The sequence below is a fragment of the Euprymna scolopes genome, chromosome 5, assembly GCF_053919585.1.
Source record: "Euprymna scolopes isolate OS-2025 chromosome 5, ASM5391958v1, whole genome shotgun sequence".
Classification (NCBI taxonomy): domain Eukaryota; kingdom Metazoa; phylum Mollusca; class Cephalopoda; order Sepiida; family Sepiolidae; genus Euprymna; species Euprymna scolopes.
The window spans coordinates 58,465,411-58,578,788 of record NC_136486.1 but is presented as its reverse complement, the minus strand read 5'-3'; the positions used below and the strand labels follow the sequence as shown (position 1 = coordinate 58,578,788).

Genomic DNA, 113,378 nt, shown 5'->3' with positions numbered 1-113,378 from the left:
CAAGGTCGGTTTTTAATGTGGAGAAAATTCAGCTCCCCAAAAAGGGGCACTCTGGATAGGAACAAAAATAAAAATTGTCTAAATCATGAAGGATTCCTCGTCCACTGACCGAGGACAGAAAAGATGAAGTGCAGCACCAGAACAGATACTACACTGTGATCTTGTCCCGAAGGCCAAGAAAAGTTATTTTTCTTACCAAATTATTCTAGACCCAGGGGCAATAACTCTAGCCTATAAAATAGTTTCTTCTCAAATGGAGATAATTCTGGGCCTATGATAATGCTGTCCCCTATGAGAAGATGCAAATAAAAAGAAAAAGAGACTTACATATGAATTCCCGTGTCCTGAGATACATGAGGCAGTCAGTGTTCCATTGTGTTTGGTCTGTAGCCAGATTTACAGCATTCCTCCAACTTCAGCTTGTTGCCTGCAAATCTTTCTCAATTGTTAGCTTTTTGTTCTATTTTTGGTCTCCCTCTTATTTTTTTCTAATCAAATTGAAGCACATGGTTAGCAATTCTCTCTGGAGCCAATCTCAGGGCATGTCTAAGCTAGCCTGGAGTCATTTGTAGATTATTGATGATAACACCCTTGATGCAATCTCTGTATTCCTGATTCATAATGTGAGAAATTTCTTTTGCACACACTCAATTTCCTCTGAAATTTCATACTGAGCGAGCGCCTCCGACACGATCTCGATGTCTCTGAAGCTGGACACAAAGACCGTGACATCATCGGCGAACGTGGATACCTTGGCGGCTGAGCCACCGGGTATTGCAATACCGCGGAGGGCTGAATTTGTCTCCCCACATCTCAGCTTGCGGAGCAGGGGCTCCAAAGCCAGGACATAGAGCAGGGGTGACAGTGGACAACCCTGACGAACCGACCGAGAGATAACAAAGGGTTTCGAGCACTTTCCGTTGACTTGCACGACGGCTGTGGGCTGTCGATACATTACCGATACATTACCGATACATTACCGAGATCCAATAAAATAGTTTCTTCTCAAATGGAGATAATCTTGGCCTATGATAATGCTGTCCCCTATGAGAAGATGCAAATAAAAAGAAAAAGAGACTTACATATGAATTCCCGTGTCCTGAGATACATGAGGCAGTCAGTGTTCCATTGTGTTTGGTCTGTAGCCAGATTTACAGCATTCCTCCAACTTCAGCTTGTTGCCTACAAATCTTTCTCAATTGTTAGCTTTTTGTTCTATTTTTGGTCTCCCTCTTATTTTTTTCCAATCAAATTGAAGCACATGGTTAGCAATTCTCTCTGGAGCCAATCTCAGGGCATGTCTAAGCTAGCCTGGAGTCATTTGTAGATTATTGATGATAACACCCTTGATGCAATCTCTGTATTCCTGATTCATAATGTGAGAAATTTCTTTTGCACACACTCAATTTCCTCTGAAATTTCATACTGAGCGAGCGCCTCCGACACGATCTCGATGTCTCTGAAGCTGGACACAAAGACCGTGACATCATCGGCGAACGCGGATACCTTGGCGGCTGAGCCACCGGGTATTGCAATACCGCGGAGGGCTGAATTTGTCTCCCCACATCTCAGCTTGCGGAGCAGGGGCTCCAAAGCCAGGACATAGAGCAGGGGTGACAGTGGACAACCCTGACGAACCGACCGAGAGATAACAAAGGGTTTCGAGCGCTTTCCGTTGACTTGCACGACGGCTGTGGGCTGTCGATACATTACCGAGATCCACTTGCAGAAGTCCGATTTAAAACCGGCGGCCATTAAGACAGATGCCAAAAAACGATGGTCGACCCTATCGAAAGCTTTGGACTGATCTAAGTTGATCAGTGCAGCTTCCGTGTCGTCATCTATCCTTCCCTCTAGGATCATGCGGATCAGGTGCAAGTTGTTCTGAATCGATCTCCCCTTCACAGCGTAGTTCTGTTCCGGTTCAACCAACTCGCTGATAACAACCTGCAGCCGATTTGACAGGACCTTGGCCAAAATCTTCAACTCTGTGTTTAACAGAGTTATGGGCCTGTAATCGTCTAACTCTTCCCCACCATGCCCATCACCTTTCCTCAGCAATGTGATCACTCCCTTGGTGACTTGCGCCGGGATGGATCCCTGAGCAAACCAATGGTTAAACACATCCGTCAGAAGAGGCAGAAACATGGGCGACAGCCTCAAATACAGTTCGTATGGCAGACCATTGAGTCCCGGCGATGTGTCACAGCTGACCTGCTTCAGCGCAGTAAAAACCTCCCGCTCCGTCACCTGGCCCTCGCAACTAGCCGCTCTAGCGGGGAGAGTCGGCCAAATAGTCGCTAAACTCAAGGACCTACACTTTGATCTGGGCCCGAAGGCTGTCCGAGCTGATCTGATGAGTAAGAATCTTGAAATCGACAATTAAGACAGCAATCATCACTGGGGCACCTAAATGCATTTGAGATTATTTTGCAATCTCACAAAGCAGTCAAATGTTAATCGATAAAGAGATGACGTAAAAAGAACGAGATTAATACTTTTAATTGTGTTGACATGTTACTATTTTATTTCAACTTACCTATAGTTGGTCAATCATTTATCTCACAGTGGAATGATGTGACACGAGGGTAATAAAATGGAATTTTAAAAGTCAGTGCCCTAGAAGAAGAGCACTCTGACTTGCAAAAAAAGGCTTGAGCAATCCTGTTGGCACTCTCTGGCAGGGCATCTCAGGCGAGTAGCAATAAAATAATCCCTTCTCAAAGGGACAAGGCAAAACTTTGGAGAATGGACCTCCTAGAATTGCACAGCGTTTTTTTTCCCACGTTTTTCTAAACTGTTCCTAGTGTTCCTACAATTATTAGTATTGCAGTTATTTTTTTTTGTGTGTTATATATGTCTCCAACTCTGTAGCAAGCTACACATGCTTGGTTAGTTTGTTTGTTACCTCTGTGCCAGTTGACACAGTTTAATATTCAAATTTAAAATCATTAAATACAATTTAGGCGCGCAGTGCAATTGATTGTTTCGGCGCGTTAAAAAAATGAAAAATGACACCCACGCAAATTCCGGCGTGACCTTTATATACCAAAGGTGCGGACCTAGTTGAAAGCACCCCATGTGATGTCTTCCATCCAATGGAATTCCTCCTAGGACACATTTTAAAACTGATTTTCTAGAGCTCGTTTGGAGCCGATCAAATCGAATATAAACATGCACAAACACAAAATCTATCTCTTTAGTCTCTTAGCCTTTCGAGCATTCCTTTCGTCTCTTTAAACTTTCCGACTCATTCAACGCTTTCTCATATGGACTTACCACGCGTGCAAACATCAATTATTTCATTTCCACTGCTCCGCGCATTAATACTCTCTTTTAACAGACGAACATTAATATTGTCAATGTTACAAATTTGAACATTCAAAGAACACAAAAAAGAGACTCTCCATCTTTCATATGAACTCAAAAAAAGGAACTCTGAAATATTGAGAACTATGTTTTAACTTGTTATTGTTTGTTATTTCTATTCCAGAAATAAACCTCCGTTTGTGTTGCACATAAGATTTCTTATTTTTATTTTTATTATTTGTGGAGGAAGTCAGTTCCCAAAAAAAGGCCAGGCGACCCCCACACCTCGATTTTCATCCTGTGAAATGCTGGAATGTTGAAATCTATTATTATTATTTAGACTCACTAGGAGTTCTCACATAAGTTATCATCAGAGATTACTCACTAACAAGAAGAAGTGATGTTCCCTGAAGCCTGGGTGGCAATAAGCCGATTAAAAATAAAAAATTAAAAATAAACTAAGATGAATATGTACAAAATGTTTAACTATGTTTTCAATTTTTACCTATTTTTGACCCTTAAAAACAATTTTAACTGACTAAAGACCCATAAAAGAACGTCCTGTAAAAAGTCCCCTAGCGCCGCTTTCTGACTTTTAGTTTTGGAGGAGATAGAGTTTGAAAATATAAAGACAGACAGACAGACAGACAGACATATAGCCTTTTATATATTATATTATTATAATTACTCACTAGGAATTTTCACACAGACCATCATCAGAGACTTACCTTTTTAGACCAACCTGGGCTCTGAGTGTCAACAAGTCTTCCTAGATTTCCAATACTCATTACCTCTTTCGATAACTTTTGCAAATGAATTTGTGTTATCGCAACAGCTAGTTGCCATTGACTTCTTGCTGACAATGACCATTTATCAACACTGGAATTTGAGTGGCAGTAAGCCTCCCCCAGGTCCCAGTCCTCTTCACACTTATTCAGTGGAGGTCTGATTAGTGCTTTCTCTCCTGGGGGTTTCAATTCTCTTTAATCCTTCTCAACAATTTGGTGTGGTGCCAGTCAATGCCTACACTACAATTTTTTAGGAGGGGTGGGTAGAGGTAATTAACTTACAATTTTGATTTTTCTGTTTTTTTCCCCATATGATGTTTTTTTATCTTTTTATTTTGCTTCTTTTGTAGTTTCTATGTGGCCAGTTAGCATTTTTACCTCATGTGGATTATTTTCTGCATTTTCTTTAAAAGTTTGTTTTTAGTATTACTGTCTAATGTATATCAGTCTTACCCTTGATTCCAATTTCTTTCAAGTTCTTTTTGAACTGTTCCTAGTGCTTCTATAATTATTGGTATTATATTGATTTTCTTCATGTTTCATATTCCTTTTGGTTCTCTGGCAAGTGACACATATTTGTTTAATTTTTCTGTCTCTTTGATGTTCACCCTGAGGACTGTTAAGACGGCAAAATCTATAGTTTGGCACTTTCTTTCCTTCTTGTTAATTCTTACGACGTCTGTCTTCTTGCTTGAATGAGCTTATCTGTTTGTACCTCCATGTCTTAAAGGAGTTTATGGTTTTCGTTTTCTAGTACTCTCTCCAGTTTGTGTGTGTGCCATTTGTCCACATGTTTGAGGTGCAGTCGTTTGCCTCATTTACAAAGTTGTAACTCTCCTTGTATTCTTTTTAGGATGGTTTGCTGCATTCACTTATTATGTGGTTTACCATTTTGTCTCACTAAGAGTTTTTATGCAACAAAACTATAAAAGCAAAATTTGAAATATTTGATACTGAATTTCAAGATAAACCAATAGTCTCTACTTAATTGTCATGTTACAGTAATACATATATCCAAAAATTACGAAAAACAATAAGGCAGAAAAAATTATTAAAGAAAACATTTTTTGACAAAAATTAGCTAAAATAAAATGTTTGCCTAAAAGCTCCAGAGAGTTCCAAAGGAAATTAAATAGCATGTAACTCTTGCCAATTTTTTCAGAAATTGTGCATTAACAATAAAAAATATGAGCTACTTGCCTTGTTTTTAGCATAATTGAGTTACTTCCCTTGCTAATATGTCATGTGTTTCCAAAACAATATGACAGCCTTTTTTACAATAATCGAAAACTCATGTTTTTTTTTTAATAATGTGGTAATATTTACTTTTGACACATCAATTAAGTGGTTATCATTGCTTTTAGTTGAAATTGATGCAAAAAGCCAGTAGATGCCATTATTTTTTGTTTGAATCGAATTTTTTGTTTTCCAAATTTCGCTAGTAGTAGTAGTAGTAGTAGGAGTAGGAGGAGGAGGAGGAGGAGGAGGAGGAGGATTGTCACACAAGTCCTTTTCAGCAATAATGACTGTTAACATTCTCTTAGGATCTGAGTTATAATAAGCTTTCCTAAATTTCAATACTCTCTGCACCTTTTCAATGAATGCCTGAATAGTACTCACCCTTCTTGATCTTTCTGGTTCTTCACAACCATTTTGTGTGGTATTAGCAGAGTCTGGTGCAACCAATCTATTTTTTTTTTTTTTTTGCTGGGGTGGATGTAGAGTAGAAGTAATATTATGGATTTGGCTGTTTCAGTTTCCTTGGATTTGTGTAATGTTCTTTCTATATTTTTTGTTCTATTTCTATTTCAACTTACCTATATCAGGTTGGCGTTATAGGAGTTACTCTTGACTTCTATAATATTTTATAGTGAAAGGATTATCAAATGAAAGGAAAGCAAAGCCCTTCTATAAATAACGAATAATATATTTATTTAAGTGACCTCCACCATCGAGTGTAGTTTGCTAAAAGTTGAAATAATGTCATAGTGAAGAAAGTAATGATAAAGAAAGGTCAGCCACTGAAAGTCTTTAAGCAGTATGTTTTCCAGTGGAGAATAGACTTCTTTGGTTGTCAAGTTGACAGGGGTGGAGAGAAGATGTCTTTCTTTGTAGGCATCTGGAAACTTTTAATGACGGCTGTATAATTTCCTAAGGTTCTGTAAATAGTTATTTAAGGGTTCAATGGAAATATAATGACAGTCTGATTGGTCATAGTGTGACCCAACTACCTTGCAGAAGCTGCCCTTCTTAAGAGAAAAGAGAGGTTAATGTTTATATCTACTAAAGCATTACCTGATTAGTTGTTTAGTGAATTGATATTTTCTCTTTGCTCGGAAACTAATCTTTACCAAAACAATTAATTGTTCAGTCTATTCTTGCTTGGTCATTGCATTCTAATCTATTATTCAGCCAATGCACATATATACATACCCTGATATCTACTAGTGGATATACAGCTAATGTAATCAAGGTCCATAGGTATTATAGAAATTAATGGACATCTCCAGTCCCACCCTACTTGGTAGAAGTTTTAAGAAAATTTACAATTGTATTCTTCATATCTCTCGCACTGAAGATCGAACTTTCAACCCCAGAACTGTGTCACTTAAAAAAAAACTGAATATTACCTAGTATTTTATGTGTTACACTACTTGAGAACAGTGTTCCGAATTATACAAACAATATAAATTTAATTTCTGTGTTTGTCACATTTCTTGCTTATTTTCATTTTTATCGCAACCTCCACATGTTATATTTTGACCTTGTGTCACAGACGGAAGTTCATAAGCATTTCATATTAGCTGCTCATTCGTGCATGTGTCCCTTTACTTACCCTGACAGACTAAGGAAATACTGCCGACAAACAAGTTTGTTCATATCCCGAAAGAATACCAAGTTGAGACAAACAGCTGAAAACAAGAAGTAACACAAATGCTCTGTAGCTAACTGGAAGCATTTTTACTTTTGTTGTTTTCGTAAGAGTTATACTAGAGAAAAGGGGAGATAACCTAAAATTTAATGTTTTTTTTAACTTTTAGGATTTTTATTTTATTAAAGAATTTTATTTTTCAAATAAAAAAGTTCATAATTTAACTTTTTCAAATAAAGTTATTAAAACAAAAATACAATTGCAAACATTTCAAAATATTCTAATTTGATTGTGGTAATTTACATTTAAATAATTAAAAATAATACATTCCATTTCATAATAATTCTAAACTCAACGTTATATTTCATTTGGGCATTTCAAAAATTATTTAGATACAAATTAATTACTTTGAAATATCAAATATTACATTTTATCAGTAAATTTAAAAAAAGTTTCTCTAAGTAATGTTTTCTGTTGTGTTACTTTGTTTTTACTAAAATTGTTTGGAACTAAACTAAAATTATAGTTTAAAAAAATCATTAAATTTTGGATTCTCTTTTCTTTTCTCTAGTATAATTTTTCTAAAAATGAAAACAAAAAATACTTCCGGTTAATTAAAGTGCATTTATGCCCAAGAAGTTTATTTATCTCTATATAAATAAAATGAACTCATTTTTTCCCGTCTGATTTTGACATTAATAGGATTAAAAATCAAGATATTTCATGCAAATATAATATGCACAAACGGCAGAACAATATCTGAGGTGTGTTATAGGCTTATTATTTCTCAAATTCCTCGATAATCTTAGATTTCTATACTTTTTCTGCTGAGAAGTCACGGCCAAAATCGGTTAAGATCAATGGAAGTGGTAAAATATTTTCTCTCTAATAAATTCCTCCTCCCCCTGCCACCATTTAACACCGTTTGGGGATCGTTCACAAGGAACAGTTGAGAAGAGAACACCGGTTTGGCTTCGTAGTTCTTTCATGTGAAGTTATTTAAAATCACTAAACTAAGCTGTAGTGCTCTGTGGCATAGTGGTTAGCGTGCTGGACAATTCACATTATATTTTCACGTTCGCGCCGACCTACCGTAGTCGTTTTTTTTTTTTTTTTTTTTTTTCCTAAACAACTGGAATGGACTTTTCTTGGTGGCCGAACTGTTAACGTTGCAGATGTTTTTTTTTTTTTTTTTTTTCACACTTTATTTTCCTACTTTTACTCATGACTCCGGGTTTGATCCTTCCTACTTACCTACCATAACATTTTTTAAAACTCCCCCCCCCCGTCCCGGAAACAAACACTCGGGCAACGCCGGGTACCCCCGCTAGTTTGATATAAATTACTGCTCATTGGGCCGAAGGTGGGAAGATTATTTCTTAATCTATGTCTTTGCTTCTGATTGAACTACTTACTTCTTTCCTCACTCTTTCTTTGGGCCATCTGACCATATGGGATCGTTCTACTGCTCCAGTAGATATCTCACTGCTGATGCAATTCTCTACATGTATAAGAACCAAGTACATCCAAGTATAGAGCACTGTTGCCACATCTGGGCAGGAGCTCTTAAAAGCAGCTCATCTCGTCTTGACAGAGTTAAAAATAGACTTTGTAGCCTAGTGAGGGATTTCTTTCCCACAGAAGAAACTTTGTGAGCCTGTCTCTGCTTTATCATTATTTTCACGGCAAGTGCTTGTCTGAGCTCCACTCTATTATGGTCCCACCTGACCTGATTTTCATGAAAAACATTTGTCTAGATGAAACTACTATCAATAATTTCCCCCACTCTTTATCTGTGCCTAAACCTAGATGTAGATTCCATCAACAAAGCTTCTTTCTTAGAACTGCACGCCTGTGGAACTCTGTACCATTTGCCTGCTTTCCAACTGACTACAATATGGTTGTCTTCAAGCCCAATGTAAACAAATTCTTGGTGAACCGTCCCCTTAAGTAACCCAATTTACCCAATTTCCACTACTAACAAATACTACGACATTTTCCCATTGACTACTGTACACTCATTAACCCTGATCCTCGAGTGGCCTCCGGGCCTTGATAAGTGGTGACTCCTTTATAAAAAAAAAAAATTGACCATTTGAAGCTTATTTTTATTCTTATTCACCCCAAACAAGGTATATTGCCAATTGGATGTAAGGAACTACTATTTAGGGCCATGTCTACGAGTAACTATGTAGGGAGTTGAGAAGAGAGATGTCTGTTTGCATTACATTTAAATTTCAATGTGTTGGTATAGTCATGGGAGTAGGAAACAGGGAGGGCATTCCAAAGTCTGGCAGTTTTAGGGGAGAAACTATTAGAATAGAAGGCTTTCTGGTACCTAAAGACCTCTGCAGTGAAGAGGTGGGAATTTGTTACTTCTTGAGTTAGACGGAGATATTTATGTTGAGGGAGAACAAATACTGAGGGTTCAGACGAGGACACTCTCTTAAAATATGTGTAAAACAGTCAAAAGGATGCGGCATTGCAGTGATGGAACAGGGGTCAGATCTTGATTGAGAGTGCAGGACCTCTTAGATTAGAGATTCTTTTTGGATCTTCACCAACTTACTCAGGTATTTCAACCAAGAGATCTTTTTAAGATATCTTTTCCCTCTCAACTCTGTTTAACCCACCATCATTGGGGACACTAACTTCTACTAAGGTTGCTTCTTTCTCGTTCTTGTTCCATATCACTATGTAAAGTTTTATGGCTCCGTTTTCTAGGTATGTAGCTGTAGGGATAGCATAGTCATAGTAGATGGCATATGCGCGAGCCTTTCCTAGTCTCACACAAAAACACGAGTTCACATCTCACGCTATATTACTTGTCATATACATACGCACACACAAACATACGCGCACATGTACACACAAGTAGATAGGTTAACGTTCGCATACATATACTCACATTCACGTGTATACACACACACACTAACATACGCACATGTACGCACACAAGTACAACGTCACTTCCCCTTTCAAAGGAAATCCACACATGCACAAAAGACCACCGGAAACACCTATAAAAGAAAGAGCAATAAGCGGCTTCTTCCTTTTCGGACTGAGAGGTTCGACGAACCAGCCGCCTCCTTTTTGGGAGGCACGTGCCTCATGCCTCTTGCTACTATGTGGGGCAAAAGGCTAAAAAACAGTATGCACACTTTATACACTTTCTCTCTCCATGAACTGGATTGATATTCTCACTCTTTCTCTTTCTATATATACAACTTGTCCCTGAGAATACCTTCACGTAGCTGACTGCTAACTGATGTCAACCCTCTATCCTTTGTCTTTGTCTACACGCTGGACTATCATTCCCATTTTTCATTACGTTACTCACTACTCTTCCCACGCACGAACAAACGATAGTGAGATGAACACACATTTCGTTTTCTTTCTACAACACCAGTCCCACAACAAACGATGGTTACACCCGCCCGCGCGGACATGCACGCGTGTTATATCTAAAACATTCATTCTTTCAACAGTAAATAAACGACACGTTTATCTTATCCATCAATTGAGTTTTTGTTTCCTTCAATTCCATTCATTTCATTCTTTTGTAACGGGATTAGGATTTATATATCCTAGTCCTCTACACATATGACTTATTTCCAACTGTTCTATCTGGTAAACATGTTTCCAGGACTTGCTGCTGCATTCGATATTCAAATTTTTACAGATCGTTCAATGGACATATTTTCACACTCCATTATGTCATGTCATATTATAACCGTGTTACGTCGTACAGTAGCAGAACTTTACAGTTAGATGTCAGGTGGCTTACACTCTCTACTTCTATTTGGCATAACCTACATACCCTTTACACTTTAACATTTCTCCGTTTCTCATCCGAAATTATCTCTGGATATTTTCTAGCTCCACAGTCCATTAACATAGCATATGTCACTCCGAAACCGTAAATAACTGAGTAGAATTAACTGTTGTGAACCAATAAAAAGATCCAAAAACAACAACTAATAAAGATGAGACTAATAGTCCGAAATAAAAATAAAAATTAACATATAATGCTCATCTCAAAAAATGAATTTCAATTAAGGAATAATATATATATATCAACTGTAGCAGTCGAAGATTACAATTGCAATAAGCACAAGCAGGAGCTAGTTCTCGCAGCTCGAGATTTTAAATCTACTTTCTTCCTGGCTTGTCTAATCATACACCAGCTCTCAGTCATGTGCCCAAGTGTATAAATGGTTTAACTAGTGGCAGACTCCCTCTCTTTTCTCTCTGCTCTGGCTGGCAGCAAACATCACCTAGGCCCTTTGGGTTCTGGGCTAACATGAGTACAAAGGAGCCAACATGGCTATCTTAAAACACCGACCTTACTTCCACATGCGGTTCACACACATACTCTCTTTCCTACCACGGGACTCTAATCCTGTGCCTCCGTCTCTACACACACGCATGCATGCTCCTACAACACATATACACATGAACACTTTTCTCATTAAACTGGCCTGTCTAATCTACATCTCCACATCAGAAACTCTTTTTACGACTACTATAAATACAAATGCGCACAAACACTGAACTATTCTCTCTTTCAACAAACCTTTCTAATATCCGATCTACGTTTCCAAACAAGAACACTTTCAGCTACTAACCTGTTTCTTTCCTATATTCTTATTAAGAGAGAAAACCAATGAAATTGCTTTTAAATGTTCCGTTGTCTAATCATCTCATTTTTTTCTTTTCCAAATTATTGTTTGATTCAAAACCTTCACACCTTCTCACCTGATGCATCTTTGGAGTGTAAGGCGACATCACTTACGATCTATGGCAAGTTCCCTTAATCACCCTTGCATCATATCCTGACTGAGGTGTTTCTCAGTGTCTTTATTTTGTCATTTGGTCTTCACAATTCATAAGCAATGTTTCTGACAAAGAGGGAAGAATTTCTGTTTTTCTAGATCACAATCTATTTCATTTAACACTTATTGCTGGCAAGTTTTTGATCTTGAAGTAGTTTTTTTCTTTTTAGTTCCTTGCATTACGTGGATTCATGCCTTCTCTATAGCGATTTCTATGAAAAAAAATTGCATAAAATTATCTTCACAATTTGCATTCCATTAGGATTATATCTGCATGATCCCTGTCCATTCAAGATCATTCTGCATTTGTCATTCTGATGCTGGATATTTCTATTCACATTCTTAGCTTTTTAATGATCTATATATTAATAGGATAGCATGTGTATTTATTTTGTGTCACACTTACATCTGAGTGACTGTCGTTTAATTGTTATGTACTCCCATTTCACGTAATAAATAATTTTACCCAGAATTCTTCATAATTCTTCATCCATTTTTTATAAATAATTTTACCCAGAATTCTTCATAAGTTTTGGTTTAGTTTTGATTATAGTTGATCGCACTTAAGTCATCTATTTTTTTATAAATAATTTTACCAAGAATTCTTCATAAGTTTTGGTTTCAGTTTCGATTATAGCTAATGCCATTTAAGTCGTCTATTTTTTATGAATAATTTTACTAAGAATTCTTCATAAGTTTTGGCTTTGATTTTAATTATAACTGATGGCAGACACTTCAGTAATCTATATTTTATAAATAATTTTATGATGAATTCTTCATAAGTTTGGTTTCAGTTTCGATTATAGCTGAAACAACTCAAGTTACATACATATATATATATATTTTTTTTCTTTTTTTCATAAGTTTTGGTTTCAGTTTCGATTCAAGCTGATTCACCCAAGTCATATGGATATATTTTTTTATTTTTGAAATTGCACCTTTATAATATATAAAAATTGATAGGTCATTAACTCTATAATAATATATACGAAATCTGCAAGAATTAAAATATTATATTTAAGCATACTTTACACCAGGCATCCCTGCTAGCTTAGATAAATACTTTTGCAGTTTTAACAAAAGGGTTACAATAATATCAGAGCATCGCCATTTACGTTGAACATCTACAGAATGCCAACATCAATATATTACATATGAATGAGTCCCCTGTGAAATTTCTACCGGTCTCGCTAATATGACATAATTATGTTAACACACCAATTCCAATTAGATCTTTGGAGTTTTCACTTTTAGGTGTTCCAATTTGGAAGGAGGATTTTTGGAAAGAGCCGCTTTTAGAGAAACATTTTTAGTGAAAACTGTTTTTAAGTTCATCCTCAAATATGTGAATAAAAAGAAATGTTAGATGATAAACACAAACAAAATAACAAATTCAAAAACGAAAATTCACAAAAGAGATATTTTTATGCTTAAAATTGTTAGTTTACAAAGATAGGAAAACAGAGAATATTTGTTAATATTTTCCTAGTGTTAAAATGTTTTTCACCATAATGAGGGTATGATTTCAACAATCGTTTTTATAACCACCGTTATAATAACCAACCAATCAGAAATTTCAAAAGTTACTATAAAAAATGTTGAATTTTGGATTCGATCAGTTCGCCATCATCTCTGTCACAAATCTGCATTTGATTCTTCAACGCCATCTTTATTACTAGGAATTACTTAACACTCAAGATCGAAACTGCATTTGATTCTTCGCTGATTTGATTTACTGCTGCCATCGTTGTTCAACATAATGTCTCAACACTTAACATCTAGTCATTGTAAAATAAGAGGATTCTTTAATTTAAGGGCTGTAAATTATCACAAGTCTGGAAAATCATGGTCAAAACTTCCTCACTTAATTATACAAATTTTATTTAATTAAAAGTCATTAATAAGAGTCAGTGTTCATTTGTTTTCATTGTAGAAAAAAAGCTCAGTGAAAAAAGTTGAAAGTATTAAAATGAATAAATTTATCCATTTGTTTTTTGATGTGCTGATGAGAAAAGTTAATGAATTGTGTGTATGTGTGTCTGCGTGCATATACTTATGACTGTGTGTATGCGTGAGTTGAATTTTCTATTGAATATTATATTGTACCTAATATGTAGTAATTATTTCAAAAGATTAAAAAAATGACTTGCACACCATCAACTAGAATCAAAACCAAAATATTTATCGCTCCAACTGCATTCATTACTGTTTGAACTACTGTCAGATAGATAAGAAAGATTTAAAATTAAACCACTTCAAGCTATGAATGAATTTGCGCATGTGCAAAAGTAATAGAAATTTGCTGGCAAGTTGAAATTAACATTTTTGCATTTCAACTTGCCGACACATTTCTGTACGTATTATTTATCCATTCAAACAAAGATTTGTACGCGCCCTTTCACACCACTACAGATTTTACTCAAACTTCTCCAAATATTGTTTGACACGGGTCACAGAACACACACTCTCATTCACAAAAATGTTGTCAATATAAGAAGACGTAACCACTTTTATCGTCTCATCCTTGCTTAGGACGGCATTAATAATAGTCTGCTTTATTAAAGGGCCGACTTTGAGCCCAAATCCTAGCTAGGTAAGACAATATCGTTGCCCCTTGATCACCACTGTTTGGAATGGTCAAAGAGATTTGCTGACATGTACTTGCAAATAGGCTTCACATAAGTCTGGCACTGCAACATTTGGTCCTTGCTTTTACCATTCCCCTAATTTTTGCAAGCAAACATCTGCATTAGCCATATGCACGCCCATGTACTCGTTTAGCTCCCAATAATCCATAACAAGCCAAACCTGTTTGTTTTCCTGCAAAACAGGTATTAGACCCTTTGGAAGATTCAGTTTGTCCTCCGGATATGTTTGTTGATTTACATTTGCAGTTCTTGATTATATTCCTCTGGAATGTGTGCTGGACCTGGTTATTTTGCAAGTTTATTTTTCAATGGAATTGGAGGTTGGTAAACAGCCCATTTCCAAGATGTGTTCCACTACCAAGTATTCTTTTCATACTCTATGTTGAAATCAGGCTAGGTAATGATGATTGCAGCAACATTTGGTTTGCTAAATTGTGGAAGTATTACCTCACTGGCACTAAACACAGCTACTCCTCCCACCTGCTTGATTGCATCCAACCCAAGCAACAAATCAAATCTAAGTAGATCTTCATTTACAACTAAAGCTTCTATTGTAATGCCAGGCTTTGTACCAGTGTTAATTTGCAGCACTCCGATTTCACAGCAGTTAAGTGTGCTTCCATCTGCTTTAAGCAGAATGGTCACTTTCCTCATCTATTACTTACAACATGACTTCCACACTAGTGCCTGCATGTATCTGGTATCCACCAGAGCTGTATTTGGTATTCCATTAATGCGAACAGTTACAACGGGCAATGTGCCATTTACAAGTGTTTGGGGGATGAGATTGTTGCTGAATTATTGTCTCCTTGTTTCTTTCCCAGACAAGACTGAGAAATATGCCCATGTCATTGACATCACTAACACATGAGATCTCATTTAGGCTGGACACCAGCACTTCTAACTGTCACATGATCCAGTAGACAATTGTTTGATTGGGTCCATTACACTTATAACACCACAGGGGAGCATTAGTCTCCTTAGATGTGCATTGTGCAGTGACTTCAGCCTGCTCTGTAACTCCAGTCCAGTTCTTTAAAATGGCACAAATGTGCACCAGCACATGTGACAGATCCAGATTTTCCATCTGGGAGGATGTTCGTAATAGTTCTTCCGCATGTTCAGGCAATCTAGCAATGAATGCACAGTGCGAGCACTGATCTGATACGCCGCCAAACAGGACTGCAAGCCTGTGTAATTCTGCCACAAAGACATTGACCGTTTCACCTGGTTGAAGGCAGTCTGCTACAAACTACTTCTATGTGGTGAAGGGATCCAAGGCAAAGGCTGTGTACTGCGTTTTCTTCACATGATCAACATCTGCATGCTTTTCCTCACTGAATTGCTTGTACACAACATGCACGCCATCTGACAAGTGCATTGGAATGACACACTCGATATGCTTCACCCCACTCAGTTGGCATATCAGCTCAGCTTTTTCCAGCCATTTGACTATTGACTGTCTGAAGTCATTGTCATCAAACGCTAGTATAAGCTTTGGCTTGAAGACCATAATGGCCAAAATAGCTTGTAACTTTACGAGGGAAGAAAGATAGACCTAATTAATATATACATATCTATATGTATTTATATGTAGAGAGAGAAATAAAAAGGAACAATCCGAGTTATGTCTTCATCAACGTTTTGTCTTTATTTTGAGACTTCCTCAGGATGAATGAGATTAAGAAAACAAAAACACCAGTACAAATATTTGAAAGTTTTTCATGTACAGTGTGATGCTGTTCTATTTCAGAAACGCAAAAAGATGTTGGAAATTCAAAAAAGGAGGGGAGCCTGCATTGTTAAAGAGAGGGAGGTTTTTAATAACATCCTATAGTCGTTAATATATTTTCAAAACGATACCGATCTCATGAAATTCCGTTGACAGACATACATACATTTAAACAGACAGGTGAGATTTATATTATAGATTACTTGAGAAAAAAGGAGAAACAAAACAAAAACAAAAAGAAGGCATGACTCTGATATTTGTCAAAGACACCACGCACCTTCCCTAATAAGAGCCTTTTTCATCGAATTTTTGTCCTCAGTCTTGAAAGATTTCCAACTAACAAGAATGGACTATTTTCACTGAAGTTTTGTCCCCAGCCCAGCTTTGACGCATTTTTAACAACAACAAAAAAATACTTATCGTCAGCTGATTAGAACTTATAAAACTAAACACACACACTAGAAAATTTCTTCTTCCAAAAATATATATAATTGTAGTTTTCAACTGTGACTATTGTTACAATTTTCTTTTTTGAATGACATATGAACAAATAGGCATGTCTATCCCTTTTCTTTTATTTTCAATAAATTTCTTGTTCTTTAATGTAAAGCTATTTTGTCATTTATTTTTATTTAATTATTAAAGAAAAAGAGCGTACAGATGGACAAGTCTTAAGTTTTTCTCGGTTCTTTGCTTAAATTCATTTTTCTTTAGAAATAATAAACGAATTTTAGCCTTTAAAATCCATGCAACATTGCAGCAATACAAAATGTTTATTTAAAATACTATACAAGGCAAAAACAACACACGACTTTTTCTTTTGAATTAGTTTTCATTTTATTGATTATTGAATAAGTTCAGTTTCAGTATAAATCGTCTTCCTTATTTTTCTCTTTTCCAATGCCTTAAAAAAGTTTTCTATTTGTTTTTTTTTTGTTAATCTCTTATTCAATATCGACAGTCTGACTCTTCGACATATCTTAACTTCTTGTACCTCAGGCGTGACGTAATTTTTCAGTGACCAGGTTTTTTATCGATTATACGTAATTTTAATAAATATACATTGGATAATTTTTTCATCGGATATTTATCGAAATATGTAAATTAAGTGAAAATAAATTAAAAACTGAAATTAAAATCCTATAAAAAATTTGAATATGATTAAAGTGAAAACTTTGAAATAAAAGCGCAGCAACAACAAGAGAGAAAAAAGAAAAAAAAAAAGAAAAGAAAGATGACTTCCGTTAACAAGCATAGGTTACTTCCGGCTGCGACCCCAGCTCGCCTCCCACTCCCACTCCTACGATCACTGCCAAAATCCCTCCTACTTCGTCGTACACAGCCACTCTCCCCGCTACAATATCGTCCTCCTACTGCCACCCCTGTTAATGACAGAAGATCTCCTCTCAATTCCAAGATGGATTGTGTTGGTCTACCACCGGGATGGAAACGAGAAGAAGTTGTACGAAAATCTGGCCTTTCAGCCGGCAAAACCGACGTTTATTATTACAGGTTTTGTATTTCGAATTGTTCTTTTATGTCAAAAATGTACTTAAAGAAACGCAATCAAACTAATGTTTCGATTCGCACTCTGATTTTCTCTCACTCTCCAGGAACCTCTTCTTTTTCTTTTTTTTTGTCCTGTGTGTATTAATGGTTTCTTTGTTTCTTGCTGTTTCGATATGCGTATATTTCTGTCCAATCGGGTCATTAAATAATTTAAGATGACTAATATACAATTATTATAAATATCTTTGGGCACATTTCTTAATCTCCATCATGTCTTTCCCCCTCCCTTCCTGTATCTCGTTGTGATCTTTTTCTCTCTCACCGGTTTCTTTTTATTTCTTTTTTTAAGGGTTGTGGCGAAATGTTTCTTTGCTTTTCATTACCTAATGCAACTTGGTAATTTGTCCTTTACTAAGATGAATAAAGATCGGTGCTTATTGAGGTTGGCACTTATGGCTTTAAAATTAATGAAAATACAGAAATTACCAGTCATAATACGGAGATGAAAATTTTCATTTCTTTTTTTTTTTTTTTTTTTTTCATTCAATAAAATCAAATTTTGTTTCGATGAGGATGAAAAAAAAATGAAATCAACGAATCGATAGATAAGAGTAGACTACCATATTGCATGTGGAAGCTGTCAAAATAGTCACTGATTACCTCCCCTTATGTTCTCTAGCGAAACCTGGTTTCGTCTGTCACTTATTAGTAAAAACATCGGTCTCCATTCATTTATTGGCATTTATGGCGGCAATTAAAAGCAAAGTACAGAACCGTCTATATGATGTACGACACGTACTCGTTACAGAACGAACATGCAATTTCTCAAAATCACCAAAGTTTTGTTTAAAACTTGAAAAAAAATCAATTTACGATTTTTAGTGTTTACTGCACTAGGCTGATTTTTAACCTCAACTTTTGGAGTTGTCCTCGTTTTTTTTTTTTTATTTCATCCGATTTAATCATGGCTGACGAAAACACTGTCTCGCTTAGTCGTCAAATTGAATTTTCTTGAATAATAAAGTTATTGGTACTCCGTGGGCGTTGAGTTCCATGGCGACCAGCAGAAAAAAACAAGCGTCGCCCCCTTCCTGCGTGGCTACCGAGAGTAAGAAGGCCTGTTAACTGAAAAATGCATGCAGGCAATGTAGGTAAGATTTGTCAGACTGTCAGTACTATATGAGGGCCATTTGAAAAAGAGCAATAAAACATTTAAAAAAATAAAAAAAAGGAACCCAGTTCGATTAATTCTGAAACTGAACTTTATTCAATATAAAATATAAATATTATCTATGTAAAATTAAGCAATTTTAAAGCAATATACTATTTAATACTAATAAAACTACATTATGAAGTTAGGAAACAAAGAATTTAAAAACATTAAACACCATCGATAAATAATTGGTAATCTCCAAAAATACCGTTAGGGCTTACAACATCGCCGCCAGAAGAGTCACGTGATCCGGTTGATCCAAAACATGAATCGCCGTATTACGAAACCGGAAAACGCAAATTTAAAGCAAACTTTGACAAACAAGCATAATAATTAAGTACAAAAACAGTTTTTCAATATCATAATAATAAATAATTTATTTAGAACGGTCATTTAATTTTTTGTTGAGAAACAATCACAGTTTGTTTGTTTTTTAAAACAGTGTTTATAAAAAATATTTTATTCAGAGTTTTTCATAAAAATGGTATTTAAAACAAGGTGTTCATTTTTTTTAAGATGTAATGTTATAAAAATATGATGTAAAAAAAAAAAACCAGTTTATATTAATTTTCATTTTATAAATTTAGACAGAATAGATGGAGGCGATGCAACAAATTAGCTCACAAAATTTATTTGGGCCGACTCTTTCACGTGCGTAGACATTTTGTAAACATTGTTTTTAAAAAATAAAAAATAATACTTCTATTATGTTTTAAACGACTGTAATAGTTTATTTTGGAAGTATATTTCATAAAGAAAATTGACAACCCACTTTAAAAACAGAAATTACGAGTTTTATATATTTTATTCGCAGTTTTTTGTTGGGGGTGTCAAAAATTCCGCCTAAAATTCTGATACACCTAGTCGACCACTTGTTTGTTCTAAATAAAATACTTTTTATAAACACTGTTTTAACTAAAAACAACCTAAGATTGTTTCTCAAAGTTTGCCTATTTTTATAACAACATTATATCAACAAAAAATTAAATACAAACAAATTGTGATTGTTTGTCAACGTTTGCCTTCAAGGCTGCGTTTTCCATTTGCACGATTCATGTTTTGGATCAACCGGATCACGTGACTCTTCTGGCGGCCATGTTGTAAGCCCTAACGGTATTTTTGGAGATTACCAAATAATTTTAAGAATGAAAACAAACGATAAAATACAAAAAATTGAAATGAAACAAATAATTTAAATACAAACAAACAATAAAAGTTACTAGTGCAGAAATATATATTTATAATTTAATTTAGAGAAAAATCACATGAGTTGAATGTTATTTTTTGGAACTTTTAGAAATTATTCGGATTAATGTTCTCATTTTGCGTGCTTATTTCACAATGTTTTATCATCGAATCTTGACTTCTCCTTTATTACATCCTCAGGCCGAAAATGATGTTCACATATCTAAAAACAGAAACAAAACCTTGATACCATAATGTAAACTATTGTTAAAATCTAAGAAAAAATAGTAAACAAACATTTACAATAATAATAATCACAGTGTAGTATCTGTTCTGATGCTACACTTCATTTGTTCTGTCCTCAGTCAGTGGAGAAGAAATCCTTTATGGCCGAGAGAATTTATTTTATTTTCGTTCCTATCCAGAGTGCCCCTTTTTGGGGAGATAAATTTTCCCACATTAAAACCCGACCTTGTGTCTAAGTGTGCCCTCGTGGGGAGGCAAGTAAATAAATGTAAAAAAATATTTTTGACAAATATTCTCATATAAAAATTTGTTTATAATTCTAAAAAGAAACAATTAATTTTAATATATAACGCTCAGTCACGGCTAATTTCATTAATAGCTGCGACCTGCATGGTGAATAATTATCAAACCGACTTTAGAAAAAAATATCTAACTTTCGGGTTTGTTTTACTCTACACATAGATTCGAAAAAGTTATCATAAAACAAATATAGAATAAATAAATGTTATCAAAGGCAAGATAAGTTACTTTTCTACCTAACTGGATACGTTTTTAGTGTTTATATTTAATGTAACATGTTTATTGAGCTCGAAAAACAGTGTTTACCGATGTATTAGAAAATTTTAAATGGCAGCCAACTCTCTCTTTGAGGCGGTAAGTTTGGGAAAATGAGTTATAAATAATAAAAAAAAGACAAAATACTGTTAGAAACTCACTCAGTATATGTTACCCTGACATAGGCTGACATATATTCGGCGGGTTTTTAACAGTATTTTGACTGTTTTTTTTATTTATAACTCGTTTTCCCAAACTTACCATCTCCGAGAGAGTCGGCCGCTATTTTGAATTTTCCTATATATCGGTTAACACTGTTTTTTTTTTTTTTTTTTTTTTTTTTTTTTTTGAGCTGAATAAGCATGTTACATTAAATATAAAAACTAAAAACATATACAGTTGGGTAGAAAAGTAACTTTTCTTGCCTTTGATAACATTTATTTGTTCTATATTTGTTTTGTGACAACTTTTTCGAATCTGTGTACAGTAAAACAAACCTGAACTTTCAAATATTTGAACATACACAATGAAAGGTTTTATTTATTATGAAAAAAAAGAACATTTTGACAAATATTCTCATGTAAAAATTATTTGTTTATAATTCTAAAAAGAAACAATCAATTTTAATTAATTGATTAGTCACGGCTAATTTCATTAAGCCACGTGGTGAATAATTTTCAAACCGACTTTAGAAAAAAATATAGAACTTTCAAATATTTGGACATACTCAATGAAAGACTTTATTTATTATTAAAAAAACATTTTGACAATTCTCATGTAAAAATTATTTGTTTATAATTTTAAAACCTAAAACAAAACTAAATTTTCAACCTTCTTGATAGACTTTTTAGCCTTATAAGAAAATAAACAGTTAAATATATCAACATGTTTGCTGTATTAGCAATAAATAGTATTGTTTCTGTAATTTATGTTAGCAATGTTATCAAACGTTATGAAAGTACTTGAATACAGTTCTAATTAAATACACGTTTAATTATTAACAAATAACATTACTTACTTTACTATATTTGGTTGGAATAAAATTTTCCCTTCTAATGGCACGTATCTAAATTGAGAAAATATATGTACTTTGCGGGCTTTTAGATAATTTCCCCGGCAATTTGTAACAACGCAAGAATACACCATGTTAGACAGCAAACTGAAAACTAGACGAAACTGCTGCTGATAGCCTAGATCATATCCCTACAAGTGAATCTGATAGTGACGTCATGCTGTCATGTGCATCGGCCTTCTTTACTCTTGGTGGCCGTGCTTCCTGACGTATGAGCGCGTAACGATTATTTGTCACAATTTGGTGCTTCTACACTTTATTGCCGAAATTGGAGACTATGGCTGAAGCATGAAATAAAAAAATAAAATTAAACTAGGCACCGCCAAAAATGGCCGCAAAATCAAGTTGTTGTTGTTTTTTAAAACTAAATTACATTTATTAAAATCCATTATTTCTGAGTAACTTTTTTTTTTTCCAGAAAGATAAAACCCTGAATTTTATCATATAGAAAACAGAATAATGTAAAACTTTTTCTATTTTTAATTAAATGTTAAATTTTCCCAAAAAGTTAACAATTGACATTTTTTTGTCTTGCACAAAAAACGTACTTAAATATTTAAAAAAAAAGGTTTTTGAATTAATTAAATAATTTATTTATTTATTGTCTAACTAAGATTTAGGATGATTTTCTAAGAGAATATGCAAAAATATTATAATATAAGTACCTGAATAATTCCACTTATTCATATAGGTAACCAGATATTTCGCGTCGATGCAGAGTCGAGATCGACTCTGTTTGTGTTTTATAAAGAAGAAAACTATGGAAGACCAAACAGGCCAAAAAAACTTATTTTTCAGTGACGAAAATTTCAATGTATTATTAAGCTGAGGCTGGCCAGTACCAGATGGGTGACCATTTGTATGAGTTTGGTTTTTAATGTGTATGTGTGTGGGGGCCAGGCTCCCCAAAATGGGGGGGGGGCAATTTAAAGCAGAATAAAAAAAATTATTTAAGCGCGTTTGGTCCATCGTAGTAGAAAGGCGGCAAACGTTTTCAAACGGGATCGAAAAAAATGCTATTTTTAACACAAAGGGCACAACATTTATCAAATTTTTTTTTGTATCGATTATTCAAAGCATGCCCTGTTTAATAATGGTCATGCATTATTCGGCTCGCTAAAAAAATATTGTTAATTTATTTATCAAAAATTTTTAAATGGCTTTTTTTGTATAAATATTAAAAAAATTTTTTTTTTGTTTTGCTTAACTTAAATTAATTATTTTACTCAACATATTCACCGAATTTCACACTCCAAAACTCAAAAGCGGGATAATTAAACACAATCGAAGTTCTGATATTCAGACGTCAAAATAAGGTATGCAAACAATTTTTTTTTTTTTTTTTTTTTTTTAATCTATAATTCTGTCCCTTACAACAACACAATATGTTTTGTTCAGTTTCAGATGATTATTTTAAGCATATTTGTTCCCACTTCAAAACAAGGGAGGGTTTTGTAAGCAAAAAAAAAAAAAATATATATATATATATATATATATATATATATATATATATAAATATCGTTTATGAAAAATAAGTACACTGTTATAAAGTTCATTCTTCTAATAATCGCTGAAAATTTCGTATTAATCGGATAATTACCTGATTTTTGGTAGATTTTTAAAAAGATGGTCCGTCAAAAAGTACTGACCTGCCCCCCCCCCCCAGTTTTGGCGGTGCCTAAATTAAACTGTTTAAAATTATTTGTTCGCGGGGGGGGGGAACCTATTTTATAAATGTTGCTTTCATTACAAAATTGTTTTATTAAAATTTTCTTACGCAAACTTTTCAAATGTTTTTTCCAATTATATTTTGATAATTTTTTATACAATGTTTTGGTTTTGTTTTCAAATGACGCTTGCCCAGTTTAAACCTATGTCATTTCATTTTCTGTTTTTAATAATAAAAAAAAATGTTCCATGAAAAACTTTCCCTTTCTCATTAATTAAATCGAAACATTTCCAATTAAACAATTACGGATATGTTCTCTTTCACTTTATTTACTTTTTTCATAGTTCTTTCCGGAAGTTTAATTTTTTGTTATTATTTCATGCTTCGGCCATAGTTTAATATAATGTTCTCCCCTAAATTTGGAGAGCAGGTGCGTGAAATAAAATGGCGTCTCCAATTTCGGCAAATGGTGTAGAAGCACCAAGTTTTACTCATTATGAATATTAAAAGAAAAAAGTTACTAAACATTTATTAATAATGTCTCACTTTTACAGACATTTGTTTTTAAATTTCTTTTTAAATGACAACTTTTATCGACTTTTTTTTTTTTTTTTTTTTTTTTTTTTTAACAGCATTTGCAGATGGGTAAAAAACGAAAAATAACTAAACTATTTACTGATAATTTCTCACTTTTAGAAATATTTTTAACAAGTGTTATAAGTCAAGTTACTTTTCTACCTAATTGGATAAGCTTTTGTGTTTTTCTTTAATGTAAAACGTTTATTCGGGTCGAAAAACGAGTAACGTTGAACGCTGGCGATAAGTCTTCATTTAAAAAGAAATTTAAAAACAAATGTCTGTAAAAGCGAGACATTATTAATAATACTCGTTTAGTTACTACGGCAACATCAGTAAATAAAAAAAAAAAAAATGTTACGTGCGCATGCATTAGGGAGTGACGCTTGTTTTTTTTCTGCTGGTCACCATGGAACTCAACGCCCAAGGAGTACCAAGTTAATATTCAAGAAAATTAAATTTTAAAACTAATTGATCAAATTACGCGATTTTGGAATATTTCATCTTCGCGCAAAAAAGTGTAAATTGTGGAATTTGGGGGTGGGAGTCAATTTCCTAAACGTCCGCCATAGATTTTAAACAAAAACAATGACATATTTTGGTACTTGTACAGTTTAATCACGACATTAAAAGTTTATTGTACGTCTCCGTTATGGAATGAAGTTCTCCGAAAAGATTCACTTAAATTCATCAAGTATTTTTTATTTATTTATTTTCTTTTTTTTTCTTTTTTTTTTTTTTACAGCAAAACAAAAACAATTTATAATACCAAGCAAAAGGTTCGATTTTTAAGAAAAGCTAGTATGAAAGATGGGGAGGGAGTGTCGGCGCTTTAAACTAAATTATCTCCCCGTGGTGTGTTCAAAAATTCAAAGATAGCTACCTTCAACATGTTTTTCCGCTGTGAAAAAAGCAAACAAAAACAAAAGATCAAATTAAGTGAAATTTTCTTTAGGTACCTCCAACGCGCGCCATAGCTTTATCGCCCCCCCCCCCCGTATGGAACACGATATAACTAATTTAATATTATCCTGACTTTTTTACCATTTAAAAGATTTGAGACCATAATTAACCATGCTCTAGTCCGGCACCTTACAGATGCTAAACTTCTGACAAACAATATGGATTTAGACAAGCCCGTTCCACAGCTGACATCCTCACTGTAATCTCTGAATGTATATACCATTCACTTGACAAAGCGGGGGAGGGCAGAGTGGTAGCTCTAGATATATCTAAGGCCTTTGACAGGGTATGGCATGAGGGTCTCCTCAGGAAAATTAAATCATACGGTATCACTGGTAGAATACTTAACATAATTAAATCCTTCTTAGATAAGAGAAAAATCCAGATTGTCCTTGACGGTCATACATCTAAACAGTGTGATATAAATGCGGGAGTGCCTCAGGGGTCTATCCTTGGACTTCTATTGTTCCTAATATTTATTAATGACCTCCCCGACAAAACTGCCTCTGAGATGGGTATATATGCTGATGACACCATGCTCTATAACAGGCATGACAGGAAAACAAATGAACACATAACTAAAGAAATGGCAAAAATACTAGAGGATGACCTCCAATTTGTAGTGGAATGGGGACATAAATGGATGGTCACATTCAATGCTGCCAAGACTAAACTGGTTTCCTTCGATAATTACAAGAAACCTTCTCTGCCACCAATAGCAATGGCCAGTGACTCCCTGTCTGAGAGTACATCTTTCAAACTGCTTGGCTCACAGGAAACATTAGTTGGAACAATTATATTGAAAACATTGCCAGAGCTGCTGCGAAAAAGGTAGGCTCTCTCTATCGTGCTAGAAAACTACTGATACCTGAAAGTATCCTGTACCTCTATAAGGCCACCATTCGCCCATGTATAGAGTATTGTTACATTTGGGCTGGTGCATCTGCTACTAGTCTCTTGCTCCTAGACAAAGTTCAAAAGAGTCGCCAATCTGATAGACCCTGAACTGGCATCTAAGCTTCAGCCTCTGTCCCATCGATGAAACGTTACATCCCTCTGCCTGTTCTACAAGTATTTTAATGGTGAATGCTCTGACGAATTGCAGACACTTGTGCCCCACGACGTAGACACCCTCGACAAACCTGACAGGCAGCTAAATCTCACCCCCACACAGTAGAGATCCCTAGATGTAAAAGATCTTTCTACTACAGTAGTTTCTTCCCCAGAACCACTAGACTCTGGAATTCCATTGCAGGTCCCTGCTTCCCTAACTATACTGACATGCAGAAGTTCAAGGGTAACGTGAACCGACATCTTGCTGGCCAAATCCCAACATAGTGCCCCAGTAGTTGCTGCCCCTGATAGTAGCCCTCTACACCAAAGTGGCAATGTGCCTTGTTTGGGATGAAAATGTAATAAAAAAAAAAACAAAAAAAAAAAACCGGTACTTGTACAGTTTAATGAAGATATCGAAAAGAAAATATCGAAAAAGGTTATATTGTACGTATCTGTTCTGAACTGAATATCTGAAAATTTTATAGCATACAAAAATAATGAAAATGCGAGTAACGTTTTTTTTTTTTTTTTTTTTTTAAAACCATTGACGCACCCATGTTTTAAAAATCTAGCAAATATGAAATAAGTAATTTTCCTGAAATTTTCCACATTTATTCACTATTCAATAAGTAGCTTTCGTTAAATATATTAGGAAATATTTTTTTATTTATAGATGTTCTACCCCCCACCGCCATTTCATGTTACGAAAACTAAAAAAACAAATGTGGTCGATAAAATTTCAACATTTTTAAAGTTGAAAAAAAATCAAATAGTTATATATAAAATTCTGTCGGGTTTGTTTTACTGTACACAGATTCGAAAAAGTTGTCACAAAACAAATATAGAACAAATGTTACCAAAGGCAAGATAAGTTACTTTTCTACCTAACTTGATATGTTTTTAGTGTTTATATTTAATGTAACATGTTTATTGAGCTCGAAAAACAGTATTTACCGATGTATTGGAAAATTTAAAATAGCGGCCGATTCTCTCTTTGAAGCGGTATGTTTGGGAGAATGAGTTATAAATAAAACCCCAGACAAAATACTTTCAGAAACTCACTCAATATATATTACTGTGACATAGGCTGACATATATTCAGCAGGTTTTTAACAGTATTTTTACTTTTTTATTTATAACTCATTTTCCCAAACTTACAGTCTCGGAAAGTCTGCCGCCATTTTAAATTTTCCAATACATCGGTAAGCACTGTTTTTTGAGCTGAATAAACATGTTACATTAAATATAAACACTAAAAACATATCCAGTTAGGTAGAAAAGTAACTTATCTTGCCGTTGATAATATGGCGGTTGCCATAGCTTTTAACGACATTTGAAAAGGGGTCACCATTTCAGTCGGTCCCCTTTTTTGGGACACCTCCGAAATTAGAGAGAGAACGAGAGTGCTGAAAAATAACGGTTGTGGAAAAAACATTGGGTTATAATTAAGTGCGACGAGACTTTAGGATTGATGTTTTATAAAGGTTTCCAAGATTTAGGGGTACAAAGAGGATGGTACATTTCTTTGATAAGTCTTTACCCAGGAAAACTGGTCCATCACATGTTGATGTTTCTATCGTTCCCGCATGTCTGAGACAGATTTCTTCTTTGTATCTCCCTCCAGGACAGTCCTCTATTCTGATTGGCTGAAACCTCTGGTGACATTGAGAAGAAAGGAAGAGAAAAATAAAAGAGTAGGGAGAAAGAGAGAAATAAGAGAAGCATACCGTAGCAGCATTATAGTAGTAGTTCACTACAATAACGTTTGCTTGTTTTGTGACAACTTTTTCGAATCTGTGTACAGTAAAACAAACCCATTCCGTCATTTTTTTCATTTACCTTTAAGTTGTAAATAAAATTGGACAAAATCAATATTATGTTAAAAAAAAAAAAATAAACAATTTTTTTTTCGGTAATATTTGAATTACAACCAAAAAAACAGAATTCTAAAATAATTATTTTTAAAAAGCTTTAAGTGATATTAAATTCAATTATTACGCGATGTGAAGTTTAAACAGTTTTTTTTCTTTCTTTTTTTTTTTTATTTAACAGGTTTCCAATAATAAAAATATATATTCATATTATAGAATATGACTCTTGAGATAATAAAAATTACAAAAGCAAAATCGACTAAAAAATTCATTTGGATTTGATTTAAAATAAGAGGGTGATATTCAAATTTTCCAAAAAGTATGCACGCCTGTAAGCACAACCTGTTTAGATACCTGTATCAACAGAACAGGTTAAAATTAATTTTACCGTCAGAGTAGTTCGTTTTTAAAAATCTTTGTTTTATAAAAGGTAAGTCTTATATTGTTTTTTGTACATTTTTTTTATTGTACATTTTATTTATTCATAAATTTCAGCATAAATGATCTTCCATAGAAATTGACCCAAACACATGAAATGATGACATGACTACTTTGTGTGTATAATAATGACATTCTACACAACGGGTTGTAGATACATAGATCTTCAGTCCAAAACGGATACGTACAATATAACCTTTTTGATATTTTCATTTTTTAATGTCTTGATTAAACTGTACAAGTACCCGTATTTGTCATGTCGGAAATGATAATATCCAAATATTGTTCAAAATGGGGGATCAATTTACTAGAACGTTATATTAAAAACAAAGCACACCTTTTGTTAAATATTGGACTCAAAATTTATTTTATATAATCTGGTAGATTAGTGACCATTTGATAATCCGGTTAAAAGAAAAACAAAATACAGAAGAGAGTGGGGTGGTGGTGGTGCTACCACTTTGGTCGAGGGTTTTGTTTAAAAATCAAATCAGGCTTATAATAAAAATACTGAGGCGCTATTTTTAATCACGGGTCTTATCAAGGAGAGATGATTAAAAAAAACTTTTTCGCTAATTGTCTTCAAAAACTTTATAAATACTGAATTTCTAATAAAATGTCAAAGTTTCTCGGATGATGTTAATGACACATATTTTTACTTTAAGGTGTTTTATAAGAAGGGATATATTTTTGGGATGAGCCGGATTCAGAGAAATATTTTTAGTGAAAAATTTTTCAGGAGTTATAATCAAACAAGACATTTTCATACGGTAAGCAGTGAATTAAGGCATATACAGTGTAATCCGGATATATGTTGTCAGGACTGGAGAAGGAGTCTTATATTCGGGTTTGGTCTATTTTGTTTAGGTAGGTATGGGAACATGTCATAACGCTTTATGTACAGAACACTAGTTTAACAGTTATAGACATAAATAACAGACTAAAATACATTTTCAGTTTTCACAAATCCAGTCCAAAATTGCTTTTTAAGTTATTTTTGATTGTACAGAAATCTCTTTAACATCATGAACACTTTCATACAGTCTGTAAATCATTTTCTATGCACCATCAAGATTACTTTTCGCTTCAAAGTAGGCTGTCAGTTTTAAGGGCATTCAATGCAGCCAGAGAATTTGGCACTGGTTTTTCACTTTCAGACACTTCAGAACTTGCGCTTTCAACATCTTCGTCAAAATCTTGATCATCCAGTTTTATACCACGTGTGATGTCCGTGTTCTGTATAACATTATGTACTATCGTTGAAGCTGATAAACTCATCAAAATGTTTGCTCCATGCCCAATGTTGGAGAAACTTTATCATTTTTGTCGAATACTTCTTCCACTAGCCTGTGATTCAATGACAAAGCTGGCCTTTTTTAAAACCGTTTTGAATTGTTGACGGTTTAACCATGAAAAGTGCTCATCTCATATGCATGACTTTCAAAACGGTGATCTGCTTGGCCACTTCGGACAACGGCACTGGTGGTGTAGCATCGATTGCTGTGATTTGCATCCAAACAAGTTCCTCACGATAATACGCTTTGAACAAATGATGCCTTTTCAAAGGTTGAATGAGACTTATGGTTGTGTTTGATGGCATGAGCGACAATTTGATGTTTGACAGATTTGTACTCGGCAGTAAGTTATAAGTTGCATTATCCATAAACAGAATAATCTTTCAATTTTGAGCAATCATTTTTTTGATCAAGTCTTTTCATAATGTCAGTAAACAGTTGACTAGTCATCCAGGCTTTACAACTAGCAAAGTAAGAAAATGGCAGTTTTGACATTTTTAAAGCAGCATGGTTTTGCTGACTTAACAACTACAGCTTGCTTTTCACTGCTGTCCATGTTTGTGAATTGAAGCATCGTGAGTGTCTTTATTAACTTTGGTCTCATTTGACTGTCGCCAGCAAATCGCAAAGATCCAGACGGCATGGCTTTGTAGAAAAGTCCCGTTTTATCACAGTTCCAGACATCTTTCGGATCATATCCACAAAAAAGTTGCGGCAAAGCATTTCTCACGCGTTCGATGACAAAACTGATCTGCTGACATTGATTCGCCGTGAAATTTTAAAAATAAAATGTTATTGGCTTGCTCGGTTCAAAATCAACTTCAATATTTACGGCCAGTTGTGATGCTTTCTGCCTAATGACGTGATCGGTGACGGTAGCTCCATGAGCACATGCTTGCATAAAGCCTTGTGTAAGTGCTTTGTTAAGGTCCTTATGCACGGATTAGCGCTTTCGTTTGCGATTAGTGTTTCCATTCATTTTCATGCAAGATCTGAGATCGTTTTTCTTTAATTTTTGCTGCTGTTGATAACCCGATTCCCGCTTTGACATCATCGATGAGCCTCAACTGTTCAGAAATGGTTATCGTAATGATTGCAAGCAAACAGTTTTCAGTGGCAAAATTAACAAACTTCTGACTCGACAGACAGCGAAAATGCTGTCCAGATAAATGCGATGGCAAGCAAAGTCGGCAAAAGCGAGTGGCGCTACTCTTAGCCACACACCAAAATCATAAGGTAGAGGGTGTCTCCTACAGACCGTTCAAGATGAAGTCTTTGAACTTCACTCACTCACTCTCTATAACTCACCTCTGTTTGAATGATTTACATCACACTGTCATTCAAAAAAAACTCTTTGCAAGAATGGATGGACGAAGAGAGAGGTCTCTAATTTGGAACCAAAGATACTGTCTTATATCAGGCTTTCTCTGTAACCAGGGTTACAGTGACAAGAGATAATTTATATATGCTTAAGATGGAAGGCTTACCGCAATAGGAAAACAATGTTCATGCATATTTTTAAAGTTCTTGTAAAAACAAGGCGATTCATTAACTGAGACGTTATAGGAAGTCTGGATCAATTAAGAGCCGTGAGTTTCAAGGGTCAGGAAAATCGTATTTGAAACTTCTCTGCTTAATTCAATTATAATTCATTGAAAGCTGTTTATAAGAGTTAATGTTTTGTTTTTCATATTAGAAACTATTTTAGTGATAAAGTTTGAGAATATTTCCATTAATAAGGTTTGACAGAAGTCACTGAGTTGTCTGTGTTCGTTAGTATTTGTGTGAGTGGAAGAAAATGTTGCACAAATGGGTAATCAGAGTAGGGCTCCAGTGACACAGATTCGGATCAATTCTGTTTCACTAGTTTATTGAAGAAAAATCTGGCTTTAAAAGGGTTTAGACAGCTCTCAGACCTTTTCAAATAAATTCAGAAAGTTTTCTGATTGGGTCAAAATATTTGTTTTTATTTAGGGTAGTGTATGCACAGACGATATGTGTACAAATGTGTTTATGCATTTTGATTTTGTATGTTGATGTGTAAACATCAAAGCTAGAAGCTCACAAAATGTACATATCATTCCTAACTTCATTTTTTTTTTTTTAATATTTTTTTTATTTTATTTTTTTTTCATGCATTTCCAACAAAACAAAACAGGAAAAAAAAAAAATTGAAGAGAAAAAAAATTAATGAAGCTTAGAAAAAAGAATAATGAAATTCACCGTTTAAGGAACATGGTACCCGCTTTCATCCCTTATAAACACTCCACTGCAAATTGCAGTTTTATGCAAGTAAAAGGCTGTCTACCTGTTATTTTTGGCCCTGTCGGTGGGGCATTAGAATACGCCGATTGCCCCTTTGCAGAGGGTAAAAGTCCCTCAATGGGGGTCCTGGATATGACCTTAAACTATATCCACTGGTGAGGCCCCAGCTTGTGGGCTTTGGGGAGTGTGGAGCCACCCTTTAATTACCATTGCTCCCAGGTTCACTCTGACCCGGAGTGGTAGTACCTGTTAGGGTCCCAACTATGGGTTGAATAGAAACCGACGTGAAAACAACAAATATATTCTATTAAAAAAATTTTTCTTCAAAATCTTTGAATTCGGCATTAAATAACTCGAAAAGGGTTGATATGCTGTAAAACAACCAACCAACCTGTTATTTTTTATTTATTTTTTTTAGTGCACACTCGTGGCGGCAGAACTATTTCCCTTGTCCTGAAGGTACCTCATTAATGCTGACACATTGAAAATGGTATCATTTGTTACCTGAATCGCACTCAATCATGTCTAGATCTTGAGTATTGCATATTGGGCACAACCGAACATGGTTTTCTGCAAAGGGAGATGAACATGATGGCGCCCTGCCCTCAATCAACAGCTGGATCATTCCCAGTTGATTGGATTGAATTGGTGATTTGCGGTTTTGTAACACTATCAGGTGTAACAAAGTTCTAAAGGATAGATGTTTAAACAAGTGGACTTCCTTAAGACCATCATTGCCTTGGATAAAATTCGCAATCGTTCCCAAAATCCAGAATGGTCTTGGTTTTAAGGGGGCTCTTAACTAGAACTTGTGAAGGTGATTCTCTGATTGCAATTGAGTGAAGATTTTCATCTGAGATCCAAAAGATATTCATTGTACTATAACTTGTTAAAATCTTTTAAAAACTACTTATCTGTGACAATTTTAAATGTGATATTCGTTCAAAGCAGACCCGAATACCCTTAAAAATCAAACTAATTGGAGTGGATTTAGAGTTGATATTTTTTTTCTTCTCTGCATCACCATAACTTGTAAGAAATATATGAAAATTTGTGTGTGTGTAATATATTATCCACTTTATTTTTTGTGAAGAACGGGTGAACAGGGTTGCCAGTTTTCCCTTCAAACATCGACTGGTTCCAAAATGGGTGATCGATTTACTAGACCATTGTCGTAAAACTGAGCACCCTCTAAACATCTTTAAATATTGACTTTTTTTTTTTAAATTTTATTTATTTTTTTTTACTGATAATCTGGTAGATTAGTGTCCAATTAATCTGTTGAAAAAATTAAAAAAGACTGAAAAAAAAATATCGGAGGTGTGCATTGTACAGCCCCTCCCCTCCCAAAAATGTTTGCAACTATAATTGTGAAATTAACTTGTAATAATAAACTGTTTGTACCTTTCAGTTCTGAAAACCAAAAAGTGTAACAATGCGACAACTGAATGATTATCATCCCTCGTTCAAAGGAAAAATTCTAGCAAAATACTAATATTTTGCTAAATAGCATATAGAGAAAATATTAAGATGACATGCCTTTAAGGGACTTTTAACACTCATTCCCTTTCTCTGTCCCTTTTTTTGCTAGAAATTTTCCTGAGATGTACTTGCATTGAAAATCCATGGATTAAAGACATTAATTTAAACTGTATTGTTTGGTTCAAACAATAAATATCTTAAGTGATTCTTAAATAAAATTTGAACATATAAACTAATTTTATTTGCCCTGTCTAGTATATTGAGCAATTTTATTTGGCTGGGATTATCTTTTATGAATATTTCCTTCTATTTTATAAGACTTGAAACCACTAGATTCACTAACCTGTAATCTAATTTGTGTGTGCGTATTTAAAAAAAAAATTTTTTCTTGCTTTTTGACTTCTAAGTACCGAAAAAAAAAAACTAAACCTATGTGTAATTACTTAAAAAAAAAAAAAAAAAAAAAAAAAAAATACTTTAACACTCACAAAAATTGAATGCACGAACAGCAGGGGTATATGGAGTCAGTCCTGGAAATTGCTAAAGCAGTTTGTGATATAAAAATCACTTTATTTTTGTATTTAATTTTTGGAAGTGGGTGTACAAAGTTAGTGAAATTTACAATTTTAAAAATTACTTTATTTTATGTATATTTTTTCATTCAAACTTGAAATTAGTTGAAATTAAAGAAATAAAGCACAAGTGGAAATAAAATTAAATCATTTTTTGTTAATTAAACATAAATTCAGTTTTTTGTAATTACATGTGAAATTATTCAACATTTGAAAGTGTAAATAAATTTTTTTTTTTTAATTATACAACACTTTAATTTTATTCAAAATTAAAGCAATAAGAAATATTTGTATTTAAAATTAAAAATAATTGAATTTCTTTTTACTATTTGTTTCGATTGTCAGTTACAATTCTCGTTTTTGATGTTAATTTTTCTCGTCTTTCACTAATATGAAAAGGAGGTTAGAAATACGGAGGCAAAAGGTCCATGAAAACCCGACTTGCTTCTTTTCAGTTTTGTCGTTAAATGTAATATTTATGTTTATTTACTTATATATGGCAAATAGTTTTATTTTATTTCTAACTAGCGGGGATACCCGGCGTTACCCGAGTGTTTGTTTCCGGGACGGGGGGGGGGAGAGTTTTAAAAAATGTTATGGTAGGTAAGTAGGAAGGATCAAACCCGGAGTCATGAGTAAAAGTAGGAAAATAAAGTGTGAAAAAAAACAAAAAAAAACAAAAACATCTGCAACGTTAACAGTTCGGCCACCAAGAAAAGTCCATTCCAGTTGTTTAGGAGAAAAAAAAAAAAAAAAAAAAAAAGACTACGGTAGGTCGGCGCGAATGTGAAAATATAATGTGAATTGTCCAGCACGCTAACAACTACGCCACAGAACTGCAGCTTAGTTTAGTGATTTTAAATAACTTCACATGAAAGAACTACGAAGCCAAACCGGTGTTCTCTTCTCAACTGTTCCTTGTGAACGATCTCCAAACGGTGTTAAGTGGTGGCAGGGGGAGGAGGAATTTATTAGAGAGAAAATATTTTACCACTTCCATTGATCTTAACCGATTTTGGCCGTGACTTCTCAGCAGAAAAAGTATAGAAATCTAAGATTATCGAGGAATTTGAGAAATAATAAGTCTATAACACACCTCAGATATTGTTCTGCCGTTTGTGCATATTATATTTGCATGAAATATCTTGATTTTTAATCCTATTAATGTCAAAATCCGACGGGGGAAAAAATGAGTTCATTTTATTTATTTCTAATAAATGTTTATTTTCACAATTTTATAAATATATTGCTTTTAAATAATTATTTGTAGTTTTTCAAAAATGTAAAAACCTGCACAATCGGTTATGGTCATTGAAAAATTGAAAGGAATTTGAATACTTTTCTGTCTAATAGAAAGTTATACTGTGAAGAAAATCCAGATGAAAGACCCTTGAAGATATGAAATTTTCAAAGCTAGAACACTTAGCTTTGAATGGATTTCTCAATTCGATTTGTAGTTGCATAAGCAATGCACCTTTACATTCCGTTAGGGCTGTTAATGGCCTCTTCAAGTCGCCCATCTTTGACTGAGGCAAAAAAAAAACTATTTGGAACAATAGTGAGTATCTATGTTGGTGTAAAGGTTATGATAAAGTCCGTGACAGAACTTGAGGCAAATCGGTAATTTCTTTTACGAGTTCCTGACTGGGAATTCAAACTCTTCACAATGGGAATTCATCCACAGAAAGGAGTTTCCGAGAATGCTTTCTGCAGTTCCCTTGAATGTGATGACCCCCCCCCCCCCCCAAGCCAACCAAACACTGTGACATAAAAACACCACTTGTTTCGGATTTTCTGAAATTAGGATTGAGTTTTGGACTAGTGTTCACATCTTGGTTATTTTAAGAATATTTTAGCCACTGTTATCTCTGATCTTGTATTGATGCATCTTTTAGAACTTGGAAATCTGTAATTTTAAATTGAACTCATCAATCAGTTGGTAGATTGTTTTCATTGTTTAGTCATAATGAGATTATTTCAAAATTCCTAATAGGTTCAGGAGTTTGACTCTTGGAGTACAGAGTTCATAAGGATGTTCCTGCAGAAAGTTGGAGATTACATAGATTGAAACAGTCTTGATGATTATATCCAGAATATCCGAGTAATTCAAAATTTTGATGGGGGGGGGTACAGTTAGTTTGGTGTATATAGGATGAGTAAAATCACTTTGTAGAGTTGGCCATGTCTGGATGCATCTGACAAATTGAATAAGAAAGGTTGCCATCTTCCATGAAAAACACCAAGCATCTCCACTAAAATATTGATCAACTTTATTTGAAGAGATTGTTGCAACATAAGGTTACAAGTTAGACCAGCTTTTGTTATAAAATGGGTATGCTATTCTGGAGTTGTATCTCACCTGTGCGCTTCTGATGCCAGATGAGAACAGGATAGGAGGAATGTCTTGCCTTGGGGAAATCTACTTTGGAACTGATTTGTAATTGATGTGCATCCAGCTGTGGGAAGAAATCTGCAGGATTCCAGCGAGCATGGTCTGCTTACTGCCTGTGTATTAATACACCGGCCGAATTACAACTTTATATAATGTAAGGTTCAGCCTGTACATATAAACAAAAGTACATATTTTCTGCAACTAATAATACATTAATCCATTAAAATATTTAAATATTTTTGAGACATATTTTCATCAAGTATTATTTTATTATATTTAAATTTGTTGGACATTTTTATTTATTTTTTGTTTTTTTATTTTGCTACTTTTGCTCTATGACCCTACTTCTATTTGTATATTACCAATTGTGAAAAATGTAAATTCCACAGGCTCAACTATTTATATTTAAAAAAATCTTTAATTTTTATTTCTTTTCATTAGTCCGGATGGAAAGAAAATTCGCAGCAAACCACAGCTGGCCCGACACATAGGAGATGTCATCGATTTAAGTGCCTTTGACTTCCGAACTGGACGGATTATTCATAGCGCTTTACGGAAAAGTAAGCGTCCTAAGGGATCAAGTTTTGACTTTGCACGAGGTTTGTGAATACTCTCTTGGGGTTTACAGGGTTGAGGGTTGCCATATTTGAGGAATAAAGTGTGGCTGTTAAAGATTCTGGCTTTGCGTTCACTTCTGCTTTCTCTCTTTTTACCTTTTCTTTTTCTCTCCCCCTCCCACTTCATTTTTTTTTTTTTCATTTCTCCCTCTTTTTTCCTTAACTTTATACTTTCTTTAACCTTTTTTACTTATATCTTTTCTCAATCTACTCAATGAAAAAGCAAACAAATATAAACTTTATCTTTGGCTACAAATACACTCTGAAAATTTTGTATTAGCATGTTAATTATTTGGTACTTTCATTCCATCTTTTCAAAATACACAATGCCCCCCTCCACCTCCATAAAAAATAGCACAATCCTTTCTGAAATGCAACTATATTTGCTACAGATTAGCATAATTCTATTACTGACTTTTGCACCAAATAGATTGGTGACAAAGTCCAAATTGGTAATGAGAAAAACAAAAATGAATGTAATATTACGCACACGTTACAAATTGTTATTGTTAAATGAGTTATGGTTACTTGGCACCTTTTTAAAATACAAAATTGTCTACTTGTGTTAAAGTAAACATACAATGAATAGTTTGACAATGTTTTTAAATAACCAAAAGGGGTTTATTTGCTATAAAAATAAAAAACAACCAATCAATTATAGTAGCATCAGATTTACAAGTACTGGTTAAAACATTTGAGCAAATCTTAGATTATTAGTATGAGTTGTCTTCCCCTGTGAACGTTGCTCCTTGTGTAATGTTAACACTCCTTAACTACAACTATTGTTAGATTTTATGCTTCTGGGGGGAAAAACTAGTGTAGTTTTCAGAGTTGCAAGAGCTGAAATCAAACTTCAGCTCTGACTCTTTATTTGAAAGTCCAATATTTAGTAATCTGGGTTGGATTTTTAAAAAAATCCAACACCGGCTTTACAACATTGGTAGTTTTTATACATTTGTGAAAAGGTGGCATTTTTCTCAATTTGGATAATTTTTTTTTAATCTTCATTGTAGGCAAACTGGAATTTTCCCAAGAGTTACCATGACTCCTTTCATATATATTTATGTATTATACTAAAGTGTAGTTAACTAACATTTGTTCAACTTGATCTTTGTTTTCCTATATATTTTCATAACCCAAAATGCATTAAAAAATTTTTTTTTTTTTTGAATTTATAATGGAAATCGCTCCAGTCACTTGATCTAAGTAGCTAAAATAAATACCACTTCAAGGTAAAAAAAACAAACTAGTCAATGATATATGGATAGATTCTAAACTCAGAAAACATCAATTCTTCCCAGTTTGTCAGAAACCTCATGAAATGTGAGAACAAAAGGACAAAACAAGGGAAGTTACAAGGCTGAAGGTAAACTCAGTCCATTTTCTACTTTCCATACATGCTAAAATATTTAATTCTGGGATTGAGTTATGTTTGAAATAGACTTTGTTCAAATTTTTTGTAAATTGTAATTAACTGAACAACTTGCCTATTTGCTTGAGCAGTTTTTGCATTTTTATTGCCCTTCAACTGTGTTGATTCATTTTCCAATGTCACTGTGACCATTTAATAACTCTTCAGCTGATTTACATAGTGTTTATACAACCCCGTGAACACATGAAAATTAGATAGCAAAATAATAGGTGATTTCTATATTTATTAGGATAATGTAAAAGTAATAACTTAATTATTCACAAATTGTTTTCATTTTTTTTATTTTGTTGGAGGGTGCCTCCTGTTAGATGCCAGACATTCACCTGCTATTTTAAAGACTCCAACTGAGATCATTTTAGGATTTTAACCATATCTTGAGCATAATTTAGATATCTTGCATGTGGTTCTCTGGCTATATTTTCCATGTAGTATTTGAAATTTTATTTTTTCATGAACTTGATAGCTTCTATTATTACTAGAATGGAGATCTTCCTAAAATATTTCAATAGCAAGTACTGACGAACTCTGAGCACGAGTACTCCCTTGACGACAATACCCTGATAAACCTAAAAAAATTTTTAATGAAAAAGTGGAATAAAAATCGTAGTGATTGTGACCAGGTTGCAGAGTCAGGTTTTATTACTAACTCCTAGAATTCCAAACTATCTAACTCCTTATTTGAAGTCTTTCCAATATTCAGTCTGTTGATTCTGAAGAGATTAAAAAGTTTAACTTTTAGTATTCTTATGAGTCAGATTTTAGGAACTCGCCAATCCTTAGTCACAGGTCCTCAAGTATTCTACTAAAACATTTAATAACCATTGTTATCACCTTGCTTATCACTGCACACTTCATCTATAATTGCATGATGGAATTTGGTTTTAAATGAAAATTAGAAAATAGAGAAGACTATAATTCCAAAATGTATCGGAACCGTGTCGTGTTTACAAAGTAAATTTATTTTAATTTCTTTTGTACATTTTTTTTTTTTTTTTTTTTTTTTTTGACTCTAGTTTTCACTTTGCTCATCTCCATATCTTTTGATAATTTATTGTTTAGATCTGTGAGTGAGGGGAAACTTTTCTACGACTCTAAATAACAAATACTGACCCAGTGAGTCACAGTAGGTCTAGTAAGCATTAATACAAACTTTATTGGGTTTTAAACAAAGATGAAAAAAATTGTTATCAGAGTGGAGAGTGAATAACTTTTTAATTTGTGAACCAATTTAGAAAATCAAGGTTACAGGAAGTAATAAGTTTTGTGTATCATAATTTTTTTTTTTATTTTTTTATGAAAAGAAAAAATCTGTTCATTTAACCACTTTCTCCCTTGTCCAGAAATGGGATATTTTTAAAAAATATTTTTGTAAGCTCACTCTCCAATACTTCTGTCAATCAAAGGATTCACTGTTTTCTCTAATTGGTTCAGTTTTCGTTGGCTGTCTAACATTACTGCGATTCAAGACCTCCATGCTTTTTGCAACAGTTTGTAGAATGTTCATCCTTCTGGATAACCATACAAGTGTAACCAGTTCATCGTTAAAATAACCTCTATATAGGGTAAACATAACGCTTTTAAAACATCCTCTGACCTTTTGTTTGGTTTGATTAGATTTCGCTAATTATGTATCATTCTGCTGCAGGCAGGTGAGAGGATTAGGTGAGAGCGCTGCATTCACTGCTATATAACATGATACTCCTAACATGGCTGCTATACAATTTACCTTAGATGTAAAGGAACAGCTTATGTTACGAGGAAATTTTTCCCAGGCAGCCTTCACACTTGCGGTTGTACAGGATTCACACCTACCACTTGCACTCGGCATATCTTCTAGGTAACTGGAATGGTCTACTATTTCCAAAGTGTTGAGTACCATCTCTTTGTGGGGATGATCATCAATAGGGCCTTGTTTTATGTATCTTCTATACTTAGTTAGGACTTGGGAATAACTTGTTTAATTCAAGTCATTAATTTAAAAATAAATTAAATCAGAAGTAGATTCAAAGGTATTTATGAATGTAGTTTAAAAACTTTTATTTTATTTTTTTTTTTATTAGTCTTGTGTGTTGCTTTTATTTTTTAAATCTGTCCTTTTCCTATTTCTTCAACAGCCACACTTAACCCAGTTATTTCTGTTTTCCATGTTCTAAGAAAATACTTATTTTATTTTATCCCTTCATTATCTGAAAGGGGTCGGTAAATGAAAATCTCCTGAGGAGCATCTTTCTCTTTCAGTTTCTCTCGCCCTTCCCGGTATTTTTTCTTTTGTTATCCAAACATCTGTTGATTATATAGCATTTTTTTAGATTCTGTTTAGTCCAGTCTTCCAAACGAATCAAATATTCGTAGTTGTAAACAATAAGTCTTTAATCAATTTGATGCTGTTCTGATTTAATACATTGTTCAAACTATTTAGATTGACAGTGTCTGTTTTCTATGTTATGTTTATACAAAGCTTCGTTTGTTAGAGTATAAATTCTAATTTCGTTGAAATTTCAATATTGCTGTAACATGTGGATACATCATAATAGTTTAACTATAGATATGGTTTTCGTAAGTTACAAACCCCCATATCCAACATTACATAGTTTGTAAAAAAAAATTTAAAGCTCAAATATCACTAGAAGCCAATACAGCCATCTATTTTATATCCCCACCCCCACAGTGAAGTTTAGTCGTCACTTGAATATAAATAGAAAATGTTTTCAAGGTTTTGGGAAGATTATCACTTTTGTATGTGTGCTCTTCGAAAGCAGGATGAATCTGCAGTTTTTGACCACTTTCAACATGAACTGAAATGTACACTGTGGCAGATTTCTTTATATAAAGCTGGCTTGGTGAACCATGTGAAGTTAGTTAGAGAAGACCAACGATTTTATGAGGATGCACTGCCACTCGGACCACCCAAGTATTTTAATATCTGTTGACTGGCATGTAAATCTGTAAGTGGTTTAACATTCAAAGGTGTAAAATAGTGTCTAGTTAGAACCAACAAATACTGGCAAGTTCCCCTGCCACATCGGAAAGTATAGCTGGATGGAAGAGCCATCTACATGCACATGGATATCCGACATTAACTTGAAGAGATAGCAAGCTTCTGACAAGTAGCCATTAGTAGACAGTGATTAGAGAGTAGTACCCTATTAAGAGCTTGTAATTTATTACTGAAATGTAATACTAGTAGGCTGCCTGGCATTGCCTGATCATAGAATATGCATGCTTTATATATACTTCAATTCATGCAGATTTCTTTATAGTCAATTCTCTATTGATTATTATCCAATATATATAGTAATGATTTCAAGTTATAAAAAATATGACTTGGGTACCATCCGCTAGAATCAAAACGAGAACGTTTAGCGCTCCAGCTTTGGTTATTTATCTCTCCAGCATCGTTATCATCTGAGATATGGAAAGATGGATATGAAAGGTTAAAAATTAACCGACTTTGAGCTATGAATGTTTAATTTTGAGCATGTGTAAAAGAAACGGCAGGCGTAATGTTTTATTTGACTTGCCCTGCCAAGGTCAATTGTTTTGTTTTCAATTTTGCCCCCTTGTTTTTATTGGCTAAAAACCAAGTTAAGTGTGCTGCAGGGTCAAATACCTATATATATATATATATATATATATATATATATATATATATATAAATTCAATTCTGTAGGCCAAATATTCAGAGAAAATTGGTAGACTTTTTGCGTACACGCACACACAATTTCCGTGTGCTAGAACCTTTTCATCTTAAATTCTATGCAATTGTGCAGAACGTAGAAACTATGCATAAAGTTCAGCATAATGATGAAATAGAACCAATCATCTAATAAGAAACCATAAAAATAATTAATGCTTGATTTTAAAGAAATATGCAAGTTGTAGTCACTTACATATCCATAACTGAGTATATTAAGGAGTTCGTTTTAATTTCTAAATAGAAGTAGGCTTTTAATATCTGTTAGACCAAAACTCAACTTTATGGGTATATGGATAGGAAAGTGTGGAATAAGTATTTGCCATCAGTTTCTCCAGCTGCCTACATCAGCTGAGTTTTTAACCATTTTTTTTTTTTTTTTTTTTTTTTTTTTTTTTTTTTTTAAGTGGAAACAAAACGAACTACCAGATAAGGGTTAATGAGATGGGTAGATTGACAGTTTAAGACAGCAATTTTTTTACCTTTGTCAGAAACATTGCTCATAGAATATGAAGACTTGGTGTTATGAATGTGAGCTATGTGGAGATTTCAAATCTGAAACAAATGGTATACTTGTAAAATCAGTTATGCCATTCCCAGATGACTTTATCGTATTCATTTTTTGATTGAAAATATATTTTACTTATGGACACTTAATACATTTACATCTTGTATGCACTGTGTGTGGCACAGGGTGGGGGAGAGAAAAAATCTTTGAAGTAATAAATTTTTAATTTCATGAAAATTCTGATTCAATTTTGTATCTAGTCTGAAGAAATATGTGTGTGGTTAAAATAAAGTAAAAAAAAACAAACAAATGTCATGATTTTCTGAGTTATCAATGTTTATATTTGCATTGAGCTCTCCTTGGATTTACCATGCAAAGGTATTTGATGCGCTCTCTCTCTCTATCTATCTATATATATATATTATATATATATGAGAGAGAGAGAGAGCAGATATAATAAAGTATAATTTTATATGGTATACATAGTCCGAAGATTCAATCTTGCTGTCTTTTTTTAGAACTAAATGTTTGACTGCAATAAACTTAATATTCTTTTAAATCTAGATATGGTTTCTTCTGTATGCCTTGCTGTATTAAACATATCTACTACAATGCTTTCAGATAATTACCTATCTATATTTGACTGTGTATATCTAGTAAACCAATTTACTCAGAACCAGTAACATGGAACTTTAGCATGCTTATATGTGCCATATACTATTTTATTTTTATCAAATATGTAAAGTCAGTCTCTGGTTTCTTTGTCATTGATAACGTTCTTGCTACAAAATCAATATTGGATTGATGTTTTTTAATTTTTTCTTGATTAGTGCATGTTAAAAAAAAAAATGATTCCATTTGTTCCAAAAAATACTTTATCCAGGCCAGAATTATTTTCAAATATTGCCATATATAAAAAAAAAAAAAAAAAAAAAAAAAACATTGTATTCCTTTAGAGTTACTTCCCTTGGAAAAAGAAACTTTTTTTTTTTTTTTTTTTTCATTTAAATAGCAGTAGTTTGTATGAACAAAATAGATGTCCCTATGAAAATCATTCCGATCTGGACAAAGTATTTTTTTGGAATTAAAACAAAAAAAAAAGACAAAACAAAAGTGCAAGTAAATATATTACAATGACGGCTAGGTAAGCTAATATAGATGTATGAAAGAGAATGGAAAAGTTAACGGTTTTGTTGGATCAGCGAATATCATCAGAAAATCTTTTTCTGAAGTCATTCATTGATCTGAATAAAACCAGTCAATCTTTTCTCTATTTTGTCCTCCATACATTCTGTATCCACAATCATTTATTTTATGAGAATGTGTATTCTATCTTTACATATATTACTCTTTATAATGTATCTGCATTTTACTTCAATTAACAATTTTGCACTAAAACACTTTTTCTTATTCCAAATTAGTTTTGCCATTGAATTTAACTTTACTTTCGGACATTTTTCTGTCTTTTAATTATCCTTAAATGATTGACAGTTGGACAACTACTTTTTGAAGTTTATACTTTTTCTTTCGTAATTAAATTTTGAATCTAAATTTACAAGAATGAAATTTTGATAATTTCATTTGTTTGTCTGCTGCAGTTTGACTTGTCTGGTTATTGTCTCCTATCTTTGTTTCTTGCATATTTTTGTGAATTTCTTAAATGAAAGCCTGGTAAACAATCAGTGTAATAACTTGAATATTCATAGTTGTGAGATTAAAGGTTCAGATTGATCTGCTGGTTAATTGCTTTGTATTATTTAACAAAATACTTTTGTCTTTTTGTTTGTCACAACCTGTATGAATTTTTTTTCTGAAAAAAGATTATTTTTTGAATTTATATTTATTTTTTATTTAACATTGAGGTTTTTGATTAGTTTAAACGATATTTCTATATTTTTAACTTTATCTGACTGAATATTTTAACAATTAGTATATGGTAATTTCAATTGGATAATTTTTTTTTTCTAATGTTTATTTGCTAATCCATTTTCTCTATGTTGGGTCATATGTATTCTTGGTCAGATTTCTGACCATATTCATCCATTGCAAGGATATTGCTGTTCCTCTGCCACATCACATATTTTCTCCTTTCTTGTGAATTGTTTCTTGCTTTGTTAGTTCAAATTTTATAGATTTGATTAAAGTTTGATTTTATAAACTTATGGAGTTTGGAGATGCAGTTGTCTTAATTTCATTCTTATGATACCGAACAAAAGGTTCGATTTTTAGGAAAGGCTGTCAGTGCTTTAAACTGAGTTATCTCCCCATGGTGTGTTAAAAAATTCAAAGAAGGCTACCTTCAACATGCTGTCATACATTTTTTTTCTACATTAAAAAAAAATATATATCTCTATCAAATTAAGTGAAATTTTCTTTCGAAGATCTTCAGTCCCAAACGGATATGTACAATATAACCTTTTTTGATATTTTCATTTTTTTAATGTCTTGATTAAACTAAAAGTACCTAAAATTTTAACAATTAAGAATTTAATTTTTTTATTTATAGAATGTCATTTGCAATAGGCTTTGTTCATTCAATGGTCTTCTACTCTTCAAATTGGAGTAGAACTTTTTAAGGTTAGGTTCAATAGCAAAAGCTAATTTTTTTGCATTTCAAGTTTCTCTTTCCATTGAGGTTACGATAAAATATTTCATAAATTCTGATTAATTATATGGTTCTAATGTTCTATAATGCAGTGAAAACTAGAGAAAAATAAAGTGTTTTGGTGACTAAGAATATTTATTCAAATAATTTTGAATATTTCCTCAATTTTTTGACATTGCAAACAGGAATAAACCTAGAGTCCTCCCCCATTTGTTTTTTTTTTTTTTTTTTTTTTTTTTTTTTTCCTTCTGTTAGAAGACTTCGTATAATTCTTAGCAATATTATACACAAGAAGTACTTTGCTAAACTGGTTTTGGATATTCACCTGTGCTTTGTGGGCCCCCACAAAATGCAACCCTCTCTCTGTCTATGGCCCCAGCCTGCACACCTGCTGTTTTTCTCTTGAAAAAAAAAAAAATAAAAAAATTATATATCTATATCCATAAGCTTTCATTCACTGCTGATGCTTTTTACAAAAAAAAAAAAAAATAAAAATTAGCTTTTTTTTATTTTTCACTTATTGCTTTTTTTTTTTTTTATACACTTTCGCATTCTAATTTTTTCGTTCTTTCTCTCCCAATACACTCCCTCTTTTTTAAATTTTCTTTAACTCGTTTCCATGACTTTTCATCCTTCCACTTTTCTGTCACCATCTGTTCTATTTTTTTTTTCATAGCTGTGAGTCTCATTTTAGTTTATCCATCTTTCATCCATATTGTCTTTTTTTTTTTCCTATTCCTTTGGTCCCTTTTTCTCTATTCCTTTTCTCTTTTCTTTTAATTTTTTTTTAATCTTGATCATTAAATTCTCTTTATTTTTTTCTACTAATTTTGACATATAATTATTTTTGAAAAATTTTGTTGCATGACTTGTATTTTTTCTCAGCAAATTCTATATTTCAGCTTTGTAACATCTTTGTAAATTTGATTTTGAAAAACAAAGGAATAGTTTTATTATTCATTACTCCTTTGGCAACTTTTTTTTTTTTTTTTTTTTTTCCCCCCAACGTTTGAATTGTAATTTGCCAACTTTACAACATGGCAAGAAAGAAAAAAAAAAAAACGTACAAAATACAGAGGATGGAGTTTGACTTTGAAATATATTTAAATTATAAATTTCAAACAAGTAAAATATTTTATTTTGTAATATTGCGTTGTGATTTGGCTTTCAAGTGCACCTGATACATAGTATTTTTTATTCAACTTAAATCAACGCTTCTATAACGGAACTCGTACCCCGGATGTTAATCTTACGTAGCCAACACACCGTTCTGCCATTTCAAAACACAACTGTTGAGACAACGCGTGGATTTTTACTGACTTTTCTTTCTCCAAATTTACAACATGGCTAAAAAAAAAGCGTACAAAATATTGAGGACTAGCCTGGTTGCCTAGCATTGCCCGGGTGTTTGGAGAGAGAGAAAAAAAATTGTAGTAGGAAGGCAGGCTCGACCTTGTATTGCGAAGGAGGAAAAGTGACACTTTGCTGTTGTGCCCATCGCCAAACCGGAAGTGACATGGGTTTCAATTAAGGTTAAACAATCAAAGAGGCGATGACTTTCAAAAAAATATCGGCGAAAAAGTGACCCCTCCCTGTAGAAAAGTGCCCAGTTGAGGGTGAAGGCATTAATGTTTTTGGGCTAATTTTTTGATATGTTATCTAAAGGGTCAACCTTCAAAACGATACAGATCTCGTGAAAATCCGCCTCCGTCAAGTTCTAGGCAAATATACATACATACATATAAACAGATTTTTGCTCTTTATACTACAGACTAGCGGGGTACCTGGCGTTGCCCGGGTGTTTGGAGGTGTGAAAAAAAGTGTTAGTAGGGAGGGAGGCTTGAACCTAGGACGAATGTTGCTCGGGTGTTTTTTAAAAAAAAAAAAAAAAAAAAAAAAGTTTAAGACAGGCAGGCTCGAACCCGTGACGCAAAGGCTGAAAAGAAAGTGAAAGAAAACGTGACATTTTACCGCTATGCTACGAAGACATAGAAAGTGAACAGCGTTCAAGTTTAACAATGTCAATCAAAAAGTGGACTTGCTAAGTGAATGAGTTCACACAGGTGCAGAAATGAAAGAAATGAACGTTTCGCTGTTTCGCCACGATGTTGGAAACTAAGCTCTCCCGAAAAAGGGAACTCTCAAATGAAGATCAATTGTTTGATATGAAGGGTTTTCCTCGCATTGATCAAAGCTAGTTGCTTTCAAGACGTCCTGGCACGAAAGGCCGAAAAGCTGCCTTTGCTTTGAGTTTCGGTTTTATACGAAAAACACCAACACATGACAGAATGGAATAGTGTGAATTTCATAAGTCTATCAAAATAAATGTAGATATGACATCCCTTCGCAAATCATAGATATTATGATTTAGGGAGTATATAAAAAGTTCTAAGAAATAGTACCCCCCCCCTCTCTTCCGAGAAGTCCGGCGAAAAAAGCCTTTGCTGGACATACACAAATGCGCGTGGCCGTATTGTCTTTTCTATATATATAGATGGAGTTTAACTCCGAAATTTATTTTAAATTATAAATTTCAAACAAGAAAAATATTTGTTCATTTGCGTAATATTGCGTTGTAATTTGGTGTTCAAGCGCACCTGATGAGGATTTTTTTTTTTTTTTCACGTATGAATTGTAATTTGCCAGCCTTAACCTCCTGATTATTCAGAGTATTGATGGAGTAATCATTCTGAACATTTTTTTTATTACAATCCCAAGTATTTGTCTTAGCATCCAAATTTACTTTTAAATTTAAATTGCCTCTTTTCTATGTGTCTCAAGAACTTCAGATGAGAATGACAAAATGTGTTCAAGTTTTACACACTGGTTTAGAGGAGGATTAAATTTGGACAGCAAGATGTGTGCAGAATGAGACTTCAATGGTATGGTCATGTTAAAAGAATGGATGAGTTTTTTGGTTAGATGTAGAATTGAGGTGACTGGTTCAGTTCACAGGGGAAGTGTAAGGAAGCTGTGACATGATAAAAATGACCTCAAGAAAGAGGGATAAAGATCCAACTGGAGTTTAGTTCTTTAACCCTTAGGCTAGTTAATTTTTTAACACCTAATTTTCTATTACAAACAACTGCAACAATGGTGTCTTCAATAACTATGGAATTGATCTTTACCCTAACTGAATTAATCAATGAATGAAACCCATGCTTGAAACTCCTTTTTTTTTCTTTTTTTTTTTTTTATTCGGCTATCCTCAAATCATGCTTGCTACCAGTTTAAATGATGTATTTGGATCCTATTAATGCACATTAAATCTTTGCTAGCCATAGTTGCTGCTGGGAATTGTCACAACTACTACGTGGGTTAGAAAATTTAGAACTGTGCCTACACATTAGATCTTTACTATCCATCAGTTGTTGCAGCTGGAAATTGTTGCAACTACTACCCGGGTATCTATGGGGACATTTGGCAAATTTTGATCCCCAAAACTGTTAAAGAATTTTACTGACATCAATGTTCTTCATCTAACAATTTTTAAGTCATTTGAAATATCTAATGACTAATTAAGTACCCTATTGATGCCCACATTCACTGATTTGAGGCAATTATTAGCAAATTTTGGCTATTTTTTTACCATATTTTAGCCCTGTAAAAATTTCAAACCACCTAAGTGTTGAAAAATTATGCTGGTATATCAGTTTTTATTACCTACCAACTGATAACCCTCTTTTATGATTAAGTAGACATTTTTATTGATATTGCTCGTTTTGGTAATTTTTTTTTTTTTTTTTTTTTTTTTTTTTTTTTTTTGCACAACTGCCCAAAAATGAGCAGGCAATCACCAATCACTTAATTTTTCAAAAATTTATTTTTTTTGTATTATTAGGACCCAAATACATCATTTAAACTGGCAACAAGCATTTGAGGATAGACCATTTTGACACCTACAGTAACACGTCTATTTAACTGGTGAACTAATAACTAAAAGACAACGCATATTTGCTACGTGGAGTTTTAAGGTAGCTTTCAAGTTTCCAAAACCTTAGGATCCCATTGTTTGAGTTTGGCAGCATACGTTTCCTACCTGTAATCTTGTATGGCCGTGCAACATGGTCAAAAATGAAACTTCAGAATGACTGGATGTTGGTTTTGCTTAACATGTCTGCACACATATATTGCACATTGATGTCTCAACTAGTATGGTAGTATGGCCATGTCGCTGGCCATCAGTCATCCAAAGTGTTCTAAAGTGTTTTGCATTGACGGTGATGACCCAAAGTCGCGTTGTAAACTTAAGACAGGAAGGGGATTAGTTGATGACCGCTTTATTCTGGTGAGTGGCACAAGTGAAAGAGCAACAAAAATGAAAAGTTGGAAGTCATTTACAAAATGTTTAATCAGTCATTAGATATGAACAATAATGTAATGCATTTCACGAAACTAATTAGCCAATCATTATGAATTTTGGAACACAGTTGCTAAACACGAGTCATTAGTTTCATTTCGTAAAAGGTCGGATACCTCCAATTAGGTACTAGACCTCAACTAAGTTTCCCCCCAAAATTCAGCAGCTGTAAACAGCAATACACATGGAAATTTGAAAATGATTAAAATATCTCCATGGCATGCATAGATTGATATTGGCGGATGACCTGTATAAGTGCCCCCCCCCCCCCGTTTTTTTTTTTTTTTCACTTTTTAAAAAATTATCAGACTAGCCTGGGTACCTGCGTTGCCCAGATGTTTGGAGGTGTGCTGAGCAAAAAAAAAAAAAAAAATGGGGGTAGTAGACAGGCTAGAATCCGTGCTGTGAAGGAAAGAACGTGAAAAAAAATGTGACGTCTTTGCTGTTGTATCCATCACTAAACTGGAAGTGGCAAAGGTTAAAATTAAGGCTAGTTAATCTAAAAGAGGGGATGACTTTGAAAAATATTGGTGAAAAAAGCAAAGAAAACGACCCCTCCTTATAGAAAAGTGCCCAGTTGAGGGTGAAGGAATTACTGTTTTTAGAAAATTTTTTTTATGTCGTCTGAAAATTCGAGCTTCAAAACGATACCAATATCTTGAAAATCCCTCGCCTCTGTCGAAAGTTATAGGCATACATAATACATACATTTAAACACAGGTGAGATTTATATAATAGACTAGCAGGGGTATCCAGCATTGCCCGGGTATTTCTAGGTGTGTGTTTTGGGAGGGGGTTAAATCAGAACAAAAAAGAAACCACGATAGCGATTTAAAAAAAAAAAAAAAAAAAAAAATGGAGGGTTTGGTGGCATGTGGGCTCGAACCCGGAGCCTTGAAGCCTATAGACTGAGCCTGAACACCTGCGCGACGGCGACAATGTTAATGTAAGAGCGATTAAAGTGAGTTAAGTCAAGAAGGTTTGATTGACAGGTGGGCGCTTACTGAGGTCATCGCGGGAGCGTTACGATGACGGGGCAGTTTTTTGGCGTTTGTTTACTTTGTTTCACTGCGGAACTGTTCTTTCATTTACTGTGGGGCAATTTGGGCTTCCCCAAGATGATGGGAGGGCGGAAACCAGCTCCCCATTGAAAGGGGATTGCCCAAATTGAATAGCAATTGTCTGATATAAAGAAAAAGCCGCATTGATCAAAGCTGATTGCTTTTGAACAACCTTCGTATTAGTTTCGCTTTTATTATACGAAAAAGGCGAATCTACACGTGCCGATCGAAAAATGTTGAATATTTAGCTTTTGAAAGTCTGGCAAATTAAATACAAACGCGACCCCCGTTCGTAACTCGTAGATATTATGATTTCGACGTGATATAAAACGTTTTAAAAATGAGCGATGGCCTGAAAGCCGCCTTTTGCGGACATACACAAAAAGTGAACATACATACATACATTTTTGCTTTTATATATATAGATTAGACTTAACTATCATATTAGAAAAAAAACTTTTGATAAAAAAAAATTTGACTTTTAAAGGGGGTTCACTTTCTCGTTAGAACTTTCTACTTACTTTCTCCCTGACTTACTGTACATCTCTTTACTGATGTGTCACGTGACTGGTGAGATTTTCTGTGTGTATGTAGTTCTCATGTCTATGTAACTTTGATAATTGATAAAAATGATGACTGCCTTACTGGCTCCGTATTAAGACAGTAAGAATGTTTTTAAATATGGTAAAAAATAAGGAAGTTACTTTTTGTGCCTCTCACAATTTTTTTTTTCCACGTGTTTTGTCACTTTTTAGACTACATTTTCAGTGAAAATGTTATCGTTGTTTAAAACAAGTAATGAAATTTACCATATAAATGTACTTTTATGCAAGGAATTTGAATATGGCACTGAAAATCTCCAGTAAATGCACATCAAAATTTCATGTTTGCATTAAAAAAAGACGTTAGAGAATTCAAAGTTGAATTGTAATGCAATTTATGTACAAGAAACAAACCTAATACTAAATCCTGCAAGATTTCTTTGGTAATATTGTAGATTAACACTTTCTGCTAAATCACCTCACCTATCTTCTCCACATGATCTCACCCCTCTTTTTTTTGGCGGGGGGGGGGGGCAACACATATGAACATGCTGAAAAAACTTGGCTAGCATTATATATACTAGCAGGACCTGTGGAAATTCCAGTGGGACTCCTTCATATTTAATATATTGATGTTGGAATTCTGTAGATGTTCAGCATAAATGGAGATGCTCTGATATTGTAGTTCTTTTGCTAAAGCTGCAAAAGTATTTATCTAAGCTAACAAGGAAGGAATGGATATCATTGATACTTAGGGTTAGTGGTAGGGTTAAAGGAGATTTTTCAGTGTAGGGATACTTTTAAGAGGTGGGCTTGTCACTTGGACCTAGAGTTAGTGCTAGTGTAATTTCTTATATATATATACTATTAAAATTTAAACAAATAGCAAAAAAATTTAGAGTACTTATTACTCTAAAAAGCAATAATGACCAGGAAATAGGATCATTGTGCATTAAATTTGACATTCATCCCCCTCTACTCTAAATTATTATTTTACAATTAAGTTCTTTCTTTTTGGAGGAGGGTATTCACACATAATTGCTTTAAAAAAATTTTTTTTTTTTCAACTAGAATATCGTAATTACAATTAAAAGTTTGAAAGTTAGAAATATTTGAAAAACCAATATTTCTTGAAACCACTATATAAAAGAACCAGAAACCACAATGTTTTCAAACAAGTTTCATAAAAACTTGATTTCAAACTATCAGCTGACAGCTACTGCTACTTCAGCTGCTGATTAGCTTATGATTATTTGCACTACTACTTAAATTGTTTACTTTCCCTGAAAAGTGTTTGAAATTATGAGGAAGAGGCTAATTAAAAACTACTGGTCCCAAAATATAAACCCAGAAAGATTACTTTGAACGGATAAAAAAGTAATTTACTTATTATTTGATGTAAGAAAATTTTTTAGAAAATGTTTGATGCAAGCCGTGTTGTTGCCTTATTATAAAGACAACAAAACAACTTATTTCATACTTGAACAATAAGTGAGATTAATGTTTTTTCTGATTGTTCCTCAAATTTCATGATGAAATTCCTCAAAGGAGAATGATACCAAACTTTTAAACACCGAGAAGGTAAAACAAATCTGATGCTAAATGTTTTTGTAGCATAACATTTTTATTGTTACTTTCCTAAAAAAATTACATCCTGTAGATTATTTATTAAAGCATGTGAAAGGGTATTCATTTCTGAACAAAGTGCTGATATTTTGAGTACATAGTGTCTTGGTTTTTAAAATGTGACTCTTTTAATAGAACTACCTTGAAATCTTTAATTATCCAAAGTGTTTTATGGTTGGTCATTGCTGCCTTAAAAATTATGGGATGTAATATGTTCACACGAACTTAATGTTGAAAATTAAAATATTTCAGATTTGCATTAAATTTGATCCATCTTTAATTTGAATGTCTTTCGACCTATGTAATAGATTTTCTGGAATGAAAATCATGTGATGGCTTTTGATTAAAATTAGAATAAAAAATCTAGATATAAGGTTTAGTATCATATCTTGATTTTAATCTTTGTAAGGGGGACATGAAAATGGTGCAAAACTGTTAGCATTAATTTTACCTGTCCTGGGATGAGTATTCTAATATCTCTTTAGAGACAAACTAGCGGGGGGTACCTGGCGTTGCCCGGGTGTTTGTGTGTGAGTGTTTTTGGGTAAATCGTTGGCCGGGTGTTTGTTTTAAAACAAACAAAAAAAAAAAGCCAAAATCCGAAGCCTTGACACGCAGTTGGAAAATAAAGTGTGAAAAAAAAAAAAAAAACGTGCGACTTAGCAGGTGTCTGTTTTTGACGAGTTAATGACGTCAACTTTGAGTGCGGGACACTGTTTTATTTACAGTGAGTCTGTTTGCTTTTTTTTTTTTTTTTTTTTTTTTTTTTACGAAAAAGCTTAATGCACATGTGGCAATTGAAAATTGTTGAATATTTATCTTTTGAAAGTCGGGCAAATTAAATAGACAGGCGACCCTTGTTAACTCATAGATATTATCATTTAGGCGAGATATAAAAAGTTTTAAGAAGTTGTGAGGCGACCGATCGGTTCTCGGAAAAAAGCCTTTCTTGGACATGATAACACACACACAAACAAACATTTTCGGTCAAAATAGCTTTGTGTGCTAGTTCTCTCCCTTTCCCCACTGCATAAAATCATTTTAATATTCAAGTCTATGCATATTTCTTTTCTGCTTTGATCTGACCACAATCATAAGTATAGATATAGACTAAGTTTAGATGTGAAGTGCATTTATTTAATCAGGATTTCCCCTACTTTCTTAAACATGTTAGCTTTGTATCAGATAAGCTATTGAAAAGCCATGCTATCTGATCAGCTCTACATATTTCACCTTATTTTTAAATATCTGCATACAAACTAAAAGTTGGTTACATGAATGTACATCCATTCTTAACGAATTACAAAGTAATTTCCTTCTCGTCTGACAGCATCACTGTATATGCCAGACTGGGGTTACTCATCCTTCAGTGACCAGAATTGAAAATGTTTTTTCAACTGTGCTAGGAATATGTCAACGGATTTTCATGATTCAATTGAAGTGTAACGAATTGTTCATATGTAACATTGTATTTGGCAGTAAGGATGTACTTGGCACTGTTTGCTCTGTTCAAGTGAGTTGGATTCTTCCTTGATTTGTATGACATCTGGCTAGTGCAAATGTGTTAATGGCCAGCTGAAGACTTGGGTGACAACTGAGGATGACCTGGTGGTACTATCGGGGTGGGTGGGCATAAATAGGTGACCTGATGATGGAATCAGAAAGATAACCATATCCTGCAACTTGACCCAAGATTGACGAAACTCCGACTGTGGTAGTTGAAGATGCAGGTTGTGCTCAGGAAGAAGCTGGATAATTCTGACAGGATGACATCTATGACAATGACATCCTGAACCATGGTGAATTATGTGCATTTGTCCAAGGTGATATTGCAGGAGATGCAACAACCATCACAGATGTGACAGCTCACACGTTTATAAGTGGCCAGTTTTTGACTCGAAATTGTGATTGCCTATCCATCTCCTGCAATATCACCTTGGACAAATGTTACATATGAAATGCACATAATATCATCCTGTCAGAATTATCCAAGGTTCGGGACTATCAGGCGGGTAACGTCAGCCCAGATGAAAAGTTTACCTCCAGCACCCTTACTAGTGACATGACCACAAGGATAAACATAGAAACAGAAATTTTCCGACATCTCCGGCTATTCTTTACAAAGTACTACAGACTTGGAAAGCAGCTTTTTCTTCACCCTTTGTTAGAAAAATCATTCATTGGAAATGAGGACTGAAGGACAAAAAAGGAGAAGCGAGAATTACTGGAGCTGCCGATAACACATCCACATGCATTATCTACTCTCCATTAAGAAAAAAAAAAAAATAATAATAAATAAATAAAAAAGGGGGGGGAGAAGGACTTATTAATATCTACTTAGTATAAGTCTGTTGCCCCATTCCCGGCTTAGGGTAGTACTTGAAGATAGTCTCCCCTCCCATGTTAGTGCATGGATACTTTTGCCTTTATCTAGGTCGAGCTGGGATGTTAAACCGTTCCAGCTCCACCCCATAATAAATATGCTATAATGGAACTTTTATCAAATTGAGAAAGTCTGGTTATTTTTAACTCGTTTAAAAAAAACTGGTTAAGAAGTAAAACCTTTATGGTTATGTATTAACTTTAGCTAGAAGTAATGCATACTTTAGAAGTAAAAAAAAAAAAAAAAAAAAAAAAAAGCCGCATGTTTTTGAGTTCAGATAATATGCAAATATAATTTGGGAAATGTTCAATTTTATGGGAAACTTTTTTTTTTTTTTTTTTTCTCTCATTTTAAATATAAGAAAAAGTATTGGTTAATATTTTTGACAAAAGATTTAGGAGAAAGATAAAACAAGACAAATATTCAGGATTAAAGTCAAACCTGTGATAAGGAAAGATAAAAAAATAAAACTAAACTTATTAGTGTTTTTAGATTAGTAGGCTGCAAAAGTTACGAACAGAAAAGTTGCTTAGCTTTTGGGACTGTAGAGTTTGACTTAGCTTGGAGTCGATAGCTTAAAGAGGAGAGGAGGAATGCCAGCCAGTCAATCTATTATACAAACCTTAATGCTTAGACTAACTTATATAAAATATGGTAATGAGTTTTTAGTTATGTTGAATGACACTGAAAAACGACATGCAGGCGTGGAACTCACCAAGTCTGACAACTATTCTTTGCATATACATGGCATCATACCAACGTATTTGCTGTGCTTTAGCATAAAATGAAAGATAAAATGTCAATGCAATGCATTCAGTTTCAAGTTCATCAGCAATTGCAAGACTTTTCGAAAATACTGCATTTAGCATACTGACATGAGTTGGGTTACCATTGACCACAGGCAAATATCCAGTATTTCTTTTTGGTGGTATTTGGTCCTGTAATAAAAGAATAGTGAAAATTGTCCAGCCTGGAATTGAAGTAGTGTTTTGGTTGTCACTTTCACAGTAAATATTGATCATGGTCATAGCTCAATCAGTAATGCTTGTTTTGGTCTTACAAAATGATTTAAATAAAACTTTTTGAATGCTGTCAATTTAAACTGATGGTAGGAAAGGGTCAACCCTTTTTTCCACATAATATTCTGGTATGCGTACTTCATTTAGCATTACATTGCGCTGCTTACTCCTGATCATTTGGGGTTGGTCTTTTTCTATTGTGACATCTTCAATATGTGATAAGTGACCAGAAGTTAGCTGCTGCACTATGATCCCATTTGTATTATGAGTCGTTCCCTTACCACTCAGATTTTCTTCTCCAAAGTCATTATCATTCCAGGCTAAATGTGTAAAAGTTTTCTTTTTAAAACCCTCTGGAATGTTACTTTTTAATAGTTGTTGTTCGGCCAAAGCCGAGTCCAGTTCTAGAGTTGTGCTGTGGCTTATAGTGCCCAAAGCCATTTAGAATGCTTATAAGTTTAAAAAAAAAATTTTTTTTCATCTTTTCTTTGTTTGCAAAATATGCATTTGGCTGGGAAAACAGGAACTGCAAGTAGTTTGATCATCTTTACCAAAGGTGGATTGACTAAAATTACTACTGTTCCTCAACCTTTTCTGACAGTTCAAGCTCTTCATCCCTGGCTGATGGTGCAGTGAATATTAAATTAATTTCTGTAATGCCGTGTTTCTCAAATTTTTCCAACCTGTAGTACACCAGGATAGCTAGCATTGACAAATTTTATTTAAATGATAAAAAATGCTGTAAAAATATTGTAGATGTAAATAAAAAGCAGATTATTTTAATAGCTAAGGAAATTTTAAATAGCACTTATTTCTACATGGAATTTTAAAACGAATGCAAAACTCATGGCCACGAGATTTTATTCAAAAAATTGTCCTATGCTTAATTAATAAAAGAATTAATAAAATAATTAAAAAAAAAAAACCCAAAAAAAACACGCACAGATACATACTCACACTAAACATTACATCTCTATTCACAATTAAATTTATTGACACAACATCTGATTTGGTGAGAGAAAAAAAATATTTGCATATGCCGTATATTTATTTATTAGAAAAAGACTTGCGATGTCTGAATCGATTATAGCATTTTTTATGCGTTCCGATGTTTTTGTTCGCTTCGCCAATGTTTTTAAAAGTTGAACAACGTTTAAACATATGAGCAACATTACCTTGCTGGCCTTCGGGACAAGATCAAAGTGTAGTATCTGTTCTTCAGATGCTGCACTTCAATTTCGTGTTCTCTGTTAGTGCAGGAGAAATCCTTCACCACTGAGACAATTTTTATTTTTGTTCCTTTTCTCCACATTAAAAAATGACCCTGGTGTCTAACTCTGTCCCGTGGGGAGACATTGTAAATAGGAACATTACCTTGCTGACAGACAAAATTGTTCCAGTTATTTGCACATTCACAAATTTTTGAAAATGTTTTTTCAGTAAAAGAAATAATTATTTCTGTCATATTATTTGACTCAAAATGTATTGCACAAATATTTGGGGCATTTTTCTTTTTTTTTTTTTTTTTTTTTTTTTTTTTTTTGACGAATTTTTAAACTGAGAGGTAACTACTGACCGAAAAAACATTTACAAAATGATTACCTCCTTTACATGATTTTTAAGCGCAACTTCTGCAATAAAATAATCAATTAAATTACAAAAAAATAAATGCGTGTCGTTCACCGGGAGCTTTTTAGATTTAGACTCTAAAACATTGAATCTCTCCGAATCAAGTGAAATTTTTTTCATATAGGTTGTGCGTCGACGGAATGGCACGGAAATTGGGGCTGGCCCATCGTCTACTGATTTTTATTTAGTCAATTATTTAAATGACTGAAATATTTTGCATATAATGTTTGTTTAACGAGCATATCAACCTTCTTTGGGTCATTTAATGCTGTATATAAAATTAAAATTATTGGATGCTTTTGGAGTTGATTTTCACAGGGTATATTTGAGTAATGATCCATGTGTAATGTTAGTCTTAAATGTTAGTTCACTTAGTACTTCTCTTGACGTAGGATAAATGTTACTGTTGGCCGGATGCCATATTGAATATCCTCTCGAGACCAGGGACATCTATGTAATCTCACCTGTCTGTATGTATGTTCCTATAACTTTCGACAGAGGCGGCAGATTTTCACGAGATTAGCATCATTTTGAAGTTCGACCCTTCGGACGACAAATATCAAAAAATTGGCTAAAAACATGAATTCTTTCACTTTCAACTAGGCAGTTTTCTACAGGAAAGGTCTTTTTTTTTTTTTTCTCAATTGTCTAGCCTTAATTTAAACCTGTCACTTTCGGTTTGGCAATGGGCGCAACAGCTAACGCATCACTTTTTTTGTTTTTCCCCCCTCCTTTGTGGTATGAGTTTGAGCCTGCCTGCTACTACTTTGCTCAACCAACAGCCTTATGCACACCTCCACTTTCTTTTCCACCTTTGTTTCATGTGTTCGAGCCTGCCTGCCTGCCTACTACCACTTTTTTTTTTTTTCTCAACACACCTCTGGGCACCCTGGCTATTAACTAATATATATATAGAGAGGGCCACCAAGTTCGATAACTCCAGCATTAAAGACGATTACTTCAGAGAAAGATTAAATTTTGACAAATCGGGAGACTTCAATGGTAGGACTAAGAATGAGTTTTTTGGTTAGTACATGCAGAACACTAGAGATAGCAGGTTAAGTTGATAGAGGAAGTCAAAAGAAAACTTGTGGAGAATTGATAAACATGGACTTGAGAAATAGGAATAAGTAAAAACCTGGCTAGAGATAAGTCAATTTGTAAGTCTTTCTAAAAGTTGTCCACGACATGACAGTATGTAAAATGAATGTTAAAGCACTATTTGTTGTTGGGCATTATTCATTCATTTCAGGAGTCAGATGATTATTGTTGGCATTCATTTCCTTAATATCTCTCTAGTTAGAATTCTTTCTAAAGTGTCATTGAGTACTTATGGAAACAACCGTGTAGAGTTTGTTGACCTAAGTGAAAGTATTTCTTTGGAATAAACTGAATTTGTACTTCACACATGCAGATTGTCAGTTTATATCATAGCTGCAGTCATCTCCCTGATGATGATTTAAAAAAAAAAAAAAAAAATTCCAAAATCTAAACAAATAAATTTACACAATTATTTCTTATTGTAATATCTTATTCCAATTTAATAATGCATCAAACTCTGAATCCACTAATTTATACACTTTTGAATTGTCTTCACCTTCCCAGGGGTTGCTACAGACTGAAACAAGTATTTAACGTTTTCTTCAGTGGAACTAGACTAGCATTTACGTTTTGCATCATGATAGTTTTGTAGACTTGAATTTTGATAACTAGAAGCCTGCTGACCTGTTTACCAAGAGGCTACTGTCAGTAGTCTAACATTACTGTACTTCCCTTCGGATATTGAAATTGTTGGTGAATATGGACCCAGGATACTTAAACCAATACACTTATGTAAACTCGGAATTTACTCATAACTTTTGAGTGTTTATTACATGTTCTGTCTTATGGTTGTAGGCTACTATATCTAGAGACTTTGTTGCCCCATGGTTGACCCCCTCCTCCTCTAATGCTATGTAAGTGTGTAAATATCAACACTATATAAGAGTTGATTACAATTACTCTTTTGTTGCAAAGGTTCTCATCTAGCTTGTAGTTTATGGAGAAGCAGTGTTTTGCATCTGCAGTGCAGGTGGCAACTTTTGTAATTTGTAAGATCTATGAAACCAGGCAGCTTTCTTATTTTATATGTTAAATCAGTTATCTCCCTTTTGTTTACTAATAGCATTTGTTTCTCCAAATATTTAGAAACTGTTAAATATTGTATATTTACATTAATGGTGTTTTACTTAACTCTTCACATGTCAAAATTTAATTAAAAAAAAAAATGCAATGATGTAAATTAGACTTATTTAATTGCAGCATTTTTCCTGTAAAAATGTTTCCTGTACTTATTTGGCCATCGAATATCGAAGATTGTTTTTTTTTCTTTCTTTCTCTTTGGAGGTTTGAAGAGTTTTTGAATAATACTGTTTTGGTAATATGGAGTTGTTAGTGTAGCTAAGGTTCACTGTTGTGTACAGACGGTTCATTGGCAAGTGATTGTCGAGTTGAGGTTGCTAGATCTTTGTGCACCTGTAACAGTCCATGTGAGTGTCATAAGATTTCAATATCAACCAGGGATATGCTTACTAATCGATCGTCTCCACACTCTTCCTTTATAACTGTAACACATAACTCATGAGGGTTGTTAATCAGCAAAAGTTAGTTTTTGACGATAACTTTGTTTTTTATCTTGTATTGTGAGCAGTGTCTTGACTGCTGTTCTCTGCCAACACCTCAACCTGAAGTATCTTATTGTGCTGAGGTAAAATAAATTTCAATATGATCCTCTTTACTTGCATGGTGCAAACGTATTGATATGCAGTTGATAACGTGGAGAAACTATCATCAGCAGGGTATTGGCTTAGCTCTCTGGTCTGCAAGAGGTTAACTTTTGATGGTGAAATTACAATTATCGCGCAAGGAAGGTGACTGCAATGTTTCTAAGCTCAAACTTTTCCAGATATACGAGTTTTCTATTTAAAAATTTTTTTTAACTAAATGGGCTTTAGTATTTTTTCCTTGGAAATGAAGCATAAGTTTCTAATAAAAAAGAAATATATATTTACTCTTTCGTCTTCATGTTAGTTGGGAATGATGTGTGTGGAAGTGGGGGGGGGGCATAAAAAAAAAATTTAATCTTCAATCGATTACCAAGAGGTTCCTGGGTGAAATGGATACTACAGACAACATGGAATGTTAAATTTGAATCCCTGTCTGTTCCATAGAATCACTTTCACTATAGATGTTAGCAACCTTCATATGGTCCCTCCTGTGAGTTTGAACTTTAGAAAGAATCTGGAAGTAAGGAGCCAATGCCAATGATGGAATCCAGCAAGTTTAAGCAAGAACTTAATATGCTGATTCATACAAAAGTCTTGATTACTTATAGAATTAACATAGTTTGCAGATTTTACTTTTGAGTTTTTATTTTTTAATGTTGGCACTTGTCAATGGCCATGCGAGGTAAGGCTTAATGGTATTATTTAGCGATAAATAACTTCCTAATAAGATTGGAAATGATTGAAAATCATTAAGGAGACGACTCAACTAGAATTTTTTAACATTGGACTTGAATATTATTGATATATTTCACAGAAGTGAATTATTTTGTAGAAACAAACTTCATTCATGGAAGTTCTGTTTAGTTTTAAGATGCACAGAGCAAGAGAAAAATTCTTTACAGCAGTTGTAGACTAGCAATGTTGCCTCTGTTAAAAAAAAGAAAAAAAAAGCCCCCCCCCCTCCACTCCGTTAGATTTTGAAGTTGATTTTGTGCTCTGAAGCTAGGAAAGTGTTCTGAGCAGCACATTCCCAGATGACAATTGTACTCCATCTTATAACATGTGTCCTATGCAGGTGGAGGACTGCAGCAGGAGTTATGTAATTACTTGAATGACGGATTAGTCCAACCATTTTCTTGTATCATCCTTGGCCTTCAGGTCAAGATCAAAGTGTAGCATAAGTATGGCACATGCGGTACTGGGTCCTATGGAGTCCATCCCGCTAAGTTAGACAAATAAAAAGTAAAGAGACTCTTGACTGGTGGTACAAATGAGATCCCGTCCCCCAATTTTTTGCTTTCTAGCACTAGAGAACCTTCTGAGGCTACCCTACCACTACCCGCCCCCTATCTTTTTGTTTTTGTTTTATCACCCCCTGCTGGTCAACCCCTACTAAAAGGTCCCCCCCCCATGTTCCCCTTTTTTGTTTTTGACAACTCTTTATTTTTCCTCCCTACACCTGACAAAAATCCTTCCCAATTCCCACTAGGGATCTTCCCGCTTGTTTTCGGTGCCCCGGAAAACAGTAGGTGATCTCACTTTCTAGATTAGCTCAGGGAGGGACCTTACTAACAATGCACTTGGCAATTTTATTTTTTGCGTATTTTTCTAGATTCCCCACTCCCCCAACACAAACTTTTTATTTTCCAATGAATTGAACTTTTTTCACACACGCACGCACATTTTAATTTAATAAAAAAAAAAAAAAAAAAAAATTTTACACACACACAAAGTAATTGTAAATATATTCTTTTTTGCAAAAACGCTGGGGTTTTCATTAGTTAGTTTAGTCCAGAGTGAATGAGGTATTGTGGTAAATGTTGCCAGTCAGGAGTAAAGTCGCCAAAGACTCCATTTTCACTGTAGTAACAAAAACCCTGCAACACTCCCCCACCCAGATCTTAAAGGGCCTTGTGCCTAAATTTGTTTTGTAAATTTGAATTTTGCTTTTAATTTATTTTAATTTTACATTGAATTATTTTGATTGTAATTTTCATTTCCACGAAATAAATTATATATAAAGATCAAAGTGTAGTATCTGTTCAGATGCTGCACTTCAATTTCTTGTTCTCTGTCAGTGGAGAAATCTTTCACGACTGAGACAGTTTTTATTTTTGTTCCTTTTCTCCACATTAAAAAACTACCCTGGTGTCTAACTCTGTCCTGTGGAGAGACATTGTAAATAGGAACCATTTTCTTGTAACCTTAGATTTGATGTTGTCTATTTCATGTCTGGGATGAGTCAGATTAAGGAACTTATCAAAGCAGGAGGCTTCATAAGAGTGAGCGATTATTGAGGATCCGAGTGTTGGTAAGGGAGAGAAGTATGGTTTCAGAAGTATTAAAAGTAATAAACTACTTCTACCCCATTGTGCCACGTACTCCAGGTCGGAAGAGGGAATAATTTTGTTTGCTTTTGATGTGACTAGCTACAACAAAAACAGGCAGTAAAATTGTTAGCAAAAGATAAGAATTGCTTCTTATAAAGAAATTTTTATTTTAGTGGAGATAGTTTTCTTGATCCATTTTTAGTTTTGTTTGTTTGCAAATCAAATTCATTATTTGATTGCATCTTGTAATTGGCTTTTCTGCAAGTCTGTACTATTTATAGCCGTATGGAAAGTCTCAAATAACATTTTCTGCAATCTTGCTTAGAACCGCCGTGCATGGGTTGGCCTGGTTTTCAATGAATGTAAGCCAAGAAGTTGCCGCAACCTAATCAGGGTGAACGCCGTTGCAACACTATTTCAATATGGCAATAATGAGATTGAAGAATCGACCATAAATGATATACTCGTGCTGGTCAAAAAAAAAAAATAGAACCTCATGTTTTTTGGCACTAAATTCTTGAGGATGATCTGTGAGATGTAATTGGTGCTAAAACATCCCTATCATGCTAAACTGAAATAGTTGTTTTACGACAATGTTTTTTTCATATCAATTACAATATATTTCGTGTTTCAAAATGATAGAACAATGCAGGTAAGTAAACAAAATAGTTTTTTTCATTTATATGAATACAAATAAAATTAATCAATATTTAGTAGTAGCATCTTTTGCCTTGATAACAGCATCAATTCGCCGGGGCATGGAATCAACAAGCTTCTCGCAATCCTGTGTAGACACTGAATCCCATGTGTTCTGGATTGCAATCTTCATGGCTGCAAGGATAGTAGGTTTTTCTTTGCGGAGCTTCCTCTTTATCTGGTCCCATAAGTCTTCAATAACGATTCAAATCTGGTGAGTTCGCCGGCCATTCAAGAACAGGGATCGATCGTTCTCTGAGCCAGGAAGATGTGGTCTTGGCAGAGTGTGCCATTACCAAGTCATGTTGAAAAATGATGTCTGTAGCCTCCTTGTCAAACTGGTTATCCAACACTGGCAGTAAATTAGCTTCCAGGATATCTTGGTACACTTTTGCGTTTACAGTTCCTTTGATGAAGCATAAATTACCAACATTTCAGCACTCGTACAGCCCCAAACCATGCAAGACTGGGAACTTCAGACTTAATGCATTCTTAGTTATACGGTTCCGTGATTCTTCGCCAAACACGTGGCCCTTGGTCGCCGAAGGAGATAAAAAATCGAGACTCGTCTGAAAATATCAGATGCCATCATTCGTCTACAGTCCAGGTTTGATGAGCAGTTGCCCATCGCAGCCTCTTCAACATCTGCTTCTTGTTAAGGAGCGGTTTGGTGGCAGCTATACGATTTCGGTATCCCAGTTGCTAGAATCTTCGGTAGGTAGTGCTTCTCGAAACGTTGGCACCAGAAGCCTGTTTTTACACTTCAGTGATGTGACTTGTTGATTGGAATCCACTTTTCTTTGCCACCTTGTCCAGTGCCCAGTCTTGTCTTTCGGTGGTGCTTTTCTTTCGTCCGCATTTCTTGCGATTGCTGTTGGAAACACCCTCAGCACCTTTCTGGAGCACTTTGGTCCCCACCAATCTTGAACATCTGACCTTGATTGCGATTTCCATGTGCGTCTTTCCTTCTGCCCGCAAATCAAAAATAAGCTGCTTCTCAGGCAAAGATGTTTTTGGAGCGACCCATACTTATACAGTATTATTAATCGCTTTCAAAATCTTTTTAAACAGTATTTGCAAAATTTTTTGAGTTTAAGATTACTCAGAGAAAATGGTCTATTAAATTGAAACGTTGACTTTTCTAATGTGACAAAGTACTTATTGGCTGCCATATGCATCTCCTCCAATGATTAAAAATAGTTGCAATTGTTATTTAAATATAAGATATTTCGCCTGTACAATTTACAAACCGAAAATTATCCCAAACTGCATGAATTTACATATGTTCTATTTTGACCAGCACGAGTATATGTCGAAAACGACATTCCATCTGATTTCTGTGCCAACTCTGATCTGAAAGTAGAGAAAATTGTAGGGGAGGTGATTCGATATGTTTGGCAAGTTATTGCCCTTGTATTTTTAGATTTTTTTATTTTTTTATTTTCAAATATTTACCACATTTGGATGGTTTGCATAGTTGCAACAACACCGTTTGATTACCGCGAATGCATTTACTTGATGGTAGTGGAAATTACACTGAATATCCCTGGATGCGAGTGAAAACTCCTGCGACTGTTTCATGCCGACGAGTTTAAACTTCGGAGCGTTAAATGCACGAGGAAGAAAAACTTCATGTGTTAAGATTACCAAAGGTTTTGTCACACACAGTACAAATCAATATCCATGGTGAAACTTTCGAAGTCAAACAATTGTCCAAACCTGTAACTGGGAATAGACAGGGTTGGACAATTACTATCCAGAAAAATGGGGGACAATCTTTGAAGATGTGAAGACCATATTCACCCCCTCTCAAAAAGATTAGACACAAGGTATGGTTTTGAAAAGCCAACATATTAGGAAGAGTGCACTGTGGCCTACCGAAGATGTTTAAGCAGCCTGTTGGCATTTTCTGATAGAGGCGTCACAGGCGATTAACAATAACCTAACTTGTTCTCAAGAAAGTAGTTTACAAGAACTCGACAGAACTAAACCGTAACCTGATAGCAACAAAGTCACTAAACTGATATTTTTAGTGACGTTTTTATCCATCTTATACTTTACTTTATCTATATACATCTATATCTAAACAATTAGATGAATGAAAGTGAACATTTTTTTATTCAAAAATATCCCACAAGATGTTATTTGCAGCATCGTAGAAATACTTTAAAGATGTAAATATATACCTGTACGCAGCTTTATTTTTTACTAGCGGGGATACCCGGCATTGCCCGGGTGTTTGGAGGTGTAGAAGAAAAGTGTTAGTAAGGACGGAGGCTTGAGACTGTGACGAACCGAATGCAGAAAAAGTGACATTTTTACCGCTATGCTACGAAGCCATAGGAAGTGAAAAGCATTCAAATTTAGCAATGTCAATCAAAAAGTTGACTTGCTAAGTGAATACGCAGGTGCAGAAATGAAGGTTGGCTGAAGGCCAGTTCAGCTTCCCGCTGTTTCATTTGTTTCTCCACGATATTGGGGAAACCAAGCTCACCCAAAAAAGGAGAGCTGTCAAATGAATAGCAGTTGTCTGATATGAAGAGTATTCCCCACATTGATCAAAGTTGATTGCCAGCAAACTGATTTGATTTGACCAGTTTTTTATAAACTCAATCAATGTAAAGATGACGGTCGTTCGCAAATCATAGATATTAAAATCTAGGGAGTATATAAAAAGTTCTAAAACATAGTGCCCCCCCTCCCCCCTTTGAGAACCTTGATGAAAAAAAGCCTTTGTTGGAGATGCAAAAACGCGCGTGCCCATTTTGCCTTTTATATATATATATATATATATATATATACATATATATATATATATATATATTATAGTATGAGGGTTCCAAAAGTAATGACTCCTTTTGACTAGGAACAGTGTAGTATCTGTTCTGATACTACACTTTGTCTATTATGTCCTCTGTCAGAGAAATCCTTCCAGAGTGAGGCAATTTTTATTTTTGTTCAAATTCAGTGCAGTTTTTGGAGCTGGCTCTACTCAACATTAAAAACCAACCTTGTTTGCCGTTGTAGGGAAACGAGTAAATAGGAACTGACTTAACTCGCTTTTTCCCGGTTTTTAATCCAATCTGAGCTCGGTTCACATTTTTCCAAGTACATGTGATTGATGGATGAATCCTGGAATACAGTAAAAGCTAAAGGGAAGTAATTCATTGTTTGAGTTATTGCCCTTGGTTTGGTTTTAGCATAATCTTAATGGTTCTATTTATTTATATACTGACTTTCGTTTATAAATTTTGTAGCGATAAATTAAATGTTTATAACAGACTTTCTTATTGAGAATGTAAATCCTGTTAAATATTTAAAACTAAGTTGGTTTCTGTGTTGAATCCAAATGGAAGATTGTATATCATTTTTGGTGACATTACTAATACAATGCGTAATGTGTCCTTGTTTACATGTGTCATTGTTAACAAACCGTGAACATGTATTTTTGGGTCATGATGTCTGCATATCAGTTATAGTATTCCTTTTTCAAGGAATAATATGTTGGATGTAACATCACTCAATAAGTCTCGGCGAGATTTATAGATAGCATCACTTGCAAAAAAAAAACAACTTTTTTATTTTTATTTTAACTTTCAAATGGCTCTTACGAAAATTTGAACCAAATTGGATTATTAGTTTGAAAATTATTTAAATAAAGCTGTTACAAGTATCGAAAACTAATGAAAAAAAAATCTGAATTTCGTGTGTTAAGATCTTGCTTTTGGATGGAAAATTGTTCAAGCAAAACTATGTAAAGAGATATGCTGACTTTAAACTTTAGACAACTTCAGCATTATGACTACATAATGCTGAAGTTGTCTAAATTCAGCAGTTTTCTTGGAAAATAGAAAAAAATGTTCACTTATTTTGGCTGTTCATAAATTGAAGTTAAATTAGTTAAACTTTCATGGAAGATTCAATTTTTTTTTTTAAGTAAATATGCATTTCAAAACCTTTACTTAGCCATATATTTTTAAATGCCAATTTTTTATCTAGGCATAAGATGTTAGTCTGAAGATGCAAAGATTCCATGTATTTATGACAGTTTTTTTTTTTTTTTTTTTTTTACATAGGCATCACCACATTATCAAGGCCAAGAGGCCACTCAAGGATAAGGGTTAAAGAGTGTACATTAGAAATTGGACAATATAGTAATCATTAGTAATGAAAATTTGGTAAATTTGATAAATTATATGGAACGGCTCATCAAGAACTTATTTACGTTAGACTTAAAGACAACCATATTGTAGTCAGCCGGAAAGCAGGAAAACGGAAGACAATTCCACAGGCGTGCAGTTCTAAGAAAGAAGCTCTGTTCATGGAATCTACGTTTAGGTTTAGGCACAGATAAAGAGTGGGGGGAATTTTTGATAGTGTTTACAGCTAGACGAGTGTTTCTTGTGAAAGTTTGGCGAGGGGGGACCATAGATTGAAGCTCAGTCGAACACTTTCCATGAAAATAACGATACATCAGAGACAAACTCGCAACATCTCTTCTGTGAGATAGAGGTTGCAAGGAAGAGAAAAGGACATCTCCTACAAGGCTACGAAGTCTATTTTGAACCCTATCAAGGCAGGACAATTTCATAAATATATATATATATATATATATATATATATGTATATATCAATCTATCAGTTACCCGGTTTTTGCAGTCCTTTGCATTATCTGTAGACTCTGATATATTTTTTAATGCAATGCTTGTGTAGTAGAGTACAGACAACTTTGTTTCATCTTGTTTCTCTTTCCACATTGGCAGATGTTTGGTTAGTTTTATAGCATCATCTGTCAAATAGTAGCTTATCTCATTTCTGTCTTAATGCCATTTAGTGTGTTTCACTGGGTCCACTGTGCTTTTGAACTAGGAGGGAAGGTTTCAAAAGGAAGGGATGCATTATTTAGCGTTCTGATCCATAGACGCATTTCTTCCCAAGATCTTTAACTTCAATCACTGATAGCCTTTGTGCTCTCTGAGATGGCAACTTTGTCTCTCATCTGCAAAGCTAATGCCAGTGAAATGTAGGTTAGTAGGTTTCATATGAGCAACCAGTGATCAAGCAGCAGGCATTGTTTAATGCTCTCCTAGTTTATTGGCTTGGCTTGATCTCTTCCAAACAGGGGAGTAGCATAGGGTCAAGACAGTACATCAATGCATGTCTGGTTCCTCATATGGTGTTACTTTCTGTAGGCTGTTGTTCTGGGTGTTTACTATTAAATATAGTTATTTTGAATCGTGTTAATTTAAAATTAAACTAATGGTCCTGTATATTGCTGTTGCCTGGAAAAATAGAATCGCTGGAGGAACTCCTAGACCCAACCATGGACTATTGAGTGGTCATAATTTAAATATTGAAAAAATTAAAATTTAGTAAAAGTTCAAGTAAAATTTAAATTTGTGATTTTTATGCTAAAGACATTTGTTTCCCTAATTTCTTTTCTACCCATAAGTTAATAACACTAAAACAAATGCTAAACGATTTTGATAGTCTTTAAAAAAAAAAAAAAATAAATAAAAGATGTCTGTTAAATAGCAAATAACTAATAAAGAATTTTTGTAACCAATTTTAACTATGGCCATTCTTGTTTCAACATCTGACTTCCTCTTTTTAAAAAAGTTTTAAGATATTTATTTTTGCAGATGTCAAGAGAAATATTATTTCCCTTTAATGGATAAGAATATATGGTGAGTTAAGTGAAAATGTATCCTTGCTAAAATATTACTTAGCTGGAATAAGTATTTTGAGGAAAAATTTGCAAAATAAAATGTTTATGCAAATAAGTTGAAGGAAAGGTTAAAAAAGAAAACGGTTAATCTGAATTGATTATCAATGTCAGAGATTTCTATTTAGATCTGATTTTGAACATCTGGCAAGATTATTTTAATTGTAGATTTGTTTTGAATTTTTTATTTTTTACATGGAAGATAGTTTCTTTTTCTGTAACAAGAAAAGACAACTCTGAAACTTAATTTGTAAGAATGCTTATTTGAGTAACTGCTATTTTGAAGAAAATTTTTTTGTTTGTGTTTTGGATGGATTCTCTTGTTGGAGTTTGAACATTTATCATGAGTAATTCTTTATTTAGAAATGTTTTAGTGCTTGCTTCCCTGAGAAATGATTAAATGTCTACTTTTTTAAATTTAAAGGCTTGGGGGAATACTATGGTAAATGTCTGAATAGTAATGTTGCTTAGACCAAATGATCAATGCTTGTAATGTTGGAAAAATCCCAGAAAAAGGGAAGTTTTTTTTTTTGTACTTGCAAGTGTTCGGTACAGTGGAATGGCAAGTACGTTGAGAAATGATAACCACTTTGTGTTCAAAAAGTGTAAGACAATGGAGACAGATGTGGGAAATTATATTTGATGGTGAGTCTCTTGAGGTTGTCCAAAAGTTTTGTTAGTTTGCTATAGCATTAGAACATAAAAATGAATGCTTGCTGGTGTGATAGTTCGAAATGGATGGTGAACATTCAGGAAACTGACCTGACTAACCAACAGCATTACCACTGTTGACCAAGGGGAAAAATTTGACATAATGTGCACATTATGATATATGGAAATGACTCAGCCAGTCAAGGTTGAAGATATGGATTGCATGGAGAAAAATAGAATATGATGGATGTGTAATAAGTCTTAAAGACCGACTTTAATTCAACATTAAAGGAAGACTAAATTTGGACAATAAAGATGTTTGCAAAATAGACTTCATTGATTTGGTCACATGAGTTCTTTGGCTAAATGTAGAATCGTTGAGATAGTAAAATCAGTTGACAAGAAGGCCAAAGAAAACGTGACGGGAAGTGATATGGATTTGAGAGAAAGAGGGATCAAATCCTAGCCAGGGAAAAATTCGTTTGAAAATCAATTTCTAAAATTGCAACACATGCTTGCATATAGAATCGGCATAAAACCAAATGTTTGAGCAGTCCACACACTTGATATTATGTGTAATTTAAAACTTTTGAAATATCAACTACTCATTTAATCCATACTTCAGTTTAAGTGCTCAGAAATCAAGGGTCTCTTTCCTGGGGCTAACACATGATCTCTATAGGAGATACATAGAGTATTCCATTAAAGTTCTCCTTTACCTCCCAAACACTGAGTTAGTAAAGAAGTTACAATTTTCCTCTACCCACTCTATCATTCTTGTGCTTTCTTGGTTTTACTGTATTCCGAGACAAGAATTCATCTAGTCTGGAGTACCTAACTTTATGCTGTTACTTGAAGGTACACGATTCCTCATTAAAACCAGTGGAGGTAGATCTTATTTATGCTGGAAATATTATTTTGAATATTTAGTCAAGGTTTATTTCCAGGGAAATTATTCTCATGCCAGGTTGTCTTGACAAACTCCTGTACAGAGATCTTAGACGCTTGAGGATAGTGTCTATTACACATTCAAGTTTCCCAACATCTGAAGAGTTATACAATGATTAATGTACAAGAAAATCTGTCTTTATTGCTCTCCCAACAAAGGATGAATTGGACCTAGTAATTCACTCCTGTTCATTTGTTTGCACTTTTCTCAATAACCACTCCTTGGATTTTTAAAGTTTTACATAAACATTAGTCATGATGACAGTTAATTTTTGCCTGAATGGATTTTCTGGGATATGTCTGGTTGGGACATTATAAGGGGTAAAATTATCCCCAAATCGTTTATCTGTGCATTTGTTAGCACTTTTTTCAGTAAACACGCTTTGGGATCATTTTGAAATTTTGCACAAACATAAGTTATAATGAAAGTAAATTTTTTTTTTTTTTTTTTTTTTTTTCTCTCTTACGGGGACCCCACATGCTTGACTTGTACTTGAGACCAAATGCTGTGACTAGGAAAGGGATCTGACTGGAATCATTTCAGATGTGAACACCATGCAAAGATAAGCTGTCAGAACTGCATTAAACATCCCTGATACCCAAGCCAAAAGAAAACATTTTGCTTTAAATTTCCCACGTAAGGAAAATGAGATTTTTTTTACTTTCACATAGGAGAGCGAATTGGCAAAAATAATTCAGGAGATAAATTATAATCCAAGGGAGATAATTCAAACAATTGTGCCATTACAAGATTAATACAATATCTGCTGCTCTGACTGATCTTTGGAAATCTTGGATAACTATTTCAAATAGTTTATCAAAGTAGATTATCAGTTGTAAAGGTGCAGGCATTGAGTTAAAATTTCTTAAAAGTGAAACTAGACACATTTTATCTTTTAAGTTACATAACTACTTTTTAGTCTGTTAAAAAACTGGTAACAAACAGGTCAGTTTTCAATTTATTACTGGCCTAACAGTATTTTACGATCTATAACTTGAGCAGTGATATTGTCTCTTTCTAGTGCTACTTAGTTAAATCCTGTTTTTTATTTTTTTTCAGTTCATTTCTGACTCTTTTCTACCATCCTCAGACTGATGCAGAGGAAATTTTAAATGTTTTGTCTTTTCGGCATGGATTCAAAGGAAACTTGTCTCTTCCATAAATATGGAGATTCAATTTTTTTTCCTGCAGAAAACAATTGAAATGTAGTCACTGTTTTCCTAAAAAAAAAAAAAAACAGTGACTGACATCAAATAAGGGGAGGAGGGTCATAAAATTAACAGTTGAAAAGAGTGGACAAATATCTTTTGTATTTCCTTTTAAAATAAAGGGTATTTTAATGAACTGAGCTAGTCGACTAAGCCCCAGTCTTTGGTTCCTTCTTGTAAGACCTTCATAGCAAGAACTCCTACCATAATGAAAAAACCCCTTTCATTTCTCCCGTGTGACAGGTGGAATTTCTATGGACGATTTCTTTGCAAGGACATTCTGCCTGTGGAACACATTACTATGAAATTGTTTCCTTGCTAATTACAACTTTGTCTTCAAATCCAATGTCTTAGACTGCCCTTGAAATAAAAATCAAATGCTGTTTAACATTAGTACTTCCATAGTGTTCCGCATTTTTCAGCTGGCATCATTACCGCTCTTATCCTTGTGTTGCTCTTGGCTTTAGTAATAGTTAAAAAAAAAAAAAAAAAATTTCATCCCATGCAACTTTGGTCAAGGATAAAGAGACTAGTGCTGCTTAAATATAAGAATAATGAAATCTTAGTAAGTTCTGTTTTTAACTTTGGGGAGGGGTCACCGTGTATAAAGGCCTGGAGGCTGCTCTAGGATGAGCGTTAATAATTGTTAGGTTGATGGTGAGATGGCATGATCAGTAACCGTAGAATTTGGATAGGACTACATTATTTAAGACGACAGCTCAGCAGGAACTTAATTACATTAGATTTGGAAATAACCGTTGTAACCACGTTATGTTCCATAGACTGATAGTTTTAGTAAAGAAATTCTGCTCATAGAATTTACGGTTCAATTTTGAAAGAAATTGATTTTTGTTGTACCAAGACCAAGACGAGTATTTGTTACTAACGTTTTTGAGGACAAATCATAGATTGGAGCTCAATCGAGCACATACCATAAAAGTAACAATAGAGCAGATAAACTTGCAATGTCCCTTTTGTGAGAAAGGGAATAGGAGGCGAAAAGGTCGTCAACCATTAAATTTTAAGACAGTTTTGTACCACAGAACAGATAATGCACTTATACCTCCTCCAAAAAGGAGGTAATGCCTTGGAGGATAACATGACAATAGAACGGATACATTTACTCCACTTCATCCAAATTAAGCATTGAAGGATTTTATAGTAGCACATTTGATAAAAGTAATTAGTTTAGTTTGGACTTCAGACAGATACAAAATCTCCACTAATAATGATGTGTTGCATCTCATTTAGCATTGAAAATGTGGTTTGAAACTTAAATGAGATCAACTGACGGATGATCAGGACGTATTGCAAAAATGTGTGGATGCATCTGAAAACACTCTTGCAAACTAAATCATTGCCGACCGAAGGATGGAGTTTCTTATGGTTCGTTTATGTTTCTTTCTTCGAACTAAGTATGGGGCATCCTACCAGATGCCAGATATTCACTTGCTATTTCATACATTCCGAGTGATCTTAAGATTCTAACTGTTCTTTAAGTGCAATTGTTTGCACTTGGTTCACTAGGTATATTTGCCATATAGTTTTTAAAAATTCTTTTCCACAAGTCCAGTTGCTCGTATAATTACTGGAAAAATGGAGATTATCCGAAGATTCCAGTTTATTTTCATATTGTACATAAGATCTTGGTATTTCATCTTTTCCCTCTCAGCTCTGTTTTGATCCAGCATCATTGGAGATCCTCAACTTCTAAGTTTGTGTCTTTTTCTTGTTCCATAAGTGAGGTGCTGTGTGAAGTCAACTCTTATCTTTGGGTCAAGATCAAAGTGTAGTATCTGTTCTTCAGATGCTACACTTCAATTTCTTGGTCTGTTAGTGGAGGAGAAATCCTTCACGACTGAGACAATTTTTATTTTTTGTTCCTTTTCTCCACATTAAAAAATGACCCTGGTGTCTAACTCTGCCCCGTGGGGAGGCATTGTAAATAGGAACTCTTATTATCATTAAACTGATATAAGTGAGATAAACCCAGATTTTTAAAAAGAAAAAAAATTCCCTTCAATCAAGTTCTTTGTTTGCAAAGGACGGAAACACAAGACAAGTGCGTCACTGGGGGTATGTAGTAGAAATTTGATGTTTATTACAATTAAATAGCATAAAATTAGTAATACACACGGACGAAAAACCGCTTTGGATAATCACAGATTTCAAGGTAGTTCTACTAAAATAGCCATATTTTTTAAACCAAAGCACTTCAAGTCTTCAAATTACTACTGTTTTGTTCGGAAATGAATATACTTTCAAATGAATTAATAAATATGAATGTACATTATATATTTTAAGAGTTTTGAGCAAATAAAGTGATAAAAATGTGAACGTCATAAAATGGCGTTTTCGGTAAGGTTTTGTAATGACCCCCCTGTTTTCTAAAGGTCCGTACCGTGATTGTATGAAGAATTTCGTCATGAAATTTGGGAATCAATAAGAAGAGGTGTTAATCTTAATACTGTCAAGTGTCCGAAATATTTTTGACCATTTCTTTTTTTGTCGTGTTAAAAATAAGACTTTAATATGCCGAGTATCGAACATTTTGAAAAAAAAATTCTTCGGACACCCAGTAGTAAGTAAATCAATCTTTTTACTATCTTTATCAATTAAAAGTATTATTTTATGTTGAGTAGGACCGCGGTAATTGATAATTTAAAAGGACCTACCCGAAAAAAAAAATTGTTTCTATTTCTCGTCAAATGAAGTTAATATTACTAGAAGCAGCAGCAGCAGCTACAGCCTGTAGAATCAGCCATAGCACAGTGTATAAACAAACACGCGTTCTTTAATTTTTATTCAAGAACGAATTAAGAAAAACAAAATGAAACATAATGAAAATAATTAAGAAAAACAAAATGAAACAAAATGAAAACATAATGAAATATGAATATAAATGTTCCTATGTTTAATTAGAGCTATTTTGTTATCAGAATAACATTAGTTTAGAACTATTCGGTTTTCAGAATGTATAATAACAACAATCCCAACCAATTCGGCATTATGAATCTCACATTTTTCGTCAAATTTAAAAACATGGTTAAAAAAAACAAAATAAACTTTTGTAGATATATAGCTTGCATGCACTTTTATTCTTTAAATTAGTTTTGAACAGCGAATTAAAACAATGTTTTACTGCGAACAGCCACAAATGTTTTTTTTCAAAATCAAAATAAGTATCAAAATCTCGTTTATACATAGATTCGAAAAAGTTGTCAAAAAACAAATATATAACAAATAAATGTTATCAAAGGCAAGATAAGTTACTTTTCTACCTAACTGGATAATTTTCTAGTGTTTTTATTTAATGTAACATGTTTATTCAGCTCGAAAAACGTACAGTGTTTATCGATGTATTGGAAAATTAAAAATGGCGCCCGGCCCGACTCTCTTTGACACGGTAAGTTTGAGAAAAGGAGTTAAAAATTAAAAAAAAAAAACTATACAAAATACTGTTAAAAACTCACCGAATATATGTCAGCCTATGTCACGGTAACATATATTGAGCGAGTTTCTAGCAGTATTTTGTCTACTTTTTTATTTTTAACTCTTTTCCCCAAACTTACCGTTTCAAGAGAGTCGGGCGGCGGGCGCCATTCAAAATTTTCCAAAACATCGGTAAACACTGTTTTCAAGCTGAATAAACATGTTACATTAAATAAAAACACTAAAAAATTATCCAGTTAGGTAGAAAAGTAACTTGCTTTTGATAACATTTATTTGTTATATATTTGTTTTTTTGACAACTTTTTCGAATCTATGTGTATAGTAATACAAACCCTCAAAATCTATATCAATATTCTTGAAATTTTAAAAGCAGTTAGAAAACACATCAAACTACAATTAGGAAGCTTTTTATTTCGTTAATTTTTTTTTCTACTTATTAAGCGAAAGATATTTTTACAACCTGCTCCAGCGTAGTATAAACGGCCTATGGAATTAACACCTTCAACCTCGAAAATAGAAATCAACAAATTTATGGAATTTTCTTTGAAATTTCGCAACGCAGTTTCTTATTAAATTAAAACTAAATATATAATATAAAGCCAATAATTATGAACCGCTAACAGTAAATATGAGTGATGAACGCTCTCTTTGAAAAAAAGCTCTTAACTTCACCTCTAATCCAAATTATGTGTGGCAAGTCTCCTCCTAAAACACTCTTTAACCCTAACAATAACACTAAGTTCGAGTGGCAAGCCCCCTCCTCCAACAAAATACCTCTGTAAGCCACATACAAGCATCTAAAACAAACAAACAAAAAATAGATCCTTCCTTAAAGAAAATACACATAAAAATAAATTGGTTTAATGTCCTAAAATGCTAGAATGGCCAGGAAATGATGAATTATTTTACATTAAATTTTTGTGAAACTAACCGCTCCCCCCTCTAATATTGTTTTTGTTAGCTTTGTCTCTGTCAAGTTTTCAGTATGTTCACACATAATTTTCCTTAGCCCTACAATTAATTCAAAGTCCGAATGGCAACCCTCCACATATTCTCATTGCATAGAAACCCTCTTAAAACTACACATAATCATCTTTAAAAAAAAAAAAAAAAAAGCATGCATATTTTCCCATAGAAAAAAAAACAGTTAACTGCCCTAAAATGCTAGAATGATCTGTAATAGGAAATTATTTTACATTCAATTCTAAAATAATATCTTTCATTAAAGTTTTTCATGGCATTTTATACATAATTTCCTAAAAAGGTAGAATCACATTTTGGAGGGGTGGTCAGAAGGAGTTGAGTGGGGTTAAACAGAAGGTGTTAATCTACAATAATACCAAAGAAATATTGCAATATATTCATTTTTAAATGGTCTTATGTTTAGATTTAAGTTTTTTGTACATAAAGCACATTACAATTCAACTTTGAGTTCTCCAACTTCTTTTCTGTTTATGGATACATGGCATTTTTAAGGAATTGCTGCATATTTATGCATATTTACTGCAGATTATTTGGAAACCATAAACTTTGGGAGATTTTCAGTTGCATATTCTGATTCCTTGTACAAAAATACACTTATACAGTAAATTTCATTTTTTAGTCTTGTGTTTTAACAAAGATATGACATTTTTACTGAAAAAGTAGTGTAAAAAATGTGACGAAACGCATATGGTCTGAAAGAGGGGAAAATATCCAAACGTGTGAGGCACAAAAATAGCCATAACTTCCTTAATTTTAATCAGATTTAAAAAATTTAAAAAGATTCTTTCTTAGCTCATCAAGCTCTTTCTATGCATACCAATATTGAAATATTTCAAGCTATTTCAATTTTTTCATGTGTATTGCTAATAAAATGAATTGTGCCAAACAAAAATCCTATTTATAGATTTGGCTGATGAGGTAGTTGTGATTCTAATTTTTTGAATCAGATAGTATACATAAATATGAATGCACTAGCAGGAAGATCCGACGTTGCTCAGGATTGAATGATGATACATATTTCACACTCCTATATTTTCATCGAAATCCGTGAAATCACCTGAGAGGAAGCTTCACATGCCTCCATGCAGTAACTTAGTCCAAAATGTTTTTCTATATTGCACTCTAGAAAGCCTATTTTTTTTCTTTTTTTTATTAATATATAAAAAAAAATTAATTTTATATAAACTTCTTTCCAGTTAATGAAAAAAAAAACATTAAAAAATTTACATGTGGGGTTTGAATGTACAGACCAAAAAAACAAAACGCTTGCCCACAGAATTTTCACGACCTGTTCTATCATTGTTGCTAAGCGACGGCATGGAAAAAATGGCTTTACCGATGATAGATAAATTAAAATAACGGTTTTAATTATTGGTAATTATCAGGGGTATTCTGAGATGAAACTTAACTAAGATCACTTCCAGACTACACTAAAGTTCTGTAAATTTTAAAGAAAATCTGTTCAGCCATTTCGGAGTCTATAACGAACTCACACAAAGTTGCATTTATAGAGATAAAAATATACATGCGCATGCACCTACACACAGGAATTGGTGGTGGGTTTTAGTTTTTTTCTTATATCCCCCACCAAGTAATATTTGCAAAGGATTAGCATTAAAATAACAGGATGTGTTTTTTTATTTTATTTAATTTTTTTAAAGACAAATACACAATCTACTAATGTCTTGCAACCAACACTGTTTGGCCTGGCTGTAAGCTTGCAATACAGCATCGGCTGTCTGAAATCTTATTGACAACGATTGCCTTGGGTTGCACATTTGTTTGAAAAGATGCAGCCTCCATAGTCGTGGTCAGTTGGTTGACCTATATCTACTCCACACCTTACCATGTAGGACTAAAAGTGTCAGTTTCCATAGGCACAGTGCTCTCAATGATGTCGTTTGATGGTTCCCTGTCGATTCTTGGACTGGTCATCTTAAGCAGATATGATAGTAGGGTTTCTTTTTAAATGGGGAAACTGTTGAAATGAGATGCGACTTGCAGCAATGTTTATGCTGTCATCGAATCGGTGATGGACATTGGAGAACTACAAGCAATCATGTATGTCTTGACACGTAAGTGATGGATCCTTCTGTGCAGGTTTGTCTGTCATACAGCACTGGCGGCCAGCATGAGTTGATTTTACTATTAGAGCATCTATCTATTGCCATTATTTAAGGGAATAATTTGACTCTGCTCTTGGCCCGCCAAATTGGCAAAACATCTAATCAAACTTCTTGAGGTTTTTGATTTTTGGACATTTGTATATTTGTTTTGTAGAAGTGCTTTTTGTTGGCAAATTTATTTTGAGTTGATCTTTGACAAGTAAATGATTTCGTTTACTAGCCAAATAAGTTACTAGTCAAACCCATGAGATTTTTGGAATATATCTCCGTTCCGTGAAAAGTATGCACATCATAAAGATTTTTCTGTATTTTAAGTGTAATTCTAAATATGCGCTTAATTTTATGGTGAGACTTGAATGTTTTTTGTTTTAACCTTTGTTTAAAGAGTATATTATTCTATTAAACTTATGGTTTAAATAATTTTATTTGCTTGTTTTATTTAAAAAAAATAAAATAAAGGTTGGAAAACGATCACAAGCATTTTATATCTAGTTGCCACTTCAAAAAAAAAAAAAAAAAAAAATCACTTGCAAATGTGACTGCTTCAAGACCTGTATGTAAAAAAAGCAAAGCTATCATAGACGTTGTATAAATTGAACTGCTAGTAACTATTTAAAAAAATTTTTTTTTTTTTTTTTTTTAATCAATAAAAAGAATTAAAATTTCAGACAAAACATTTTTGGGTGAAAAATCTTATGCTAAAAGATAATGAAAACTTGTATCCTTATTGGGTTGAATGGAAAGCATTTTCAATTTTATCAATAGAAATTTTGCTGCTCGTTTTTTTTTTCTATTAAAAGGTTGCAAATGAGAAGTTTGACCAGATCAAAATCCAAACAATACATTAGCAAAAAGTCGAATGTTTTAAAGATGCACAAACCTCAACTGTCAGACCCCAGAAAACTCAACTAGCCTTAAACTGTCTAGAGAACCAACAGATTTCTGCCTATCTGCTGGAATATGTGTAGGTATCACATGGTCCACTCCAGAAAAATCACTTAAAATAATGACGAGCCAGCATAGCCACTTAAAAAGTTCAATCTGCTACTTATTTGTGAACATAAAAAAACTGGTGGCGCAGAGGTCTGTGTCTGGATTGTCATTAAATTTGGAAGACACTGAAGAAGTCATAACCTCAGTAGGAAATCTTATATCTGTAGCAAGCAAGAATGGGGAGGAGAACTCCATCTCTTCAATTTTCTCAAGTAGAAATCAGATTCTGGGTGGCCATATCCAAAATCAGATATTTCACACATTTTGGATAGTTTCTCTTTTCTTAGTTAAATATTTCTCACCTGCAGCAAGTCTGCTACTTGCATTCATTGCAAATGTGCAACAGACTAAACATTTTACCAGAAGGTTAAAAAAAAAAAAAAAAATTCAGTTTTTTCTCTTCAGATAAGTAGTAAATTTGAATTTGATTTAAAAAAAAAAAAAAAAAAAAAAAAAATTTTTTTTTAATCAGACACTTTAAAACACTGTTCCATTGGTACCATTTTTTTTTTTTTTTAATTTTTTTTTAGGTATACCTATGTATGTTATATATATATATATATATATATATATTTGTAGACATCGACATACAGTCCTGTTTTGTTGTATCACAACTCATCAGTGCCGCTAGACTAGCACCTATCCGAAGCTGAGGATCGAACCTAGAACCGTCGTGATGAGTCGGCAGTTCTACCCCTTGACCACGGAAGCGGTGCCTGCAACTAATCTGTCCGAATGTCTATTTAAATAAACATCCGTCCGCTACTTGTAAAGTGCTCAAACGATTGTTTGTAAACAAACTGCGAGCTTCGCATTTTTCAGCCAAATTAAGTAGCGAGTGAGATTATTTATGACAGTGCTCAACCCAAAGAGGGGGGCTTTATAAAATATATATATACACACACACACACACACACACACATTAAATTTGTTTCTGTAAATGAAACTGAGCAATTTTAGTTTTATTTTCAACTAGCAGGTTCACCTGGCATTGCATGAGATAGAATGAGACATCCTGTCTTTTGTGTATAATACAGGGTGACCCAAAAAAAAACAAACGCTAAATGAAGGCCATCTAGAATATATGCTGTAGAACGGAGAAAAAAGGCCGAAGATCCTTGTGTTTTAATGTGATGTTTTGAATATAATAAACTAGTTATGATCAAAGTTTCATTTCATTTGGACAAAACACTAAGAAATGGGGCCTAATTAGAGTTGGGGCCCGTTTTTTTTTGGGGGGGTCACCCTGTATTATCTAGTTTTTTTTTTTTTTTTTTTTTAAATCTGTAACCTGATATAATAGTACTGTTTACTGCATATCTACTCTGGAGAAACGGTAAAATTCATCTACATTTATCAATTATTGGAACCCCTTAAAAATGCTTGTGAAATTTGCTAAAATTCTATTTGTTTGATGTATGAATTTATGAGTCTTGACATCTAAGCTTCCAACATATTGCTAAAGTGCAATTTATAGACTTCGATCCATATTGTTTAATATTGTTTATATGAATATAGTATATTGTGTTGATTTTATAGTGAATGTGTCCTATCTATAGGAGTCAATATTTTTATTTCTAAATAAAATGAACTAGTGGGGTGGGGGTGCCTGTGCGCTGCCCCCCCCCTCCCAATTTTTTCAAATAAAAGGAAATATACTAGTTTTTCATTATGTCAACTTCATTGTTACCCCCATAACAATTTCAAAAATAAAAGAACTAATAAAAACACGGAAATGTAATCACCCCCCCCCCCAAAAAAAAAGTGGCAACCTCCCCCATCAGATATTTTGTCAGAAGGGATACGAAGAGAAGCTATTCTTCAGATATCGATCACTTGTTGCCCGTGTGCTGCCCCTCCCAAAAAATAAATCAACTATTCTTTCAATCAAAATAGTGAATGCCCGTGCAACAACAAAAAAAAAAAGAATGAGCTGCGGTAGCCGGGTTCTAACATGAAATGCAAAAGAGGAAGAAGCGAAAGTTATGGGCAAACATGTTTGCCATGATTGTCTATGACGTTGCCAAATAAGTTTTAAACGTAATTTTAGTTAATTACACGTGCATGACTTGTGAAAACAGTGACACGAAAAGCCCCCCCCCTCCAAAAAGTGGTCCAGTTGACTACCACAGAATTTTTTTTTTTTTTTCGTTCTAATATTCACGTATTTTGCATCCAAGGCATTGATCTTTCAGATGGTACCAGTTTCAACCTGGTTGGATGCGGATGAGTTTTTGGCAGACATACACTTTCCTTTTATATAATAGATTAGCAGGGATACCTGGCCTTGGTTGAGGTCAGATAAATTTAAATAGAAGAGAAATTGTTTATTATTTTTATATTAAAATTTCTTTCTCTTCCTCTCTGTCAAGCTGTATCTTTGTCTCTTTTCCTCTCATTTTAGTCTTTATCTGTAAACCTTCTAGTATCTTTTGCCGAAGTCATTCCTTTCTGTTGTCTTACTGTGCAGAAAAAATGTAATTCAGATATTGGAGCTACCTCTTTCAAATATAATACTGCATTCTCATATTTATTGCTTCGAGGCAACTCCAAATAGAACAAAACAATGATCTTCTTGAATGAAGTTAATTCCGTTCAATCCACTCGCTTCAAAATATTATGAAAATAAATTAAAAGGGAAAGATCTTGATATATAAGAAATTTTCAGATCGCAAACTGCTTCAGCCATTTCCGGAACTGACAACATATAACTCCTTCCTCTCTTCCCCCTCTAATAATATATTTAAAATAAAGTAATTTTCAGATCGTAAACTGTTTCAGCCATTTCTGGCACTGACTCCATACTCCCTCTTTAACATATAATTTCATAAAATGTAATTTTGTGACAACAAAATGGACACTACTTGCATGATTTTTGGAATATGACAGACAATGTATTTTTTTTTTTTTTTAAATGTATTTTTACTTTTTAAAGAACTTTTTTGTAGGAAACTACTCTATATTACGATTACTTGGTCTTTTGGCTAAGATCAAAGTGCAGTATCTCTTCTCAGCATTCCAGTGACCGTATCTCTTTCCCCTTCACAAAAACAGTATGGATATCGTATTTCAACTAATAGTAAAGAAAATGGTCAGTTAAGTTAAAGAGAAATGACATCATTTCCAATAAAATTGACTCTGCACTTTTTTCAACTTATACACAAATACATTGCTTTTTTTGAAAACATATCTATGACCCTATTGATCCCGGGGAGAGTTATTTGGTTGTGGAACATCCTGGGAATGCAACCAGTGTTAGACACTATTTCAAATGATAGGCACATGGAAACATCAACGCAACGGATTGATATGTCGTTGGTTTGTAACCGGCTGGCATGGGTCGCTTGTGTTTTCATTACGTCGTTACAGGCAGCATTTCATCCTCTTTGGCATTAATAGTAGGAACTGCAGAATGAAATCGAACGCTTGTACAAAAATAGCAAACAAATGCATTTTTATAAAAAATATCAGTTAACAATGAGTGAGCATATTCAGTCGACCCATTGCAACTGTTTAAAAAAAAAACTATAGAATTATATTTCAATTCTTTTTCAATGAAGAAAAAGGGAGTGGAAGAGACATTCATACATAACGTTTAAACATTTTGTTTTTGTATTCGATCAGGAGTTCTTTCGGGTTTGACCTTTGAAATTCTAAGGTCTTATATTGTTTTGACCTGGTTCAGTATTATAAACAAACTGTCATTGTCGGCTCGGGTCATCCCAGATTGGTATATTCTAACATTTCAAAATCACAAAGCACCTGCTTAACACATCTGCACCTCACAAATACAGACAAGTTAGGTACAAGGTTCATTAATGTAGAACCCCCTAACTCTCCCAAAAGGGGCACTCTTCATTGTGCCACATGTCATGTCAACTGTTTTCTGTTCTACTTATTGGTAGTTTTTCCTGAATGATTCTTTCTACCTCGTCATTTTTCATGATTCTTGGATAGCTCTAAATAATATTTCAGCATGGCCGTATTCTGCATATGTCACTTTTTATTTATTAAATTGTTAGAGGAGTTAAAAATGCCCTCCCCGTATTAATGGTTTTCTAAATGTTATTTCAGCATGATCCGTAGTCTACATAAGTCACTTTTTGCTTATTAAATTTCTAGGTGAAAGTACAGAACAGTTTTAAAAAAAGCACGGATTTTAACTAATACTAAACACAAATGCTGGAGATACTGATTGGGAAATTTTGTGACAACAAAACGGACACTACTAACGTCATTTTTGGAATATGACAAATAAGAAATATATTGTCAATTATTTTTATTTTTTTAATGTAACTTTTTCAAGGATATAATGCGTGGTTAACCTATTTCAAACTAATATAAATTTTTGCGCAGTAAAAATAAATTAAAACGAATCATTTAGCAAGTGAGTCAAATGCAACTTTATATGTATGTATGTATATATATATATATATGCTCGTTTTTTTTATATAAAAGGTTTATCTACTTTTACTAAAATGAGAAACAATAAATAAGTTGTTTTGGTTTTGGAAATATGTAGGCTTGAAGTAGGCTCTCTGAAAAGTGGCACTACAAAAACATGTATGCGCATGTAACCAATAATGTTTGCATAAATAAACCTGCTATAAATATGCTGTTCATTCATCACACATGCTTAGATAAACAAGAGTTTCAGTGGATTGACATCTAAAACTATACAACCATTATAAATATATGCTGCCAATCTATGAACATAAATTACTGCCTAGGGGCTCTGTATCGGAACAGATAATGAATTTTCAAGACACTAAGTAACTCGTAACCACAGCAGAGAATCTGGTATCCATATAGAACCATTATTTTAATTTAATTTTTTTCAGAAATCCGCTTTTTCTAGTAGATAAATCAAATTCTGTTTACAACTACTGCAAAGATTTATCATTTCTAATTGTTTCAAAATTTTATGAAGGCATTCATTATGCGTTTTTTTATATTTTGATTATATTTGGAGTAAGCATTATATTTAATCAGAAGGTATATTTTTCAACATTTAATCCATTCAGATAGTGAACTCTTTACAGGTATACAGGGTTTGTGAATATGTATTTGTCATGAGTCAGGTGAGGGTCGGGTGAAACAGCGAACTATTAATATTTGATATGTGTTTAAGTTTAATTGAATGGTATATACAGAGGCAACTTTGAATATATATTGACTATGACTGCACACAATTTTTGTTGTGAATAATCAAAATAACATTGAAGAAAAAAGTTTAAATTCTAAAGTAATATTGAAATCTTTAAACTGTTGATTAAAAAATAATTTGTCTTAAATTAAAACTTAAAAGTCAAATAGTTCATTGTTGCTCCTAATAAAAAAAAAAATCTACATGCAGTCTTTTCATGTCAAAGAACCGTTTTTATATACTCTCTAGAACTTAAAAAAAAGAAGACAATTGTGGTAACATTTAACATACCAAATTTTTTCACATTTAAAAGATTTTTTTTTAACAATGTATAAAACGATATTTAGAGTTAATAATTGGTTAATTTCTTTCATTCACTTAAATTGTTTGGAGTGAATTGGGTTTTAGTGTGAAACCATTTTTTACAGTACTGTTAGATATTAAATTTTTTTTTTTTTTTTATACATAGGCATCACCACTTATCAAGGCCAAGAGGCCACTCAAGGATAAGGGTTAAAGAGTGTACAGTAGACACCGGACAATATAGTAATCAGCAGTAATGAAAATTTGGTAACTTATATAGAACAGCTCATCAAGAACTTATTTACGTTAGACTTGAAGACAACCATATTGTAGTCAGCAGGAAAACGGAAGACAATTCCACAGGCGTGCAGTTCTAAGAAAGAAGCTTTGTTCATGGAATCTACGTTTAGGTTTAGGCACAGATAAAGAGTGGGAGGAATTATTGATAGTGTGTACAGCTAGACGAGTGTTTCTTGTGAAAGTTTGGCGAGGGGGAACCATAGATTGAAGCTCAGTTGAACACCTTCCATGAAAATAACGATACATCAGAGACAAACTTGCAACATCTCTTCTGTGAGATAGAGGTTGCAAGGAAGAGAAAAGGACATCTCCTACGAGGCTACGAAGTCTATTTTGAACTCTATCAAGGCAGGACAAGTCCTTTCTAGCAGTTCCTGCCCAGATGTGGCAACAATATTCCATCTTTAGACGTACCTGGCTCTTATATATGCATCAGCAGTGAGATATTTACCGGATCGATAGAAAGATCCCACCATTTTTCCAGCGGCCTTGGCAACAGATTTGATGTACGTGTTCCATTAAGATCAGGAGTAAAGGTCAAACCCAGAAGCTTGTCAAAACTTGAGGCCTCCTGAAGATGAGAGCCATTCATTTCAATTGATGCCAGATGTGGATCAGAATGTTGATGATGTAAAGAGAGAAGCTTGGTTTTAGATGCATTAAAAGTAACCAGCCACTCCTTTCCCCATTGTACTACGTGCTCAAGATCAGAGAGAGAATTGGAGAGAACTTGGTCGTTTACTGTCTTAGATGTGCTACCATAAATGGTAGTGTCGTCAGCATAAATATCTACAAATGATGTAAGGATGTGATTTGGAAGATCATTAATGTAGATCAGGAAAAGAGTTGGGCCCAGGATGGACCCCTGAGGGACACCGGCATTAATACTGTGAGCTTCTGATTTTTGCCCCTCAACTACTACTCTTATGAACCTATCAGAAAGAAATGATTTAATAATTGAGAAGATATTTCCAGCTATACCATAGCTAGAGATCTTATGAAGTAAACCTTTATGCCATACCCTATCAAAGGCCTTAGATATGTCTAGAGCAATTGCCCTAGAAAGGTAGCCTCCGTCGAGATTTGCTAATCCTATGAGCTATAACTGTAAGCACATCTGCTGTAGATCTAGCAGAACGGAAACCATATTGAGTGTCACTAAGGTTATTTTTGTTGAAATGGTTGATTACTTCTGTATTTAACAGATTGCAACAACTTACTCATGACGCACAGGAGACTTATTGGCCTGTACTGAGAGGGGGATGAGCGATCACCTGAATTCTTAAATACAGGGCATACTGATGAGATTTTCCAGGGAGATGGGAAACTATTCTCCTTAAGACAACGTTTAAACAGTTTTGTAAGTATGGGCGCTAGTTCAGATTGAAGTTTTTTGATTACTATAATTGGAATACCGTCAGGGCCAGTTGCTTTACTGGAATCAAGGTTTTTGATTAGCTTGGCAACATCACGTACAGATATACGTATATCACATAGCGTGTTTTCTGATACAGGAGGAAATATTGGGGGTTGGCGGCCTTGATCGCAAAGGGTAGAATTAGCTGCAAAGTTCTTGACAAAGAGTTTGGCTTTGTCTGATGCTGACGAGATTACCTCAGGTCCATTGATAATAGTTGGGATGGAGCACACGCTTCTGTTCAGGATTCTGTTTGCTATTTGCCAAAACTGGTGGGAACCAAGCCGCTGCTCAGCTACTTTGGACTTAACAGATTGAGCATACAACTCTCTTGCGTTCTTTATTACTTTCTTACAATGGTTTTTTAGCTTTCATTTGATGTTAATATGAATTTAAAGCCCACAAAACACTAATACAAGTCTCATTTAGTTCATATTTTTAATACTTTATCTTTCAGATTGTTAAATTTACATTATGGTGAAGCAAAATGTAAAATTAACATTTCAAAGGTGAAGAAAAGTAACTTTAATTTTTAAAGTTAAAATTTGGTTCTATTTTCATTTTGCATCAAATTATGATCCTCTTCATCTCATTTACACATCAAACACTAATTTATTTAAAAAAAAAATATCTAAGGTACTTCAGAATGCTGCTATATTTCCAGAACATTATCACTAGCTCTAAATGTATAACAAAAATAACCAAACTTAACTAATCTTCCCGGAAATCTCCAATGTTCATTTAAAGTATCAGTCATTCTAAATATGCAACAAAAACGTTTTTATTTTTTAATATGAAGGATTCCTTAAAATTTTTCATTTTAACAATAGTGAAAATGACTTGCTACTATGCTCATGAATTCGTAGTTAAAAATTGATCAAGAAAATATCCAAGGATAGTCTTACTGCTGGCGTTAAAGCCTATGAAGTGTCAGATACTCCTTTCAATTTCCACTTTGAAAAATTGAAATGTATATTTCATAGTTAAAATGTTTTGACTTTTTTTATTTGACTCTTTCTCTTTCATTTTTCTGATTTTTACCACAAATCAACATGCCAATTTTCTCTTAAAATTCTAGAAGAGGTATATGCCAATAAGGTGTATTTTTACTTTCCTTAATATAAGTTAAATCGTTTTGTTTTACAAACATTAAAAAAATGTTAACTTTTTCATATACTAATTAAATTTACCTTTATTAAAATTTCCCATATTTTCTAAGTGAACTGTGTGAAAAAAGATACAAGAATTTCACTGAGCAAAACAAATGAATATTTTTTTTTCTTTTTTTTTTTTTTTTTCTAACCAATAGGCTACTGCAGTTGCATTTTCTGTGTTTCTATCTCTAAACTCGCTCGGTTACCCTACAAGTAACTCTGCAGTTTTTCCTGCAGTTCTTTTTTACTGAGCGTAGTGAAAATCTGCAAAAAAGCTGCAATTGTCAAGCTAATATTTCTCAACCAGTTTGTAATAAACTACAAAAGGTTTCGCTTTTCAGAGGAAAATTCTATCTACTGTGAAATATGTAATAAAAAAAAACAAAAACATCTTTTCACAAACTTTCAACATTATGTCCTCATTTTCCATATTTTATGCAAATAACATTGTTCATATCTGAATTTTCCTATTCTATACAACCACTTAGAACTAAATAAGATGAAGTTGGATAGTCAACAGGCCTAAGGCATGTTTTTTTAATTGCAATTTCACCCCAAACAAGGCACATTGCCACTTTGCTGTCGGGGGCTACTATCAGGGACATAAGCTACAGGGATACTATGTGGGGAGTTCGGCAGCAAGATGTTGGTTCATGTTACACTTTAACTTCTGCATGTCAGTACAGTTGGGGAAGCAGGAACTCTGAAGGGAATTCCAAAGTCCAGTGGTTCTGGGGAAGAAACTACTGGAGTAGAAGGCTCTCTTACATCTAGGGATCTCAACTGTGAAAGGGTGGGATTTTGCTGCTTGTCGGGGGGGTACTTACGTCGAGGGGGCACAAGTGCTTGCAGTTTGTCAGAGCATTCATCATTGAAATACTTGTAGAACAGGCAGAGGGATGCTACATTACGTCAGTGGGACAGAGGCTGAAGCTTAGATGACAGTTCAGCACCTATTAAGTTGACGACTCTTTTGAACCCTATCTAGGAGTGAGACTAGTAGTAGATGCACCAGCCCAAATATAACAATACTCCATACATGGGCGAATGGTGGCCTTATAGAGGTACAGGATACTTTCGGGCGTTATTAGCTTTCTAGCATGATAGAGAGAACCTACTTTTTTCGCAGCGTTTCTGGCAATGCTCTCAATGTATTTTTTCCAACTCCCGTTTCCTGTGAACGTTAGGCCGAGGAGTTTAAAGGGTGTGCTTTCAGATAGTCTTTGGCCATTGCTATTGGTGGTAGAGAAAGTTTCTTGTAGTTATTGAAGGAAACAAGTTTAGTCTTAGCAGCATTGAATGTGACCATCCATTTTTGTTCCCATTCCACTACAGATCAGAGGTCATCCTCTAGTGTTTTTACCATTTTTCTAGATATGTATTCATTTGTTTTCCTGTCGTGTCGGTTATAGAGTGGTGTCCTCAGCATATATACCTATCACACAGACAATTTTGTCAGGGAGGTCATTTATGAATATTAGAAATAATAGAGGTCCAAGGATAGACCTCTGAGGCACTCCCGCATTTATATCATTGTTTGGATGTATGACCATCGATGACAACCTGGACTTTTCTCTTATCTAAGAAGGATCTAATTATGTTAAATATTCTTCCAGTGATACCATATGATCTGAGTTTCCTGAGAAGGCCTTCGTATCATACCCTGTCAAAAGCCTTAGATATATCTGGATCTACCACTCTACTCTCCCCTGTTTTGTCAAGTGAATGGTATATATGCTCAGATTACAGCTAGGATGTCTGCTGTGGAACGGGCTTGCCTAAATCTGTATTGTTGGTTAGTCAGAAGTTTAGCATCTGTAAGGTGATGGACTAGAGCTTGGTTAATAATGGACTCAAATATTTTTGCGAAAAGTGGGAGGAGGCTAATGGGGCAGTAATTTACCGGGTCAGTTCTTTCACCCGAATTCTTGAAAACTGGTACCACAGAAGCAGTTTTCCAACAGGCAGGAAAGCAAGATTCCTTGAAGCATTTGTTGTAAAGTTTGGAGAGAATCGGCGCTGCTTCGGCGGAGCACTTTTTTAATAGCACAGCCAGGATATTATCAGGTCCACTTGCTTTTGAAGTGTCAAGATTTTTTATGATAGCATGCACCTGAGATGGGGTAATTTCCAGATCGTATAGTGTGACGTCTGTCTGCAAATGAAAGTCAGGGAAGGGGTGGTTTGCAGGGTCCAGTGTGGAGTTGGAGGCGAACCGACTGGCAAGCATGTTAGCTTTCTCGGTTGCTGAGCAAACAACCACATGATTGTTGGATAGTGGGGTAATTGTTGATTGCCCATTATTTGGTAAAACTGTTCATTTGATAACCTAGAAGGCAATACGTCTGTCAAAGTTTGACTCTATGCACAACATTGACAGATTGGAGTTCTAGATTTCTTACCCCTAAAAAATATAGCATACAAGTCACTGCAAATGAAGGATTCCTGTCTATTATAAAAAAAGTTTCTTGATCCCCATTTTATTACTGTGATTATAGATGAACTGTCATAACAAGCCATAAAGTGCCTTTATAGTGTCAAATTCATTCTGATTTTGTATGTGATGACACAACAGATATAAACATTCTGAAATTCATCCATGTAATCTTATCAAAATCGGAAATCTCATTAACCAAAGTGAACATGGGATTGGATGAAGCATCAGTAATGACATTAAATTCAATTTCCAACAAACCTTTATGGTGGAAACAGTGATTTAGCCCAAGATTCCCAAATAAGTTAATTAAGCCTCGAGCTACCTAAATTTTTCTCTTCTTTCCTAGTAGGACCATTAAATTTTGCTTTTAATGACCTATGACTCTCGGGTAATAACGTGCGACAGATATCTGAATTTTTCCTTTATTTTGCACCCTTTAACTCGAGCAAGCAACATCTCGTCTTTTAAAGGAGCAAGGTTTACATTTGTGAGTCAGTTTAAAAAATTTGTTTCCCTTTAACTTTTAGGTTGCTCAACAGATTTAATTGAAAATCCTTCTAGAGTTGGAATTCCATAAAATTTGTAATAAATTGAAATTTTTTTTTTTTTTTTTTTTACCCCTTATATTAATTTTTACTTTGATTGCAGGAATGCGACATGATTCCAGTTTGGCTCTTCCAATCAGACAGACTGCTTCCATATTTAAACAGCCTGTTACCGTGATTCGGACACGTCCAGAGAGTCGACCTAAATCTGATCTCAAACATGGACCACAAGAACAGCCAAAACAGGTCAGTATTTTGATAAAAATGTATATATCTCATTTAGAAATTTTTATTTGTATACTAGTTGTATGTGTACCAGTTTTAAATAAAAATATAAAAGTTCTGAAGATAAAAACAAAACCCCTCTAAACTGTAAGAATAACTCTTATTTTTCCCTTGTTAAGTGTAAAAAGAAAAAATGTCTCCCTTACATTTTCAATCTTTTAGATTTAAAATTGTCTCTATTCTAATAATCTTCCTTGGTGGACTAATTATTTTTGCAAAAAATCTGGAGTAAATTAAAGTGTAAAAAAAAAAATGCTGCAAAGGTAAAAGAAAAAAAGCTTTAGTCAGTTAAATATAGATTTGTCAGATCCATTACTATTTAGCAAAATAACTGTATAACATGAGGAGCAGTTGCATGTATTGTCCTTCGATAGGAATATTGACTCTTAGAGAGCAAAAATAGTTAGAATTAAAATAACTGAAATCATGTGAGTTTAATGGTATAGTTAAAATAAATCGTCATGTTAAACTGACATGGTGTTTTGATAGTAATTGTCTGTATTTTTGAGATGAGGTGTTTTCATTGATTGAGATTGTCGGACTGACTTCCTCATCTTGGTTGTTATAGTCACGTTTCGGACGTTTTGCCCTCCGCCTTCATCAGGTGTTTTGTATCGAACTGAAGAACCGTTTGTTAGTCTCGAACCCAACCCTTTATTATTATTACGGGGGTACCGTGTTCGGACTCCAGCTAGGCTCTGGGACATAGTTGCTGATTCTCTGTTTTGAATGTTACTTTTCACTGCCTTCGTTCAGGATTGAACTCAGCACCTTTGGATAACTGTAAACTTTGATACAATGTCTAGGACCACTCGGCCATATGTCACTGGGACACTGATTCCTAACAAACGGTTCCCCAGTTCGATACAAAACACCTGATGAAGGCCGGAGGGTAAAACAGCCGAAACGTTGTGACTATAACAACCAAGATGAGGAAGTCAGTCCGACAGTCTCAATCAATGGTGTTTTGAGTTATGACAGTTTTAACTTTATATATACTAAATGAGATTACCCTGGATATAGGTGTATTAGAATCGTGTTGGAAATGGAATTCTCAACATGAAGTTAAATGCCGTAGAAAATTGGAAAATTTCATCACCATGCTGCATCATAGATAGGATGTTTTCAATAATACATAGCAAATAAATTTTTCTCAATTGCAAAGGAGTGGTCGTTTAGAACAGTTGGAAATTGGTTGAAAAAAAAAAAAAAACGCAAGTTATGTACACTGTAAAACAAAAACTATTTGTTACTCCAAATGATTCTGTGCTGTCATTAACAACTTCTACAACTATTGCTGTTAAAAACCCCCCGAAAATCAACATTTATCATGGCAAATGTATGCGGCTGGTCACAAAAAAAATGAAATACAGTTAAGTCATTTTAGTTAATTTTTAATTGTGCAGAAGAGAGATTGCTTTTATTGTATTCTTGAATTATTTCCTTTGTTGATTTTTGATTTAAAATGGTTCATATCAAGAGATCTGGGCCTGACTAATATTTTTAAGTAAATTGTAGGAAAGTACATAATTATATTGCCTATAACAAATGAAAATTTTATGTCACCTGAAGTGCTATTTGGGTTTAACTGTAAAAATTTGACACTATTTATGTTGGAAAAAGTTTGTATCTTCCATCATTAACAGATTGAGTATATAATTTTCCTGCTGAATAATTTCCTATAGGGCCTATCTTTAGTTACTCAAGAGAGAGGCTTGTAATCTGATTGCCTGCCTAATCAGAAGTTTTACTCAAAATTGAAAAAAACATACATTGCAGTCAGAAGGTATAAGGTCTGATTTCTAGAATTCCAAGTTTCCGGTCCAGATTCCTTATTTTAAAGTTTTCCAATATTCAATCACTAGCGGGGGTACCCGGCGTTGCCCGAGTGTTTGTTTCCGGGACGGGGGGGGGGGGGGGGGAGTTTTAAAAAATGTTATGGTAGGTAAGTAGGAAGGATCAAACCCGGAGTCATGAGTAAAAGTAGGAAAATAAAGTGTGAAAAAAAAAACATCTGCAACTTTAACAGTTGGGCCACCAAGAAAAGTCCATTCCAGTTGTTTAGGAGAAAAAAAACAAAAAAAAAACGACTACGGTAGGTCGGCGCAAACGTGGAAATATAATGTGAATTGTCCAGCACGCTAACCACTACGCCACAGAGCACTGGAGCTTAGTTTAGTGATTTTAAATAACTTCACATGAAAGAACTACGAAGCCAAACCGGTGTTCTCTTCTCAGCTGTTCCTTGTGAACGATCCCCAAACGGTGTTAAGTGGTGGCAGGGAGAGGAGGAATTTATTAGAGAGAAAATATTTTACCACTTCCATTGATCTTAACCGATTTTGGCCGTGACTTCTCAGCAGAAAAAGTATAGAAATCTAAGATTATCGAGGAATTTGAGAAATAATAAGCCTATAACACACCTCAGATATTGTTCTGCCGTTTGTGCATATTATATTTGCATGAAATATCTTGATTTTTAATCCTATTAATGTCAAAATCAGACGGGGAAAAAATGAGTTCATTTTATTTATATAGAGATAATTGAAATCTGATTAAAAACACCAGACTCCCTTATTGTTATGCATCAAACTCTGACTGCAAGCCTGATTTATACATTTCACAAAATTCAACATAACAAATTTAAATCTAGGCTGTATCTAGCAATGTATCTTTTGTCAATGGAGCTGAATGGTGTGTATTTTTAGAAAAGATTTGTAACGATAATCGGTGCTTGTTAAGATGGTTGACAAATCTAATTTTTAAATATGTCGTTTTAAGCAAAAACAATATTAAGTACTTAATTGTCATGTTGAAAACAGTAATATATCCAAAAATTAGGAAAATTCATAGAACTGCTGCTATTGTGTTTTTAATAAAAAAAAAAAAAAAAAGTATCACTAAAGACAATAAATATTGCAGCCATAAGTAATCTAAAATATTAATTCTGGTGTTATGTCCCCTGTGTGTAGACTCTTACTATTTACTTTATAACATCTAAGAAAAATGCAATTTTATCCAATTACATTTAACTATAAATAATTTAGTCAATGAATTTTCACAAGTTTTGGCTATATTACTATTTTTGGCATGACGATTAAGTACATTGTTTTTGCTTAAAATGACATTTTTAAAAAATCGATTTACTGACTCTATCTTAACATTTTTTTTTTTTGGGGGGGGGGGGGGGTATTTTGTAGATTTTTTTTTTTTTTTTTTTTTTTCCCCTCAGTTTTTTGTTTAAATCTTATTTTGCTGTTAAAGTTCAGTACTTCATTCAATTTCTTTTTATTTTGTAGTTGTTTTGGGAAAAACGCTTGAGAGGAGTCCAACCCAGAGATGTGAACGATGACCCATTTGTCCCGTTAGAGTTACCCGTTAACATGCAAGGTATGGATAATATGGGTATCACCCAGACTTTTGCATTATTAAAAAATTTGACAAAAAATTCTCGCTAATCTTACAAATAACTTGTGTTTATGGTTTGATAGCTTGATTAATTATACACTGTTATTGTAGTTTGATGACTTGATTAGTTATATATTGTCTAACTCTGTAAAGCTCTGTTACATGATAGTAAGATGTTATGTCTAGATTTATTTTTAAATTGTTTTTATTAATATATATCTCATTTAGGATTTAAGAATTTGTATTTTCAGTCTTGAAAACTATTAAACCTGATAGCTTGTATGTGGAGAAAATGCTAGAACTTGGAGGCTATGAATTTATATTGTAGAAAACATTTTTTTTCTTTTTTTTTTCTTATAAACTGTTTAATCTTTTAAATGAAACATTTGATGCTTATTGACAAATACACGTGTGACCTATGGCAGTTCCAAGGTCAGGCACAGTGTAGTATCTGTGCTGATGCTACACTTAAGGCAATTTTATTTTTGCCTACTTTCAGAGTGCTCCTTTTTGGGAGCTGGTTTTCCCCCCACATTAAAAACCATCGTTTTACATTTTGCTTTTATGGGGAAGCAAATCAATTCCTACTTATGGATCCGACAAATATCTTACTAGGTTGAGTAAAACTTTAATAAAATTCATCTTTCTTATATGTTAAAACCATGCCATTATGTATTTTTAAGTCAGTACGTTGTAAAAGATTATCTCCCTTCTAATAAGATACTATGTGTTGAGTTAATTGACTGAATAGTAAATTTTATCTTAAAATCCAACTCTATAAATTTGAGATGTATTTTTGCCTGATACATAAGTATATAAAATTCTTATTTTGAACTGCCTTATTTCAACTTCCTTTTACTCCTTGAAAAACATGTTTGGATATTGAATTGTACGAATATCGAACTTTTGCTGTAAAGTGGGTTCGTATACGCTGTAACAGCGTTCACCACCTTATGTTAAGATTGTCCAGTTTTGCCGATTGGCAGTTGAATATTTGACATACTTCAGTCGTACCCAGTTTCAGTTTTGAACAACCCCACAAAAAACAGGATAGTTACCAACTGTCTGTTGTAATCATATTGTTTAATACATATTGAGGTAAGAGTTGAGTTTTTGATAAATGTAAAATTTTCCAAATGTATTTAACATGCATGGTTTTTGCAAAAGTAACTCTAGTAATATTCTTTATTATTTAATATTTATATTTAATATTCATTAAAGTATGCATCTCAAACCAAAATTTTATTTTTATTGTATCGATAAACCTTTAATGTGACCACAAATCTTTGCACAACTGAAATGGTGATACCAAATTTATTTGATTAGCTTAGACACTGAGTTATGACTATTCAAAATTTGTTAGAAATTAGAAAATTTTGCCCCATTTGTTCTATTCATCCAGAAGTCGATATCAATACATTATTAAAAATGTAGACCTCAAACAAGTAAAAAAAAAATAAAAATAAAATAAAACAAACAAAAAAAAAAAACCTTGTAAATGTATTATCATATTGTGAAAAAAAAAAAAAAAATTGTTTAAAACCAGTATAAACATTGTGCAAAAAAATCCTATTAGCTCTTGAACAAAACATGCAAAGATAAGACCTGCAACTTTATATCTTCATAAGATTCATTTCAACAAGCTCTTAAAATTGATACTAGAATTGTCTGCGAGAATCCAATAAAGTAATTGGTAAAATTCAGTTGTAAAAGTAACTTCTCAAGGTTGAAGGGTTAATCCTCAGTGCAGGCAGCACTTAAAATGCAAATTACTTAGGACTTCTACCCAGTTATGACTGATGGAACAACAGTATACTATTCTCATGAATTAAAGGGTTCAGTTGAATATTTCGTGCAGATTCTAGAGTTCCAACAAAATACACCTGAAGTTCGGAGGTTAGATTGACCTAAATGTAAAAATGACAAACGTAAAAATCATACTTAAGATGAGAACAGTAGACCGAAAAATCCAAATACGAATAACCAATCCTCATCTAAAAAAAATTCAGAAACCTAAAAATAAATCTTTTTACTAAAAATAGTTTAATTTATAAAGTGAAGATTAATTTTTATTTATCCACATTATCTCAATATAACTCTCCAAAATAAATATTACAAGTTGAAAGTGAATTTCACAATATTTACCCGTTTTCACATTCTAAGTGATCATTATTTCTAGAAAGCTTACATTTTACAAATGCAACATAAAAAAATACTTTTCATTTTAATACCTTTGTTTTATATTGAATGTCTTGCCTCAGAATTATCACAAAGTACTATGTTTTTCGAACATTCCATTATATGAGATCTTGAACATTAAATACCTTCAACCAATGAGAATTTTTTTTCTAAACGAGGTTCTCTCATAACTGGGAGGGGAGTCTTATACAAAGCAATAAAATTTCATGCCTTTCCATATAAAGGAAATTGATGTCTTGATTGAAAACCATTGAACACACTTCAGCTAATTTAACTCGTTCAGCCTCATCTATTCAGTTAAATTTTACTGAAGGAATATGATATCTAGAGAATTGATTCTGCTAAATGGTCTTTTGAATAATGTCTATTTTTAACAGCCAGCATAGAAGAATTGTATAAGATTGAAAAATTCAATTTGCATAACAAAATGCATTTCATTAATGGTGAAATTTTAGCTTTAAAACTGGCATTAATATATTAACGATGTCTGAAGTTATAGAACAAATTAATCTTTTTTCCTGATAAAAATGCTCCCCCCCCCATTGTTATTCATTTTATTTTATATGAAAATTTTTCAAGATTTAATTTTTACCATCTAAGCGACGTATTTTAGCTTCCATTACAGGCATTGGCCCTGACCTCACCACCGAGAACATCCTGCAGAGCATTGCTGCAGCTTTACATGTCAGTAACTTACCTGTGACTGGACAGAACTCCAGTAAATCCATTCAGAAAAATCCAGGTGTCAATATGGATGCTAATCAACCGAAAATGCAGGTAAGAAAGCAAGTTCTTCAATTTTATTTATTTTCCCTTTAATCTTATATCGCAAGGGAGGTCACTCAATTTTGTCAATTGAGAATAGTCTCCCCTCTTATGAAAGTCAGTTCTGTTAAAATGTACTGAAATGATTTTTTTTCAGTATGATTCTTAATGTGTATGTAATTTTCCATTTTTAATATATGAAATTTTTAAAAGAAATATAATATATTTAGATGTTGACTGTGTGTGTGTGTATATATATATATATTTTTGTCATCCACATACAGTACTGTTTCGTTGTATCACAACTCATCAGTGTGGATAGGCATACACCTTTCCCCAGCCGTGGATCGAACCTACAACCGTCGCATTGACAGTCGGCAGCTCTAACCATCAGACCATGAATAAGTGCCGTAAATATTTCTTGCGTGTGTATTAAATCCACACCCGCTCGTCACAGACATTGCTCAAACCATCATTCGTTTACAAACAAATAGTGAGCTTTGCTTAATTGCGTAAATACGCATTGGGTGAAAGTATATTTGCAAAGTGCTCAACTATATATAAATAAAAACTAGCCGGACCCATGTAAATGATACAATATTAACTGTACCTACTTGATGTGGTCTAATAATTGTTTGCACTGAATACTTACATTGTCATAAAGAGATTATAAAAAATTTTACTTTAAAAAAAATGGTTTTACAAAAAAATCTGTCGGATGTCTTACAAAATGTTAAAATTTAAATTGCAAATACTTTAGAATTTTATTTTACATTTTTATTTAAGCTGTAAATAAGTTTCGAAATCCTAGTTTGAAAACGTAATTTTGAGTAATAAATGAAATTAAAACAAAGCATATGCACCTCTGGCTTCATGTTTATTACTATTTATAAATGTGAGCCCCCCCCCCCCTGTAAACTAGGATTTTGAAACTTAAATTTATTCAGTAATGATAGAAATTGACAGTTAAAACATGGTTCGCTAAAACATGTACAGATAAAAATATTTTAATATTAAATGAGGAAGCATTTTACTTAAAATCCATTTAGGATTATACATGTAAAAAAAAAAAAAAAAAGTTTGAAATATGTAAATATGCTAGAATAAAATCCTTAAGAGAAAAATCCAGGTTGTCATCAACGGTCGTACATCTAAACAATATGATATAAATGTAGGAGTACCTCAGGGGTCTATCCTTGCACCTTTATTCCTGATATTCATAAATGACCTACCTGATCAAATTGTTTCGGAGATGGGTATATTTGCTGATGACACCACTCTATAACAGGCACGAAGGGAAAACAAATGAACACATATCTAAGGAAATGGCAGAAACACTAGAGGATGACTTCCAAGCTGTAGTGAAATGGGGACAAAAATGGATGGTCACATTCAGTGCTGCCAAGACTAAGCTTGTTTCCTTCAATAATTACAAGAAACCTTCTCTACCACCAATAGCAATGCCCAAGAATATATTACCTGAAAGTACTTCCTTTAAACTCCTCGGCCTAACATTTACAGGGAATATTAACTGGAATAGATACATTGACAGCATTGCCAAGGCTGCTGCAAAGGTGGGCTCTCTCTACCGTGCTAGAAAACTACTTACACCTGAAAGTATCCTGTACCTCTATAAGGCCACAATTCGCTCATGTATGGAGTACTGTTGTCACATCTGGGCTGGTGCATCTGTTGCTTGTCTCTCCTGGACAGGGTTCAAGAGTTGCCAACCTGATAGGTCCTGAACTTTCATCTAGGCTTCAGCCTCTGTCCCATCGACGAAATGTTGCATCCCTCTGCCTATTCTACATGTACTTTAATGGTGAATGCTGACGAACTACAGGCACTTGTACCCCTTCGACTTAAATACCCCGACAAACCCGACAAGCAACTCTCCCACCCCTTCACAGTAGAGATCCCTAGGTGTAAGAAAGCCTTTTCCTCCAAGTTTCTTCCCCAGAACTGCAAGACTTTGGAACTTCTTTCCGGGATTCTGCTTCCCCAACTGTACTGATATGCAGAAGTTCATGCGTAATGTGAACAGACATCTTGCTACTCATCTCCATTCATAATTCCCCTGCAAATTATGTCCCCGATAGTAGCTCCCTACTTCAAAGTGGCACTGTGCCTTATTTGGTGTGAAAATTGATTTAAAAAGAAAAAAAAAAAACACTGCCATGTTTTTGTTTTTGTATTGCTCAAGACAAAATATTAAAATGTCTCTAACATAATATTAAATTGATTTTTATTCCAAAATGATTTTTTTATATATATATTTGTAGTCATCGACATAGTTCTGTTTTGTTGTATCACAACTCATCAGTGCTGCTAGACTAGCACCTCTCCCAAGCTAAGGATTGAACCTAGAACAATCGCATTGATAGTCAGCAGTTCTACAAATCGAACCACGGGAGCGGTGTCCATAAATAACCTCACCAAATATCTATTTTAAACAAACATCTGTCCACCACTTTTGGTGCAGTAATATATATATATATATATATATATATATATTATATATTTATTTATTTTACTGAACCAATTTTATTTAAATTTTTAAGAAATTATTTTAATCATGTATCTTGACCATTTATTCGTTCATTATTTAAAAAAAACATTTAATCGATTTCTTTTTAAGTTTTCAAATTTTTATATAATCCTAGTTCCTTGAAACTTTCTATTCATGAAAACTTGTTCTGCCCACTGACTACACATTTATAGTATACTGAATTTTATGAAACATTCACAAAAAAATTTGTATTTGGATTCTTCAGACTACTGTTCTCATTTTGAGAATCCAAATACAAATAACCTGTCCACACATCAAAATTTAGAAATGTAATTTGGTTTTCATCAATGCATAATATAATATTGAAAAACAAGACTTGTCCAATATTAATTTACTTTCTTTTTCTGTTTTCATTTTCTTTTATCACTTTAATCAAAAACAGAAATTAACTTCTCTTTTTTGCATTTAAAATTTCATAAAACCTTGTCCCCAATATTTGTTAGAATATTCATATTTGATCAAAATATTTGTAAGCCATTTTTTAATATATAAGGATTATACAATTTTGAGTTTTAAAAGCTCTACTAGTATTATACACTATTGAGCTAATTTATGAACGTTTGTACAAAAAACAAAAAGAATTTGATAAAAAAATATTGCTGTTCATTAAACCAACCCTAAATCTAAAGTGTTAGATTTGACTAAAATTTAGTGATTCTAAATCTGGTTTCATAGTTGAACAATAAATCAGAATTTGACCCATGCACACACTTGGTCCTTTTTAACTGATGAAAAGTAAATTATTTAAAAAAATATAATTTAAGTTGATATTTTTGACAGATTTTTCCTTTTTCTGTATTGATTGTTAAAATTTTGATTTGCAGTACATGATGGTTTCTGACACTGATGTGAAACGGCAAGAACACAAAGTATTGGATGCCAGACGAAAATTACAGGCTGCTCTAGTAAGTGTTTCAGAAGTTTTACTCTTACTCTGAGTTTGTCAAACTTAAAAGTAGACAAACATTTAAATGCCTAGTAACCACATGTAATATTTTTCAAATTTTTTTTTTTTCTTTTTTAATGTAACGTGTTTAATATTAGAAATATATATTCAAGAAAGGTTCATTTTGGAACATGAAGCCAATCTAATTTATTGGGAAGAGCTAGTGGGTGGAGTAAATTCAGAATTACTTTGTTACTAATATGACGTGCCCCTTCTGAGGTTAGCTTTGTTATCCGATCGTGATAAATTATTTAAAAAATTTCCTCGGGTTGCATAGAAAAACGCGAGAAGCTACGCGCCAGCCTGTATTTTGTTGACTTCCTCCACCAAAGAGCATTTTAAATGAGGGTAACAATTATCTGCTCTTCTTGATTTAAAACACAGACTCTAGGCTTGTGGTTTTATAAAATGGATGTCAGATGAATGAATGGATCTATTGATGAATCAGCTGTTCTATCGCTGTAAGAAATGGTAGGTCAGAGAAATTTCAGCAAATATTTTAACATAAAAAGACAACCAATTCAACGTGTGTGTGTGTGTATATATAAATATATATATATTTTTTAATCTTTTTATTTTATATATTATGAACAGAATCAAAGAACGAATAGGTAATATATACAAATTTCAAGATTACATAAATTCATAAGGCTTTTTTCTCTTTTTCCTTTTTTATGCAAATTAAAATTTTATACATATTAAAATAATGTATAGATATATATCTCGCATACCAAACTCCCAATAAAAAAAGACAAATTATAACAGAAATAATTTACGGAGTTGTGCCTCTTAGATCAGTACCCCCCCCCTTTTTTTATTTTAATTATAATAGAACAAGAGACTATTTCTGTTTTTCTCTTTTGTTTATTTTTTTATTTTTCTCCTTTCCCTTTTATTTTTTTTCTTTCAGGTGATATTTTTTTTTTTTTTTTTTTTTTTTTATCAAACTCTAGCGGGTTTTCTGAGTTTTCAACATTTAATAGTTCTCTTAAAGTGGTTCGCTATATCTTTAACTGACAAACCAACCTTTATCTACGCTGACTGATGCCAAATGTTTTCTTTCATATTGTTTTCATCAGCAGAGTTGTGTAGACGTCTTTCCTTCTTGGAATCTCTTCGGCAACTACCTGTGTCTTAACTCTTAACGATTAACTTTCTTTGGTGGGAACGCTGATTATATTTTCCTGTATTTTTTAAGTATATCAGCGTTTTTTTCGTTTTATTTCCTTCGTCTTGGGATTTTAACCATTTAAATTTATTTTTATTAATACGAAGTTGACATATCTCAATATTGTCACACTAAGCAACATTGTTATTGCTGCTGACCTAAAAAGTCTATTGGACATACGTATGTGCAGTGATGTATGGAAGTGATAGCTGGCCAATAGTTAAGCACGTGTTGTATAGAAAGCAATGCTGTAAGAATATGTAATGCGAGTTTTAAAAGCAGATCTTATGACCTCAGATGTTAGAATATTAAATCTGGATATTATAGGAAGATGGGTACAAAACAGGAGAAAGAATAAGTGCTAGTTATTGGGTTAGATGTAGAACAGTTGACATAGTAGGATTAGTTAAGAAAAGGTCAAGAAAAAACAATTTACCCAAATTATCAACCTGTTAGTGACTAAATTACATAAGTCTGTGCAATTCAATCTATTCGGCATAGGTTTAAACATTACATATTTTGTCGCTGTTAAGAGCGCGGAAAGAGAGAAAGAAAGCGAACAAAGTGGGAGGGCTAAACTGTCGGAAATACAGTTGAGTAGCACCTGTCAAAGTTTGGCTTGAACTGATCGGTGCAGTGACCATCTTGAATAGCGGCAGTCTATTCCAGGCGGCCGATATGTGGGTGGAAAATGCCTCAACAGGAGAGTAGAATTTAAAAGAAAATGATAAAATTCAGAATCGTTTGTTCCCATGTATACTGGATGTCACCATTTTGTGACCTCCAGTATTAAAAAGGATGGGATCACTGTATAGTGTATAGCATCACAAAATCATATCCATGGCTGATGGAATAAGAACAATCAACCTCCATGGATTAAATAAAGTTTCTTGTGTAATATTTCTCATAGATTCCAAGTTCGGTATAAAGATTCTCAATGAAAATATTCACCGGAGGAATGCTGAGGGTTACATTGACCAAAACATGAAAATAAGTCTGAATAATCCAAATGTGTGTGTGTGTGTGTGTGTGAACGTCTGTGTGTGTACATTTCCCTACACAATAACTCTGTTAATTTTCACTCTACAGACTCTAAATTTGATATACAGGGTACTGAGATTTGGGAAAATTTTTGTAATCCATTTTCGGCCAGAAATTTGGCTGTTAAGGGGTCAAAGTTCAACAATTTGACGTTGGAGAACTCTACCAAATTCCTCTGACAATTTTGGGTCTAAACACTTGAAATTTTAGATATAGGTTCCTTGTATATGGATCTAACTTAATAACTTGATTTGAGTCCAAACAATAAATGTTAAGGGGTCATAATAGGGGTCCAGTTAAAAAAAAAATTGACTGCTTTTTTTTTTTCTCTCAACATACACCTTCAAACACCCGGGCAATGCCGGGCTGAAATGCTAGTATTTAAAAAAAAAAAAAAGAAAAAAAAAAGAAAAAAAGAAAACGTACACTTGCCAAGTTCTATAGTTCAGAAAAAAAAAGTATTAAATATTTTGGAATGATTTGAAATATATTTTTTCATTTATCTTTTCAGACTTGAGTTAAGCAGCGACAGGAGCATCAAGAAATCATGAATAAAAAGGCACAACTGACATTGGACTCTAGTCATTGCCCTCCAGAAGAGCTGATACTGAAGACATATCTCTCTCTCTCTCTCTCTCTCTCTTTGATCTTGGAGAAAACAAACATTTCTTTTATTCTCAAAGAATTTTCAGACTCTTGGAAATCGTGTCCCTCCCTCATTTGAAAACATTTCAAATTGAAAAAAAAATTTTTTTTATACTTTTAATCCCCATATTTAAAATGGTATAAACTTGGAACAAATCTTTGAGAAAAAAAGGTGGGGGAGTTTACAAATAAAGATGCATTTACTATTGCATTGCGACTAATTGACCTTCTGCACTCTCTCCATCATTCTCTTCCTTCTCTTTCCTTGTTGCATTTTTTTTTTTTTTAATTTAATTTTAGGAAAATTTTAATGAATTAAATTATACACTGGATTAAGATTTATTAAAAAAAGTTACTTCCATTTGAATATGACAAAATGTGTGAAAATTTCTCTCAATATAGGTTTACTCCCCCCTCTAAAAAAAGAAATGCCACTCATGAAATATTTAAGATTTATAATCCTTTGGTACAAGTAAACTCCAATTGATGTCTGCCTTGTCCACCAAGTTTGTCATAAATGTCCAACATCTTTAATTGGCATTATTGCACATGTGGATATGGCATGCAGATTTGTTAACTTTGAAAAATTCCATTTTTGCTTTGATGTGATGGTCCTTTTCAGTTCAGCAATTGTCTGCGGATGGCTTTGAACATTATCTTAAAGATAAGCCTAAAAATAAAAACCTGTGAGTTATAGTCCGGTGAGTATGAAGCCCATTCATGATCAAATCTCTTACCAAGTGTCCTCACATGTTGAATGGTGATAAAACACTGTTGGACATTAATGACTTAAACTTGGTGTACAAGTCGTAGACTAAAGTTTATTTGTATCAAATGATTGGATTGTGAATTTCATTGAGAATTCCAGCAATGATATTTTTATGAAGTAACTGTGTACTATATTTTTCAATGGAGAATATCTAGATTAATAATTCACATTAAATTCACTAAAGTTAAGTTTTGATCACAACTGTGATGCAGTTTAAATTTTTATTTATTTTTTTTTTTGTCCAAATTGCAGTCATAGTAACTCGAGTTAGTACAATTTGTTTCTCAAACTTGTCGAAATGATCATCTTTTCTGTGGGATCGAATACATGGTGAGATGAACTGGAGTTTTAAGTGTATTTGCTTGGTCTGGTTTCTTGAATATCAGTTTTCCCCAAGTGTGAACTAAAACGTCTCCATGGAACATCTTTTATCTGAACACGCCACCCGTAATGGGTCGGTGGAGAGAGCCCAGTTTGGCCCTTTTCACCTTTTTGCTGCCTGACTAATTCTCGTGTGGCATCGGTTACACACGGACCTTTCAACTCTATCGGTCCCATATGTTTATATACCTCTTGCTACACACGCACACACACATTACGCACGCACGCACGCGTACACACACGCACATTATGCGCACACACTATATTTGTATTCAGACTATTCATGTCTTGGTTGCTGTTTTTTATTTATTTTTCCATGTTTTGGCTGATGTAACCTCTGATCATCTTCAGGTACATTTTTAAAAAAAAATTGAATCTTTGTCGGAAATTTATACAGAATTTTGAACTTGTATACTTTTAATAAACAGGTGTAGATTATTCTCATTCAGTCAGCCATGACCAAATAAAAGTATTGTCATTCAGTATCATAGTAAGAATTAAACCTTCAACCTCTAGAAGACTGTCACTAAGAACTGATTATTAATCAAATTGCTTTAACCATTGCCCCACAATTCTATGCAGGTTCAATCCTTGCTCCAGGTGATACTAACTTTTGAATAGCATGATTTAAATTTATACCTGGACATGGCTGACAAAACAATCTACCCCAGTGGATTAAATAAAACATTTGAGTTTGAAATTCCTTATAGGTTTCCAAGTTTGATATAAAAATTTCCACGTTCAAAGAAATGTGCTTGAAGGCCTGTCAAAATGATAAATAACAAGTATGAGAACTGTATAATCCGAATTATCAATCGTCATTTAAGTAATTTTGAAGTGTGGGTATATATATATATATATATATATAAAATTTTATTTATTTATTTTTTTTTGTTGTTGTTTTGTCCCATCCCTGTCATCATTGGTAAATGTGATTACGTTGTCAGGCAAAACATGTTTGATATAACCCTCATGGCTATCTTGAACAGCATCTTCAGCATTTTGTTGGCTAGTTCCTTTTTCCTTACCTTCCTTTAGGTCTTTGCATACGAATTCTCAAAGGAATATGTTGCTAAAAGCATCTGCTGCTATTCCCACACATTCACCACCTGAACCTCTTTCAACTTTGATGCTCTTATGAAAGAGTGTTTCAATGTTATGTGGTCATAATACATTTTGTTTACAAAACTTCATTAAAATTATTGGGCCACCGTACATTGCAATCATTTATTTCCCAAACAGTGAATTAAACTCTCACTGTTTTCTTGGTTAGAAGCCAGAATCCCAGTGGTTGGTGATAGGCTCAATGAATATTCAGACTGTGAGTAATTATTGCATTCAGATATGCATTAATACCTTTTGGTAAATATCTGTAATCCCTCCTTCGTTAATAGCAACCTGTGTTCAATTAATTGTATACAATAAATGTTGTTTCGACAATAAATAACAGTAAAGGATCTGATATGCCATAAAATCGGAATACTATGATTGTTGGTTGAAATATTTCCATCAAATATGAAAAAGCTTGAAAACTTATTTAAATTTTTTTTTTTTACTGTTTAAAGTATTAAAAAAAATAAAAGAATTGTTTTTATTTAAAACCTAAATTGATTTTTAACAAAAAACTAGTAAAAAATCAAATTCCCTTTTAAATAAAGCAAGTTTTTATAAATTCCATTTTTTAAACTTAAAATGTTTATTTTATTTTTTTACATAAAAAAACTTAGTGTATGCAATTTTCTTAAAAAAAAAAAAAAAAAAGAGGCTAATTAAGAAAAAAAATTATATGGATAGAAAAAAAAAAAACCCAAACCGTTTTATCCATATTTTTTAAGTTTCAAGTATTTAAAAAAAAAAAAAAAAAAAAAAAAGAAAAAAATACAATACAAAAATTTAGTAATTCTAATTAAAAATATTTTTAATCGTATAAAATTTTAAATGTTGGTACATCATAAGAGTTAAAAAAAGAAAAAAAAAAATATTGTTTAAATTAGAAAAATTGTAACTAATTGGCCGTTCGGCTTTGCATGGAAAATGGCGTCAACCACTTATCAAATTGTAACAACACTACTCAAGAAAAATACTGACGAAAACATTTAAATATGATAAAATCACCCGAAAAAAATTCTAACTAAAATAAAAAAGAAACGGACCTATCATGACAGTGTTTTAACAATGTAACATTTTTTTAACTGGAAAAAAAAAAAAAACTGAACAAAACTAAGAAACCCATTTTTTTTGTTATATTTTTTTAAAGGTTTAAAAGAAAAACACTTTTTTACCCCCCCCCCCCGCCTCCCAACATATTTTTTTTCTTTAGTTTTGTAACTAATGTAAAGTAAACTTTTTTTACATTTTTTTTTTTTTTTTTTCTTTTTTTATCCCCCCCAATGTACAAACTTTTTTCTTTCCTAGCAACCGATTTTTAAAATTAAGACAACCGGGATATTCCCTTAGGATTAGGTAGACTTTTCTACGGTTGCATCAGACGATGTCAAAGTTGGGTAAGATGTGGAAGAAACTTTGTTAACCGGGTAATTTTCCGATATATGGTTTAAATGGAGACAAAAGGATCATTACCAAATTTCTGTCAACACATAAACTCGAAAAAATAACTGTTAAGAAGCTTCTAGCTGATCCCGTTAACTTTTTTTTTTTTTTTTTCTCTCCAATATTTTCCTCAAAGATCGCTTTTCTTTGCGATGCATTGATCGGCATCTTACGTCAGATTACAGTAAAATCCGAGCGCAAGACATTGTTTCTAGCGGACGGTGATTTAGGTCTCGTTCAATTTCTACACAAGTACCATAAAATCATAACTTGCCATTCAATGTTGTTGATTTCATGAGATAGTGAGGTCCTATTCTATGGTACTGAAACTTTACATTTATACTTGACCACTATGTGGATTTGGAATAAACTTTTTTGTACTACACTGCTTGTAGTAGGGATAGACCTTTATAACTCTTATGGCACAAAAGTATTGAGTTGTATCTTTCCGTTCTTTAACCTATGACTATACACATGGTGTGTTATATGATTGTATAATTAGTTGATAAAAAATATTATGCTCCTGCAACTCTAATTGATCACTCATGGTAATTTTCTAATCCGTGTGTGTGTGTATTTTTTCCTCTGTATTTCATTCAACCGTGTTCAGTATGACTATATATATATATATATATTCTGACATGAAAGAAGTAATTAGGCACCCTATTAATAATTCATACATGTTTTGAAGCTTCTTCTTTGCTGGCTAGCACTTGTAAACCATACAAAGTAGGTGTTTCATTATGAAAATATCAATTTGTATAAAATATTGATAAATATGTTTCTATCTGAAAAATAAATATTTATCACCATTTAACAAAAAAATAGATTAGAATTCTGTTTTCGATGAGGCAGATGTTAATGTCAGCATCAAATTACTGCACACCTTGTGATTCCACTTTCCACTATTAACTGAGTGAGCATTCAATTCACCAAGGGGGCTGGGAAGAATCAATATTATTTTGTCAAAGTCCATCAGAACCTTCTGGCAGCAGTTCATCATTAATAATAATGATAAAGGTGTCTATTTACTTCTTTCATATACATCACATCATATACATCATACATTATAAATATTTTAATTTCATGTGAATGTATAAAGTAGTATGATTTTACTTGTTTTTTAAATATTTAAAACCAATCTTTTTTTTTTTTTTTTTTTTTTTTTTTTTTTTTTTTCAAATGAAATGGGAAATATTAATTACAATTTCAATCTTAATAAAATTCCATCCTTACAAACCAATTGATAAAAAAAAGATGTAATTTTAATGTTTTATTCGTTTTGTCCAAATAAAAAAACCCCCAAAAACAATGAAATGTATTGGTTTAAAGTAAATATTTTTGTTTTTTATATCGACAAATACAGCATATCAAAAATAAAATGTTAAGCTTTATTTTATATCGAGATTATACAATAACCTCCCTTCCAAATATGTTAAGGTGTACACTTACTAGCTAAAGTTGAAGACAACTTTTTTCTTCATAGAATATAATTATTTTTTGAGAAGACATTGCGTCTTATGCTTTTGCATAATGTAATGACTTGTTTTTGCTGCGTCATTAACTGTTTGGAATCAAATAGGTGTTTATATAGAATTACACTAAAAAAAAAAAAAAAAAAAAAAATCTTCTTTGTCACAGAACAAAGATGCACTATTCCAGAAATCACATAAATTGATGAAGTAGTTTTTGTTTTTAACTTGGCTAAAATCATAAATTTTGAATTTCTAATAGAAATTCAAACTAAAGTTTTAATTATTTTGAATATAAATGAAATCTCGGTAGCTGTATTGATGTGTCGCTCTTGAATTTTAAAACAAAATGCTGGTTCCCAGACCTTGTCTCATTTCTTCATAAAATTTGATTTTCTATGATTTTTGGAATATGGCATCTTCGTTAATTTCAGGATTTTTCTGTACATTTTCTTTTCTTTTTAAATAAACACCTTCAAATGTTATTGGAAAATAAAATGTTATCAAATTGATGAAATATAATTTGTAACATTCTCTAGGATGATCTTAATTATTGAAAGTTGTATTTAGATGGTAGCTAATTGGTGAATTTGATAAACAATCAAATTATGGTGATTGTGCACTTATTGAACCGCACTATTTTTAAATAGTATTTTCTAATTAAATCATAGTTTAAAAATTTTTTTTAAGTAATTGGTAGGTGAAAGTATAGAATAGTTACAACACCCTTCTCATGTTAAAAATGGCTTTCTAAATAACGTTATTTCAGCATGGTTCAATCAGTGCATAAGTACCCAAATTATAACGTGTTTATATTTATATAATGTGTGTGTATGGATAAGTAATAATAAAAAGTCTAGTGTAATCTTTTTATTTTTAGATTTTTTAATTTTGTAACAAATTCCTGAATCAATACGGCATGACTTTTTTGGATCCGCTTCATTCTGTTGGCATTAATTTTCTACCTGCTTCTATGTACTTAAATGAATTATTTATTACATGAAGGTTGCCAACATCTATAAGTGAAAATGATGTAATTCATTTTCTTTCATTTTTTTTTTTTTTTTTTTTTTTTTTTTTTGAGGTTTGGTGTCCGAATTAAATTTTCACTTAACAATCGGATGATTATTACTTAATATAAAACTTGGTGTGTGTGTGTGTGTGTATATATATATATATATATATATATATATATATATATAAATCGCAAATTGAAAAAATTTTTTGCAAAACAACTTTCCATGAAATCATCTTTTCATCACTTAAAAAATATCAACTGTAAGCTCCACATTTCTATTATTTGACACAAAAAGATTTATTTAAATGAAACAAATTTTATTTTTGTTTTTTGATATCCAAAATTTTTATTCCTTCTCATTTGAATTCCATTTTTTTTTTAAATTTTTGTTTCAAATTCATTTCATCCAATTTTAAAGATTACATTTTTTTTAAAGAATAAATACATTGGATATTTCCAAAAAAATGTAATTTTGTTTTGTTATTTCTTTTTGTTTCAAAAATAAACTAGTAAGGTTACTTTGTGTTGTCCTATAGACAATCTACAACTATTGTTCAATTGATATATAATTCAAATTAAAAAAAAGATTACAAAACTAAATTATTAATTCAAATTAATCATTTATGATTAGAAATAATACGAAAAAATGTTTAACATTTTAAATGAATATCGATTTATCACTCGTCCCAACAGTCATTCGTGCAAACAACTCTGACTTAATTTTGAAAAGGTCGTCTGTCACGTGACAGAAAATGTTTTTAACTTAGTCTGTTTCCTGAGGAAGGAAACAAGACCTGAAACTATAAATTATAAGGACAAATTCATTGAGAAAAAATAATGATTAAAACAATTGTTAGCAATTTTTATGTCACTTTCAGTTAATAGTTTACTCCATGCTGTGCCTGTAAAAATCTGACTAGAAAATATTCTTGGTTATAAGAAAAATATTTATATCAATAATAAGGAGAATGGGTAGCAATAAAAGACTAACAAACGGAAGTCTGCATTAATCCAAATGCACTCTAGTTCACTTATAGCTGCATTTTGCCTTATTAACTGTTGAAGTTTTTTTTTTTTAATTTTAATTTTTTTTTTTAATTTATTTATTTTTTTTTTATACATAGGAATCACCACTTATCAATGCCCGGAGGCCACTCGAGGATAAGGGGTAATTGGTATACATTAGTCAATGTGATTATAGTGTAGTAAACCTAAGTAGTGGAACTTTTGTAAATTGGATTACTTAGGGGGGACGGTTCATAAAGAACTTTTTTACGTTGGATTTTGAAGACATATTTGTAGTCAGCTGGAAAGCAGGCAAACGGAAGACAGTTCCACAGGTGTGCAGTTCTAAGAAAGAAGCGTTGTGCATGGAATCTATATTTAGGTTTAGGAACAGATAAAGAGTGTTGGAAATTATCAAGTGTTTTTCATGAAAGTTTGGTGAGGGGAGGGGGGCGATAGATTGAAGGTCAGATGAGCACCTGCCATGGAAATAACAATAAGAGAGAGACAGGCTTGCAACGTCTCTTCTGTAGGGAAGAGAAAAGGGCTTCCCCCACTAAGCTACGAAGTCTATTTTAAACTCTGTAAAGGAAGGATAAGCTGCTTCTAGCAGCTCCTTCCCAGATGTGGCAACAGTACGTTATCATTGGCCATACCTGGCTTTTATATAGGTAAGGAATTGCATCAGGAGAGATATCTACTGGACTGGTAGAAGGATCCTTTTTTTTTTTTTTAAGGCATGTTGCCACTTGGGGCTACTATCAGGGACATAAGCTACAGGGGTACTATGTAGGGAGTTGGACAGCAAGATGTCGGTTCACATTAGACTTGAACTTCTGCATGTCAGTACAGATGAGGAAGCAGGTACCCCGAAGAGAATTTCAAAGTCTAGTGGTTCTGGGGAAGAAACTACTGGAGTAGAAGGCTCTCTTACATCTAGGGATCTTTACTGTGAAGGGGTGGGATTTAGCTGTTTGTCGGGTATTTACGTTGAGGGGGTACAAATACTTGTAAAACAGGCAGAGATGCAACATTTTGTTGATGGGACAGAGGCTGAAGCTTAGATGACAGTTCAGGACCTATCAGATTGGTGACTCTCTTTTGAACCTTGTCTAGGAGCAAGAGACTAGTAGCAGATGCACCAGTCCAAATACAACAATACTCCATACGTGGGCGAATTGTGGCCTTATAGAGGTACAGGATACTCTCGGGCGTTATTAGCTTTCTAGCATGGTAGAGAGAACCTACCTTCTTCGCAGTGGTCCTAGCAATACTCTCAATGTAATTGTTCCAACTCATGTTTCCTGTGAACATTAGGCCGAGGAGTTTAAAAGATGTACTTTCAGATAGTCATTGGCCATTGCTATTGGTAGTAGAGAAGGTTTCTTGTAATTATTGAAGGAAACAAGTTTAGTCTTAGCAGCATTGCTAGTGTTTCTGCCATTTCTTTAGATTTGTTTCTTTGTTTTCCTGTCGTGTCTGTTATAGTGTGGTGTATATATATATATATAACCATCTCACAGACAATTTTGTCAGGGAGGTCATTTATGAATATTAGGAATAATAGAGGTCCAAGGATAGACCCTTGAGGTACTCCCGCATTTATATCATATTGTTTAGATGTACGACCATCAAGAACAACCTGGATCCTTCTCTTATCTAAGAAGGATTTAATTATGTTAAGTATTCTTCCAGTGATAGTGTATGATCTGATTTTCCTGAGAAGACCTTCATGCCATACCCTGTCAAAAGCCTTAGATATATTTAGAGCTACCGCTCTAACCCCCCCCCCGCTTTGTGCAGTGAATGGTATATACGTTCAGAGATTAGTTAGGATGTCTGCTGTGGAACGGGCTTGCCTAAATCCATATTGTTGGTCAGTCAGAAGTTTAGCATCTGTAAGGTGATGGACTAGAGCTTGGTTAATTATGGTCTCAAATATTTTGGCAAAAAGTG

The 113,378-nt window shown here is 33.4% G+C and overlaps 1 protein-coding gene across 3 annotated transcripts; it reads left to right on the top strand.

Annotated features, from left to right (window-relative positions):
- The first annotated feature begins 17,415 nt into the window (after positions 1-17,415).
- LOC145276808 (methyl-CpG-binding domain protein 2-like) lies at positions 17,416-105,977 on the top strand. Of its 3 annotated transcripts, none has more exons than XM_080128127.1 (7): positions 17,416-17,696; positions 36,985-37,142; positions 91,305-91,447; positions 94,786-94,876; positions 97,707-97,870; positions 101,252-101,332; positions 104,094-105,977. In XM_080128127.1, exons 1-7 carry the CDS (start codon positions 17,419-17,421, stop codon positions 104,097-104,099), a joined length of 921 nt encoding a protein of 306 aa, XP_079984253.1. In that variant the 5' UTR covers positions 17,416-17,418; the 3' UTR covers positions 104,100-105,977. The 3 variants fall into 3 exon arrangements, with proteins under 3 accessions (XP_079984253.1, XP_079984255.1, XP_079984254.1); XM_080128129.1 differs by having other exon boundaries at positions 36,985-37,103; positions 104,094-104,448; XM_080128128.1 differs by having other exon boundaries at positions 97,719-97,870; positions 104,094-104,448.
- Positions 105,978-113,378: the final 7,401 nt, after the last annotated feature.

Coding starts and splice junctions, on each gene's coding strand:
- LOC145276808 (XM_080128127.1), top strand. CDS start 17,419: ATGACTTCCGTTAACAAGCATAGGTTACTTCCGGCTGCGACCCCAGCT. Junction 37,143..91,304: donor AAGTTTTGACTTTGCACGAG/GTTTGTGAATAC, acceptor CTTTGATTGCAG/GAATGCGACATGATTCCAGT. Junction 94,877..97,706: donor GTTACCCGTTAACATGCAAG/GTATGGATAATA, acceptor GACGTATTTTAG/CTTCCATTACAGGCATTGGC.